Source organism: Macaca mulatta, chromosome X, assembly GCF_049350105.2.
Source record: "Macaca mulatta isolate MMU2019108-1 chromosome X, T2T-MMU8v2.0, whole genome shotgun sequence".
Taxonomy (NCBI): Eukaryota; Metazoa; Chordata; class Mammalia; order Primates; family Cercopithecidae; genus Macaca; species Macaca mulatta.
In genome coordinates, this window is record NC_133426.1 from 141539558 (window position 1) to 141683736 (window position 144179).

General features: G+C 40.8%; 3 protein-coding genes, 2 long non-coding RNA genes and 1 pseudogene across 6 annotated transcripts; 4 read left to right on the forward strand and 2 right to left on the reverse strand.

Annotated features, from left to right (window-relative positions):
• The first annotated feature begins 6343 nt into the window (after positions 1-6343).
• Positions 6344-7591, forward strand: FAM127A (family with sequence similarity 127, member A). The gene is given in 1 exon segment (NM_001194127.1): positions 6344-7591. A coding segment is annotated over 1 exon segment (342 nt). The 5' UTR covers positions 6344-6429; the 3' UTR covers positions 6772-7591.
• A 4503-nt stretch (positions 7592-12094) lies between these two features.
• On the forward strand, positions 12095-60401 carry LOC144338726 (uncharacterized). The gene is made up of 2 exons (XR_013413052.1): positions 12095-12233; positions 60299-60401. It is a non-coding gene; the product is annotated as an uncharacterized LOC144338726 (long non-coding RNA).
• LOC144338727 (uncharacterized) lies at positions 13070-21432 on the forward strand. Its single transcript, XR_013413053.1, has 2 exons — positions 13070-14883; positions 20293-21432. It is a non-coding gene; the product is annotated as an uncharacterized LOC144338727 (long non-coding RNA).
• On the reverse strand, positions 22118-23377 carry FAM127C (family with sequence similarity 127, member C). Of its 2 annotated transcripts, XM_077987872.1 has the most exons (2): positions 23117-23377; positions 22122-22581 (listed from the first exon to the last, which is right to left on the reverse strand). In XM_077987872.1, exons 1-2 carry the CDS (start codon positions 23306-23308, stop codon positions 22498-22500), a joined length of 276 nt encoding a protein of 91 aa, XP_077843998.1. In that variant the 5' UTR covers positions 23309-23377; the 3' UTR covers positions 22122-22497.
• LOC144338790 (uncharacterized) lies at positions 29060-37569 on the forward strand (annotated as a pseudogene).
• SMIM10L2B (small integral membrane protein 10 like 2B) lies at positions 60246-63926 on the reverse strand. The gene is made up of 2 exons (XM_015128267.3): positions 63252-63926; positions 60246-62386 (listed from the first exon to the last, which is right to left on the reverse strand). The coding sequence occupies exon 1, from the start codon at positions 63845-63847 to the stop codon at positions 63611-63613; it is 237 nt and encodes a 78-aa protein (XP_014983753.1). The 5' UTR covers positions 63848-63926; the 3' UTR covers positions 60246-62386; positions 63252-63610.
• Positions 63927-144179: the final 80253 nt, after the last annotated feature.

Consider the following 144179-nt stretch of genomic DNA (forward strand, 5'->3'; position numbering starts at 1 on the left):
GTGTTCTTGCTCTGTAATATGAGGGCCATTCCCAGCTTGTAGAGGATGCCATATTTACTGGCTCATTGCCACCTTCTTCCTCTTCAAAGTCAGCAATAGTGGGTGTCAAATTTTTCTCATGTGGCTTCTTTCTAATCCTCTTTGCCTTCATCTTACACTTTTAAGAGTTCATATGATTAGATAATCGATGATAATCTTCATATTTTCAGTGTAACTGATTAGCAACTTTTGTTCTGTCTGTAGCTTTAATTCCTTCTTGCTTTATATTTTCAGGTTCTGGAAATTAGGACACACACATCTTTGGGGGATTGCCATTTTGTCTGCTACAGTTCCTTTTAGTTAGTACGGTAGTTATAATTGATTTTTGATTCATAAAACAACATTGCATTGCTGGGATAATTTCATTTAATCATGGCATATTATTATTTTTATATTTTACTAGAGTAGGCAAATGGATAAATAAATTATGGCATAGTCATACAATGGAACTCTGTATTAGTACACACAGCAATATGGAGGAGTGCTACAGATGTTACACTGAATAGAAGTTGTGAGGCACAAAATTTGTATATACTTTAGGATTTCACTTTATATCAGTGTTAAAAATAGGCAAAGCTAAATGCTTATAGAATTCAGAATAGTGGTCATCTCAGTGGAGGAGGAATTATAGTGTGTAAAATTGGATGAAAGAAACTTGTTTCCCAAATATGTTTTCCCAAGTTGCTAACATTCTGTATTCCCACTGGCAATATATGAAAGATTAAGTTGCTGTGCAAACTCATTTACGCTCAGTATCGTCAGGTTTTGTTTTGTTCTGGGTTCTTCATTTGTTGATTTTCTTTTTTACTTCAGCCATTCTAATAGGTGTGATTGAGGTTTTAATTTGCAATTCCCTAACTGCATAAATTAGGGAACACAGAACACACATAGACACAGAAAATGCATTTGACTGATTTTACTTCCTACTATTAAGAAACATAAAATTCGTATGTCCCTGAACATCTTTTTTGTTGCTTATTTGTCATACATTTATCCTTTTTAGTGAAGTGTCTCTTCAGATATTTTTTCCATTTTAAATCAGGTTGTTGACATTTACATTGTTGTTTTGAGAGTTCTATATGTATCCTGTATTCAAATCTTCATTATATATGCCATTTACAAATATTTTCTTCCAGCCTGTGCCTTCTGTGTTCATTCTCTTAACATTGTCTTTTGAAGAGCACATGCTTTTTAATATGATGAAGTCCAATTTACCAAATTTTGCTTATGAGAATTGTGCTTTTGTTGTGATAGCTAAGAAATCTTTGTCTAATCCAAGGTTTCAAAAGGTTTTTTTTCCTGTTTTCTTCTAGGAGCTTTATAATTTTAGGTTTTACCATTAGGTCTATTAACCTTTTTGAGTTAATTTTTGCATGTGGTATGAGATATAGATCAAATTAATTTTTTTGTAAATGAATATTCAACTTTTCCTGCATCATTTTGAAAAGATTATCCCTTTTCCACTGAATTGCCTTTACAAAACTTTACAAAAATCAGCTATCCATATATGTGTGGGTCTATTTCTGAATTACATATCCAATTCTATTCATCTACAGTTGGCCCTCTATATCCATGGGTTCTGCATCTGCAGATTCAACCAACGGCTGATCAAAATATTCTGGAAAAAAATAATAAAAAATAATTTGTATACATTGATTTTGTATCCCGAGACTATATTGAATTCATTTATCAGATCTAGGAGCTTTTTGGATGAGTCTTTAGGATTTTCTAGGTATAGAATCATATCATTAGTGAACAACAATAGTTTGACTTCCAATAAATATAGTACATTTATTGATTTGCATATATTAAACCATCCCTGTATCCCTGGTATGAAACCCACTTGATCATAACATATTATCTTTTTGATATGCTGTTGTATTTAGTTAGCTAGTATTTTACTGAGGATTTTTGCTGGTATACATCAATAATGACCAAGCTGAGAATCAAATTAAGAACTCAATCCCTTTTATAACAACTTCAATAAAAATACTTAGGAATGTACTTAATGAAAAAGGTGGAATATATTTACAAGGAGAACTACAAAACACTGCTGAGAGAAATCATAGATGACACAAATGGAAACACACCCCATGCTCATGGATGGAAAGAATCAATATTGTGAAAATGACCATACTGCCCAAAGCAATCTACAAATTAAATGCATTTACCATCAAAATACCATCATCATTCTTCACAGAAGTACAAAAAACAATCTTAAATTTCATATGGAACCAATAAAAAGCACCCACATAGCAAAAGTCATACTAAGCAAAAAGAACAAATCTGGAGGCATCGCAGTTACTGACTTCAAGTTATGCTACAAGGCTATAGTTACCAAAACAGCATGGTACTGGTATAAAAATAGGCATGTAGACCAATGGAACAGAATGGAGAACCCAGAAATAAAGCCAAACACAACCAACATATCTTTAAAAAAGCATACAAAAACATAATTTGGGGAAAGGACATCCTATTCAATAAATGGTACTGGGAAAACTGTCAAGACACATGTAGAAGAATGAAACTGGATCCCCATCTTTCGCCCTATAAAAAAAATTCAACAAGGTGGAGCAAAGGCTTAAACCTTAGATCTGAAACGATAAAAATTCTAGAAGATAACATAAAAACTCTTCTGGATATTGGCTTAGGCAAATAATTCATGACCAAGACCCCAAAAGCAAATGCAACAAAAATAAAAATAAATAAATGGGACCTAATTAAACTAAAATCTGCTGTACAGCAAAAGAAATAATCAGCAGAGTAGACAGACAGTATTAACAAACTATGCATTCAACAAAGGACTAATATCCAGAATCTACAAGGAACTAAAAAAAAAATCAGCAAGAAAAAAAAATCCCATCAAAAAGTGGGCGAATGACATGAATAGACATTTCTCAAAAGAAGATACACAAACAGCCAGCAAACATGAAAATATGCTTAACATCACTAATTCTAGAAGATAACATAATTATCAGGGAACTGCAAATTAAAACCACAGTGAGATACCGCCTTACTCCTGCAAGAATGGCCATAATTTAAAAGTCTAAAAAAAATGGATGTTGGCATGGATGTGGGGAAAAGGGAGCATTTTTACACTGCTGGTGGGAATGTAAATTAGTACAACCAGTGTGGAAAACAGTACGGAGATTCCTTAAAGAACGAAAAGTAGAACTACCATTCAATCCAGCAATCCCACTACTGGGAAATAAGGAAAGAAAAATCAGTCACTCTGTGAAAAAGACACATGCACATGCATGTTTATAGCAGCACAATTCACAATTGCAAAGATATGGAACCAACCTAAGTGCCCATCAACCAACGAGTGGATAAAGACAATGTGGTATATATACAACATGTACTACTACTCAGCCATAAGAAGGAATTAAATAATGTCTTTTTCAGCGACTTGGATAGAGCTGGAGGCCATTATTCTAGGTGAAGTTAACTCAAGAATGGGAAAGCGAATATTGTATGTTGTCACTTAGAAGTCGAGTTAAACTATGAGGATGCAAAGGCATGAGATTGATACAATGGACTTTGGTGATCCAGGGGGGAAGGATGGGAGGGGAGTGAGGGATAAAAGACTACATATTGGGTACAGTGTACACTGTTTGGGTGACAGGTGCACTAAAATCTCAGAAATCACCACTAAAGAACTTATCCATGTAACAAAAAACCACCTGTACCTCAGAAACTATTGAAATAAAAGTAAAAATTAGAAAAAGAGTACAATTAAAAATATGAGGTAACAACTATTTACATAGAATTTGTATTGTATTAGGTATTATAAGTAATCTAGATATGATTTAAAGCATATGGGAGGATATACATAGGTTATACGCAAATATTATACCATTTTATATAAGGGAGTTGAGCGTCCTCAGATTTTGGTATTTGCAGGGATCCTGGAACCAGTCCCTTGTAAATACTAAGGGATGACTATATTTGTCTATTTTGATAACAATATCACATTGTCTTAATTGCAGTAGCTTTATTATAAATCTTGAAATCAAATATTATCAGTCCTCCAACTTATTTTTTCTATTTCAAAGTTGTTTTTGCTAATATATATATATATTTTTTGCATTTCCCTATGAATTTTAGAAGCAATTAGTTGTTTTTTATATGTTAAAACACTCACTGGGACTTTGAATCTATATATCAATTTTTGGGAGGATTGATATACTAACAACATTAAATCTTCCAGTCCATAAATATATCTCTGCATTACTCAGATATTTTGTAATGTATGTCAGGAATGTTCTGTAGTTTTCAGGGTACAAGTCTCATCTCTTTTGTCATATTTAACCCTAACATTTTTTACGTTTTTATGGTGTTTAAAATTCTAGCTCAAATTTCTCTTGTTCGTTACTAGGAATACAATTGATTTTTGTATATTCGCCTATGTCCTGCAACCTTGCTAAACTCGCTTCTTAGTTCTAGTACTTTTTGTTGATCTTAGAAAATATGTTTTCTATATGCACGATCCTAGTGTGTATGAATAACAAAAGTCTGCCTTTGCCCTGTCCAATCTAGATGCCTTTTATTACTTTTTCCTTTCCTTATTTTCTTTGCTCTCATTGCACTGTCTAGAATCTCCAGTACAATACTGCACTAAAGTGATGAGAGTGGGCATATGTACTTGTTTTGTTCGTCTTTTTTAACTTTCAAGTTCAGGGGTACAAGTGCAGGTTGTTAACATAGTTAAACTTGTGTCATAGGAGTTTGTTGTACAGATTATTTCATCACCCAGGTATTAAGCTTATTAGCCGTTAGTTATTTTTCCTGATCCTCTGCCTCCTCCCACCCTCAACCCTCTAATAGGCCTCAGTGTGTGTTGTTTCCCTCTATGTGTCTTGTTCTTGATCTAAGAGTGAAAAGCATTCAGGCTTTCACCTTCGAGTATGACAGCTGTAGGATTTTTGTAGATGCTCTTCATCAGATTTAGGAGTTCCCTTTTAAGTTTGATGAGAGTTTTTAATGGGAACCATATGACATAAATCTTTGCTCTAGGAATTTGCTCTAGAAAAATGAAAATCTGTGCTCACACAAAAATCTGTACGTAAATGCTTATAGCTGATTCATTTGTAATTTCCAAAACCTGTAAATGTGCCAAATACCTTCCAACAAATGAATGGATCACCAAATTTGTATATCCATGCTATGGCAGACAGATTCTAAGGTGGCCCCCAACATCCCAATATCCTGGTCATACCTTTCAGTGTAGGTGGGGACTATGGCTTGCTTCTAACCAAGAGAATGTGGCAAAGGTGATGAACTCCCATGATTATGTTAGTTTATACATGACTCCATCTTTCAAGGAGAAACATTCTCCCTTTGTTCCATGAAGAAACAAGCTGCAGTGTAGTGAACTGCCTAGAGACAGGGCAACGTGACAGAGAACTGAGGGCAGCTTTTATAACAAATTAAGAGATTTCTTAATATTTAACTCTCCTTACATTAACTGCTTGTGGTATATTATTCTTTTTAAAAATTTATTTTCTAATTTTTGTGGGTACATGATAGGTATATGTATTTATGGGGTACGTGAAATGCTTTAATATAGGTATACAATGCATAATAATCACATAATGGTAAATGGGGCATCCATCCCCTCAAGCACTTATCCTTTGTGCTACAAACAATCCAATTACACTCTTTCAGTTATTTTTAAATGTACAATTAAATTATTTTGACTGTAGTCATCCTGTTGTGCTATCAAATACTAGGTCCTAATAATCACATCATGGAGAATGGAGTATACATCCCTCAAGCGTGGTGCATTACTCTTTGAACATGCTGCTCTGGATTATATTTGCTAATATGTGGGGCTTCTCTATTAATGTTGCAAAGTAGGGAGCCAATAATCTGGTTGAGAGACGCAAGAAGGAGCAGGAAAATGTGTTCACAGAACCTCATACTAGTGGCGTCCAGGGCCAAGGCTCCCCGAATGCATACCCAAGGGCTGATGAGAGGTGGGGACCAGTGCAGCGGGAGGACTCCTCAACTACCAGAACTAGGTAGGGCCCCTAACATACCCTTGGAGCGAGCTCCTCGCGCCCCGTACACCACCAGGTCTCCCTGGTTCCTCCCCTGCTCCCCGTCCCGCCACCTTAGGAACCCTCAGCCCAGCCTCTCCGATAGGACCCTGCCTCCTTGAGGGCTTTAGGCCCTTCTTCGCAAGTGTGTGCCCCACGACGCGCCTGCGTACTAGGGAACACCCGGCCTTGTGGGCGGAGTCCATGAGAGGGCTGGAGCCCCGCTCGTGGCCCCGCCCACCCTAGCTTGGGCAGGCCTTCGTGGACACGCATTTCCGGCGACGCCTCGGTACTGACCTCTGCAGAGCCGGGTGGAGCCCATTGACGTCCAGCGAAGCGAAGAGCAGCGATGGACGGTCGGGTGCAGCTGATAAAGGCCCTCCTGGCCTTGCCGATCCGACCTGCGACGCGTCGCTGGAGGAACCCGATTCCCTTTCCCGAGACGTTTGATGGCGATACCGACCGGCTCCCGGAGTTCATCGTGCAGACGGGCTCCTACATGTTCGTGGACGAGAACACATTCTCCAGCGACGCCCTGAAGGTGACGTTCCTCATCACCCGCCTCACGGGGCCCGCCCTGCAGTGGGTGATCCCCTACATCAAGAAGGAGAGCCCCCTCCTCAATGATTACCGGGGCTTCCTGGCCGAGATGAAGCGGGTCTTTGGATGGGAGGAGGACGAGGACTTTTAGGCCGGGAGACCCTCGAGCCTGGGGGCGGGTGCTCTGGGGAGGGCCCGCTGTGTTACTGGCCGCCGCCAGGGTCGCCACAGGCGCCCTCCCTCCGCACCTCCCTCCCCCTCGAGCCGCCGCGATGTCCCCTGCGCTCCTGTCCCCTCCCGCGTAGTGCTTGCCTTTGTTCCAGGAATAGCGCTCCAGGCTCCTGCTGCCGCCCCTGGGCCTCACTCTGGAGCGAGCCGCCGCCCTCTCCTTCCAGCCAGCCAGCCCCTCCCATGCACATTTGGACGCTGTCCTGCGCTCCAGCTGCAAGCTGGGCTCCTGTTACACACTGGACAGACCACCCACTGCCGCCGCTGCCAAGCCCCCTCCTCCCCACCAGACTGCCAGACGACTACATCATTCTGCCCACAGACCTGCGCTGCCACTGCCATCGCCATCCATCGCATCCCACTGACAGACTGCTGCTCCTAGTGATCTGGACTCACCTCGGAGGTATCTGGGCTGGCCACAGTCCTTGGACAGTGATCCAGACAGCTGGCCCCCCAAGGGATCTGTCACCTTCAGCGAGACCTATTTCCTCCCCACCCCCAGAAACCTCTTGTGTTCCAGCCTAGACCCAGGTGTGCCTGGCAGCCAAATCGAGTCTCTCATTTTCTCTTGTGGACCAGTTAGTTTTGCCTATAACCCAGTTTTCTGAGTTTGCAACTGTCTCTCTGATGTGTGCCTTTTGTTCAACACAGTAACCCCTGCATTCTGCTCTGCTCTAATACACTACCTGGAGAAAGTCTTTTCCTTATTTTCAATAAATGTCAGACATTATTGAAAAGAAATGGTCTCAGTCAATATGGCACTTTTCCCTCCCTGGTTCTGTAAATGGGGTCCATATCTTGTTCAAAAACTATATGTCCTGCCACGCTATGGTTGATGTTGACACAGAGTCCTGTGGTGTCCTGCAAATGGAGATCCCACCGGTGACTAATCCCAGATGATTAATGTTGTAAACAAGTCAAGTTTTGTGCCCCTTAGGAAATGAACCTTAATCTGACTGTGGCCAAGATAAGATAAGGAATAGTCAGATAGGGTGCTTTTTCTTCCCTCTTTTCCAAAAAACTGTCTGAAAGCATATACCCCAGATGGTTACAAGCCATGCATCTCACACATTTGTTGGTGAACACTTCTTACAGTTTTATTTAATGCATTATCAGGGAACCAGCAAAATGGCTTAGATACTTCAGAAAAAGCATTTACATTTATATTGCTTTAATTGGGTAAGTGGTGGAGAAAGGAATGCAGAACTGTAGTTAATTTAGGTACAAACTTGTTTAATGAATGACCTGAAACACAATACAATTACCACCTTCCCTAATGGGCAGAAAAAAAAAAATTCTCTTCAACGTATCTCTGCATGCAAATCTTTGAAATCTACTGTGCTAACATGCCTCTGCCACCCCATCTATCTCTGGGAAAAGCTCAATATCCCAACAGAAGCAGATTATCCTAAGGTGGGCTTGTAGGGCAGCACTCAGTCAACAACGCTCTGCCTTTTTTGTTGTTGTGGTTGAGATGGAGTCTTGCTCTGTCGCCCAGGCTGGAGTGCCGTGGCATGATCTCAGCTCACTGCAACCTCTGCCTCCTGGGTTCAAGCAATTCTTCTGCCTCAGCCTCCTGAGTAGCTGGGACTACAGGCACGTGCCACCACACCTGGCTAATTTTTGTATTTTTAGTAGAGATAGGGTTTCACCATGTTGGCCAGGATGGTCTCAGTCTTCTGGCTTCATGATAACCCAGCCTTGGCCTCCCAAAGTGCCGAGATTACAGGCATGAGCCACTACGCCTGGCCTCTCTGCCCCATTTCTAATATGTGTTATTTTTCCAGAGCATACGAATGAGGAATAGATCACAAGGGTTTTTTATGTTTGTTTACTTTATTGCTTCTCTCTCTTCATTTAAATAGGTGAAATTTTGCCACTCAGCAGTGATTCATAGGGCTGTATGTGGAGGTGGAGGTACATTATTATCTGTATTATGTATGTGATAATATTTGTATTCCCAGAAGTAGTGGAAACATCATTAATTTGTAGTTTGGCATATAATAGGTCAAAATCTTTTTGAAATCAGAGATGCAATTCAAATTGCCTAATAAAATAAAGTTTTTATGATTTATAGGGCTCTTAAAACAACTGAAACTGGGCTAATCATGAAGGCCAGTTCAAGGTGCTGACAGTCACCTTCCTGGATGGGTATGAAGGAAGATTGTGTTAAGCATATTCACTGTTTGGTTTTAAACACAGATTCTGCTGAAGTGGTTGGAAAAGTGCTTGGAAGCAGTTTACATTACTGAGTAGGTCCAGCATATCCCCTGTGTTCTCTGTCCACTGGCTCTGGAGGTAGGTAGAATGGGCAGGGACCTTCTGGGTATCCTTTGAACAATGTCAGTAACTCCTCACCTCCCTCAACAACGATGCCCAGCAGTTTTCTTCCTCCTACAAGAATGAGAATTATTCCTTGATCTATGCTAGTTTTATCATCTCAAGGGTCCTCTTTTGTGCTGCAAATGTCTTGGGTAGGGTAATAATTCACAATCATGAACATCTTCACAGGATTTCATAAAGGGACAAAGGAATGGCATTTGTAAGAGTAGAAGGGGTTCTTTTGTATTACTTTGCAGTCTCACCTTTTCAGTTGTCACTGTTTGTTTGTTTCCTTCACTTCATTCTCTGCAATGTGATCAATACCCAAGCAAGAGGCCTTACCTCCAAAGGATGGAGAAACATAAAAAGTGACAATATGGAAGATGAATATAAGAAAGAGAACAGAAATACAGTTAACCTCTTTCTTTTGATGATCGGGACCAGTAATGACTTGAAACCTATAATTAAGATAACTTTACCCAAATTTTTGTGACGCTTAGATCTACAAAGATTTAATAGGGGAACAAAGTAGGCTTTGGATGGTTCAGTGCCCTGAGACCTTGGTTCTCAGGGGAATCCTGGTAGAATATACTAGTGAGAGGTCACTCCCCACTTACTCCCAGTGCCCTAAGTACAATCCTGTACACAGAGTCAACCTTAAGGCAGAGATGTAGTAAGGAAGGGGATTTCAAAGGGACCCTTTGTGAGTGTCCCTGATTTGCCTGTCACTAGGAGGCTGGAGGACCAAAGGAGTAGGCTGAGAGATTGAGTACCAGAAGTCCTAGACGTAGGGATGCTTCCTCCAGGTGCCACTGCGGAGGTCTGATGACCTGCCTGCTTCTATAGATATTGCAGCAGTGTTTTGTCTTCCATCATGAAGGTCACTCAGACTACACAGGTACAGCAATAAGCAGTTCTGAGCAGCAAAGAGCCTAAAATGAAAAGTATGAAATCTATTGGGACCAAGTATGGGACGGACAAAGGTCAGTCAGAATACATACCCGGTGAAATAAAGTAAAATGAAAGGCCATGATGATCTCAAACTATTTAATGACATGGGGAAATGATCACATCTGAACAGTAAAGAATAAAAGGAGGGTACAAAGCCTTCAAAACTTGGTGAGGGCAATCAAAGTCCCTCTGTCTTACCACCACTGAAGCTCATCACGGACCCAATACTGAAAGTACCTGGACTTTATGTGCATGAACGATCCCTGACTTTATGATGATGGAGAACGTGGTTCAGGGAAGGCTGCTTGGCTTGATTCTTAGCTGCCGGCCCAGAACTGAGCTCTTTCTCTTCCCTGTACACCGCTGCTTTTGGCCCTCTTGACGGTTGTACCACATTCTTTTACTCGTCCCCAATCCTCTTCATACCCACTTTCTTACTGCTCCTTAACAGACGGTCACCAAACTCATTCTACCCCCAACTCTCACTTTAGTGGGTCCTTCTTTTCCAACCCTGAGGCAGTACCCCAATTCTAATGCCTGTCCCCTTTAGCCCACTGCTTGCAGAGGCCCTGCCATAGTGCCTAGCTGATCCTAGAACCTATTTTTCTCTCCCTGCTGTGGCTATTGCTATGTCTTAGGCTGCTGAGAGCATATTATCACATGATCAAAAAGAGAACATTTAGGATTTCACAACCCTGAAATTATAGTAAGCCTGTTAATTTGGGCCTTGGGCTAAAGACTGCAATAGTACCCGTTCTGCAACCTGAGTGGAGGACTGCATATTTACTCACATTAGAAGCAAACACAGTTTTGGTAAGATCATTAGGATAGATTCCTAAAACTAATGTATATATCAAAGGCCATACGATTTTAACTGTTTGTTAAAAATCTCACTCCAGAACAATTGTTTACAAATTATATTCTCATGAGTAATGTGAGGGAATTTTTTTTGCCTCTATCATTACTAAAACTTTAATTTCAATAAAGATAATATTCCCAAAAATAAATACTTTTTCTCACAATAAAATTCCTTTTTTTGTAGCGTCCTGTTTCACCTCTATCACCAAAAAGGTAAGGCTTTTACAAAATGTTTATTTTCTCCCTCTCTTCTGCCCTACCATAATTGAGACAATCGGAATACTTTTAATTCTACTTTCACACCCTTCTCTCATCCCCCAAATCATGGGGCTGGTGGAGATAGTTGGTGTCTGAAGGTATAAAAGTAATACAGCTAGGGATTTTTAAAAAATCATTTTTAAGCCTCTATAGAGAGCAATATTTAACTTATAATACGAATGCCTATTAATCAACTTTCAGATATTGAGCATTAAATGACATTTTTAGGGATGAAGACAACAGCAAAGTTGAATTTAGACCTTGTCAAAATTTAAGGAGGTCTCCAACATTGAGATGTTCCCAACTTCCCAAAAGAATATAAGTATATTTAAATAATGAGTTAGCAAAGTTACCAGGTATAATGGTGAAAGAAAAAAGGAATACCTGCCCATAAGATGTTGTGAGAAAATACAAGGATCAAACATTAAAAAAAAAATTCAGATGTAACCACCCACAAATTTGGGGGCCACATTCACATTCAGCAAGAAACCTTAAGGAGGAGAATTTATTCTAAAGTGGTTCTGGGCTGCTTGTGTAGAGAATATAAGGTTAAAGGATATGTACATTCAAATTGACTTTCAACTTAAAAGATTGCCTATAATCCTTCCAAAGGCTCCACTACTCCCAGCTTGATCTACCTTCATGGAATCACACAGAGACAGCCTATGTTAGAAGCCAAAGCTGAGTAATACCCTGACTATAATCATCATTCTCAGTGCTTTCCTGTACTATTATTACTTCAGTGGGAATATTACCCTGGCTGATTTTGGAGTCCCTCTCTCACCAACTGTCCAGCCATTTCCAAAGTGAGTTTAATGAATATTCTTATATCTCTAGTGTTAGAAGAAGACTAGACAACAGAGTGCATTGAACAGGACTCTCCTGGGCAACGCTGGAACCTCAGACCAGCATGGGTCATTTGAACCCATTCGATGAATTGACATCTACACAATGTATGTAATCAAGGCCATCAAGATGAGAGTAAAGAACTTGCATGTAAGTAGCCATGACATCAGATCCAGCCTTGTCCCCTCTGCCAAAACAAAAACATATTAATTTGTAATACTTAAAAATGATGAAGAAATGTGTAGTGAGGTCCTAATATGTACAAAGAAATGTTAGATGTGCCTCGTGCACATGACCTTATTTCATCATCATTTTAAGATGGAGTCCATATTTCTACCTACTCTTTTACACCGGTACAGATAGAGAAACAGGCATTTGCAAACAAGAGAGTATACTCCAGGTATTTTTTAAATTGGAAATTTTAACAATGTTTTCTCAATATTTAATATAAGAACTAGACAAAATACCAGTACGGACATAGAAAATCTAAAGAATAATACACATGTCTAGAACACTGTATCAAACAACTAATACACAGTGTTTTCGAGTGCATATGGTGCATTCACCAAGATAAGCCATTTACTAAGGCATTAAACAAGTCTCAATACATTTTAAAAGCTTGATGTTCTTTGGTCATAGTAGCAGAAAAAGCATTTGACAACATTGAACTTCAGTTCATAAAAAACCCCAGCAAATTGGGATTGGAAGAGAATTCTTGTCTGATAAGGAGCATCTACAAAAACCTATAGCTAACGTCATACTTGATGGTAAAATGTTGAGTGTACTTTTAAGTGGGTATATTTAAGCCCTTAGTTCAGATAATTGCAAGGAAGGCTGAGGGAGAAGGATCTAGCTATCATTATTTTTCGTGGTGTTAAGACTAATACCCACTAAAACAGACACTATTAATATTCTATTCTTATCCCCTTGGTATTCTTGGCCATTTTAATCCACCTTTGCTCTGCTTTTGCTTTTTCTCCCAATAGCCAGAATCTGTGGCTCTTTGTCACAGGACTGCAGAACCAACCTCCTTTTGTCTCCAAGCATGAAGAGCCAGTATCTGAGAATTAAAGTCCGCCAGAGAGTAGACTTTAGCTAATAATTAGTAGATATATAGTTATAAATACTGCAGCTCTGTTGCTCCTGTTTGAGACAACTCTGATTTGTGACCTGTATTGTCTCCAGTGTCCCCCTATTGGATTGTGCCACAGTGATCCTTAATGGTACCTTGGTTGATATCAAAATATTGTTTGGCCTTCTTCCTCTCCCTGTTGCATGGTCCCACTCCCTAGTCACTATATTTTTACTTGGACCACTTCCTAATACATCACTTTCAGATGAATCCTCAGTCAGAGCCAGCTTATGGGGAACCCAATCTAAAGGCACAGCCAAGTCGTTTTCCAAAATATTTCTTTTACTTTACACTCTTGCCCTCAATGTATGTGGTCCCATTTCCTCACTAGTATTTGGTACCATCAGTCTAACATTTTGTCAAGTGTGTTGCTTTAATTACTTTGTATTGACTAAATTTATATGTTAACTATGCATATTAACTTTTTGGAGTGATCACTAAAATAATGTAAATAGAGTGTATAACTTCTTAACGAGTAGAAAAAAGCAATGAATTAATATAAGGAACTTAGAATGTTTTAATTACAAATAATTGCCTCCCAGGGTAAATGTCCTTCTTCTCATTATTTTAGCTGTTTTTTCATCTTCAAATTAGACATTTATACTGTTGTTTGTTTAGATTTAGCCATGTATTTGCCATTTTCTTTGCCAGCATTCCAGACATTTATAATACTACATTTTCCTTCTTCTAAAGTATATCCTATAGATACTCCTTTAATAATGGTCTATTAGGGAAAATGTGATGTCTTTCATTTGCTGAAAAGTTATTTTATCCTCATTCTTTTAAAATTATTCTTGTTGAGTCTCTTTGGTTTGTGGAACCATTGATATCTCTTTTTTTCTATATAATATTGTATTATGTGCCACCAAAACCTTAGTGATGCAATAGTTCTTAAATGACAATTTCACTCTTTTGTCCTAAATTTTTCCCCTTAATCCATCATCATCAGTTCGGCAAGTTTTGATACAGGTGCTTTTAATGTTTGCATATGAGCAGGCAGTAACTACTATGTCACAGCAGCCCCTTGGCCAACAACAATTCATAATTTTGATTGATTGTAAGAAACACCTTGATGTAAGAGATATTAAAACGTGGCAAATTTGAACAGAATTGATGGAAACAGCGTTATTCTCTAGTCTTCTAGCTTCCATTTTTGCTGTTGAAAAATTATTTGTCAGCCTAATTTTGTGTTTCCTCTTTGGTTGTTTGAAAAATCTCTTTGTATTGGTGTTCTGTAGCTTTTCTACTGCTTATCTAAATATACAGTCCTTTTTCCTTTTCTGATATTAAAAAAAACTGAGATATGAGTTACATCCAGCAAAGGATAAAAATCTTGAGTGTATAACTTGATGAACATTTACATATGTATACATCAATATAACACCACTCAGATCAATGTATAGAACATTTCCAACATTCAAAAAGACTCTCATGCCGCCTCTCAGGTAGGAGCCTCTTAATTATAAACATTCTTCTGACCTTTATCACCAAAGATAAACTTTACCTCTTTTTGAACTGCTTGTAAATGAAATTATACAGAATTTATGCTGTATGTCTGTGAGATTCATCTATGTTGTGTGTTTCAAGTGTTCACTCTTATTTATTGAGGTTTAAGTTGATAAGTCTGTGGCGATATCTCATTGTGCTAAATTTGCATTTCTAGGCTGAGTGAAGTGGCTGACACCTGTAATCTCAGCACTTTGGGAGGCTGAGGCCAGAGGATCACTTGAGCACAGGAGTTCCAGCCCAGCCTGGACAACATAGTGAGACCATATCTCTAAAAAAAAAAAAATTACAAAAAATTAGCAGGGCATGGTGGTATGCACTTGTAGTACCAGTTACTCAAGAGGCTGACGTGAGAGAATCACCTGAGCCTGGGAAGTCCAGGTTGCAGTGAGCCGTGATTGTGCCACTGCACTCCAGTTTCAGTCTTAACGCATATGCTAGCCGGTTATCCCTGCACCATTTATTGAATAGGGATTCCTTTCCTCATTGCTTGTTTTTGTCAACTTTGATGAAGATTAGATGGTTGTAGTTGTGTGGTTTTACATCTGGGCTCTGTATTCTGTTACATTGGTCCATGTGTCTGTTTTTGTACCAGTACCATGCTGTTTTGGTTACCGTAGCCTTGTAGAATAGTATGAAGTCAGGTAATGTGATGCCTCCAGCAGTTTTGTCATTTTTGCTTAGGATTGCTTTGGCTATTCTGGCTCTTTTGTGGTTCCGTATAAATTTTAAAATAGATTTTTCTAGTTCTGTGAAAAATGTCATTGATAGTTTGATAGGAATAGCACTGAATCTTTAAATTGCTTTGGGCAGTATGGCTATTTTAACAATGTTGATTTTTTTTTTCTGTACATGAGCATAGAATGTTTTTCCATTTGTGTCATCTCTGATTCCTTTCAGTGGCATTTTGTAATTCTTGTTGTAGAGATTTTTCACCTCCCTGGTTAGCTGTATTCCTAGGTATTTTATTTTTTTGTGGCTATTGTGAATAAGATTTCATTCTTTATTTGACTCTCAGCTTGGATGTTGTTTGTGTACAGAAATGCTACAGATTTCTGTATACTGGTTTTGTATCCTGAAACTTTGCTGAAGTTGTTCATCAGATCCAGGAGCTTTTGGACAGATACTTTGGGATTTTCTAGGTATAAAATCATAGTGTCTACAAACAAATAGTTTGACTTCCTCTCTTCCTTTTTGGATGCCTTTTATTTCTTTGTTTTGCCCGATTGCTCTTGCTAGGACTTCCTATATTCTTGATGTTCATATCTTCCAGGCAAAGGCCACTAGGAATATCTCGTCATTGAACAAATATTGAGTTTATTATTCATTGCAATGAAGGAGAACATACCGTGGAGAATTGTTGGGAATCTCAGCAAAAAGGTGTTAGAAAATGTTTGAAGTGTTTGGGCGTATGTTAGGTGATTTTCAAGAGAGTTTAAGGAAGTGAAGCTTTGCTCTGGATTGGATGCTGTCAGGAAGCAGGGTTAATTGTATGCTGAGTGTCTTAATAAACATTTTATCTGGGAGGGCAAACATTATTAGTGTTTTTTTGTGTCCTGTTTAATACATCTCTGCCAAACTTAATATGATAGTCTCCTATATGTTCCTCTAATATCATGTTTTAGCTTTCAAATTTAAGTCTATGATCCATACTGAATTAATTTTTATGTATGCTGAGAGGTAGGGACCAATGTTCATTTTTCAATATAGGTATCTAATTGATCCAATAGCACTTATTGCAAAGACTATTCTTTCCCCCCAGTGAATTGCAATTGTGCCTTTGTTATAAATTAGGTCACCATATATGTGTGAATTTCTTTCTGGACTGTTTATTGTGTTGCATTTTTCTGTCTATCCTTGCACCAATACTATACACCTTAATTTATGTTCCTTTATAGTAAGTCTTAATATCTGGCAATGTAAGTCATCTAACTTGTACTTCTTAAATATTACCTTGGCTATTCTAGATCCTTTGCCTTTCCATATAAATGTTAGAGTCATTTACCAATGTCTCTTGTGGAAGAAATCTTTGTCTAACACAATATCATGAAGATATACTCTACTTGTTTTCTTCTAAAATCTGCTTGATTTTTATTGGGGTTGCATTGAATCTAAAAATAAATTTAGGGAGAATATATACCATAACAATTTTGAATTTTCCAATTCATTAACATCTTATATCCTTCCATTTATTTAGTTGTTTAATTCATCTCAGTAATGTTTTGTAGTTACTAGTGTTGAGGTATTGCAGCTATTTTATAGATTTATTTCTAGATATTTGATACTTTATAACACTACCATAAATGGTATTATTTTGTTAAATTTTATTTCCCCTACTTTGTTGTTATTAAATAGAAATACAATTAATTTTTAATAACAGATTTATTGAGATACGATTCACTTACTCTAATATGTACCCTTTTAAAATATACAAGTCAGTGGTTTTTAGTATATTTGCAGAGTTGTCCAACCATTACCATTATCTAATTTCGCAACATTTCCATCACCCCAAGAAAATACCCCATGTCTCCCTGTTTTCTTCTTCCTCAAACCCCAGGCAACCTCTAAATGGTTTTCCACATCTATATATTCGTGTATTCTGGAAGTTTCATATAAATGGAGTCATACAATATGTGGTATTTTGTGACTGGTTTCTTTTATTTAGCATTATGTTTTCAAGGTACATCCATGTTGTAGCATGTATGTAGCATTCATTCCTTTTTAAGGTTGAATAATATTCCATTGTATGGATATACTATATTTTATCTATTCATCAGTTTCCGGAGTTTTTGGGTTGTTTCTCATTTTTGGTTATTATGAATAATGTACAAGCTTTTGTGAGGACATATATTTTCAGTTCTCTTGGATATATACCTAGGAGTAGAATTGCTGTATGGCAACTTTCTGCTTGACAATATTAATAATTTTATATTAACACCAACTCCTACTGGTGACACTTATGTTGCTTCAAATTTTGGCTCCTGCAAACAGGGCTGCTGCTTATGATCTGTAGGTTGCTCACTTCAGAAGTGCCTCTTACCAAATGAGTGACTGAGGCTACAATCTAGCCCCTACCTAGTCCGCCACGTCAACCAGTGGGGCTGCGTACACACTTAATACAGTTCGCTTTTTTTTTTGAAGCACAAAATTACTAACAGCTTAACAAACTCTGCATTCATGAGGCTGCTTTCCCCAAGAGGAGGTACCTTTTATTAATTTAGATAAAGGTACTATGCAGCTTAGCAGAGGTACTAATCATATATACATTTAAAAAAATGCTATAGTCAACATCCTTGTTGGAATTGCTTCGTTGTAGGGTATGTTTGTCTTAAACTTTACAAGGTGCTGCCACATTCATCTCTAATTTTGTTGTACTATTCTACACTGTTATAAGCAGTATATAAGAATTCTCATTTCTCCATATCCCCTCAACACTTAATATGGTCATTTTTACTCTCTTTTTTTTTTTTTTTTGAGATGGAGTCTCGCTCTGTCGCCCAGGCTGAAGTGCAGTGCCGTGATCTCGGCTCACTGCAACCTCCGCCTCCTGGGTTCAAGCGATTCTCCTGTCTCAGCCTCCTGAGTAGCTGGGATTACAGTCACACGCCAGCATGCCTGGCTAATTTTTGTATTTTTAGTAGAGGTGGGGTTTCACCATGTTGGCCAGGCTGGTCTTGAACTCCTGACCTTAGGTGATCCACCCGCCTTGGCCTCCGAAAGTGCTAGGATTACAGGCATAAGCTACCGCACCCGGTCTACTTTTGGCAATGTAATGCTTTTGAAATGATACCTGTTTTTGTTCTATCTAAAATCTCTCTGATTACTATTGCAATTATGCATCTTTTCAAATGTTTCTCACTCAGAATTGATTGTTCACATATCTCTTGGATACCTTCCATTTGCTCTTCCAGATTCACTTTCCACTCTCCTCTATCCTGGAACAGGGACAGCTCTGTTCTCAGAGGCTGACCTTTATGGACTGCATAAACCATTCCCTTGCTCTCTGGCTTCTGGTTGAGTTTGGTCAATGGGAGAGCTCCATCTCTAACAGATTAAGAGGTGGCTGTGGCTGAGTTCCTCTATCAAAGGCCACAGGTGCTTTCCAGGGATTATCTTCTATAGCTAGAGCTCTCTGTGTTCCAGTAACCCCTCCCAGCCCTTACTCTTTTATGCCTTGGTGGGAGGCAACAGCTCACTACTGTTTCTAGCCCCAGGATAATTCAAAATCCATTGTTGGTTTCAGTATTAGTCAGCTATTGCTACAATAATGCTGTAGAAGAAGTCTCCTCCAAATTAATTAACAATCATTTGTTCTCTTTGCTCATGTGCTATGGGCCATCTGGGGCTATTCTTCTCCAGGATACAGTTAGGGTGGGCTTGGCTCTGGGATTCAGATTGTGTTTAGATCTGTTCCATGTGAATCACTGTATGGCCCAAGCTGAGGGATCAGCAACAACCGGAGGCATGCTCTTCTCATGGCAATCATAGGAAGGCAAGAAAACAAGCAAAACCACTCAAGCATATTTAAATCCTCTATTTACGTCATGTCTGCTCATATTCCATTGACAATAACAAATGACGGCCAAGCTTAGAGCCAGTGGAGCAGGGAATTACATCCACCATAGGGGTGTGGGAAAGTGAGGAGTGAATATTTGTGGAACAGTTATCCAATCTATCATAATTTATCTGAAACCTACCCATACATCTGTATATAGTTTGTTCTTTTAATTCTCCTCAATCACCCCATTTGTATATACCTTCTGTTTCTTTTTGGGACCCTGACTGATACTATATACTCCTCACAAATTTTTATAGATTTTTTCAGTTTTCAATGCCATACATTTAATCTCCCTGCGTTTTAGAGCAGCCTTTTTTTCTTTCATTTTGTTGTGTGCATCCCCCTCTCTAAGGCCCTACTCCATCTCTGGCATCAACCTTTCCTCACGTCTTGTGGCCTGCGCTAACACGCTAGTGTATATATGTCTATATTTTTCTTCATACTTAGCTTATTGTATATGTGTGTGACTGTGTGTGTGTATTCATATGTAGGCCTTTGGGGTTAACATCTGTTTAACAAAAAAATGGGCCACATTATGCAATTTTCTGCATATTGTGTTTCTTACTGAACAAAACCTTGCAAAAATCTCTCCAAAGTAGCTAGCATAGGTCTATCTTATTCCTTTTAAATGGTGAATTAAAAAAAAAAAAAAGAGTACACCACCTCCTCCAGGTAACACCACATCGAAAAACTAGTCCATGTGGCCTCTCCTCAATTCAGACAATTTTTTCTTCTTTTTTTTCTTTTCTTTTCTTTTTTTTAGATAAGGTCTTCTCTGTCGCCTAGGATAGAGTGCAGTGACGTGATCATAGCTCACTGCAGTCTCCAATTCCCGGGCTCAAGCGATCCTCCCACCTCAGCCTCCTGAGTAGCTGGGACTACAGGTGTGCACTAACACACCTGGCTAATTTTTAAATTTTTTTGTAGAGACAGGGTCTCACTGTGTTGCCCAGGCTGGTCTCCAACTCCCAGCCTCAAGCAATCCTCCTGCCCCGGCCTCCCAAAGTGCTGAGATTACAGGTGTGAGCCACTGTGTCCAGCCTCCATTTAGAACATTTCTGAATGGCTGTGCCAACTTTAGATATCCCTGTGGGATCAGGTGAGGCATCTGTTGTAAAAGTATGTTTCTTCATAAATTCTCCCTCTGCTGGATCCTACTTCTATCACTCCATTACAAGTGTTGTTCATGAGAGTCTGTTTCTGAGGGAGCTTAAAGTTTAATATTTGGTGTTAGTGGTGGTCATGAGGCAGATTATAAAATTGGATTTTGCAGCTTGATTACCTGCCAGGTGGCTAGTAATGGGAACTACATCACTGTTGGTAAAGGAAGTACTGATAACCTGCTATGTGGTAGTGGTGCAACTGTCAAAACTTCCACCCGTGGTGAACTGAGATAGGATATCAATGGAAGGAAATTTACTGACAGGTGCAGTATCTCAAGAATTTGAAATGTTCAGAGGAAGTAGTAATTATAAAGATTATGCGATCATATATGGTTGTTACTGGAGGCTATTGAATTGCAGAGAGACAATGAAAGGCTAAGGGTGATTAATCACCAATTTAAGTTAAAGTTGAAAGACAAAGAGTCTCATCTCCCCAAGGCAGAGGACAGAAAAGTATAAGGACCAGTCCTTTTTGTGGTACAATCACAGTCTGTTTTCATTTTCCACCCACACATCAAGCAAATCTAGCTACACACTAAGCTCAGCCTATTCCCACCTCTTTACATGTTCTGGAAATTCACACAAATTGGAAATAAGGGACAGAGTTGGATGCGTGATCTTTTAATACCAGAGTGCTGTGCTATTGGATTCTACTGGAATAAATTTCACCAACAAATTTGAACATCAAATAGTTGATGGAACAGAGGCTGTTTGTAGCACTATAGATTTAAGAGATTAGCCTACAGAGAAACAGTAATGAATATTAACTTTTATTCTGCTCATTAGAGAAAGTTATAATTGTATCGTCTCGCAGGTCATCAACCAGGTATGTACCTAAATTAATAATCACAGCTCTGCATCCCTTTCCTCATTACCTCCATATTCAAGGTTTTATAAATATAAATGCTTTCATAGAACACCTCTGCAATTCTGATGTTTCATTAATGAATCTCTGGTTAAATAAAACTTTGACAGGTGTTCACAAACAAATGTATGGGATTTATGGTATGGAGCAATTTGAGATTTGTGTTTTGTAGCCATTTTTTGAAAATAAGGAAACCTTTTACAAAAGTTTTTCCACAGTTTTTCACATTGCCTTGGCCAAATCAGATCAATGTCTACCTCAAAAGTGGCATGAAACTGCCTGGTTTAGAAGGGTCATCATTTGGCATTAGATGGTTGCCTGTAAGATCTCCATCCCTAGGACACTCCACAGGACTCAATCTTTTGTTTTTTTTTTTTTTTTTTTTTTTTTTTTTTTTTTTGAGACGGAGTCTTGCTCTGTCGCCCAGGCTGGAGTGCAGTGGCTGGATCTTGGCTCACTGCGAGCTCCGCCTCCCGGGTTTACGCCATTCTCCTGCCTCAGCCTCCCGTGTAGCTGGGACTACAGGCGCCCGCTACCTCGCCCGGCTAGTTTTTTTTGTATTTTTTAGTAGAGACGGGGTTTCACTGTGTTAGCCAGGATGGTCTTGATCTGCTGACCTCGTGATCCACCCGTCTCGGCCTCCCAAAGTGCTGGGATTACAGGCTTGAGCCACCGCGCCCGGCCCAATCTTTTGTTTTTATAATGCAAGAGTCAACTTCAGTCATAGCATGGCAGGGCACATAGCGTTTGAACAAGATAGGGACCCTATTTACAGAACCAGGGAGGGAAAGGTGCCATATTCATTGAGACTCCATTTCTATTTAATAGTGTCTGACATTTATTAAAAATGAGGAAAAGACCTTGTACAGGTAGTGTATTAGAGCAGGGCAGGGAGCAGGACTTACTGTGTTGAACAAAAGGCACACATCAGAGAGACAGCTGCAAATTCAGAAGAAAACAGGATTCTAGGCAAAACTAACTGGTCCACAGGAGAAAATGAGAGATTCCATTTGGTTGCCAGGCACACCTAAGCCCTGGCAGCTATGTGGCAGGAACACAAGAGGTCTCTGGGGATGGGGAGGAAATGGGTCTTGCTGAAGGTGACAGGCTCCTTGGGGGGCGGCCAGCTGTCTGGATCACTGTCCAGGGGCTGTGTCCAGCTCAGATACCTCTGAGGTGAGTCCAGATCACTAGGAGCGGCAGTCTGTTGATGAGATGCGGTGGACGGCGACGGCAGTGGTAGCGTAGGTTTGTGGGCAGAATGATGTACTCGGCTGGCAGTCTGGAGGAGTGGAGGGGGGTTGACAGCCACGGCTGTGTGTGGGCTGTCCAGTGTGTAACAGGAGCCCAGCTTTGTGCAGCTGGAGCGCAGGACGGCGTCCAAATGTGCATGGGAGGGGCTGGGCTGGCACGAGAGGGTGGAGGCAGCCAGCTCCAGAGTGAGGCCCAGGGGCGGCAGCAGGAGCCTGGAACGCTATTCCTGGAACAAAGGCAAGCACTACGCGGGAGGGGACAGGAGCGGGAGGGGACAGGAGCGCAGGGGACACTCGAGAGGGAGAGAGGCGCGGAGGGAGGGCGCCTGTGGAGACCCTGGCGGTGGCCACTGGCACAGCGGACCCTCCCCAGAGCACCCGCCCCTAGGCCCAAGGGTCTCCCGGCCTAGAAGTCCTCGTCCTCCTCCCATCCAAAGACCCGCTTCATCTCGGCCAGGAAGCCCCGGTAATCACTGAGTAGGGGGCTCTCCTTCTTGATGTAGGGGATCACCCACTGCAGGGCGGGCCCCGTGAGGCGGGTGATGAGGAACGTCACCTTCAGGGCGTCGTTGGAGAACGTGTTCTCGTCCACGAACATGTAGGAGCCCGTCTGCACGATGAACTCCGGGAGCCGGTCGGTATCGCCATCAAACGTCTCGGGAAAGGGAATCGGATTCCTCCAGCGACGCGCCGCGGGCCGGAGGGGCCGGGCCAGGAGGGCCTTCATCAGTTGCACCCGACCGTCCATCGCGCTGCGCGCGCTCCGCTGAGTTTCGCTGGGCTGCTTGGGGGTCAGCTAGAAGGCGTCGCCGGAAGTGCATGTCGAGGGAGGGGGCCCCGGCCAGGGCGGGCCGTGGGCGGAGCCATGGGGAGGGCCCAGGCGCTTGCGCGAGCTCCGCCCACAAAGCCTTGTGGTCACTAGTGTGCCGGTGCGTCACGGGGCGCAGAAGGCCAATGCCGGAAGGTCGGGGTTGGGGATAATGCTGTCGAGGAGGCGGTGTAGCCTCAGAGGAGTGGGGCGGAGATTATGCGAGGCGCGCCAGTGGGGCTCTCAGGACAGCAGTCGGTGTGCGGGGAGGCTGAGCCTGTTGCTTCTGGAGAGCAGAAGATCCCTGTTGTGGATTTTGATGCGGCCTCCTGCCGCACCCCTCCTGACCCCTCACTCATTAGTCCTTGGACATTGCATTCAGAACCCTGGGCTCTGGACGCCACTTGAGTAGAGTTCTGTGAACACATTTTTTTTGCTTCTCCGTATATGTCTCAGCCAGATTATTTGCTCCCTGGCCGCAGATGTGGTTGCTTTGCAACATTAATGGGAAAATCCCAAATATTAGCAAATATAATCCAGAGTGGCATATTCAAAGTGTAATGTGCCATGAGCAGTTAATGAAAGGTGAGTTAAATATTAAGAAATCTCTTAATTTGCTATATTAAGACACCAAAAGAAGGACAATCAGTTGATTATCAAAAGAGAAGTTGAAAGAGGAAACTGAGAATGGTTGGATGCTTTCCAAACGACATTATACGTGTTAATACTTAAGAATAAAGGAAAGAAATAACAAAGTTTCACGAATTGGAAAGGGAGAGGGAAAATTAAGCATTACACTTTGTATCCTAATTTAGTTGTGTGGCTGAGTACAAAATTAATAGTAATTCATCACTAGATTTCACATATGCAGAAAATAACCTATTAAAACATATAATTTGGCTTTGGGAGGCCGAGTTGGCGGATCACGAGGTCAGGAGATCGAGACCATCCTGGCTAACACTGTGAAACCCCGTCTCTACTAAAAATACAAAAATTAGCCGGCGTGGTGGTGGGCGCCTGTCGTAGTCCCAGCTACTCACGAGGCTGAGGCGGGAGAATGGCGAGAACCCGGGAGGCGGAGCTTGCAGTGAGTGGAGATCGCACCACTGCAGTCCAGCCTGGGCAACAGAGTGAGACTCCGTCTCAAAAAAAAAAAAAAATTATATATATATATATATATATATATATACACACACACACACACACACACACACACACACACACATATATATGTGTAAAATTTGGTTAAAGACGAAAATTGAAAAGTAATTCAAAATAAGTAGGGATTTAGAAATAAACATTAAAAATTATAAATTGCCACATAAAACGTTTTTTTATTGCTGAGGAGGAAAACAAAAGAATACTCAAAAAATGAAAGGCTATCCCTAGATCTGGGATGGGATGACTCAACATCATAAAGATGTTAATTTTCTTTATGTGAGGAGATGAAGGAGTTGTAGATTTATACCAGGAACTTCACATAACTGCCCCAGGAGTTGAAGAAGCTGAAGGAGACCCAGCAGGGCTAAATGAACTACAGATCCAGCTATTGCCCCATACCAACAAGGTGACACAACAAATTTGCCTTCACCTGTGTGAATTGCAACAGTGCCTGGTGACACCATAACCTTTCACATGCAAAATATCTGGCAGGCCTGATTAAGGCAGTAGTATTCAGAGAAAGCTGTTCTGAAAAGTGTTGTTCCATTAATGCTTAGTTGATACAATATAAATACATTACAACTGTGGCGGTAAACCAGTATACCCCACTGTAATTCAGGCAACACTTATTTCTTCTGCTTGGCTGGTCCCATATCAGCACTGACTCCTTAAGGACACATTATATTTATTTATTTATTTTTAATTTTTAAAAATTATGCTTTAAGTTCTAGGGTACATGTGCACAACGTGCAGGTTTGTTACATATGTATACATGTGCCATGTTGGTGTGCTGCACCCATTAACTCCTCATTTACATTAGGTATATCTCCTAATGCTATCTCTCCCCCCTCCCCCCACCCCACGACAGGTCCCGGTGTGTGATGTTCCCCTTCCTGAAGGACACATTATATATAGCATTGCATATAAGAGTACATGCATCCAGCCAGATATGTAGTCAGGGGTATTCTGGGTGGATTCATGGCCTCACCACTGCAGTCGTGCCTCTGCTAAATTTAAATAGGCCATTTTGAACATTGTCTCTGATAATGTTACTCTTGTATAATATACTGAGATTAAAAAAAAAAACTGTGGTAGATTGTATTATTGTTTGCTAAATAGTCTGGTTGCTACCCTGCAGTGTTCCTTGCTAGGTAGCACTCCCTGTCCACATACTTGTCCTGTTGAATGCATGTTGAATGCATTGCATGGCCATGTGACTTGCTTTGACAATGATACATGGGCAGAAATGTTATGTGTCACTTCAGGGTAGAAGCTTTGAAATATATCAGATGGGTCACTGTGTCTTTTTTCCTTCATTCCTGGTGACTGCTAATATCTCAAACAGGCTTCTCTGTCAGCTTGGACCCTGGAGTGGAGATGATGTGGAGTAGAATCTTACATGACCCACAGTGGGCATGCTGTATGAGCAAAAACCAAAATTCTGTTGTTGGAATCTAGTGAGATTTTTGGTTGTTTTTTTTCCTCAGTTTACCCTGGCTGCACCAACAACAAAATTATTTTGCCTCTTCAAAATTTGTAATGACATACTGAAGGTAGAAAGGGGCTTTGGCCATCTCTTCTTGACAACAACTTAATCTGAAGAGATTTTAGAGTAATTACTATAGAGTTAGCTGCGGAAAGAGATTATGTTTTTTCCTTTGTACAGTAAAGTTGGTTGTTAAAATTCATTGCTTGGGAAGGCTAAAGTGAGGCTAGAATTTCCACACTCTGATGATGGTCTTGTGAATTGAAACACCATTTAAAAATCAGACTAGCAATATGTAAGAGTCACTTTGACTCACTGCTATGGACTAAATTGTGTCCCCCAAAATTAGTATGTTGAAGCCCTAACATCCAATGTGATGGCATTTGGTGATAGGCCCTTTAAGAAGTAATAAGGGTAAGATGATGGTGTGAGGTAGGCCCTCATGATGGGATTAATGTCCTTATAAGAATAAACACCAGAGAGCTTGCTCTATGTCTCCAGCATGTGAGGACACAATGAAAAGAGGGTCATATGCAAGCCAGAAGGAGAGCCTTCATAAGAACCTGACCATGCTAGCATCTCAGACTTCCAGCCTACAGAACTGTGAAAAAAATATATAGATTTATGTTGTTTAAGATAGTGGTCCCTAACCTTTTTGGCACCAGGGATTGATTTCATGGAAGACAATTTTTCCATGAATGGGGGTGGGGTGGGGGATTTCAGGAGGAAACTGTTCCACCTTAGATTATCAGGCATTAGATTCTCATAAAAAGCATGTAACATAGATCCTTCACATGTGCAGTTCACAATAGGGTTCCCGCTCCTATTGATACAGGAGTGCTGGGAAGGGAAGAGTGTGGTCCCTTTAAATGATACGGGAGTGGTGAAGGGAAGTGCTGGGTAGAGAAAGGTGGGTCCCTGGCCAGGGCTCCACCCCCATGGACCTAGGTAAGGACAGGCACTCCTGCTTTCACGCCCAAATGTTGCATTTTCTAAGACCACCCTGGCCCGCCACGCCCCCATCCTGGGCCTATAAAAACCCAAGACCTAGTGGGCAGACACAAGTGGCTGGACGTTGTGAAGAACACATTGGCAAAAGAAGACACATGCGGCTGGTTGTTGAGAGCACACTGGTGGAAGAGCACATCAACAGGCACTGGCAGGCTAGCAGGCCATGGACTGGTGGAATGACGTGGAATTTGACTGGAGTGGTTGGAGAAGAGTTGGGCCATGGAGTGGCCTGCCTCCAGGGGAAAACCATCTCCTATCGGGCTCCCCAATCTGCTGAGAGCTACTCAATAAAACCTTGCACTCATTCTCCAAGTCCATATGTGATCCAATTCTTCCAGTACACCAATACAAGAAACCCAGGGATACAAAAATCCTTCTGTCCTTGTGATAAGGAAGGGGGTCTAATTGAGCTAACAGAAGCCACCTATGGATGGCTAAATTAAAAGAGTACCCTGTAACACATGCCCACTGGGGCTTCAGGAGCTGTAAACATTCACCCCTAGATGCTGCCGTGGGGTTGGACCCCCACAGCCTGCCCGTCTGTATGCTCCCCTAGAGGTTTGAGCAGTGGGACACTGAAGAAGCGAGCCACACCCCCATTGCCTCCCCTGAGAGGGGGACAGGGGAACTTTCGCAGTTCACTGTGAGAATCTAATGCTTCCCACTGATCTGACAGGAGGCAGAGCTCAGGCATTAATGCTGGCTCTTTCTGTGCAGCCTGGTTCCCAACAGGCCACGGACTGGTACCAGTGTGCAGCCCGGGGATTGTGGGCCCCTGATTTAAGCCACCTAATCTGTTATGGCAGTCCGAGCTGACCAAGACATTCATTAATCCAACACTTGAGAATTGAAAAGAAAATAATTAACAGAAGAAAATATTATTGAGGCATAGAGATATCCATAGCAAGAAAATCTATAATCCTCAAAATAAAAAAAAAACAAAACCCTAAATATCCAATGAAGGAATCCCCTACACATTAGTATTTATTAATACAATATATATGCAGTCATTAAAATAATTATGAAAACTAAAGAAATTAGCAAAATAATTAACGTAAAAAGCAGAGTCCAAAATGGTATAAGATGATTACAACTATGCCAAAGTTAAAATTCGCTGTGTGTAGCAGCACCAAGCATCTGATGTTATGAAGTGGCTACCCAGTCAGGTAGCACATTTCTAGTCCTCTGTGAATCCTCCTGGGTCTATGTGCTTAAGTTTTGTTAAAAGGAATGTACGCAAAACTTCCATGCCTGTCCCAGAGAATAGAACCGAAGAGAACGCTATAGAACTGATTTCATAAGGCTGGCAAAACTTGGCATGAGAACCTGCCATGGACATTATGAGTCAGGAAAATCACAGGCTGATCTCACTTATAAACACAGATGTAACAATCTGAAACAACATATTGAATCTTGCAATATGTAAAAATCATAATATTTCATAAACAAGTTTGGTTTATTCCAGTACTATAGAATAAAAAAATCAATATAATCCACAATTTTAATTAGAAAATGGGGGAATCATTCATATAATGATTTCTTAAAATCTAGAAAAAAAAAGCATTTGATAAAACTCAGCTACCATTCATGATAACTATTAGCAAGTTTGGAAAAGAATGGAACTTTATTATTTTGATAAGCAGAATTAAATTCGTTAATTGGGTAGAAGTTTTCCGGCATTGTTTGTTCTTTAAACATATCAGGCCGGGCACCGTGGCTCATGCCTGTAATCCTAGCACTTCGGGAGGCCGAGACGGGTGAATCACCTGAGGTCAGGCATTCGAGACCAACCTGGCCAATATGGTGAAATCCCTTCTCTACTAAAAATACAAAAATAACTGGGTGTGGTGGCTCACGCCTGTAATCCGAGCCACTCAGGAGGCTGAGGCATGTAAGGAAAGGAGAGATCAGACTGTTACTGTGTCTATGTAGAAAGGGAAGACATAAGAAACTCCATTTTGACCTGTACCCTGAACAATTGCTTTGCCCTGAGATGCTGTTAATCTGTAACTTTGCCCTAACCACTTTGCCCCAACCACTTTGCCCTAACCTCTTTGCCACAACCTTGAGCTCACAAAAACATGTGTTGTATGAAATTAAGGTTTAAGGGATCTAGGGCTGTGCAGGATGTGCCTTGTTAACACAATGTTTACAGGCAGTATGCTTGGTAAAAGTCATCGCCATTGTCTAGTCTCGGTAAACCAGGGGCACAATGCACTGTGGAAAGCCGCAGGGACCTCTGCCCTGGAAAGCCGTGTATTGTCCAAGGTTTCTCCCCATGTGATAGTCTGAAATATGACCTCCTGGGATGAGAAAGTCCTGACCGTCCCCCAGCCCGACACCTGTGAAGGGTCTGTGCTGAGGAGGATTAGTAATAGAGGAAAGCCTCTTGCAGTTGAGATAGAGGAAGGCCACTGTCTCCTGCCTGCCCCTGGGAACTGAATGTCTCAGTATAAAACCCGATTGAACATTTGTTCAATTCTGAGATAGGAGAAAAACCGCCCTGTGGTGGGAGGCGAGACATGTTGGCAGCAATGCTGCTTTGTTATTCTTTACTCCACTGAGATGTTTGGGTGGAGAGAAACATAAATCTGGCCTACGTGCACATCCAGGCATAGTACCTCCCCTTGAACTTAATTGTGACACAGATTCCTTTGCTCGTATGTTTTCCTGCTGACGTTCTCCCTGTTATCACCCTGCTCTCCTACCGCATTCCTCTTGTTGAGACAGTGAAAATAATAATAAAAACTGAGGGAACTCAGAGACCAGTGCCGGTGCAGGTCCTTGGTATGCTGAGTGCCGGTCTCCTGGGCCCACTGTTGTTTCTCTATACTTTGTCTCTGTGTCTTATTTCTTTTCTCAGTCTCTCGTCCCACCTGACGAGATATACCCACAGGTGTGGAGGAGCAGGCCACCCCTTCAGATAAGCAGGATTGGATTCGTTAAATGGGTAGAAGTTTTTTGGCATTGTTTGTTCTTTAAACATATCAGACCGGGCACAGTGGCTCATGCCTGTAATCCTAGCACTTCGGGAGGCCGAGACGGGTGGATCACCTGAGGTCAGGAGTTCGAGACCAACCTGGCCAACATGGTGAAATCCCTTCTCTACTAAAAATACAAAAATAGCTGGGCGTGGTGGCTCACGCCTATAATCCCAGCTACTCCGGAGGCTGAGGCATGAGAATCGCTTGAACCTGGGAGGTGGAGGTTGCAGTGAACCGAGATTGCGCCACTGCACTCCAGCCTGGGCGACACCAGTGAGACTCCATATCAAAAAAAAAAAAAAAAAAGGTACATATACACAATGGAGTATTATTCAGCCATAAAAGAAAATGAGATTCAGTGATCTGCAACAACATGGGTGGAACTGGGAATCATTATGTTAAGTAAAATAAGCCAAGCACAGAAAGACAAACATCTTATGTTCTCACTTGTTTATGGGATCTAAAAATCAAAACAGTTGAACTCATGGACATAGAAAGTAGCAGGGTGGTTACCAGAGGTTGAGAATGGTAGTGGGAAGGTATGGAAGAGGTGAGGATTGTTAATGAGTTAAAAAAAAAAAAAAACACAAGAAACCCCAGAAATAATTAATAAGACCTAGTATTTGATAGCACAGCAGGGTGACTATAGTAAATAATAACTTCATGATATATTTTTAAATAACTTAAAGATTGTAATTGGATTGTTTTTAACTCAGAGTATCAGTACTTGAGGGGATGGATACAATAATAATAAATTAATAAGTTAAGAAAACATTTAGGGATGAAACAAGCATCACTCGAACACAAAGAGGATAAAAAGCAGAGAATACCTCCCAACTCATTGTTAGGGTCAGCAAGACTTTAAATGCAAAATGTGACAGGGAGAGTATGATAAATATAAATTATGAAACTATCTTACTTAGGAATATAAATGCAAACATCCTAAGCAAAATATTACCAAGCCAATTCCAGCTACATATAAGACAATCAAGTTGGGTTTATTCCATGAGAGCAAGTTTGGTTTAGCATTTAAAAAATCTATCAACATAATTCATGATACAATTGTGAGGTAGGAGGTTGGCAGGACTTATTTCCTAGACCGGGGTCCCCAAGCCCTGGGCCATGGACTGCTACCAATCTATTAGAAACCAAGCCGCACAGCAGGAGGTGAGTGGCAGGTGAGCAAGCGTTACCACCTGAGCTCTGCCTCCTGTCAGATCAGTGGTGACATTAGATTCTCATAAGAGTGTGAATCCTGTTGTGAATTGTGCATGTGAGGGATCTAGGTTGTGTGCTCCTTATGAGAATCTAACTAATGCCTGATGATCTGAGGTGGAACAGTTTCATCCTGAAACCATCCTCCCCCAACTCCCATCCTTGGAAAAATTGTCTTCCAGGAAACCAGTCCCTGGTGCCAAAAAGGTTGGGGACAACTGTCCCAGACCAGACAGGAAACTGGCCAGAGCCAGCAAGTGATGCTGTAAGCAATCTCTAGTTGCTCTCACTGCCCATCAGCATAAGACACTCCCACCAGTGCCATGACAGTTTAGAAATGCCATGGCAACACCTGGAAGTTACCATCAGTTTTTAGAGATTTCTGAATAACCTGCCCTAAATTTGCATGTAATTAAAAGTGAGTATAAAGCTAGACAACAGCCCATATACTGCCACTCTTGGTGCACAGCCTATGGGCTTGCCCTGCTTCACAAGGGGCAGCCTCTGGGCTGTAACACTGTCACTTCAATAAAGCTGCTTTCTTCCATTGCTGATTTGCTCTTGAAATCTTTCCTGAATGAAGCCAATAACCTGCCCTGCATCATCTGGTGCCTGATGTGGGGCTAGGGAAGATGGTGGCAATTGCAGAGGTAGCTAGACAGCAAGATGCAGAGAGGCAGCGACTGGAGAGAGATGGCAGCGAGGTGGCAAGCCAGTGAGAGGTGACGAGATGGCAAATGGCAAGAGACAGCGAGACAATCTGTGATTGAAGCTGCAAGAACTGTAACACAGAGGTGATAATGCTAAAGAGCTGCTAATGCTGAAGAGCTGTAACACTAGTCTAAGGCTCTTTTCAGAGCCATCATCTTTCCTGACAGGTGGAGGCAGCAGAGCTGTGTGGATGGGCCAGTGGCTGCGTAGTGCTGCCATCTTGTGTGGGACCAACTGTCTTGGCTGGCAGGTCATTGGTGTGTCAGCTGGACCTCCGTAACAGCCAAACCTGCCCAAGCTGGTGGAACCTGGGAAGAACTTCACCCAGGTCCCACATTGGAGACTGGTCAGCACCATTTAGGCACGTGAGGATGGGTGAGTGTCCTCGCTGCCCCTCCTTCAATATCAGATAAACCAAGAAATAAGGCCTCTGTTTAGGTGGTCAATTCAAAGTCCCCCATCATTTGGGTGCCCGGGAGAGAAGCATGCCTGACCACCTACATTCTTGTCACCCTTCTCTTGATCCTTTCTCCTCTAATGCTATTTTATTTGGGGCATTTGGTGAGGGGATCCTCAATGGCTATTACTTGGGTGCATTGGGTTTGTTTGCATTGGGTTGTTGTCTACCCCCGGATGCTCTGGGGTTTTTGACATTGGCATTCCCTCTAGGATTGTGGGTTATAGCCCCTTCCCCTTGGAGAACCTTGGTCTTTGATAAGGTTTTGGTCTGTGTCCCCATCCGAATCTTATGCTGAATTGTAATTTCTAATGTCGGGGGAGGGACGTTGGAGGAGGTGATTGGATCATGGAGGCAGATTTCCCCCCTTGCTGTTCTCATGATAGTGAGTGAGTTCTCATGAGATCTGGTTGTTTGAAAGTGTGTGGCACTTCCCCCTTTCTCTCTCTCTGTCTCATACTCTGCCATGTTAAGACATGCTTGCTTCCCTTTCACCTTGTGCCATGATTATAAGCTTCCTGAGGCCCCCCAGTCATCCTTCCTGTACAGCCTAAGGAACTGCGAGTCAATTAAACCACTTTTCTTTATAAATTACCCAGTCTCAGGTGGTTCTTTATAGCAGTGTGAGAATGGACTAATACAGTCTTGTTTTTTTCTGCACTGAAGTTGGAAATTATCATTTTCCATAACAGCCAGTTGTGGGCCTCTCCCTGTGTTCTGTCTTCCTTTCTGTCCAATAAATTACCTAGCTCAAGTGCATCTTGGACTCTTGGTTGAAGAGACCAGGTGTTCCCAGACCCCTGACCTAACAGATGAGTACCCACAGCAGTGGACAAGTGGCCGCCTTAACACTTTCTTTGGTGTCTCTACTGCTGGCTGGATTATCCAGTAGCTGAAGGTCTCTGAGGTCTCCCTTTGAGCCACACTGTTTGCCCGTACTCTTCCTCCCTTCCACAATCACTTTCTATCTTTTTTTAATCCATCTTTGCCCAAACTGAAACACTTTCTTCACTCTCTTTGGAATTCAGACCCATCATTCTACTGCTCACTCATATCTCATGATCCACTTTTGTAATGCTTTGCTACCTATACTAACACCTTCTCTGCAGGACGCGAGAATTTGAAAGGGAAAGTAAGGCTCTCACTAAACTTAGGCAAACTTGGAAACCTCCTGTACAGATTCTTACTGGACAATGGGAACAATGGTGAGCATCCTGGAAGACTCAACAGTAGGGTGTCTTGTAGGCAATTGGTGCACATTCAAATTAGAAATTTTAAAGAGAAAAGGAACTCATTTTTTATTGCAACACCATTTGGGTCCAATACAAATTGGGAGACCAGGAAATTTGGTCTAAAAATGGTTCTTTATGTTAAAATATAATACTATTTTACAATTAGACTTATTCTGTAAAAAAGAAGGAAAATGGGGAGACGTTCCTTATGTGCAGGCTTTTATATGCCCTCTACCAGAATCCTGACCTAAGGGATAGCTATAGAATGCATCGGACTCATGTTACTTCCAGGCACCGAGAAGCTGTGCCAGGTATCATGCGTGACCCCCTCCTAACTGCTCCCACTGGAAGGTCCATGCCCCCCTTGGAGCCTCCTCAGTCCTGCAGTTCTGAGGGGAATTCTGCCAGTTCTCCAGCACAGGAATCCACCCCAAAGTCGTCAGGCACCCCTCCCCCTTATCCAGCTAGCCCTGTCATATACCCCTGTTGCCTGAGAAAGTAAGCCCAACCAGTACCACCAGGAGTGGGGCCCCGTATCGGCCCCTAAAAATGAACCTGTGTCCATTGTGGGAGGTAGCTGATGGAGATGGGGGAACAATCAGAGTATATGTGCCATTTACTATATCGAATTTGGCTTTGTGCAAGGAGAAATTTGGCTGGTTTTTGGAGGATCCATGGAAGTTTATAAAAGAATTTGATACATTTACCATGTCCTCTGAAATAACTTGGCATAACTTGCGCATATTATTATCCACTTGCTGTACCATAGAGGAGAAACAAAGGATTCTAAGTATTACACATGAATTTTCAGATGGAGTGGCCAATAATATCCAAGGCCATGCCATTTATAATGTGGGGGGAGATGCAGCTCCTTATTTGCACCCTCAATGGGATTCCCAGAGGGGTTCCCAAGATCTCAAACACAGAAATCACATTCTAACTTGTTTAATAGAAGGTATGAAAAGTATGTGGTTAAACCAGTTAGTTATGACAAGGTTAGAGAAGTAACTCAAGGAAAATATGAAAATGCCACTCTATTTCAAGGCCACTTAGTGGAGGCCCTCAGGAAATATGCTAATGCAGACCCTGACTCTCCGGAAAGGTGAGCTCTCCTGGGCATGTATTTTATTGCTCAATCTGTCTCTGACATTAGGACGAATTTACATAAGGCAGCAATAAGACCTAAAATCCCCGCGAGCCAACTTTTAAATATGGCCTTTGAAATTTACAATAATAGGGACAAGGTGGAGAAAGAGGTGAAAACTAAAAATAATAGCCAAAAAGTGCTATTATTCATGGCTGCCTTAAGCCCCCTACTGCCTTAGGGTTACCAATGCCAAGAAAGTGTTGCAAGAGTCGTGGTTGGGATGTCCAGATGAAAGCCTCTGACTTCTTGGCCCCTGGGCCAAAATCAACGTGCCTGTAAGCAAGAGGAACACTGAAGGAAGGACTGCCCCAGTCTTGAAAGGGAGTCTGAGCCACCCAGACCTGTAATGGCTGAGAGAACAGAGGACTGACAGGGCCTGAGATCTCTTGTGGTTTCCACTGGACACCTTACTATCTCCACAGAGGAGCCTCAGGTAACTCTTGATGTGGCAGGTAAAAATAATGAGTTCTTGGTGGACATGGGAGCAGACTTCTCAGTTTTAACCTATTTCTCAGGGCCATTGTTTTCCCATTCTTGTACCATAATGTAGATTGATGGCCAACCAAAAGTTAGGTGATTCACCCATCCCCTCAGTTGCACTGTGGGGAACCATGTGTTTTCCCATAGCTTTTTGCTTATGCTTGAGTGCCCTATTCCTTTACTGGGAAGAGACTTACTTCCCCAGCTACAGGCCACAGCTCAATTTGGAGAGCCTTTTGAGAAGGCAACAGGCCAGGAAGAGACACTTCTCCTAGCTCCAAGTACATGCCTTAACACAGATAAATAAAAGACCTCTATTTCACTACATCTTACTTCTCAAGTAGACCCCTCTGTTTGGGACATGGAAGTTCTTGGTAGAGATGTTAATGTACTCCCAGTCCAGATTATTTTGAAACCCAATGTTAAGTATCCATACAAAAAACAACGTACCTTGAGATCTGAGGATCAGAGGGGCATTCAACCCCCTAATACGGAAGTTCCTAAAGTATGGATTACTACAGTCCTGTCAGTCCCTATGTAACACCTCCATTTTGGTTGTGAAGAAACTGAATGGGGAATACAGATTTGTTCAGAATCTGAGGGCAGTTAATGAGGCAATAGTCCCAGTCCACTGAATAGTTCCTAATTCATGCACAATATGGACCCAAGTCCCTGAAGATGCTAATAGATCATGGTATTAGACTTGAAGGATGCTTTCTTTTGTATACCTTTACACGTGGGCTCCCAGTATATCTTTGCTTTTGAATGGACTGATCCAGACATTCATGCTGCATCTCATCTTACAAGGACTGTTCTTCCTCAAGGTTTTAGGGACAGTCCCCATTTCTTTGTCAATACATGGCAAAAGAATTAAGGGAACTCTGGTTAAATAATGGGTCTCTTTTGCAATATATGGATGATCTATTAATTTCTAGGCCAACCAGGGAAGATTGTGACAGGAACACAATCCAGATTCTTAATTTTTAGGGAAGATGAGGTTATTGAGTATTCCTACAACAAAGCCCAAATTTCTGCACAAAAGATTAAATATTTGGGGTATGTGTTAACTCCTGGGGCAAACACCCCAGCCCAGGAGTAAAAAGAGACCATCTTGGCACTCCGGTCCCCTCAGACTAAGAAACAATTAAGAATCTTTCTGGGAATGGCCAGATTCTTCTGGATTTGGAGTCCCAGGTTTGGGCTCATAGCAAAACCACTCTATGAAGCTCTGAAAGGGAGTGATCATGAGCTTTTGAATTGGGATGGAACCTGCCAATAGGCATTCTTAACCCTAAAAGAAAAACTGGGAACAATCCCTGCTTTGTGACTCCCAAACTTAGAAAAACCTTTCACCCTATATGTGGCTGAAAAACAAGGGATAGCTTTGGGTGTTCTAACTCAGAGTCTCAGGAATAGCCCTAGACCAGTGGCTTACTTTTCTAAACAGTTAGACCAAGTGGTGGCTGGGTGGCCAGGATGCTTCTGAGCTGTGGCAGTCACCATTCTATTGGTAAAAGTCAGTAAGTTTACCTTGGGACAACAATTAGATGTAATGACCTGCCCCAATCAAATACAGGGGATCCTAGAGGCAAAAGGACACTAATGTCTAACAGTGGTTCAATTACTTAAATGTCAGGTTCTTCTATTTGACACCCCAGATGTTACCTTTAAAGTCTGTTGTTTTAAATCCTGCTACCCTGTTGCTGGACTTCACATCCCAATTCCCAACTCATTCACTCCTGTGTGGAAACCATGGAACAGAGCTCCTCTAGCAGGCCTGACCTTAAAGATGAACCCCTGCCTGACCCCAATGTTGAGTGGTTTAGAGATGGAAGTAGCTTTATTCATGAGGGATTAAAAAGGCAAGTTATGCTGTGGTTAGTCAGCAATAAGTCATTGAGGCCAAAGCTCTTCCTCCCCAGACTTCTGCTCAAAAAGGGGAATTAAATGCTCTAATTAGGGCCCTCCAACTGGGAAAAGACTTAAGAATCAGTATATTTACTGATGCAAATACAGGTTCCCGGTACTCCATACTCACAAGCCATATGGAAGAAAAGGGGACTGTTAACAGCCATGGGATTCCCCCATACAACATCACTCTGAGATCTTGGAACTTTTAGATGCTGTCCAACTCCCAAAGGCGATAGCAGTTATTCACTGCTGGGGACACCAAAAGGGAGACATCTCTATTATCAGAGGAAATGCCCTGGTGGATAGAGCAGTCATGGCTGCCGCTAAAGGAAGATCAGTACTGCTGGCTGCTGCACTAATACCTGATGCCCCGCCCATGTCAGCAGTGCCATATTATACAGCTTAGGAAATTAAATGGGGCAGAACAGAAAGACTTACAAAAGGATCCCTCAGAGTGATTGCTAGAAATCAATAAACTCTCCCTGAGGCCGAGCAATGGAAAATAATTAAGCATTTCCATGATTCCTCACATTTAGGATGGGATTCTGTATTCAAATTCGTTTCCCTAATATTCTTGGGAAAGGGACTATTCCAGACTATAAAAAGGGTCACCAAGGCCTGTGAACTGTGTGCTCATAATGACCCAGGAAACCACCCCATACCCCAGTCCCTACTCAAACCTGTACAACACCAAGGAACATACCCGAGGGACGACTACAAATAGATTTCACCCAGATACCACCTTACAGGGACTAAAATATCTTCTACTATTTATGGACACTTTCACTGGGTGGACAGAAGCTTTCCCTACAAAGACAGAAAAAGCATTGGAAGTGTCCAAATTCTTAAAGAAAGCATCCCCATGTTTGCATTACCAAAAAGTTTGCAAAGTGATAACTGACCTTCCTTTACAGCTAAGGTGACTGAGCATGTTTCCTCAGCCTTAGGCATTATCTATCATCTTCACTCCTCCTGGTGGCTTCAATCTTTAGGTAAGGTAGAAAAAAGTCAACCATGTTTTAAAAAGGATATTAGCAAAACTCTGTCGGCAGACCTCAGAGGCCTGGGCTTCTCTCCTACCATAGCCCCTTTGTACATAAGGATGGCTCCAAAGGGAACCTTAAAATTTAGTCCATTTGAAATGACCTATGGGAGGCTTTTTTGTTTTTTTCCTTCAGACCTCCTATTTGATGAAGAGACACATAGAATGCTCACCTGTATTATCAACTTAGGCCAGGTTCAAAAGGCCCTTCAAGAATATGGAAATGAAGTGTTGCCTCCTCCCACAAGGGAAATAATTAACTCCCTCATTCAATGAAGAGACTTAATCTGACTAAAATCTTGGAAAGAAGGATCCCCCGTGGATCAATGACAACCCAAATGGAAGGGTCCTTATCAGGTGTTAAGTACCCTTATTGATATAGTTTGGATATTTGTCCCCATAGCAATGCAAGAATGGCCTAATACACCCACTGTGGGTGGCAAGCCACCCAGGTGCCAAGGCAAGAGACTGAGGGCACAAGCTGTTCCAGTATAATAAAGAAAATATATAGAATAAGAATAGTTATACTGGAAATAGATTATAGATATGATTATATATGAATATTATTAATCATTAGTTTGTAGCATTACTCTTTATTCCAATATTGTAATAATCTTTCTTCTACAATTACAACCTAGGAAAAACCAGGCCATATAGAGATAGGAGTTGAAGGGATATGGTGAGAAGTGACCAGAAGACAAGAGTGTGAGCCCTCTGTCACACCTGGACAGGGCCACTAGAGGGCTCCTTTATCTAGTGGTAGCGCCAGTACCTGGGAAGGCACCCGTTAGTTACTTAGCAGACCAGGAAACGGAGTCTCCCTTCCCCCGGGGGTATTAGAAAAGACTCTGCTCCACCACCTCTTGTGGAAGGCCTGTTATCAGTCAAGCCATCCGGAGGCCTAACAGTCTCCCTGTGATGCTGTGCTTCAGTGGTCACGTTCCTGGTCCGCTTTCATGTTCCACCCCGTACACCTGGGTCCACCTTCTAGGTAGCAGTAGCAGAATTAGTGAAAGTACTAAAGTATTTGAAATGCATAGAAGAAATAATGATGTTAGCTGTCTCCATTCTCTCTCTCTCTGCCTCGGCTACCAAACAGGGAAGGGCACCCTGTCCAGTGGACAGGTGACTTGTGTGACCTTACCTATCATTGGAGATGGCTCACACTCCTTACCCTGCCCCCTTGCCTTGTATCCAATAAATAACAGCGCAGCCAGGCATTCGGGGCCACTACCGGTCTCTGCATCTTGGTGGTAGTGGTCCCCCGGGCCCAACTGTCTTTTCTTCTATCTCTTTGTCTTGTGTCTTTATTTCTATGATCCCTCGTCTCTGCACATGAGGAGAAAAACCCACAGGCCTTGTAGGGCTGGACCCGACAACACACTGCTGGTAAACTTCAGGACATCACTAGCTGAGTACACCTATCCAGGATAAAACCCGTTTCTTATGAGTCCCCACAAGTGGAAAAGAAGAACACCATGACCTATACCTATGAACCTTTGGAGTACCTCCACTACCTATTTAAAAGAATCAACACTCAGCCAGAAGTGGTAATGTGATGCTGTGGGTGGGAGTAGGAACATTAATTTTTCTGTTCTTCCTGATTGTGTATTTCTTTTCTATTGCTTTGGCCACTTGCCTCCTCCTGGGAAATACCTCTTTTGTCCTTGTTAGGTGTAGAGGCCACTCTAAGGTCCAACCAGACACCATCCCGCCTCTGTTAATCCTGTTTGCCCTCCTGATTAACCTAATCCAGTGTGGTGGGAATAAAACTCTATAGTAAATATTTCAAAAATCATAGCATCAAGGAATCATCTTCATGATTGCTGGATTTGTCATCAACATCCCCAGGATAAAGAGTTCCACCTTCTGACACATCTGGAAAACCTCATGGCCATCTCCCTGGACCTCCTGATTAACCATAGTGATCCGTTAGTACCCAGATCCCTACTTATTAGGTGGAACTTTTTCCCACTTAATGAATTCGACCTAACTGCTCCTGCCACTATTACCTGAACTTGGGAGATTGGGTACCTGTACTTCAGGTGTCCTAATGACACTGTGTTTTGCACTCATTGTGTTAACGACAAAAAAGTGGAAACTTCCCTGACTTGCTCTAATCCAATTCTAGTTGCCAAATTCCTGAGGCCACAGAGAGGTAAATGGGATCCCACTTGTAAGTGAGAAAACCACACATGGTGCTTCCTCCTCCATCAGAACAAGCAAGGGAAAAACAACTGCCTAATCTAGGAAGGTAGGAGTACTGGCTTCTTCTGGAAAACAAGGGATGTTTGACTACCCCCATTGGAGCAAGGGAAATATATCTATAGACATGACTGGGTAACAAAGGATAGACATCACATCTCATAGGCCTTCTATTTGTGCCCCAACTGGACTTATTTTTGTCTGTGGCCATGAGTAAGTAGAAGTCCCATCTCCTAACCACTCCTGACTCCCTGGGGAGCTACCTGTTCTTTTAGGAGTAGCTTTCCCTTGTATACTAAAAAACTAGAAATGGGGTGAATGTATACTGGCCACAATTACCCCTCTGGGAGTCACCATCTATAATCCCCATAAGGCCCAGGAATATCAGAAATAAATGAGCAATATGATTAATTCTGGCAGGAATTGAGACAGTAATAGGACTAGTGGCCCCCTGGGGTAGCTTTGTCTACCACAAGTCAATCCAAAAGAACTTGACTCAAACCCTAGAATCATTGGCCACCAATATAGGCCAGGCAATAAACAGAATTCAGTAGTTCCTAGACTCTTTGACAAATGTTGTCCTTGACAACAGACTAGCATTGGATTATTGGATTATTTACTAGCTGAACAAGGTGGAGTCTGTGCAGTTATTAATATGACCTGCTGCATGTACATTAATAACTCTGGAAAATCAAGGTTAACATTAAAAAATCTACGAACAAGCTACCTGGTTAGATAGATATAACCAGGGCACTGACCCCAGCTATAGCTGGTCACTTATCCAAAGTGCCCTCCCAAATCTTGCCTGGTTTTTACCTTTCCTAGGACCTTTGCTAGCTATCCTGTTACTACTAATTTTTGGCCCTTGCTTGTTTAACTGCTTAGTAAAATTTGTGTCTTCCAGATTATAGTAAATCCATGTAAAGAATGCTGGCACAAGGCTTCCAACCCATTCTGTATTCTGACCTGGAGAATGAAAACATCCTGCCTTTGGGCCCCTTAGATCAGGTATCCAGAAACTTTTACTCCTCCAATGCTCGGCAGGGCCTATGCCCATAAAAACAGCAGGAAGCAGTAACAGAAGATGGATCTCTGACCTTCTGCGGCTCCTTTAAGATTAAGGAGGCATATCTAATCTCCGACGGGAGAATGAGATAGGAGAAAAGTAGAATTTGTTTTCTGGACCAGATAGAAAACCAGCCAGAACCAGCAAGTGGCACCAAAAGCAACCTCTGGTTGCCCTTGCTGCCCATCAGCATAAGACACTCGCCTCACCAGTGCCATGACAGTTTGCAAACGCCATGGCAGCACCCAGAAGTTACTGCCCATTTTCTAGAGATTTCTGAGTAACCCACCCCTTAATTTGCATGTAACTAAAAGTGGATATAAATACAGTTAGTCAACAGCCCACACACTGCTACTCTTTTTAAAAAAATTTTATTTTTAATTTTTGTGGGTACATAGTATGTGTATATATTTATGTGATATTTTGATATAGGCATGCAATGCATAATACCCACATCAGGGTAAATGGGGTATCCATCACCTCAAGCATTTGTCCTTTGTGTTGCAAACAATCCAATAATCCTCTTAGTTATTTTTAAATGTACACTTAAATTATTTTTTACTATAGTCACCCTGTTGTGCTAGCAAATACTTTGTCTTATTCATTCTTTTAAACTATTTTTTGTACCAGTTAACCCTCTCCACGTCCCCCAACCCCCATGACCTTCCCAGCCTCTGGTAACCGTCCTTCTATACATGCTGCATTGCCTATGGGCTAGCCCTGCTCTGCAATGAGCAGTCACTGAGTTGTAACACTGCTACTTCAATAAAACTGCTTTCTTCCATCACTGGCTTGCTCTTGAATTTGTTCCTGGGCAAAACCAAGGACCTGCTCTGCATCAATCGGCTGTGTAGAATACTCAGAATTATCCACAGATGCATCATTAGAATATATCACTGTTGCTGGATACAAAATCATTGTGCAAAACTCAATTGGTGTTTCTGTATAACAACAACATTTAATAAATGAAATTTTTAAAAACTCTACCATTTAAAATTGTATCAAACTATCAAGTCTTTAAGATTAAGTTTAAAAAAATGTGTGCAAGGCCTCTAAAGAAAACACTCTAAATGTTTATTGATATATATTAAAGAAAATTAAATAAATTTAAAGTTACACTATGCTCATAGATTACAGGACTCAATATTGTAAATACTCTTAAAGAAACAGAAGGAAGGATTTGCTTTAGCAAATGTAAAGTTATTATAAAGCAATAGTAATTAGGACACTTTGGTACCAATATAGTGATGTACACATAGATGAATGGATATACTAGACAGCCCAGAAACTGACCCTGAGCCTGCTTTCGTGGCTACTTGATTTATGACAATAGTAGCACTGCAGAGCATTTGAGAAAAGAAAATGTTTCCAACAGTGTTGAGACAACAGGTTATACACTTGGAAAGAAATAAAAATAAAACCACTACTTCACACCAGATATGGGAAAACAATCTCAGGTGTATTTTAGACCAAAATGTCATAGGCAAAATAATAAAGCTTGTAGAAAAAAATGTAGAAGGATTTTTCACGCCCTCTGGGTATGGAAGGATTTCTCAAACAAGTCAAAAATTACTAATTATAGTGGGAAATGTTAAAAAATTATGAACCACATTAAGATTAAGACCTTTTGTTCATAAAAAGACAACATTACTAGCAGGAAAATGCAAGACACAGAATGTAAGAAGATATTTATCAGATATTTAAGTGACAATAGCTTATTTCCAGAGCACATAAAAGATTATTGGAAATCAAAGACGGGAAGACAAATAACACAATAGTAATGGCCAAGAGACTTAAACGGAACATTGTCCAAAGAGGAAATCCAAACAGCCAACATTATTAATCATTAGAGAAATGCACAGTGAAACCACAGTGCAGTACCATTATATACCCTGACTAAACTTAATGAGTCTAGTAACATCAAGAGTTGGTGAGGATGTGGATCAGTAGGCAATTTCTTTTTGTTTTTTCTTTTGGAAACTGATGAGTGCTAAAGTAGGCAATTTCATATGCTGCTGTTGAGAGCACAAATTAGTTGAATTGCTTTAGGGAAGAGTTTATTGTTTGTTATGTATTCAAGATGAAGATACACATTCCCTTATGACCCAACCATTTCCCTCTTAAATATTTATCCCAGAGGAATTATGCATATGTGCACCAGGACACAAGTAAAATAATGATCACGTCAACATTATTTACAATAACCCCAAATTGGAAACAACTTGAATTCCCATTGAGTGTAACCTGGATAAAATAATTGTGACAGATTTGTACAATGGAACACTATGCAGAAACAAATATAAAAACCTGAAATCACACATGGAAAATCCTGGATTAATTCTGAAAACATATTATTGAATAAAAGAAATCAGACTAAAAAAAGTACACACTAGCATGATTGTATTTCTTTAAATTTTAAAGCTGTGAAGAGACTATGTTGCTTAGAGATGCGTATTTAGAAGGTAAACCCTGTACAGAAAAGCAAGAAACTGATTACTGTAAAGGACATCATGATTACCTCTAGGAAGAATACTGGAGTTGTCAAAGGGAATGGATTCTGGCTGTTGCTGATGCATTTCTGTAAATATCTGGGTGGTATTTCTAGGAATATTTGCTTTATACTAGTTTAATAAACTGTACATTTAGTCTTTATGTACTTTTCTGTATGTTATCTTTAATAATTAAGACGATTAAATTATGTGTTGCCTAAGGGTTTTTTTTTTTTAATTTTTGAGATTTTGGCCAGTTGTGGTGTCTCATGCCGGTAATCCCAGCTCTTTGGGAGGCTGAGGCAGGAGGATCACTTGAGCCCAGGAGTTTGAGGTTACAGTGAGCTATGCTGATACTGCTGTACTCCAGCCTGGGTGACAAAATGAGACTCTCTTTCTTAAAATAAAAGAAGAGAGAGTGCATAATATAGGCAACATGGGTTATTAAAGATTGGATACATTAAAAGGGAACTGCATTTAAAGTCTAGAGGCCTAGGTTTGGCCTCCAGCCTTACTATTCAGTAGCTGTGAGCCTTTGGGAATATTTATAATCTTCTCTGACACTATTTGTTCAACTACAAAATAGGCACAGCACTTACTGCTTTACTCATGTATATCAATGAGGCCATGCTTTTGAAAGACATTTGTAAGCCATTAAACACCATATTTGTACAGTGTCTATAAAGGAAGAATAAAAGGCAAAATATTCAAAATAAATGCTTTAAAAATATTGATGTCTGTGAGAGAAAATAGTCACAGGAAGACATTCCTAGGTTGGTTTGCCGAATTATCAATCTTTGAAAGGTGGTTTATAACAGATGTAATAAGATTTTTTTTTTCTGGCATCAGAGGTTAGGACTTGTAATTTGTCCCTAAGTCTGCTTTCCTTTACCAGATACCCAGGCATAAAAACTTGTCTATAGGGAAAATGTTTTTGTACATGGGATGAAACAATATAAATTCAAAATTTACATACAAGGATTGTCTTGATCTCATTTCTTTAAAACGTTTATATGACTATCCAGTCAAAACCAATGAGAAATCTCCCTTGAAATTTTATATAAATGGAATTCCAAGTACGCTGCAAGACTGCATGCTGTCTTGAGACTTCATAGTCTTGAGAAGGAAGGACCTTCATTCAGAATCATTTCACTAATGATTAACAATGTTGGCTATTTGGATTTCCTCTTTGGACAATGTTCTGTTTAAGTCTCTTGGCCATTACTATTGTGTTATTTGTCTTCCTGTCTCAAGACTTCTTCTCAAGGACCTTCATTCAGAGTCCTCTGAAGACTCTGACATTGATCATGTAATAAAACTCAAGAGTTCTTACTTTCAAATGGAAGAAGAAAAGACTGAGGGATAGAAGAAACTATTTCAACTTGATCTTCTTTTGTTGTGGCTGTGAAGTCCTCCTTCTTTTCCTCCTCAGAAGTCTCACTGCCCGGCTGGGCATGGTGGCTCACCCCTGTAATCCCAGCACTTTGGGAGGCCGAGGTGGGTGGATCACCTGAGGTCAGGAGTTCGAGACCAGCCTGGCCAACATGGTGAAACCCCGCCTCTGCTAGTTTTGTTGGCACAAAACTATTCCCCTAGTCCAGCTTCTTTTCTGCCACACCAGAACAGACCAGAACAATATTCATAGGCCACTTAATGTCTTAAACTCCAAAACCATATTGAGTTAAAGTGTCAGAGGAGATACAACTCTAGTCAGGAAGCTGGGCAAGATGTATTAAATAAGGCTGTCTAAAAGGAGTGCCGAGAGGGAGTGAATGGAGTGTTCGGGGTAGTTGGCAGATGTGGTTCATCTAGTTGGGCCTTAGGTCCCAAAACAGCCATGCCAGTGAACACGCAGCATTAGGACAGGTGGAGATTTCTGTGCATCAAGGACCTCTACTCTCTGGCTCTTGAGGACTTTCCTCTTCCTGTTAACAGTTCTGAGAATTGCAAGAACAAATGTTAGAGCTTTAATACTGTTCGTGATACCTACCGCAATGAGATAGACAAGGACTGCAGAAATAACATTACTTCTATTTTTGAGTAAGAACTATTTCCATGAGGTAATTGTTCACATAAACATTTTGTCATTGGCAAGACCAAGGGACACCCCTTGTAATAACAAGGGATCATAAACTGGAACTAGCCCTATTATCTTACTCTTAACTCTTTGGTATACACCATTAGAAATCATCATTAGCAATACTCTAGTAAAGTATTGCTTATGATCAGTGAAGTTAGCAGTCATGTTTGTCATAGAATTTGATGCATTCTAGAATGGATTTACTTGTAAGAGAAGGGGAGGAAGAGGGGGGAGAGAGACAGACAGAGAGAGAAGAAAATAGATGTTGAGCATACAAATGAATTTCAACATTCATGTTCCAAAAACATCACATAGTCCGCGGAGATAAAAATACACAAAGAATTATAACGTAAGTTTGACACATACTAAATTCCTGAAATTCAACTGTGTGACATATAAAAAGGGCAGTTTCATGTGGTTCAACACAGTGCAATAGTGAAATAAGCAGATGTTCAATCTGAAGAAGCTGATTGCCTCCCACTCCCCCCAAAAATAAAAGAAACAAGCAGATGTTACACAAAGTGCATAAGTAGGTTGGGCGTGGCCCATGCCTGTAATCCCAGCACTTTGGGATCCCGAGGCGGGCGGATCACCTGAGGTCAGGAGTTCGAGACCAGCCTGACCAACATGGCGAAACCCCATCTCTACTAAAAATACAAAAATTAGTCAGCTGTGGTGGCAGGCACCTGTAATCCCAGCTACTCGTGAGGCTGAGGCAGGAGAATCACCTGAAGCCAGGAGATGAAGTTGCAGTGAGCCGAGATTGTGCCCCTGCACTCCAGCCTGAGGCAGAAAGACACTCTCTCTCAAAAATAAAATAAAATAAAATAAATAAATAAATAAATAATTTACAATTTTTTTAAAAAAGCGCATAAGTAAAGCAGGGTCTAGGTTTGGGTGGTGGAGAGTAGGGTGGGGGTAGGGGAGTGGGCATCAAAAGTCACAAGCTGTATAGACCTGGAAGAACAGTAGAAATTGGATCTTTAGTTATCATTGGCACTAATGTTTTAAATGTTTATGAAAGTAGTTAATAATTTGGAAATCACACTAGAGAAGACTCGATTCCTATGGCAAATCCTTTTGAAAAATTAAAGGATATTGTGCTATGCAAATATTTTCCTCCAGTTATTTCTGTTGTAAATTTATACCAGTTCTCTTAAAGGGTGGCACTAGGTTAACAATGCGTGTGCTCGGAACTTGTGTTGCCATCAGACTGAATAATTCTGAATATTAATAATTAGCATGTAGAGCTTCAGGTGTACTGTTTATTCTATTAACCCTCACTCCTCTTTTTGTATAGTGGAGTTCCCTGTGGAGCCTTCCACCCATGTACTCCTAACAGCATGATTGCTATCCAGACTTACTGCAAGCTGTCATTCTGATACTTCTCTACTTGCCTTCTACTCCCCACACTCTCAAGGTTCTTTTTTCTCCCCATTTGGGCAGTAATACAACTTTAAGTGGTTTCCCTGAATGAGTCTTGTTACGTGAACTTCCTAAGATTGTGCATTTCTGTTAAGGTCTTCAAACTGTCCTCAACTTTGATTAATACATTAAAATGACTGTGTTATATATAAGTGGGTAATGACCACTGTTGTGATGAACTCTATTCCAATCTTTGAACGGTTATTCATTTCTCTTTGAGCTGTTCAGATGTTTTGGTCTGCTTCCTGCATTATAGGGTTGCAGTCACTCTACCTAAGATAACTGTTTTCTGCTCTACAGGGGCATGTTCTCTCTGCTCATGAATACTTCCCGTGACAGGGCTCAGTTTCTAGAGCCTAAAGAGGAGATCAAAGTTCTCAAGGAAGTATGAAGGGCACAGTTGTTGGTTCCAGCTCATCTTTTGGTGCCAATCCCTGGGTGTGATGTAACAACCAGGCCAGCTCCAAAGTAAACTCTAATAAATAAAAGATACATTTGAGAAAGCCAACACTATTTAAACAATAAGGCAATAAGATTATTCCATAAATTTGACAGGGAAATAGACTATCTGGGAAAATGACATTTACATTGTTATACTACTATGGAATAGAACGTAGAGCATCCAGGAATAGACTCACATACATAGCATTACTTGACTTAAAGAGATAGAGTAGTATAGTTGGAAAATAAAACTGCTAGTTCAACAGGATATCCATTTTTTAAAAAATGAATTATTCACCCCCACCTTAGAAAATACTCCAGGGTAATGATTTGGCCTAAAACAAATACTCCAGGCAACTGATTGTCATCAAAGAACTAATGAGGTGAGATGCACCTACCCAGGGAACAAGAGTGGGAAAGAGAGATTCTGATGATGAGGTTCATCATTCATGCTAGTGTACTGGTTTAAGAAATGTTAACAGCAATGGAGCAGAATGTTAGACTGCAGACTACCAATTAATTTGAAAGGTTTTCCATATTTTTATAAAGATAAAAATAGGCCGGGCGCGGTGGCTCAAGCCTGTAATCCCAGCACTTTGGGAGGCCGAGACGGGCGGATCACGAGGTCAGGAGATGGAGACCATCCTGGCTAACACCGTGAAACCCCGTCTCTACTAAAAATACAAAAAACTAGCCGGGCGAGGTGGCGGGCGCCTGTAGTCCCAGCTACTCCGGAGGCTGAGGCAGGAGAATGGCCTAAACCCGGGAGGCGGAGCTTGCAGTGAGCTGAGATCCGGCCACTGCACTCCAGCCCGGGCTACAGAGCAAGACTCCGTCTCAAAAAAAAAAAAAAAAAAAAAAGATAAAAATAAGAGGTAATTTCTCTGTTGACTCAGTAAACTTTTAGAAGAATCTCTTGTTGTCAATGTTCTAATCCCTTGATTCTTTTTTGCCTTTTGCCATCTGTAATGGTTAATTTTATGTGTCATCTTGACTGGGTTAAGGGATATCCAGACAGCTAATAGAACATTATTTCTGCATATATCTGTGAGGGTGTTTCCAGAATAGATTAGCATTTGAATCAGTAGACTGAGTAAAGAAGATCATCCCTCACCAATGTAGGTGGGCATTATGCAATCCCTTGGGGGCCCGCATAGAATAAAAAGATGGGAAAAAGGCAAATCTGCTCTCTCTTCAGGAGCTGGTATAAGCCATCTTCTGCTGCCCTTGGACATGAGAGCTCCTGGTTTTTGGGCCTTCAGACTCCAGGATTTACTCTGGTTTTCAGGCCTTTAACCTTGGACTGAGTTACAACACCAGTTTTCTTGGTTCTCTGGCTTGCTGACTGCACATCATGGAACTTCTCAGCCTTCACAATTGCATGGGCCGATTCCCATAGTAGATTTCCTCTTATCTATTGGTTCCATTTATCTGGAGAACCCTATTACATCTTCCATACTTCACTAGACTGTTAACCTATAATTTCTAAGACTATAAAAAAGAGTTTTTGTAGTGGCCTAGAGTTTGTCTTTTAAATAGTTAGGAACTATCCAATATATTTGTTAAAGAACAGATACAGGCCGGGCGCGGTGGCTCAAGCCTGTAATCCCAGCACTTTGGGAGGCCGAGACGGGCGGATCACGAGGTCAGGAGATCGAGACCATCCTGGCTAACATGGTGAAACCCCGTCTCTACTAAAAAATACCAAAAAAAAAAAAAAAAAAAAAGAACAGATACAGAAATCAGAAGTGAGGGGTAGCTCTCTCACAGTAAAACATAATGTTTGTTCAAAATACCTCTACCTCATTTCATTTGAAAACATTTATAATATGCAAATTGTTATTCCTGTTGTATCTTCTTATCAGCCACAAGAATCTCAAGAATTTTATATGTGTGTGTGTGTGTATATATATATATATATTTAGTTTTGAGACGGAGTTTTGCTCTTGTCGCCCAGGCTGGAGTGCAGTGGTGCAATCTTGGCTCACTGCAACCTCCTCCTCCTGGGTTAAAGCGATTCTCGTGCCTCAGCTTCCCAAGTAGCTGTGATTACAGGCATGCACCACCACGCTTGGCAAATTTTTGTATTTTTAGTAGAGACGGGGTTTCACCACGTTGGTCAGGCAGGTCTCAAATTCCTGACCTCAGATGATCCACCTGCCTTGGCCTCCCAAAGTGCTGGGATTACAGGCATGAGCCACTGCGCCCAGCCAAGAATTTTATTTTTCATAATAAACCCCGACATGATGAATTGTAAAATTCACATTCATTTGAAATGAAAATCAAAATGAAAAGAAATTGAGACAATATATTCCAAATGATTACATTTATAATAATATTCTCAATGAATAAGGACTCATAAAATACATTAGAAAAAGTCTTTTGGGGGTTAAATCTGCTTGGTGTTCTATAACCTTCCTGTACTTGAATATTAATATATTTTTGTAGATTTAGGAAGTTCTCCATTATCCCTTTGAATAAACTATCTACCGCTACCTCTCTACTTCCTTTTTAAGGCCAATACCTCTTAGATTTGCCCTTTTGAGGCTACTTTGTAGACCTTGTAGGCATGCTTCATTCATTTTTATTCTTTTTCTTTTGTCTCCTCTAACTGTGTATTTTCAAATAGGCTGTCTTCAAGCTCAATAATTCTTTTTTTTGCTTTATCAATTTTGCTGGTAAGAGACTCTGATGCATTCTTTAGTATGTCAATTGATTTATTCATCTCCAGAATTTCTGCTTGATTCTTTTAAGTTATTTTAATCCTTTGTTAAATTTATCTGATAGGATTCTGAATTCCTTCTCTGTGTTGTCTTGGGTGTCATTGATCTTCCTTAAAATAGTTATTTTGAATTCTCTGTCTGAAAAGTCATATATCTCTGTCTCTCTGGGACTTGTACTGATGTCTTAGTTCATTTGGTGAGGTCATGTTTTCTTGTATTGTTTTGATGCTTGTGTATGTTTTTTCATGTCTGGGCATTGAAGAGTTAGGCACAGCACGAGGACTTGCCCAGGAATTGCAGTCTTTGTGGCCTAGACTGCATTTCAAGTTTATTAGGACCCCAGATAACTTTAGCCTGTGGTGGTGAAGCTTGCTGGAACTCAGGTTCCAGCCATTTGATGGGGAATTTTCCTCAGTTAGGGCTGGTCTAAATGCTCACTCTGTGGGTGCTGGCTGACTCCTGCCCCATGTTGCTTTCTGCTGTGACAGGGGAGCACTGAGTTTCAAGGCGAAGTCCCACTATAACTGCACTCTCCCTCCCCCAAGTGCCCAGATTCTCTCTCCACGCCACACGACCACCGCTGTGGAATGAAGGAGGGGTGGTGTAGGTGATTCAAGACCGTGTTTCCTACTCCCTTTATTGCTTTTTTTTTTTTTTTTTGAGATGGAGTCTTGCTCTGTTGCCCAGGCTGGAGTGCAATGGCATGATCTTGGCTCACTGCAACCTCTGCCTCCTGGGTCCTCCCCAGTAGCTGGCAATACAAGCATGCGCCACCACGCCTGGCTAATTTTTGTATTCTTAGTAGAGACGGGGTTTCACCATGTTGGCCAGGCTGCTCTCGAACTCTTGACCTTGTGATCTGTCCGCCTCCACCTTCCAACATTGCTTCTTTTTTAATAGGATGTTAAAACCAGGTACTGTGATTGTTCATCTGATTTTTGGTTCTTATGAAAGTACTTTTTTTGTGTGTGGATAGTTGTTCAGTTTGGTCTCCTGCATGGGGACTGATCACTGGAGGCTTCTATTCAGCCATCCTGCTCTGTCTCCTTTCATTTTTGTTGTTTTAAGTGACCCAGTTTGTAGTAATTTCTTGCCACATTTCTAGGAAACTAATACAGGCACCGTAATAAATATTTACTTGTGTACATTATTTCATTGTTTCCTCATAGAACCCTATGAATTACTCATTATTTTACAAATGAAGAAAGTGAAGCCAGGAGTATGAGGGACCTGCCAAAGTCACCCAGCTCATAACCTGTAAAGCCAGGATTTAAGCCCAACTGGTTTCTCCCTCCAAAACCTGCTTGAACCACATGGTGCCTAATGTAAAACAGGGGGCTGAACTGTCTCCCAGTGTTTATCAGTTCTGAGAAGGCCGTTGTGACTTATCTGGGTATCGGAGTCTCCAGTACCGTTTGCAAATCTCTGTTGTAGTGTGTTAGGAATTAAAAGAACATAACCACCTCAGAGGTTCTTATTTGCTTAAGATCGTACACCTCCTATAACTTTTGAAAACCTATTTATCTCATTCTTATGGGCTATTCAATTACAGAAAGCTAATTTTGTCAAAGCTGCTTGGTGAAATGCCTCTTTTCTCAGCTCCCCTGGCTTGCGCTAATGAGAATAGCGCCATCTGTTGGCCACTTCCTTGAACTATATCTGAAAGCCCTTGGGAGGGTGTTGCTAAGGCTTTCAGCAAGAGACACAGTCATCACTGCATCACAGGCTTTGATAAGGGGAAAAGAAAGGCTACAAGGTCGTGGGGCACAGGAAGGGAGTGAAGGAAGTAGGTGTCAGTGTGAAGCTGCAGAGCCTCAACTTTAACCATTTTGCTGTGATTCCCGGGGTAGTATGATCTGACATTTTATTAAATTTGACATTAAACCTACAGTCATTCCCAGGTGGCGTGTATGTGGAGAGTTGCTGTCACCAGGAAAAGTCATAGAAAGTGAGAAACTAGGCAATGGAAGAGAGATGAGTCTGTCAGTTTCAAATGTTGACAGACACTGTGAACGTTGCTTCCACTTCATGAACTGCTGTGCCCATGGGGCAGAGAGGGATGCAGGTGCAGAGGGGCACAGTGACATGCCCATGTTCCCAGGGCTGATGAGCCAGAAGCTGAACCCCCAAGCCAGCCTTTGAGCTCCCAGGCTGGCCTCTGCTCTCTGCATTTCCATGGGCAAAAGCCCGTAGAAAAGGGAAGTGGAAAGAGAAGTATGGGAAATACAACCGAGGGTCTGGGGTGAGGCTTTGCATCACATCTGAGCAAAAACTGCTGTAACCAGTGCTTAGGTTTGCCATGGTGTTCACTTGGAAAGGCCTTTAGAAAAGACATTCCAGGAAAACTTCTTTGAGAGCACTTTCGTAGTATTAATGAAATCACCTTCCAGCTGTGTCTGGTGTGTCCAGTGGGATTCATGCTGCATGTACCCTGATATTTCTTTTTAACATGCATGATTTGAAAAATGAAATCCTTTGGTGGCAGTCTCTGGGAACTGGGAAGGCCATCTTGCTGCTCTGCTGGTCTGGGTGGCCCAGTTTTTCTGATTTGACCTTTTCCCTAAAGGTAGTGACATCACCCATATCCTAGATTACTTCCTTGGTGGTGGTGAGGAGCATCACATTCCTGTTAGTTGAGCCCTCACTCACACCCTGGCTCCTACTCTGCACTTACATGTTCCTGTGAGCTCCTCCTCTAACTGCCCACAGGGAATCTGTGCCTGGTGCCCACCATAGTATCAGACATGGAGAGGGGCTAGAGAATGAGCCATGAGTCCATTTTCAAGGTGTCCTGAAGGCCTTTCCTGGAGCATGAAGGCCTTCTGATTTTTACAGGTGGTGGGGGATTGTGGCATGAATTAGTGTATGTGGGGGGAAAGAAGGAAGGTTTCATTAATGAGTGAACCCCTGATATCTGTGGGAAGGGGTGTCTTGAGTGGAAAAGCAGCCACAGTTTTTACAGATGGATTCTGGTGGCCAGGAAGAGGAAGTGCTGTCATGGCCGCCACAGAGGGAGCCTTCCAAGAAATGGCTAGTGGCAGGGCATGAGTCAGTCTAGACTCAGAAGGCCTTGGGGACTGCTCTGTCAAACTGGGAGAGGGCCCAAGGTTCAGCCTTGTTCCAGGTGGCCAAGTTGGAACAGATGGCAACAGCGACTGGTGTGTTTGCCACAGTCAGCATGGCAGCAGGAGGAGAGCCAATAGGGTACAGCCTGTAGCAAGACTGTCTCCCAGTTTCAGGGCCCAGAGAGCAAACCCTTGGAAGTTCCAGCCTGTTGGTCCTGCTGAAACTCTGAGGGTCTGGTCACCCCACTTGTGGGACTCTGATATGGTTTGGCTGTGTCCCCATCTAAATCTCATCTTGAATTATAGTTCCCATAATCCACACATGTTGTGGAAGGGACCCAGTGGGAGGTAATTGAATCATGGGGATGGTTATCTCCATGCTGTTCTCATGACAGTAAGTTCTCATGAGATCTGATGGTTTTATAGGGTGCTTTTCCCCCTTTGTACTGCACTTCTTTCTCCTGCCACCATGTGAAGAAGGATGTGTTTGCTTCCCCTTCTACCATGATTGTAAGTTTCCTGAGGCCTCCCCAGCCATGAGGAACTGTGAGTCAATTAAACCTCTTTTGTTTATAAATTACCCAGACTCAGGTATTTCTTCATAGCAGTGTGAGAATGGACTAACACAGTAAGTTTGTACCAGGAGTAGTGAGGTGCTGTTATAAAGATACCTGAAAATGTGGAAGTGAGTCTGGAACTGGGTAACAGGAAGAGGCTGGAACAGTTTCTAGGGCTCAGAAGAAGACAAGAGAATGTGGGAAAGTTTGGAACTTCCCAGAGGCTTGTTGAATTGCTTTGACCAAAATGCTGATAGTGATATGGACAATGAAATCCAGGCTGAGGTGGTCTCAGATGGAGATGAGGAGCTTGTTGGAAACTAGTAAAGGTCACTCTTGCTATTCCAAGAGATTGGCAGCATTGTGCCCCTGCCCTAGAGATCTGTGGAACTTTGAGCTTGAGAGAGATGATTTAGGGTATTTGGTGGAAGAAATTTCTAGACGGCAAAGTGTTCAAGAGCAAGCAGAGCATAAAAATTTAGAAAATTTACAGCCTGATGATGTGACAGAAAGGAAAAACCCATTTTCTGAGGAGAAATTCAAGCCTGTTGAAGAAATTTGCATAAGTAGTAAGGAGCTGAATGTTAATCACCAAGACAATGGGAAAAATGCCTCCAGGGCATGTGAGAGACCTTCATGGCAGCCCCTCCCATCATAGGCCTGGAGGCCTAGGAGGGATCAATGGTTTCCTGGGCCAGGAACAGGGTCCCCCTGCTCTGTGCAGCCTCAGGACATAGTGTCCTGTGTCCCAGGTGCTTCAGCTGCAGCTGTGGCTAAAAGAGGCCAAGGTGCAGCTCAGGCCATTGGTTCAGAGGGTGCAAGCTCCAAGCCTTGGTGACTTTCACGTGGTGTTGAGACTGTGGGTGCACAGAAGTGATTAATTGAGGTTTGGGAATCTCCATCTTGATTTCAGAGGATGTATGGAAATGCCTGGATGTCCAGTCAGAAGTTTGCTGCAGGGGCAGAGCCCTCATGGAGAACCTCTGCCAGGGCAGTGCAGAAGGGAAATGTGGAATTGGAGCTGCCACACAGAGTCACCACTGGGGCACTGCCTAGTGGACCTGTGAGAAGCAGGCCACCATCCTCCAGACTTCAGACCCCAGAATGGCAGATCCACCAACAGCTTGTACTGTGTGCCTGGAAAAGCCACAGATGCTCAATGCCAGCCTGTGAAAGCAGCTGGGAGGGGGGTTGTACCCTGCAAAGCCACAAGGGCAGAGCTGCCCAAGGCCGTGGATATCAGCATGACCTGGATATGAGACATGGAGTCAAAGGGGATAATTTTGGAAGTTTAAGGCTTAATGACTGGCCTATTGGATTTCGGACTTGCATGGGGCCTGTGGTCCCTTTGTTTTGGCTGATTTCTCCTATTTAGAATGGGTGTATTTACCCAATGCCTGTACCCACATCGAATCTAGGAAGCAACTAACTTGCTTTCAATTTTACAGGCCCTTATGTAGAAGGGAACTGCCTTGTCTCAGATGAGACTTTGGATTTGGACTTTTGGGTTAATGCTGGAATGAGCTAAGCCTTTGGGGGACTGTTGGAAAGGCATAATTGTGTTTTGAAATGTGAGGACATGAGATTTGGGAGGGGCCAGGGGTGAAATGATATGGTTTGGCTGTGTCCCCACCCAAATCTCATCTTGAATTATAGTTCCCACAATCCCCATATGTGGTGGAAAGGACCCAGTGGGAGGTAATTGAATCATGGGCTTGGTTACCCCATGCTGTTCTCATGGTAATGAGTCAGTTCTCATGAGATCTGATGGTTTTATAAAGGGTTTTTCCCCCTTTACTTGGCACTTCTCTTCCTGCCACCTTGTGAAGAAGGATGTGTTTGCTTCCCCTTCCATGATCATTGTAAATTTCTTGAGGCCTCCCCAGCCATGCAGAACTGTGAGTCAAGTAAACACTTTTTCTTTATAAATTACCCAGTCTTGGGTACTTCTTCGTATCAGTGTAGGAATAGACTAATACAGACTCAATGTCTGCTCTCCATCAATGTCATATTTAAACATTGTGCCAAGTGACTGAGCCGCCTCGGCTGGTCTCTGCTGCCTGGGGTCTGCTTGTCACTTGATCCTCTTCCTGGGAGGAACTGGGAATGTGAGATGATGTAGGGTTGTGTCCAGAGGGTCAGGCATTCATGTGTTTGTGGCATCCAATATAATTACAAGGCCAAGACATCCATGTCCAAGGAGAAGGCCCCAGGGTTACAGCCAGGAGCCCAGACTAAAGGCAGTATGGGCGAGTCAGCCAGGATGGGAGGGGAATGTTCTTTTTTTCAAAAACAGGAGGCCAGGAGGAAGAGTCAAGAAGTCTGTGCTGTTCTCCACTGGTCAGGCAGTTGAGGAATATGGCCAGATCAGTCCTCAATGATCCCATTGTTTGCTAGAGATTCCCACTCTCTGAGCCACCCTAATGGGGAAGGAGTTGAGGGCTAGGATTGCTTGGGAACTAATGGGATGGGGCTACTTTTCTAAGCTTTTTATACCACAGGGGCAGGACAAGGGCTGCAGGGGTTTGAATGAAAGGGCAGGAGAGAAGTTCATCTATGGAAGAGGCCCAGTGGTGAGATAATAAAATGTGTCAGCAAATTTTGTTTTCATTATTGAGTTGAAATCCACATAACATAAAATCAACCATTTTGAAATGTATAATTCAGTGGCATTTAGTACATTCACAATGTTGTGTAACCATCACCAGTTAGTCCCAAAACATTTTCACCTCCCTAAAAGGAGACCCTGTACTCATTAAGCAGTCACTCTCCATCCTTCCTTCCCCTAGACCATGGCAGCCACTAATCTGCTTTCTGTCTCTATGAATTTACATATTCTAGACATTTCATATAAATGGAATCATAAAATTTGTAATCTTTCGTGTCTGATTTCTTTCACTTAGCATAATATTTTCAAAGTTTATCCACCTTGTAATATGTGTCAAATACTTCATTGTGGGATTATTTTGGGGCTGAATAATATTCCAGTGTATAAATATACCAAGTTTTGTTTATTCATTTATCAGTTGACAGACTGATAGACATTTGGGTTGTTTCCACCTTCTAGCTATTGTAAACAGTGCTGCTATGAAAATTCGTGTTTCAGCACCAGCTTTCAGTCCTTTGAGTATGTACCTAGGAGTGGAAGTGCTGAGCTATAGAATAATTCTAGGTTTAACTATTTGAGGAACCACCAGTTTTCCACAGTGGCTGCTGTACCAGTTTACATGCCCATTAGTAATGAACAAGGGTTCCAATTTCTCCACATCCTCACCAACACTTGCTGTTTTAAATTTTTTTTTTTTAAAGTTGAGCTGTGCATGGTGACTCACACCTGTAATTCCAGCACTTTAGGAGGCTGAGGAGGGTTGATCACTTGAGGCCAGGAGTTCGAGACCAGCCTGACCAACATGACGAAACCCCGTCTCTACAAAAAATTCAAAAATTAGCCAGGTGTGGTGGCCACGTCTGTAATCCCAGCTACTTGGGAGGCTGAGGCATGAGAATCACTTGAACCTAGGAGGCAGAGGTTGCAGTGAGCTTAGATTGTGTCACTGCTCTCCAGCCTGGGCATTGCAAGATGCTGTCTCTAAATAAATAAATAAATAAATAAATAAGTATCCTAATGAGTGAAGTGGGTGAGGGTGAAGTGGTAGCTCATTGTGGTTTTGATTTGCATTTCCCTAATGACTAATGACGTTGAGCATCTTTATGTGCTTGGTGGCCATATGTATCCCTTCTTTGGAAAAATGTGTATTAAAACTCTTTGCCCATATTTTGATTGGGTTGTCTGTCTTTCTTTATTGAGTAGCTAGAGTTCTTTTTATATTTCTGGATACAAATCTCTTATCAGATATATGTTTTAAAATATTTGCTCCCACTCTGTAGGGTGTGTTTTCACTGTCCTGATAGTGACTTCTTATGCACCAAAGTTTTTAATTTTGATGAGGTCCAACTTATCTGTTACTGGAATGTTTATAACAACAAAACCACAGAAAAAAACCAAACAACCAAGAAACCAAACTCCCCAAATAAACAATAAAGGGAAATAACCAAGAGGCATTCAGAAATGCATGATACCTTCATACAAGAGACTACTAGGTGACTTTGGATATAGAAAAATACCTAATAACATGGAAAGATAAAGATGAAGTGGGAGGAGAAGTTTTCAAAGTAGTATGTTCTTTCTCCTTCCCTCCACCAACACGAAGTAGAAATTTGTCCAAATGCAGCAGTTTCCCTTGTGGGTGGAGTGAAAAGGAGTAGGATGAGGTTTTGCATGCTCTTTATATTTCCCATTTCTCATTGTATTTGCTCTGGCGCCCCCGGAACCGCCCACTTAGCTGCTCTCTTGCCCTCTCCTGACTCAGTCTCTTATGTTTCAATCAATCTCTGGAGGGAGGATAGAGAAAAGACAGGTGAACCCATCTTAGGGTGGCCCCAGCTGCTCCCATTGGGGAGCTCCATTTGGAGAAGGCTCCCAAGTCTGTCCCCCATCCAAGCCCTGGATTTCTTTTCTTTTCTTTCTTTCTTTCTTTTTTTTTCTTTTTTTTTTTTTTTTTGAGATGGAGTCTCACTCTGTTGTCCAGATCTTGGCTCACTGCAACCTCTGCCTCCCAGGTTCAAGCAATTCTCCTGCCTCAGCCACCCAAGTAGCTGGGACTACAGGCGTGCGCCACCATGCCAAGCTAATTTTTGCATTTTTAGTAGAGACGGGGTTTCACCATGTTGGTCAGGCTGGTCTTGACTCCTGACCTTGTGATCCGCCCACCTTGGCCTCCCAAAGTGCTGGCATTACAGGCATGAGCCACTGCACCCGGCCACACTTGGATTTCTTATCTGCCTCCTGGACCCCACCCAGAAAGAACAGGGTCATCTTCCACCTTTGCTATTCCATTCCACCACTACTCCAGCCCAATTCCCTGCCTCTCCAGTGGGCATTGGGAGCTCAGGAAAAGAGATTCTGCTTGGGGTTCTATTTCAGACTTGGTTCTTATCCTCAATTTCTCTGTAAAATGGAGATAACGGTTAGGTAGTTATGGGATTATGATGAGATTAGGAATGCAAAGCACCTAGAACGGTGCCTGGTACATGGCAGGCTCTCATCAGATGTCCGTTCCCTTCACTTGGTTCCCTTTCCCCACATTAAAAAGGCTGCTCCAGGTGAGACCTGATGACAAACATTGAACAGACATTGTATTCACTGCTGACAAGCACCCCAAAGGAACCTTACTAAAAACTCCAGGTTGTGCAGTTTGCCTGGCACCACACAGTAGGAAGTGGAAGACCTGGACTTACAGCTCAGGGCTTTGGTCTCCTGGGGTCCCATTTGAGCAGAACCGGCCTTCCTGCTTTCCCTTCCTCTGTAGCAGGGATGGGAGGGGTGGTCCTCCCTCTTCAGGAGGCCTTGGAGCCATGCTCCAACCCCATCTTGGTTTGCCAAGTCATGTGATCCCTGGAGTGGGGATGGGACCATCAGGGACTGAAGAGGACCATCTCGACAAAGGGGAGGGAAGTTCAGGGACTGGGGTCCATTTCTCCTGCGGCAGCAGATGCCATAAGGTGTTGGCACCAGTGCTTTTGGAGGGGTCCTCCTTGTCAGGGTGCTGTGGCCCCTGGGTAGCCCTTGGCAACAGGGGTGCCCCCAGGGCCCCTAAACCCAGACTGCACTCCTGAGTCTGAGCATAGCCCTGTGTCCTCAGGATGCCTCTCACCCGGGGCCCGGTGGGTGAACAGAGGCTGTCAACAGGATAAGCAGCCACCTCTTGGGGCCAGCTCAGGCTGCTGCCTTCTTCTCATGGGGCAGTGGTCTGGGTCAAGTCAGTCCTCAGCACAGCCTCTGAACAGGAAACACGGTCCCTGCTACAGCCTCCCCCACCCCTACCTTTCAGAGGCTTCTCCCTGGCCATGGGAGCCGGTGACCTCACCATGGGGCCTCTCTCCACCCGGGGCCACTGCATCACCCCCACCAGACACGGGAGGCCTCCAGTTGGGATTTTAGTGTATTAAACCAAGGACTTTTTTTTTTCTTTTTTAACTTAGAGAAAACAAGAAGACGTGACAACACCAGAAACAAGAACATGTCTCCGGCCAGCCTGTGCTGACCAGTACACAGTGAATCACGCACAGAAAAGTGTGTCATTCCGGTCGGTGTCTAGAAGCTCCACCGCCTGGCAAACAGACTGCAAATAAATAAAGTGCATGGAGACCCCATCACGCAGCAAGGGCCCCGTCGGGGAGAGAAGAGGTGGGGAGGGGAGGTGGAGCAGCAGCAGGTGGAGCTACCACTTCAAGCAGCAGGCGTGAAAAGGCAGGGACAGGAGCAGATGCTGAGGGGCTCAGCCCTGCTCCTCCCCAGCCAGCCCCTCTAGGCCAATACAGCCACGGCAGAAGCCACGGGGCGGCGAGGGGGGGGAGGACATGGATTTCCATGCCCCTCTTATGGGGTGGGGCTCCCTGCAGTCGGGGGTCTCTGAGGGTAGGGACCCCTGCAGCTCTGATGCACATTTCTCCCAGTAGGGAAGCAGGTTCCAGGGTCCCAGGCCGAGCCCCTTGCATGGGGAGGGCTCAGTCACCCCCCACACTCCCACACATGCAATCAGCAAAGAGCTTTCCTCCATCCTTCCTGGCTGGCCCAGGAAGAGGGTGGAGCTGGGGATCCAGTCACGCAGAGGGTGACACCAGGGCTTGAAAGGGCCACATCTGTGCATCAGACACAAGGAGACCCCTCACTCCTCTTCTCCTCCAGCCCCGTGTCACTCTTGACCCACAGAGGCTGCCCCCAGAGATCTGTTGGGAGGACCAGCAGGCTGACGGGTCCCCAGAGGTGGTCCAGGGTGGACAGGGTTGCGGGGGATGAAAGGCCAGCAGGGTCAGGGGTTCTCAGGAAACTTAGGACTAGGAGGCACGCCATCGGGCCCTGGCTGTGGGAGACTGCAGGGGGCACGAGGCAGCCACTGTCCAGCCTCTTCTGGGGTGAGGCAGGCAGCCGGCTTCATTCAGGACCTGGGTCCAGTGGGCAGCTGAGGAGGGTACATGGTAGGTGGCTGGGCCACTCTGTCCCTGGAGCTGGCCAGACTGCTGCAGTTTTCAGTCCCAGGAACTGAGAACGTGGCCCTCGGGGTACCAGTGCAAGAGATGGGGAAATGGGGAAAGAGGGTGAGGGCGAGGGTCTCTTCCTGGCTCCCCTCTGGGCTGCTCCTGACCATTGTACACCGGCTAGCAGCACACCCGGGGGCCCCCAGGACCAATCCAAGCCGTGAGATGAGATTCTCCTGTGTGGTCCTGGTCATGGGGGGTCGAACTTGAGGAGAGAGAATTGGGGTCATGCCATGGGTCTCAGCCCCAGCACACCCCAAGTTTATCCTTTCACCCTCCTGGTTATGTCGTGTCTCCAGGAGCCACAACACCAAGATCACCCCCACTTGCCCACCAAACTGGGAGGCTTGTGCCACTGCACTGCTGAGGAGCCCTTGGTGAAGCTCCAGGTGGGGTGGGGAGGTTAGGCTGTGGGGGAGAGCTTGGCTCCCCAAGGGTCCTGGGGCCCATCTCTTCTGTCTCCCATCTCAGCTGTCTGTCCTCCTGATCTTCCCTGTGACCTTCGGTACTGCTCCAAAGAAAGTGAGATCCCCAGATTCCATACCCCTAGGCCCCTTTCTCCCTTGGTGCCCCAGGAGCCCTATGCTTCCCTCTCCACTTCCCCTTCCCTCCTCCCACCATGCCAGGTCTTGGAGAAGACTGGGGAGGGGTGTGGGGGCCTGCAGGCCCAGGGGCACACGCAGTTCCTCCTCCTCCTATCTGCGTGTCAAGGGCAACCCCCCACCTCCCCGAAGCCTCAGTTTCCTCTGTCATTAGAAGGGGGAAATACACCTCTCACAGTGCTGCCAGCAGATCTCAGTTCCCAGGGAACTCAGACCTTCCTTCCCAAGCCAGGACTCGATCCCTGGGCACCCCCACCCCGTGAGCCTTTGTCCATGCTGTGCCTCTACTAGGAAGGCCCTTCTTCTGTTGTTCAGGTCCTTCACGCTGCCTCTGCCCAAGCAGGTCCAGGGCCAGAGGTGCCCCCAGGCAGGGATGAGACTCTTGGCAAGGCCAAAGAAGGGGCAGGTCACCGCCAACAAACGCCAATGCCTGAAAGAGAAAGAAAGAGATGGGGACCTCAGTTGCCTGGCCACCAGACACGTCCTTGCTTCCCCCAGGAATGGCCTCCTCTGCAAGCCCCTCCTCCATCTGCTCTGCTCACCCCAGGCTGAGAGCTGCTGTGTGCTCAGGGAGGTCTCCTTTGCCCAGATCACTTCAGTACACAGTAGGCTTCTAGAGGCCGTCTGGGGCTGGAGGATGCGACTCTGGCCCTGGGAGGGCCTTGCTAGCTAGGGGCCTTAGGGAGCATGGGCTGACATGGCGGAAGAGCAAGACTGTGGGGGAGGGGACGGTAGGAATGCGTCTCTCCCACTCTTCCCTGTCTCCAAATACAGGGCTTGCGGGGTGCCCTCAGGTAGGGGCAGGGGAACACGAGGGACAGCAGGAGCAGGCAGAGACCAGTCCTCTGGTCCCAAAGACAGGGCAGGAGGCAGTTTTGCCAAGGGCTGTGCAGGAGCTGCAGAGAGCCCCAGGGCTGAGGGCTGAGAAGAGAACAGACGTGGGGCTCGGCCTAGAAGAGAACCATCCGCCCTATGCCCACCGACTGGGGGGAAGGAGAGGGGTGGGGACATCGTTGCTCCTCTAGGGCCTTCCCGGGGCCACCTCCAGCCCATTACCCTCCATTCCCCAGACTGGGAAGTGGGCGGGAGGGGGCCGCCCCTCACCCTATCCTGGAATGATGACTGGAGAGGAGGGGAGAACCTGAGGCTGCCTTTCCTTTCCCCAGCTGGGCTCCACAGCTCTTTGGGCTGGTTTGCCCCGGTGCCTTCCATATTTCCCCCCGACCGCCAAGGCGCCCCGACCTCTGGAGGGCAGAGCCACCGCCCCTCCCCCATTCCAACCTGTCGCCTCCTACCTTTCTGCTCGGGGCCTGGAAAGTCAAGTCGCCGCAGCAATTCCCTCCTTCTGGTTTCCCCCTCTTTGGCCAATGTGAGGCAACAGGTAGGCCGAGCCCAGGTAGTTTCTGGAGCCCGATGGTAGGGGCCTGTTCAGTGCGTTTCTGCGCGATCCGGGGTCTCCGGACTGAGACCGCGGCCGGGCCAGGGCTGGGCCTTCGTGCTTGGGCGGCGGAGGTCTAGAGTCCAGGGGCCCGGGCCGCCCCGCCTCCGCCCCCCGCCGCGATCCAGCTGTCCTTCATGCCGGCGACCCGGCGGCCGGGGGCGGGCGGGGACACGGGCGCCCCTCCAGCCGGCCCTCCGCCACCGCCGCCGGTGCTCACTCGATACGCACTTGCAGGCGGACGTTGAGCATCACTGAGGCCACGATGTAGAAGTAGGGGAAGTTCATGCGCAGCCGCCAGGCCAGGTCGAAGAAGGTGAGCAGCGTGCGCGTAAGCCCCTTGCAGAAGGCGCTGTACGAGCCTCGGGCGGCCGCTGAGCGTGACAGACGCACCGCCAGGCCAGACAGGGCCGCCGCCGCCGCTGCCGCAGACAGAGCCGCCGACGCCGCCATGGGCCCGGGCCCAGCGCAGGCCCCGACGACTGACCGACCCGCACGAGCTCGATCCTCACGGCGGCGGGACCCCAACACTAGCGTGCCCCGTCGGCCGCCGGGAGAGCCCCGTCCGCCCCGCCCCCGCTCTCGCCCCGCCCTCGCCCCGCCCTCGGGTTCCCCAGACCAAGCCTGGCTCCGCCTCGGCCCCTCCTCCACGAGCCCGCACAGCTCCGCCCCCTCCACACCTCCTCACTGCAGGCCCCGCCCACTAGCCTAGCTCCGCTCCTAGCTTAGCCCCGCCCCCGGCAGAGAGGCCGTCCGCGCAGTGGCCCCGCCCACCAGACAAGCCCTGCAGTCTCTGCTCCGCCCACCGTCCGGTCCCGCCCACAAAGCCCTGCCTCTTTCCGGGCGCCTCCCAAGGCAGGAGCTGCCAGGGATCCCTGGGACACTGTCTCCTAGGGTGGAGCAGAAGTGGAAGAGGACAGTCTCGACCGCTAAGCTGATTCTGTACAGAAAGCACATGCAGAAACCTGTGCCTGTTCATATCACCCCCCTTCTCCCACGGTCTCTCCCGAAAACCTGCCAGCCAAGACCTTCCTTTAATTCGCATTCCTCTTTAATGCGCATAGTGCAGTAATTCTGCGCTACAGAGTGCCACCAAACCCATACGCGTGCATTTTTCCCTTTCTGCTATATTTGCTGGTCACGTATATCTCTTTCTTGGCGAATTTCCCCGTTGTCCTTCCCTTTTTCAGCAGTTTTCTTGATCCATACAACGTTGTCGCGGGTTTTCATTTGCTCTTGTTTATGGCTTTTTTTTTTTTCTTTTTTTGCCAGTGTGCTTAAAAGCCCTTTCGTGGTTTCATTCAATCTTTATTAAACGTAAACCAATCAAAACCCAGTAGCGCTTTTTCAGACTGTTTAATAAAGCGGGGAATTGCTCACACTTCGTTATGGTCATGACTTTTGAAAAACTATCCGCAAGAAGTAGGTTCAACCGACCCCATCCCAATTTTCACAACAAAGATTGACGTGGGTATTTAAGAACTCTCAAAATACCTGTTCACCGTCACACTTGATCATCTCTATGGTATCCTACGTTAACTGTTTAAGGAACGCAGTAGATTCATATACACTGATTGGGCAATTGTCCTACATGATCATGTAAAAAAAGACAAAACTGAGCATCGAGGAAACTGAAGGAGATGGTGTGGAGCATGGCTGATCGGTAGTCCACTTTTCCACCTGCTGCCAAACACAATTAAATAATTTTTTAGAGAAAGGGACTCACTCTGTTGCCCAGACTGCAGTGCAGTGGTGTGGTCATAGCTCATGGCAGCCTTGAACTCCTGGGCTCAAGCGATCCTCCTGCCTCAAGCTCTGGAGTAGCTAGGACAACAGATGGGGCTACAAATTCTATATCCATGAATACATCTTTTAAGGATGAAATGGAAATAAAGATATTTTCAGATGAAAGAAGATTAAGAGAATTTGCGAATAACAGATCTACGCTTAAAGAATGGCAGAAGGAAGTTTCCTAAACAGAAATAACAGAAAGATGATGGCACTTCAGGAAGGAAAAAGTACAATTGGAAAGAGTAAATATAGGGGTAAATATAATAGATCATCCTCCTTATGAGTTTTTAAAATGATGTTTGATGGCTGAAGCAGAAACTATTATGTCATCTGATGTGATGCTTAGTATATATAGAGGAAATACTTAAAACATTTGTATTAAAAGTGAGGCAGGTAAATAAACCTAAATGGAAGTAAGATTTCTACAACTTACTGGAAATGGTTGAAAATATCCATGGTAGTAGAATGTGATGTTAATATGTATATTGTAATTCCTATTGATATGGTTTGGCTCTGTGTCCCCACCCAAATCTCACCTTGAATTGTAATCCCCATAATCCTCACATGTCAAGGGCCAGACCAGGTGGAGGTGATTCAATTATGGAGACAGTTTCCCCCATGCTGTTCTTGTGTTTATGAGTGAGTCTCAGAAGAGCTGATGGTTTTATAAGTGTTGGTATCTGGCATTTCCCCTACTTGCACTCACTCCGTCCTGCCACCCTGTTAAGAAGGTGCCTGCTTCTCTTTTGCCTTCTGCCATGATTGAAAGTTTCCTGAGTCCTCCCCAGCCATGTGGAACTGTGAGTCAATTAAACCTCTTTCCTTTATAAATTACCCAGTCTCTGGTATTTCTTCATAGCAGCATGAGAACGAACTAATACACCTACAGTAACCACTGAAGTAACTATACAAAGACATATATTTTTAAAAAACACTATAGATAAATCAAAATGAAGTTCTAAAGAATGTTCAAGTAACCCAAAGGAAGGTAATATATGGAAACAGAAGAACAAGAAGCAAAATTAACAAAGAAAAAACATATAATAATATGTCACACTGAAGTCCTAATATATCAATAATTAATGTACATGTAAGTGGTCTAAGCATACCAATTAAAAGACAGAGATAGGTAGAATGGATATAAAACAAAAACCATGACTCAAGTATATCCTATTTATAAGAAACTCACTTCAAATGTTCTTAATTTTAAAGATTTACTCATTCTTAAGCATAATTTAATGTTCCCCATAAACAAACCATTTCCCCCAAAAACTATACATGATTTTATAATGGAAATAAATTTTAGAAATTGAACTTGGAAGCTCAAAATCTTACAACTGGAGAGGATCTTTAAGACCATCTATTTTAATATCCCCCCTCACAGAGGACTTATTTTAACAATATCCCTGACCAATGATCAATTTCCAGCTGGTGCTAGAATGATTAAGTGACAGGAACTTCATTGCTTCTTAAGATGGTCCATTCATTACGTCGAACAAAGACAGTTTCAATCCATTGGTATAAATTCTAAATTTTACACAATAGTAGGTTAACCCTTTAGCATGGTAGACTTTCAGACAGTTGAAGTAACACTCATGTTTCCTTACTAAGTATTTGTTCTCCAAACAGCAAACTTTTCTTTCAAGTGTTCTTCATAAGGTCAATTCCTTTATCATCTGCATTGCAGTCCTCTGGAAATATGCCATTTTATCAATGTTTCTCTTAAAATGAGGCACCTGCAATGGGACTCTATACTACATATGTGGGGTACCAGTTTTGTTTTATTTTTCTATATAGATGTTTGGCTTCAGAAAGAATGAGATTAGAATATGCTTATTTATTTACTAGTATTTATTTTTAACAGCTTTTTTTGAGATATAATTTATATATCATAAAATTCATCCTTTAAAAATGTGCAACTCAACAGTTTTTAGGATATTTGCAAAGTTGTACAACCATCACCACGATCTCATTTTAGAACACTTTTCTTTTTTTTTTTTTTTTTTTTTTTTTTTTTTTTTTTGAGACGGAGTCTCGCTCTGTCACCCAGGCTGGAGTGCTGTGGCCAGATCTCAGCTCACTGCAAGCTCCGCCTCCCGGGTTCACGCCATTCTCCTGCCTCAGCCTCCTGAGTAGCTGGGACTACAGGCGCCCGCCACCTCACCCGGCTAGTTTTTTGTATTTTTTAGTAGAGACAGGGTTTCACCGTGTTAGCCAGGATGGTCTCGATCTCCTGACCTCGTGATCTGCCCGTCTCGGCCTCCCAAAGTGCTGGGATTACAGGCTTGAGCCACCGCGCCCGGCCTAGAACATTTTTCTTCCACAAAAAGAAACTCTGTATCCCTTAGCAATGAATCCCCGTTCTCCCCTCCCCTCATCCCCTTGTAAGGGGCTATTTTGATTTATCTATAGTGTTTTTTGTTTTTTTTTAAAATATGTCTTTTTATGGTTACTTTAGTGGTTACTCTGGGTATTATAATATACATATTAACTTATCACAATCTACTGGCATGGACATTTTAAACCATTTCCAGTAAGGTGTAGAAATCTTCCATTTAGGGCTGTTTACCCTTCTCACTTTTAATACAAATGTTTTAGGTATGTCCTCTACATATATTGAGCATCACATCAGATGATGTAATAGTTTCTGCTTCAACCATCAAACACCATTTTAAAAACTAATGAGGAGGATGGTCTATATTGGCAAAAGTTAATATACATTCTATCTCATGGATTTGCCTATGTTGGACGTTTCATATAAATGGAGCATACAATATATGGTATATTGTGAACTGGTTCTTTTACTTAGCAGAAAGTTTTCAAAGTTCATCATGTGGTAAATATCAGTATTTCATTTTTTTATGGCTGAATAACATTCAATTGCATAGATAGAGCAAATTTGGTGTAAATCAAAAGTATCTGTGAGAGGTCCCAATCAACTTAGAACATTTATTTTGCCAAGGTTAAGGATGCATCTGTGACACAGCCTCAGGAGTTCCTGATGACATGTGTCAGAGGTGTTTGGGGTACAGCTTGGTTTTATACATTTTAGGGAGACATGAGGCATCAATCAATACATGTTAAGATGGACATTGTTTTGGGCTGGAAAGGCAGGACAACCAGCAGCAGGGGAGTGGGAGACTTCCAGGTTACATGTAGATTTAAAGATTTTTCTGATTGGCAATTTGTTGAATGAGTTATTTTCAATAGAAAGGAATGTCTTGGTTATGAGAAAGGGTTGTGGAGACCAAGGTTTTATCATGTAGATGAAGTCTTCAGGTAGCAGACTTCAGAGAGAATAGATTGTGAATGTTTCTTATCAGAGTTAGAGTCTGTTCTATCAGTAATTCCAAAAGGGAGGAGGGTATAATGAGGTATTTCTGGGTCCCCCTTGCAATCATGGTCTGAATTAGTTTTTCAGGTTAACTTTGGAATGCATTTGGATGAAAGGAGGAATCCATTCAGATGGTTGTGTGGCCTAAGAATTTTATTTTTGGTTTATGATGGACGTTTGGGTTGTTTCCATTTTTTTACTATTGTGACTAATACTGCTGTGAATGCTTATGTACAAATTTTTGTGTGGGTATATATTTTCATTTCTCTTGGGTATATAACTAGTGGTGAAATTGCTGGACTATGTGGTAACTCAATGTTTAACTTTCTGAGGAACAGCCAGAGGGTTTGCCAAAGTGGCTGTACCATTTAACAATCCCACTAGCAATGTGTGAAAGCTATAATTTCTCCACACCCTTGCCAACATTTTTTATTGCCTGTCTTTTGTATTGTAACATCCTAGTGGATGTGCATCTCATTGTGATTTTGATTTTTATGTACCCAGTGACTAATTATGTTGAGTATGTTGTTGTGTGCTTGTTGGCCATCTTTGGCACAATGATGTGCAACCATTACCACTATCTAGTTCCACATCTTTTTTTATCACCCCAAATGATACTCATTAAGCAGTTACAACCCATCCTCTTTCTGGTCCTAGCTCATGGCAACCACGAACCTGCTTTCTGTCTCTTTAAATTTGCCTATTCTGGATATTTCATACAAATGAAATCATACAGTATGTGTTCTTTGTCATTAGCTTATTTCACTTACCATAATGTTTTTGAAGTTCATCCATGTGGTAGCATGTCTCAGTGCTTCATTTTTTATGGCTGAATAATATTCCATTGTATGGATGTGCCAATTTTTGTTTATTCATCCATTTAAGGGCATTTGCATTGTTTCTACTTTTTAACTATTGTAAATACTGCAACTATGAACATTGTGTACAAGTATGTGTTTGAATGTTTGTTTTCAATTCATTTGGGTGTACAAGTGTGTGAATGTTTGTTTTCAAGTCTGTTGGGTATACTACCTCAAGGAAAAATTGCTGGGTCATATGGTATGATACGGTTGGGATATTGGTCCCCTCCAAATCTCATGTTGAAATGTGATCCCCAGTTTTGGAGGTGGGGCCTGATGAAAGGTGCTTAGATCATGGGGACGCATCCTTCATGAATAGCTTAGTGCCATCCTCTTGGTGATGAGTGAGTTCTCTCTAAGTTCAAGCAAGATCTGATTGTTTAAATGAGTCTGGGATCTCCTCCTTCGCTCTCTCTTGCTTCTGCTTTTGCCATGTGATGTGCCTGCTTCTGCTTCACCTTCCACCATGATTGTAAGCTTCCTAAGGCATCACCAGAAGCTGAACAGATGCAGGTGTCATGCTTGTACAAGCTGCAGAACCGTGAGCCAATTACACCTCTTTTCTTTACAAATGACTCAGCTTCAAGTATTTCTTGATAGCAACACAGAAATGTATAAATGCATGGTAATTCTGTATTGAACATTCTGAGGAAATGCCAAACCGTTTTTCACATTGGGTGCACATTGCCTCTCTCCCTTCACCTTAACCTCTGGAAGATCTCATCCAGTGAGAGACTTCCCCTTACATGCAATGTGGGGAAAAGAAAGAGAGATGAGACTGTTACTGTGTCTGTATAGAAAGAAGTAGACATAAGAGACTCCATTTTGTTCTGTATTTGAGATGCTGTTAATCTATGACCCTACCCCCAACCTTGTCCTTGCAAGAGACATGTGCTGTGGTGACTCAAGGTTTAACGGATTTTGGGCTGTGCAGGGTGTGCTTTGTTAAACTAGTGCCTGAAGTCCGTATGCTTGTGAAAAGTCATCATCATTCTCTTAATCTCAAGTACCCAGGGACATGTACACCGCCAAAGGTCGCAGGGACCTCTGCCTAGGAAAGCTAGGTATTATCCAAGGTTTCTCCCCATGTGATAGTCTGAAATATGGCCTCATGGGAAGGGAAAGACCTGATCGTCCCCCAGCCTGACACCCGTGAAGGGTCTGTGCTGAGGAGGACTAGTATAAAAGGAAAGAAGGCCTCTTGGCAGTTGAGATAGAGAAAAGCATTTGTCTCCTGCCTGTCCCTGGGCAATGGAACATCTCGGTGTAAAACCTGATTGTATGCTCTGTTTACTGAGAAAGGAGAAAACCGCCTTAGGGTTGAAGGTGGGATGTGCTAGCAGCACGCTGCTCTTTACACTCTTTATGCACTAAATGCTGCTCTTTATGCACTAAAAAGGTTTATGGAGATGTTGCATATACATATCAAGGCACAGCATTTTTCCTTAAACTTATTCATGTCACAGAGATCTTTATTCATATATCTTACTGCTGACCTTCTTCCTAAGATGATCCTATTATCCTGCCACTTCCCTTTTTCTAAGATGGTAAAGATAATGATCAATAAATACTGAGGGAACTCAGAGACTAGTGTCAGCGTGGATCCTCTGTATGCTGAGCGCCGGTCCCCTGGGCCCACTTTTTCTTCCTCTATACTTTGTCTCTGTGTCACATTTCTTTTCTCAAGTCTCTCTTTCCATCTAACGAGAAACAAGAAACGCCCACAGGTGTGGACGGGCAGGCCACCCCTTCAATGCAAGTCATGTAAATGAAGGTTATTGTGTGCTATGTCCTCCTCATGGTCATATCTTTTTCTTTGATCAGCTCTGAAATCCCTCAAGCTCACTACACTGTTCTAGAACAGATTTGTTTTAGTGAGATATTAGTGAAATAGCCCTGGCTGGAGCATCTTTACCTCAACATGGCCCTGCACTCCAAAAAGTAACCCAAGCCTTCCTCTGACCCTGCCACTTTCATAGCATGCCATGTGCTCCAGCAAAGGGGCATGGCAGCTGGAGAGAGGAAAATGCCCCTGCTTCATAAGCAACTGGATATTGTTTCTTAATGAATTAGCATTCTGCATATCAGCCTGAGCTTCCAGCAGCTGTGCTGGGGCCACCGAGGCTCTGCCTGCCTACATCTGCCTCCTGCTCCCTGTATGGGGGAGTAGTCTGTGTTCTGGACAAAGGGATACTTTGCAGGTAGCTTTTAGAACACAACAGCCAGTGAAGTTTCTTCTGTCCAGCCACAGCAAATGGAGCCCTAGAGCCCTCCAACTTTCCAGTCAACATTGAGATTTAGAGGAAATATCACCCCGTGCCTCTCTTCCTTACTTTTCATTTCTTCAGTTTATAGTGTTCTTTCTGAAATCCTGGAATTCTGGCAGAGCTGTGGAACTTCCATTTCCTTTCCAGCACTAATGGTTCCCAACCCAAGGATTCTTTGGAACCCAGAAGGTGGCCATTGCCACCCATCGAGAGAATAGTTTGTCATTTTATGTGTCTGTTTCTAATATTTTATTGAGAGTGAGAGAACAGTTCTCCCCTTTTTAGAATTTTAAAAAACATTTTTGTAAATCTATCAAAAATTGTTGCTCACTGGCTGTTAAAGCTCCAAATTCTTCAGTTTTTGCACACTGAATTCTCTGTTTGTAGGCAGCTCTAGTTGTCACCTTGTCTGTGGGAGGATTCAGAATTGGGACCAAAAATTGTTATAGCCTCATTTATCTTCCCCAGGTACCATGTCAGCTGGCACACTCAGAAGCGTGGTGATGATGTCAGGTTTCTATCAAGTCATAAAATATTTCCATTGAAAGAATCTGATTGTTGTATTCACGTTGCACCTTAGCTTTTTTAGCATCTTTAAATTTCAGCAACCATCCTGAAGAGTAATTATCGTCTAAAATCCAGTAATTTGAAAGGGTTGTGACTAAAAGGTTGTGACAAGTCTCTATTGCCTGTACTTGCAGTGAAGGGGGCTTGTAAGGAGGTGGAAACTGAGGCTCTGAGATAGGTTAGGTGGGAGTCTGTGAACTCAGTTTATTTGTATTCACAATCAGCATTATTATTTATTTATTTATTTATTTTTAAATTTCAACTTTTATTTTATTTTATTTTCTGAAACAGGTTCTTGTGCTGTCACCCAGGCTGGAGTTCAGTGATGCAATCTTGGCTCACTGCAACCTCCGCCTCCCAGGCTTAAGCAATCCTCCTGCCTCAGCCTCTTGAGTAGCTGGGACTACAGGCCATGCCACCATGCCCTGCTAATTAAAATTTTTTTTTTGTTTTGCAGAGATAGGGATCTCACTATGTTGCCCAGGCTAGTCTTAAACTCCTAGGCTCAAGCAATCTTTCCACCTCAGCCTCCCAAAGTGCTGGAATTACAGGCACGAGTCACTGTGCCCAGTCTTGACTTTTATTTTAGATACACAGGGGTACATTTGCAGGTTTGTTACATGGGAATATTACATGATGCTGAGGTTTTGGATATGCATCCTGTCACCCAGCTAGTGAGCATTGTATCCAACAGATTGGTTTTCAACTCACCCTTCTCCCTTCCTCCTCCCTCCCCCTTCTAGTAGTCCACAGTATCTATTTTTTCCATATTTATACCCATGTGTGCTTTATGTTTAGCTCCCATTTTTAAGCTGGAACATGTGGTATTTGGTTTACTGTTCCTGTGTTCATTCGCTTAGGTTTATGACCTCCAGCACCATCCATGTTTCTGCAAAGTAGCAAGATTTCATTCTTTTTCATGGCTGCATAGTATTCTATGGTGTATATGTGCCACATTTGTTTTATCCAATCTACCACTGACGGGCACCTGGGTTGATTCAGTATATTTGCTATTGTGAATAGTGCAACCATGAGCACATGAGTGCATGTGTTTTTTTGGTATAATGATTTATTTTCATTTGAGTATATACACAGTAATGGGATTGCTGGGTTGAATGGTAGCTGTTTTAAGTTTTTTGAGAAATCTCCAGACTACTTTCCACAGTGACTGAATTTATTTACATTCCCATCAACAGGGATAAGCATTCCCTTTGCAGCCTCGCCAGCATCTGTCATTTTTTGACTTTTTAATGATAGCCATTGTGACTGGTGTGAGATGGTATATCATTGTGGTTTTGATTTCCATTTCTCTGACGATTAGTGATGTTGAGCATTTTATATTTGTTGGCCACCTGTATGTCTTCTTTTGAGAAATGTCTGTGCATGTCCTTTGCCCATTTTTAATGGAGTTATTTGTTTTTTATTGTCAATTTAAGTTCACTATAGAGTCTAGATATTAGACCTTTCTCGGATGCACAGTTTGTGAATATGTTATCCCATTATGCATGTTATCTGGGTTTTTTTCTCTGTTGACAGTTTCTTTTGCTGTGTAGAAGCTCTTTAGTTTAATTAGGTCTCATTTGTCCATTTTTGTTTTTGTTGCAATTGCTTTTGGGGACTTAGTCAAAAATTCTTTGCCAAGGCTGATGTTGAGAAGAGTATTTCTTAGGTTGTCTTCCAGGATTTTTACAGTTTGAGGTCTTACATTTAACTCTTTAATTGATTTTGAGTAAAATTTTATATATAGTGAAAGGTAGGGGTCCAGCTTTAATCTTCTGCATATGGCTAGCCAGCTATCCCAGTATCATTTATTGAATAGGGAGCCCTTTCCCGATTGCTTGTTTTTCTCAGCCTTGTTGAAGATCAGATGGTTGTAGATGTGTGGCCTTGTTTCTGAATTTTCTATTCTGTTCCATTGGTATCTGTGTCTGTTTTTGTACCAGTGCAAAAAGCCGTTTTGATTTCTGTGGCTATATAATATAGTTTGAAGTTGGGTAGTATGATGCCTCCAGCTTTGTACTTTTTTCCTAGGATTGCATTGGTATTCAGGCTTCTTTTTGGTTCCATGTGAATTTTAGAATTTTTTTTTTTTCTAATTCTGTGAAGAATGACATTGGCAGTTTGATATGAATAATGTTGAACCTGTAAATTGCTTTGGGCAGTATGGTCATTTCTATGACATTAGTTCTTCTTACCCATTAGCACGGAATTTTAAAAAATTTATTTATGTTGTCTCTGATTTCTTTCATCATTGTTTTGTAGTTGTCCTTGTAGACATCTTTCACCTCCTTGGTTAGCTGTATTCTTAGGGATTTCATTTTCTTTGGAGCTATTGTAAGTGGGGTTATGTTCTTGATTTCACTCTCAGCCTGGACATTGCAGGTGTGTAGAAATGCTCCTGAGTTTTGTACAATGATTTTGTGTCCTGAAACTTTATTAAAGTGATTTATCAGTTCTAGGATCCTTTTGGCACAGTCTTTAGGGGTTTCTAGGTATAGAATCATATAGTCAGTGAAGAGAGATAGTTTGACTTCTTCTTTTGCTATTTGGATGCCTTTTATTTCTTTTCCTTGCCTGATTGCTCTAGCTAAGACTTCCATATACTATGTTGAAAAGTGGTGGTGGGAGTGGGCATCCTCATCTTGTTCCAGTTCTCAAGGAGAATGGTTTGAGCTTTTACCCATTCAGTATGAACCTGGGTGTGGGTTTGTCATAGAACCTTATTATTCTGAGGTTTGTTCCTTCAGTGCTTAGTATGTTGAAGGTTTTCATCATGAAGGGAAGTTGGATTTTATTGAAAGCTTTTTGTACATCTATTGAGACGTTCATATGGTTTTTCCTTTTAATTCTGTTTATGTGGTGAACCTTGTTGATTGATTTGCATATGTTGAACCAGTTATGCATCTCAGAAATGAAGCCTACCTGATCATGGTGTATTAACTTTTTGATACGCTGCTAGATTTGGTTTGCTAATATTTTGTTGAGGATTATTGCATCTATGCTCATGAGGGATATTGGTCTGAAGTTTTCTTTTTTCATTGTGTCTCTGCCAGATTTTGGTATTAGGCTGATGTTGGCTTAATGGAATGAGTTAGAGAGGAGCCCCTCCTCCTTGATTTTGTTTTTTTTTGGAACGGTTTCACTAGGATTGATATTAGTTCTTCTTTGCACATCTCATAGAATTTGGTTATGAATCCATCTGGTCCAGGGCTTCTTTTGGTTGGTAGATTCTTTATTACTGATTCAATTTCAGAAATTGATATTGGTCTATTCAGGGTTTCAATCTCTTCCTGATTCATTCTTGGGAGATTGTGCGCTTCTAGGAATTTATCCATTTCCTGCAAATGTTTAATATGTATCCATAGAGTTGTTCATAATCGTCTCTCAGGATCTATTGTGTTTCGGTGAGATCAGTTATAATATTGCCTTTGTCATTTCTGATTGTACTTATTTGGATCTTCTCTTTCTTTGTCTTTGTTAATATAGCTGGTGATCTATCAATCTTATTTTGTTTTTCAAATAACCAACTCTTGGTTTCATTGATCTTTTGTATGTATTTTTGCATCTCAATTTCATTAAGTGCTTCCCTAACTTTAGTTATTTCTTTTCTTCTGCTAGCTTTGGGGTTTTTTTTTTCCAAGTTCCTTTAGGTGCAAAGTCCGATTATTAATTTGAGATCCTTCTAACTTATAGCACTTAGGGCTATAAACTTTCCTCTTATTAACATTGCTTTGGTTGCATACCAGAGATTTTTGATAAGATGTGTCCCAATTTTCATAAATTTCAAATAATTTTTAAATTTCTTCATTAATTTTGATGTTCACCAGGGATTTATTCAGGAGTAAGTTGTTTAATTTACATGTATTTGTGTAGTTTTTAGAGATATTCTTGATATAAATTTGCATTTTTATTGCACTGTGGTTCAAGAGTTTGGTTTGTATGGTTTTGATTTTTTGAATTTATTGAGACTTAGTTTTATGACCAAGCACATGGTCGATCTTAGAATATGTTCCACGTGCAAATGAGAAGAACGTACATTCTGTGGTTGTTGGGTGGAGTGTTCTGTAGATGTTTATTAGGTCCAATTGATCAAGTGTCAAGTTTATGTCCAGAGTTGTTGTTGTTGTTGCTGTTGTTTCTGCCTTGATGATGTGTCTAATGCTATCAATGAGGTGTTGAGGTTTCCCACTATTGTTGCATGGTTGTCTACATCTTTTCAGAGGCCGAGAAGAACTTGTTTCATGAATCTGGGTGCAGGTATATTTAGGAAATATATATACCTAATATATATATAATATATATATCCAACATATATATATCCAACATATATATCCAATGTTGGTGCATGTATATTTAGGATAGTTAAAGCTTCTGTTTTGATTGTACTCTTTATCATTATGTGATGACCTTCACTCTCCTTAATCTTTAATGGTTTAAACTCTGTTTATCTGATATAAGAATAGCAACTCTTACCCTTTTTTATTTTCCATTTGCATGGTGGATCTTACTCCACCTTTTTACTTTGAGCCTGTGGGTGTCATTACATGTGAGATGTGTCTCTTGAAGACAACAGGGCCTTGTTTTTTTATCCAGTCTGCCATTCTGTATCTTTTAAGCCATTTACATACAAGTTTCAAACTGATATGTTGGATTTTGATCCTGTCATTGTGATGTTAGCTGGTTGTTTTGCAGACTTGATTGCATAATTGCTTTACAGTGCCTTTTTAAGCTACATGCTTAAGTGTGCTTTTGTGGTAGCAGGTATTGTTCTTTTGAATCCATATTTAGCACTTTATTAAGGATCTCTCCTAAGATGGATCTAGTTGTACACTATTCCTTCAGTATTTGCTTGTCTGAGAAGGATTTTATTTCTCCTTCATTTATGAAACTTAGTTTGGTGGGATATGAAATTCTTGGCTGGAATTTCTTTTCTTTAAGGATGTTGAAAATAGGACCACAATTTCTTCTATTGTAAGGTTTCTGCTGAGAGGTATGTTGCTAGCCTGATGGGATTCCCTATGTAAGTGACCTGCCCCTTCTTTCTTTTTTTCCTCTTTCTCTTTTTTTTTCTTTCTTTCTTTTTCTTTTTTTTTTTTTTTTTAGATGGAGTCTCGCTCTGTTGCCCAGGCTGGAGTGCAATGGCACGATCTTGGCTCACTGCAACCTCCACCTCCCGGGTTCAAGTGATTCTCCTGCCTTAGCCTCCTGAGTAGCTGGGATTATAGGTACCCACCACCACACCTGGTTAATTTTTGTATTTTTAGTAGAGATGGGGTTTCACCATGTTGGCCAGGCTGGTCTGTAACTCCTGACCTCAAGTGATCCACCCACTTTGGCTTTCCAAAGTGCTGGGATTACAGGCGTGAGCCACTGCACCCAGCCCTGCCCCTTCTTTCTAGCTGCCTTTAAGATGTTTTATCTGGCTGAGCACAGTGGCTTAAACTTGTAATCCTAGCACTTTGGGAGGCTGAGATAGGTGGATCACTTGAGCCCAGGGGTTAAAGACCACCAGCCTGGGCAACATGGTTAAATCTTGCCTCTACAAAAAAATGTACAAACTAGCTGGGCATGTTGGGATATGCCTGTCATTCCAGCTACTCTGAAGGCTGAAATCGGAGAATCGAATGAGCCTGTTTGACTGAGGCTGCAATGAGCCATGATTGTGCCACTGCACCTCCAGCTTGGGCAGCAGAGCAAGACCCTGTCTCAAAAAAAAAATTTTTTTTTAAATTTGCATTGACCTTGGTGAATCCAGTGACTATGTGCCTTGAGGATGGTTTTTTTGTATAGTATCTGACTGGGGTTCTCTGCATTTCTTGTATTTGTATATCAACCTCTCTAGCAAGATTAGGGAAATTTTTGTGGACTATATCCTCAAATATATTTTCCAAGTTGCTTATTCTCTCTCCTTCTCTTTCAGAAATGCCAATGAGTCATAGACTGGATCTCTTTACAAAATTCTATATTTCCCAGAGGTTTTGTTCTTTTTTTCTAATTAATTTTCTTTATTTTTGTCTGACTGAGCTGATTTGATGAACCAGCTTTCAAGCTCTGAGAATCTTTCCTCAGCTTGGTCTATTCTGCTGTTAATACTTTTGATTATATTATGAACTTCTTGTCATGAATTTTTCAGCTCAAGAAGTTCAGTTTAGGTCTTTCTTAGAATGGCTATTTCATCATTCAGCTCTTGGATCATTTTACCAGATTGTTTGGCTTCCTTGGATTGAGTTTCAATTTTCTCCTGGATCTCAGTGAGTTTCCCTGCCATCCAGATACTGAAGTCCATGTATGTTACTTCAGACATTTCAGAACGGTTAAGAACCATTGCTGTTGAGCTAGTAAGTTCCTTTAGAGGTAAGGGGACACTGTGCCTTTTTGAATTGCCAGTGTTCTTGTGCTGATTATTTCTCATCTGGGAAAGCTGGTGTTCCTTCAACTGTGGTGTAAGTTGAATGTAGTCATCTGGTTTTATTTCTCGAGGTTTCCAGAGGTCTAAGGCTCTGTACAGATTATTTGTTTTTTGTTGAATTCTTGCCCTTGATTTCTCAGGAGCGGGAGAATCAGTTTTTTGTTGTAGTTTGGGCTGCGATCTAGTAGATGGCACTTGAGAGCAATGGGCAGTAGACAGGCTCTTAGCCACATGACTCTTGTGTATCCTTGCATTTGCAGCTTTGTACTGTGGTGCGGGGGGAGAGAGGTGGGTGACCTCCTCACCAAGTCCACGCCTGGGCCTTGGGGGAGCCACCTGTGATCACTAGCACTATGCTTGTGATTTTGTTGTTGTCGTTGTTAGGTCTTTTGGGTTGCAGGGCTCCCCTGGGGAAAGGCCTGGAAGGGAGACAGGCCACATCCTTACCAGACAAGCCCTATGGAGGGAGGCATCCCTTGGCCCCACACCAGCCGGCAAACCCGTACAACTCACCTCTTTCAGTTTTCTGAGAGTGTGGGCTCCTCCTCTACTCAAGTACCAAGCACAGACCCCAGCTCAGCACTCCCGAGCTGTGGGCTGCAGCCCTGGGGCACCCAGACCTGCTCATAGCTCCCTCCTCCAGATCCCTGGGGTTGGGTTCCAGGTGCACTGGCAGATCCAAAGTACTTCCAGCCTGCCAGAACTCAGGTGGAGCAAAGCACCCAGGCCAGGCAGTTGAGGCTGCACTGTGTACACATTCCTGCGGGGTGGCCAATCAGGGGCCCTGTGAGGGGCTGGTGGGCAGATAAGTCTGCAAGACAGACATGCCCCAGTCCCATGGGGTAACAGGCCCTGCATTCTTCCTAGTAGTTAGCTGAGACTAGAGCCTCTCAGAAAGAAGTGAGCAGCCCTCATGGGTGGATGCTTATGGCCAGGCTCCACTGGAGCTGTCCCATGCTCATAGTTTCCCAGCTTTGCACCTGCTATAGCTCCCTCTCTGTCTAATCTCCAGAGAGATTCCCCTGCCAGGCCAAACATCCATAGAGGGTGGGGTCCCCTGCAGCTAGGATCCCAGAGTTCCGTGGCAAGAGTGGGCAGTCCCAAAGTCCCTTCACTCACCTTCCCCAGGCACCGTCTGGGGCCGAGAACCAGCTATAGTGTTTGGCATCTGTATTAGTCCATTCTTGCACTACTATAAAGAACTATATGAAACTGAGTAATTTATAAAGAAAAGAGGTTTAATTGGCTCATGGTTCTGTGGGCTATACAGGCATCTGTTTCTGGGGAGCCCTCAGGAAACTTACAATCGTGGCAAAAGATGAAGGGGAAGCAGGCACATTTTCACATGCCTGGCAGGAGAGAGACAGCATGAGCGGGGAAGCCACACACTTTCAGACAACCAGATCTCTTAAACCAACCATGCTGGCACCTTGATCTTGAACTTCCAGCCTCCAAAATGGTGTGAAAATAAATTTCTGTTGTTTAAGACACCCATTCTATGGCATATTGTTATGACAGATGGAGTTGACTAAGACAACATGCCTTTCGTTCATTCACTTACTCGTTTATTTATTCATTCATTTATTCAACAAATATTTCTTGAGTATCTGCCACGCACTAGGCACTGTGCTATGTGTTTTGCTGAAGACACTATAAGGAACCAGACAAGTGTGGTCCCTGTCCTCATGGAGCTGATTATTTAAAAGACACACATGAAAAAGATGATTATTTCAAGTTGTGAAAAGTGCCATGGAGGAAAAGTACAGAGCACTATAGGAACACATACTAGGAGATTAATTGGAGTCATTTATAAGAGCAATGAGTTGAAAATAACCTGCACAACCATGTAGTGGAGAATGGTTCAAGAAATATCAATTCGGCCGGGCGCGGTGGCTCAAGCCTGTAATCCCAGCACTTTGGGAGGCCGAGTCGGGCGGATCACGAGGTCAGGAGATCGAGAACATCCTGGCTAACACGGTGAAACCCCGTCTCTACTAAAAATACAAAAAACTAGCCGGGCGAGGTGGCGGGCGCCTGTAGTCCCAGCTACTCGGGAGGCTGAGGCAGGAGAATGGCGTAAACCCGGGGGGCGGAGCTTGCAGTGAGCTGAGATCCAGCCACTGCACTCCAGCCTGGGCGACAGAGCAAGACTCCGTCTCAAAAAAAAAAAAAAAAAAAAAAGAAATATCAATTCATCCACCTGAAGGTTAATTACAAAGCCATTTAAATGTCCTTTTGTAAAGTATGAGAAATTGCTGGTGATTTCATGGTAAGGGAAAAAATGGATAAAAATTTGTGGGCCCAATATGACTAAAACTATGGGAAGATAGAGGGAGAAACGAGAGAGAGAGAGGTTAACTCCCCCCTTCTCCAAAATTTAGGCATAAAAGACAAAGAATGGAGGAAGAAATAGTAAGATGTAACTACATTTATTAATTCATTAATGATTTATTTTCTTTTTCTTCTGGTTGGGAACTTCTCTCATCCAATAAATCATAATGAATTATATACTTAATAATATATGTCATCTAAAGCAACAAATGCTATTATGTTTGGAGAAATGTTTGTCTAAACATTAGTAAAATATTTATTGGCAGAAGAGATTTTGTAGCTTTAGGAACACCATTTTACTACACAAACCCTAAATTATCAAGTTATTCACCTACAAGTTGTTGCTACAGCCTGAGCCCTGTCAACAGGTCACAAAAACAGGAAGAGGCAGAATTGAAATGAGATCTCCTGTCTTCTGAGAAATACCCCTTCTGTTAAAGAGCCATTTGTAACATTATCATAAGTAAGAACAAATAGTGTTTAGAAAGAAGGAAGTGAAATATTCTGATTTGGTCTGACTCACCTTGAAACCAGACTCTTTCCCTAGGTCTCCTGGAATTGCCGCCTACCTTACCTTTCTCTCATTCAATTATTCTTCAAATATTAATTGAGTACTCACTATCAGACAGGAGTTTTTCTAGGGCTTGAAGGCATGGCAGAGAACAACAACAACAAGAATAAAACCCTTGCCCTCAAGTTGCTGATGTGAAGGAAACAACCATAGGGAAAAAAGTCAGAGGAAATCCGTGTGGAGTGAACAGTTATTGCAAAGGCACTGAGATAGATTCTCCCTAGTGATTGTTGATGAGGCCTTTGCTTAAGCCCTTCTTGGAGACAATATATGTGTGTGTGTGTGTGTGTGTGTGTGTGTGTGTGTGTGTGTGTATATGTATGAAAATGATATAGATATACACATATATATACATATATACATACATATATACATATATACACATATATATGTGTGTATATATATCACTTTCTGCAAAGAAAGATGCACATTAGTAAGATAGGTGGATGCATAGGATGAGATAATACTCTGCAGTAGTTGGAAGCAAGAGACTAGATACACACATAGCAACATGGATAGATCTTTAAAAACATACAGAGGGAACAAAGTAAGAAATAGGATGAGATCTATGGCAAATCACCATTTTGGTAAAATGATAGTACATACATGAGATGTGGGAAGCCAGATTTTTCACTGCTGGAAAAAGAAATTATGGATAAGCAGGAAAGGAATTCAAGAATAAACCTCATGATGCTGGACCACTTTGAGTAGAAGGCTGAATAGAATGCATGCCATTTTATGAATACTTTTCCTATGGTTAATAAGTGCCTACTGTATGCCAGGCACTGTTCTAGGAGCAGGGCTGTTGGTGAACATTTAAGTTATTTCCAGTGCTTTGCTAGCACATGTAGTGCTGATGAGAACATGCTTGTACATGTCTGCTGATGCACATGTGCAAGAGTTTCTTTACGATATAGACCCATGAGTGGAATACTTAGTCAAAATGTGTATCTTCAACATGCCCTAGCTAATTTCAACCTGATTTCCAAAGGGTCTGCAGCAATTATATACCTTCAATCAGTGGGTCAGAGTTTCATCACTACATCCTCCTTTATTATTGATATAATCAGATTTAAATTTTTGCCATGCTGATAGATTTGAATTAGTATGTCATTGTGATTTTAATTTACCTTGTTTTAATTACCAATGAAGTTAAATACCTTTTCAATATATTTTAGCAATTTGGTTATTTCCTCTAAGAACTGCTTCTTTCAAATCTTCTGCCCATTTATCTATTGAATTGTGTGTCCTTTTAATGTCATTTTAAACCCTACATTTTAAAAATGACATTTCTAACTGATGGTAGAAGTAAAATTGGCTTTTACATTGATTTTTATATCTAGGATTCTTGCTAAATTCTCTCATTAATTACATTAGTTAATATCTGGTTCTTCTCTGCTGAGTAGAAAATCTTATCATCTGTAAAGAATGACAGTTTTGTATCTTTCTGACCATATCGATTTTTGTTGTATTATAAGCCTAGCTAAAACCTTCAGTCTTGGGGGCTTCTTTTGTCTTTTACAGATTCCTAAATGGCATGCTTTGAATGTTTCATGCTGATAGCTCTTACTGTAATTATCTGATGAACTGTTCTTTTCTGCTGCACAGATAAAACCAATATACTGGGACCGTGGTATTGCACTAAAGAAAGGGTTTAATAATTACAGAGCTAGTCAAGTGGATGGAAGGGAGTAATTACTCAAATCAACCTCCCTGAGAACTCAGAGGCTAAGACTTTTATGGATCATTGGCAGGAAGTGGGCGAGGGAAGGGGTGCTGCTGATTTCTTGGAGATAAAATCATAGAAGTGTGGAAAACGGTCCTTGTGCACTGAGTCAGCCTCTGCGTGGGGGCCACAGGACTGACTGAGTCATGAGTCACAGGTCTAGGTGGAGCTGGTTGTTCGCCGGAATGAAAAAGTCTGAAAAACATCTCAAAAGGCCAATTTTAGGTTCTACAACAGTGATGTTATCTATAGGAGCAACTGGGGAAGTCACAAATTTTGTGACCCCTGGTGACATGACTCCTGAGTAGTAAGGAATTATAGAAAAGCAAGCTAGGGAACAATGGCTGGTTATCATTTAATTATGCCTGCATCTTAGCAGAATTCAGGCACCTCCCATAATCCTAATCTTGTGGCCTTTCATTAGTCTTGCAAAGGTAGTTTCAGTCCTCAAACAAGTAGGGGGTCAGTTGTAGGGAGGGACTATTTTCATCCTTGCTTCAGAGTTAAACTATAAATTAAGTTTGTTCCATGGTTAGCTTGGCCTATACCCAAGAATGAATGAGGACAGCCAGCTTGTGACACTAGAAGCAAGATGGACTCAGGCATGCTTCTCTCACCGCCATGATCCTTGCAGAGACTATTTCATTACCCCAAAGATCTACCTTGCTAGCTCTCCAACCTCGTTCAAGTCATTGCCCAACTATTGCTTTCCTGATAAAGCCTCCCCTGATTACTCTATTCTAAAATATAACTTTTCACCTCTCCCCAGCACTCTTAAGTGTGTGCCCTGTCATATGTTCCCCATAATATTTATTACCTTCTAATATACATTATGTTTTACTTATTTATTGTTTCTATCATCTACCTTTCCCTCAGTCATTTTTAACCTGTTGCTCTGGTTAAAAAAGAAAATAATTGGGTAAAGTATGTTTTTGTAAGCAAAATTTATCTTTCTCTCCATCTCAGTTATCAAATCTGGAAATTATTCATGCACATTCTGATTTTATGGCAGTATAGTTATTTGTATAAATTTAGTAAGAGTCTTTTCTATAGAAACAAGACACAGTTGGAGACACTGGTTATTTTACCAAGGCTTTGACTAGAATAGCATATTTTTAGGTAAAGTTCCAGCCAAGCCAATCTGAAAAGGGCCTCTTTGGCCAACCCATTATTGCTGCACTTTATGCAAATAATCAGGCCAACTATAGTAAGCCTAAAACTTATTTTGCACAAATTGGTCTTAGTATAATTTCTCTTTAGAAAAGGAGGGCTAGAAAGAGAGAAATGATATTTTAATGGAAAACTGTAACATATCTGTGACTAGATTCCAGCCCTAACTTTTGTTTTTGGGTGCAGATTGAATCAGGAATTATTTCTGGACTACAATAATCCTCCAAAGATGAATCAGGTTATGATTTTCTTCATAGTGTTTTTAGTTGGTGCCCTAATGGAATAGGTTTTTCTTTGTGTTCTGACACAAAAATTCTCTTTTGATTGTTGAATTATTAATGGTATTTATCTCTCCTTGTTTTACCTCTAAGAAAACCAGAATCATGGTCTTCCAAAGACTAGAGATGTGAATCTCCCTCATTTGGAATCCCATGGGCCTGATCTGTTTTGCACTGCAAATGCTCTGCTGCTAAAACCTTACAAGCACTCTCCCTCTAGGCTCAGGGACTATTTTAGAAGAGGTGGGTGCTTGAGAATGTAAGGGCCAATTTTGAGGGACAAAATTAGTTCAGACCCTTCAAATCAAGGATAAGCACACAAATGCCCAAACAGCTAGTAAAAATAAGGGACTTTGTCTCTTGGGTTATTACATGGCATGTTTTCATTCATCCCATCAATAAATAATTTCCTGCTTCCTATAGAATTAAAAGAAAATTACTAAGATGCTATAAACATATCTAGTGACAAAACCTCCTAGATATAATACTCTCAGGTATGAGATTTATGCATATATATACACACATATACATATACATATACATACATATATACACACATATACATCTATATATATGAAAAATTTTAAATCAGACACTTTAGGACAAATTATTCAAAAGACTACAAAGAGCATTGAAGCATAACAAAAGTCTAAATTCTTTAGCTTAAAAGGTTTTAACAATGCCTATGTTTTATACAGCTAATTGCTACAAGTCTGTAATTAAAACCAAGATTACAGTAGCTGACATAGAAGTTATAGATAAGTCTACTTTGTAACCTCACTTTTGGCTTTTTGTTTGTTGGATTTTGTATTGCTTGATGAATTTTAAGGGTTGATAAATGCCTGTCCATCTCCATTTCCATCTGGCCTAGAACATTAAATGGGCTCTAAGTCCCTTGGCCATAGGGGACCTATTGAGGGAGAGGATAGACCCGGGGCAGGCAGCCATACCTCCCTGGCAACGCTATGGGACAAAATAAAAGTTTGGCAGCCATCGATGTTGCCTCTGGTAAATCTTGGCCAGAGGGAGAGAATATAAATCAAAAATAAAATTCTAAGTCCCCCCAAATAACTAAATGAACCCCTCCTGTTGACCAAGGGCATTCTAAAGTAAACCTGAAATACTAGTTCAGGCCATGATAGGAATGGGTGGTTGGATATGCCTCATTAAACCTTCCTCCCTTTGGAATTCAGGCATAGGTGACCAGCATTAACATTAAAATAGAGACATTAAGGCTGACAAACAGACTCTTTGTAGTAATAAAATACCAACATGACAGATAGCAGGCCCTGAAAGAAATAAAAGTATTTTACCCCAAAATAGGTTTCTTTGACATATTTTGAAATGGCCCTGCAAAGGTGTCTCTTGTGGGGAAAATCTACATTCTGTAGAGAATCATTTTCTCTTTCCAGGTCTTTTTCCTAATCCAGGAGAGAATTAGCTAAGTGTCTGACACCTTTTATAAATATTAAAAAATATATATTTATAATCTGTTCTCTCTGAAGCCTGCTACCTGGAGAGGCTTCATCTGCATAATAAGAACCTTGGTCTCCACAAGCCTTATCTTAATCCCCTTATCTTAATCCAGACACTCTCTTTTACTGATTCCAGGTCTTTAGATAAGTCCTTTCAACTAATTGATAATCATAAAATCTTTGAATTCATCTATGACCTGGAAGCCCTCACTTCCAGTTGTCCTGCCTTTCTAAACCGAATCAATGTACATCTTACATGTATTGATTGATGTCTTATGTCTCCCCACAATGTGTAAAACCAAGCTGTACCCTGGTCACCTTGGGCACATGTTCTTAGGATCTCCTAGGGCTATGTTTCAGGCCATGGTCACTCATATTTAGCTCAGAATAAATCTCTTCAAATATTTTACAGAGTTTGATTCTTTTCATCAACACAATTATTTCCCAAATTGATCTATAGATTGAACACAATCTCCATCAAAATTCCAAATTTCTTTTTGCAGAAATTGAGCTAATTCTCAAATTCATACAGAAATATGAGGGACCCAAAATAGCTAAAACAATATTGAAAAAGCAGAACAAAGTTTGAGTACTCAGAAGACAAAATCAACTGGGCCACTGTTCTTAAGAAGTTCACACTGTAGTGTAGGAGGCTAAGACAGTAACTCATCCATTTAACAAATTTTTTTTTGGCTTAAGTTTTCAAGACGACTGACTAGAAGCATTTCAAGCATACCTCATCCACTTAGAAGAACCAGAGTAGTGTGTAGAAAACCAAATTTTGAATACATTATCTAAGAGCAACCATAGGAGTTCAACAGAAAAGTGAAAGGAAACACCAAAATCTAGGAAGGAGAAGAAAAACAGGCAGCCTGTGTGGCTGGTACCATCCAGGAACTGGGAGTGACTCCACCTAGGCTAATTATATGCTAATCATTATATGCTAATTATAATACATTAGCATGCTAAAATAAACTCAATTTCTGCAAAATAATTGAAATTTTGATGGAGATTGTGTTCAGTCTATAGATCAATTTGGGAAAAATTGTGTTGATGAAAACTGGGAGTGATTTCACTGCAGTCCGCTGTAAATAGACACTCACCCCCTCCCATACTGGGGAATGGATTCCCCATTGCATTCCTACTGAGGAATCATACAGTCCAGGTCACTGGAGAGCCTTGATCCTTCCAAGCACTTAATCTAAATCAAGGAGTGGCTGGGAGACTCTAAGAAGGAACTACTCCAGATGATACAGATAAACCCCAAAGTTGAGGCTCTGTCTGGGAGTGTTCTTGGCTTCATGCAGGAAAGGACTCAAGAGTGAGCCAACAGAGCAAAGTGAAAGAAAGTAAGTTTATTCAAGAAATAGAGTACAGAGAAATGGCTGCTCCAGATACAGAGCAGGACTACCCCGCAGGCAGAGTAGCACTCATGGATTACTGGCTAGCTGTATTTATAGCTACTCCTTAATTATATGCTGAATCAGGGGCAGGTTATTCATGAATTTTCTGGAAAAGGGGCAGGGAGTTCCAGTAGCCAAGGGTTCCTTCCCTTTTATGCCACATAAGGTACCTTCTGGAGGTTACCACAGCATTTGTAAACTGTGACGGTGTCGGTAGGAGTTTCTTTTTTTTTTTTTTTTTTTTTGAGACGGAGTCTCGCTGTCACCCAGGCTGGAGTGCAGTGGCCGGATCTCAGCTCACTGCAAGCTCCGCCTCCCGGGTTCACGCCATTCTCCGGCCTCAGCCTCCCGAGTAGCTGGGACTACAGGCGCCCGCCACCTCGCCCGGCTAGTTTTTTGTATTTCTTAATAGAGACGGGGTTTCACCGTGTTAGCCAGGATGGTCTCGATCTCCTGACCTCGTGATCTGCCCGTCTCGGCCTCCCAAAGTGCTGGGATTACAGGCTTGAGCCACCGCGCCCGGCATGCTAATACATTATAATTAGCAGTGAGGGCAACCAGAGGTTGCTTTCATCACCATCTTGGTTTTATCTGGTTTGGGAGAGTTTCTTTGCTTCATTCTGTTTTGGTCAGTTCTTGTTTTGTGTGTGACTGGTGCTCAGAAAACAAGTCCTGCTGATCTCCTACCTCACAGGGGAAGAATGCGTCCTGGATCCCATGGCCTTCCTGAGGCCTAAGCAGCGACAGCAAGATACTGTTCTTGATCCTAGCTCTTAACAGATTATGAATGATCCTAGGGACCAGTGGTGCCAGTCCGAGGCATTAGGTAAACTTGGGCTACTGCTTGCAGAACTGAGGCGTGAGTGGGGGTTGGGCCCCTGAAACTAGGACTAAGAAGTGAGCACTGCATGGGCTACAGCCACTGATGCTGGAATCAGGCACCTCCCCTGGGGCCTAGGCAGGATAAGAATTGCCTGTAAGGCTTGGTCTTGAGATGGGCAGTGACTTCTACAGCCTGAGGCTGAGTTGTTGGCTAGGTAGTTCTGACTGAGCAACTGGGATAGTTGTGACAGCTGGGATGGTGGAAGGAGTCCCCTAGGACTGGAGCATGAGAGTGACACAAGTCTTCCACCCACCATCCAAGGCTATGTCCACTGAGACCAGCCCCATCCTTTCTGTGGCAGGACCTCAGCACTGCAGTGGTTATCCCTCGCCCAAGCATTTCATCAGGGGCCTGAAGGTTGTCCCACTCCCTGTCATGGCTGGTGTATGCACTCACCACTGGGGGGCCTGAGCACAAGCTTGCCCAGCGTCTCTCTCTGTCAGGCTTTGCCTCCTACTTCTGAGACAGAGTGCAGGATCCAGGGGCCTGGGGGTTCCACAATCCGATCCATTATCTGGGACACCCAGGCACTTCTTGTGGGGGAAGGAGGTCAGGCATAAACACCCTACCACTACCACTTCAGCTGGCTCCAACCCGCAAGCACCACCTGTTGGCCTGCAGACCACACATGCAGCCCATTGCAACCACTGCCAACACAGAGTCACAGTGCTTGGGACTCAGAAGAGAATCTCACCACCAGTGCTATCACCGTCACCTGACTTAGTATTTAATACAAACTATTGTAATGAAGATCATGTGGTACTGGGAAAAGAATAGACGTATAGATTAATGGAATAGAATTGATATTCCAGAAATAAAACCACATATCTATGGTCAACTAATTTTCTACAAGAATATCTGGACCATTCAATGGGGATAGAACAGTCTTTTCAACAAATCATCCGGGAACAAGTGTATACCCACATGCATAAGAATAAAGTTGACCTCTATCTCATGCCATATGTAACATTAAGTCAAAATTGATGAACGAGCTAAAATTACAAAACTCTTAGAAGAAAACATAGTAGTAACTCTTTGTGACCCTGGATTAGGCAATAGTTTCTTAGATATGACACTAAAATACATGCAGCAAAATAAACAGGCAAAAATAGCTTGTGTGATTGTACCTGACCAGGAGTGTGAGGGTTTTTAAGGGATTTGATGACTGATGAGCCATAGAGGGTCCTCAGAGAGCAGGCTGATAAGTGATATATCTGAGAGGGTCAAGGGGTGGTAAGGGTGGTCCAGAAGAGTGGTACTGGAGATGAGACTCTGGTAGCCAACAGCGTAGAAGAACTAAGAAGCAGGAATCTCCTGAAGTTGGGAAGACATCCATGACAAGGGAGTGTTGGCTGCATGGGAGAGTGAGGCTGTAGGGCCTGTTCTTTGAAAAGGAGGGTCACAGATGGGTAAATGCTTCCACTCTCCTTTACCACAGGACATCTCCCAGGGGCTTGACTGGCCAGGGGTTTCTAGAGGGAGAGCCTAGGCTGTGCCAGAGGGTGGGTATATGGGAGCAAGATAGGGCATTTGGGGTGGGAGCTCCAGGTGTGGAAGGAGAACCCAGGAAATAAGCAGCTGCCTGAAATGCAGGATGGATGATGGTGAGAAAAAGGGGCAGGCAGGCTGATTTAGGGCTCTGTCTTAGATCCCAAGACCATGAAGAGCCCCTGAATAGCCAAGATTGCATTGGAAGAATAATACCCACTACATTATCTATTAGTGGGCTTTGGGAAGTGGTTGACCTACCTCTAAAAGTGTTCCACAGCCTTGGGGGCACATTGGAGTCACTTGAGTCTGCACAAGGAAGGTTAAAGCCCCCAAAAGAAAGCAGTACTGACGCAATCCAAATGCCCTGCATGGCACTCCACCACCTGACCCTGTTCACTTAGCCATCCTCATCTCCAGATCAATTCAGTGACTCAGACTTTTTGGTGTAATCATAGTTTACTGCAACCTTGAACTCCTGGGCTCAGGCAATCCTCTTGCCTCAACCTCCAGAGTAGATGGAATCACAAGAATTCACCACCATGTCCCAGATGCCTTTGGAATTTCTCTTGTATGGATGCCATGTGAATGTGCAACAGATTCCCTTTTTGTATTTCCAGTAGCAGTGGATCTCGCTGATTTGAGGGTAAATTTGATGTTTCCCAAACGAGCATGTGTTTGAAGCCAAGTGGAAGAGTCACATATGTGTTGCCTGTGGGAGGGCAGGAGCCACGTTTAACGCGTTCACTTTTGTATCCTAAAAGCCTGCTCCAGAGTCTGACACTGAGTGGACACTCAGGCATGTGAAGGCATTTGCCTTTGGTCGGTGTGAGTCCATAACACGTGAGAAGGTTTGCTGGGGAGGAACACATCCCTGCTCTGAATTATGTTTATTCTAATTTATGTTGAGTGCTTGTATGTGCCAAGCACTGGGCTAAGAAAGGGCGTGCATATCATTGATACAAAAAAATTCAACGAGAGAGGTCCTAGTATTGTGGTGTCCATTCTGCAGCTGAGTCAGGAACACAAACAGGAAAGATAAAGTACACAGCTGGTCTGTAGTCCAGCAGAAATTACACCTCTGCACTCAGGTCCAGCAGCCATTTTTTTTTTTTGAGACGGAGTCTCGCTCTGTCGCCTAGGTTGGAGTGCAGTGGCGCGATTTTGTCTCACTGCAAGCTCCGCCTCCCGGGTTGACGCCATTCTCCTGCCTCAGCCTCCCGAGTAGCTGGGACTACGGGCCCCCACCACTACGCCTGGCTAATTTTTTTCTATTTTGAGTAGAGACGGGGTTTCACCGTGTCAGCCAGGATGATCTCGATCTCTTGACCTCGTAATCCACCCGCCTCGGCCTCCCAAAGTGCTGGGATTACAGGGGTGAGCCACCGCGCCTGGCCCAGCAGCCATTTCTTACTGGGTATGTTCCCTGCCTCTGAAGGCGCCTCCTGCCACAAGAGTAAATTCACACTGTCTTCAGGAGGGTGTCATCTTTGGTCAGCAGTATTCTCTCAGCAGGAACCCTGCTCCCTGCCTTCCTGGTGCTGGAATCTCCCTGTAGCTTCTCTGTCGGCACAGTATGAACCTCTGCAGAGGTGGTCGGCTGAGTCTTAGCAAAGTTTGCCAGAGAAGGCTGGTTTTTTTTAGCTGAAATCTCTCACTGCAGCGTCCACTAATTAGCCTTATTTTTACCAATGGGGCCACATAGAGGAGTCTTTGACATATTTTTCACGTGCCTGAGTGGTAGTTGTCACCCTTGTCCCTTCTACTTTCTTGTTATGATTTCAGCTAATAAATTTGATTCTTTTTTCCCCAATTTTTCAAGATTGTCTTCGCTTCTGATTCCATAATCATAAATGATAATCAAGATCTCTCTCAGTCGTCCTGCCAATTTACCCAAGTCTTTGGGGAGGCACCTGAGGTGCTGTAGTTCGTAGTGCGAGATCCACAGGCTGACTGTCTGCATTCAAATCCTGAACTATGGCTTACTAGCTGTGTTTGTTCAGAAAAAAAAAATCTGAGTGATTTGGATGCACATTTGTGCTAGACTTAAATCCCCAGATCTCTTTATGTGCTTTGCCTGATGAGAATCTCCAGATGCTCCTCCTCCTGCTGTTGCTGTTGTTGATAATGATGAAATTGTATAACCATAATGGATGCTTAAAGACTCTCTAGATATAGATGTAAAAACAACATTTACACTCTAACCTGTGGAGGCATTCACAGTTCTAAGCAGTTTACATGTATGTTTCAGTTAATATTTCTAACACCTTTATTAGACAGACATTATTAATGTCTTGGTTTTTCAGATGAAAACATTTCAGAGAGGTTAACAAATGTGCTCACAGTTATGCAGATGATAAGGAGAGAGGAGCTGTGATTCAAAGTCAAGCATTCTGGCTCCAGACTCATTGCTCGTCACTTCAGCATTCAGCTGCCTTGGGCCTGGAGCCACTGTGCTATACAGAGAAATGGTGGAACCAGCATTTCTACCTTGGCATTCTGCCTCCAGAATCCTATACATGACACCACTACATTCTACTGTTATTGTCATCTGTATCTTCAGTCTAGCCTATTTTATTTCTAGATTTAGTTAATTGTCTATCATAGTTTCCTCTGGCAGGGCTTATTTGTAGTGTGTGTTTGCTTTTAAGATTAATTAATGAAACTTCTTGTTTACCCATCTCTTAGGTGGCACCAGGTTAAAAACTGCAGGGAGTTGTGACAAGGTTCTGCAGTGATTATGACTTAACTGATGATTTGATCTACTTCAGTAGTGATGCTGTGACTGGAAATGTACTTCTGAAAGTTGGTCAAAAAGTTACTGCAGTTGTGGAAGAAGATAAAACATCTCATGGATTGAACGCAAAGTAAGAGTTGTATGAGTTTGGGGATGCCTTTGTTCCTCGGGTGTGGGTGCTATTCAGCCTCTCTGAGATGACATGGTATAGTGGTTGTAGAGTGGAATTTGAAGTCTAACTTACTGGATTGTATGGGACATTTGTTCTTATCTTTGTAGTGGCTTCTGTTGATGAAAGTATAAATTCCATATCTATGTTTTCAGCATGTAAAAATGTTATTAACAATGGTAACTATTAGAGTCTATGCTATCCTACAACTTCCTTTTTTTACCCAAGTAACTGCTTTCCGCATTTGCTGAAGTGCAACTGCTGGGTGGACAGACATATATTCTAGTCACTTTGTAGAAACAGCTTTATTGAAGTATAATTTACTTACCATAAGATTCTCAAGTTTTAATAATACAGCTCAGTGACATTTTTAATAAACTGACAGAGTTGGACAACCTTCATCTCAGTCCAGATATTAACCATTTTAATGAATATAATAAAATTATGCTTCAGCTTTATTGTACTAATTGACACTGTCAGGAGTAGGCTGCGAGACTGCTTGTTTGGCAACATTGGCAAGGACGAGAATATTACTAATCTTTGAAATCTTTGGCAATATGAGAAGTAAAAAGCAATCTCATAACTTTATTTGTATTGCTTTGAGTGTTGATGAGAGTAGAACAACTTTTCTTTTTTATTAGAGATATTTATTTATCAGGGACATTAAAGATATTTGCATGTTAGGGAAATTAGAGCTTTGTTAGGATATTTACGGTATGAATGTTTTGCAGATATTTCTTCCAAGACTGTTTCTCAACTTTGCTTTATGGAGTTTAATTTTTATGTACTATAAATGAAGTCGTCTTATTCATATGGATTTGGGGTTCAATAAAAATACTTGCAAAGTCCTATTACACTTCATAATTCAAACAAATTTCACTTGGGTTTTCCTTTGAACATTATTTGTTTATTTACATAAAAATATTCAATCTGACTGGAATTGATTTGAGTGTAGCAATTGCGAGAAGGATACAGATCTTGTTTTGCTAATGGCTACCTTGTTGTCCCCATACATTTAATGCAATAATCCCCTTTTCCCTTATTGAGTTGGAATGCCACTTGTATCATACACTACATTCCAATGGATATTTGAAACTGTGGCAATACCCTATTATGTTCATGTGATGGTGTTAACTTGTCCTGAAGGTAAGATCAAATGGTTTGAATTACGGAAGGATTGTTTGAATTACGGAAGGATTGTAAATTGTAATATTTCAATGTTTTGTAGTCTGATTTCAGATTACAAAACTTTTGTGTATGTTGTTGGAATTTTCCCAGCCATTCTTGCTTGTTGGTTTTTCAGTATCAATTTAAAAGATTATTGTGTTTAGTTTTTCCATTGCCAACAAAAACAACAACTGCAACAATCAAATCCACTGATTTTTTTAATTAGGATGACTTTGAGTTTATAGATTTAATTTAGAGAGAACTGACATAATGATAATTGTCTTTTGCCTCAAAAAGCATGTTTCTCCTCTTACATACTTATGAATTGTTCTACACTTTATTCAGTAGGTTCTGTATATTTCTTGCTAAGTTTATTTCCCAGATTTTCAATATTTTTGTTCTATCATTAATATAAATTTTTACTTAAATTATTTAAGATAAACTTTTTAATTTTAGTATAACTTTAAATCATTATCAATATATTTATAAATGTATTTTCAAACTAATTTTATCTGCCTGTATAGTATTGATTTTTGTTATGTAATTTGGTAGATGACAAGCTTACTGGACTCTTCTTTTTTTTTTTTTGAGACGGAGTCTCGCTCTGTCGCCCAGGCTGGAGTGCAGTGGCCGGATCTCAGCTCACTGCAAGCTCCGCCTCCCGGGTTCACGCCATTCTCCAGCCTCAGCCTCCCAAGTAGCTGGGACTACAGGCGCCTGCCACCTCGCCCGGCTAGTTTTTTGTATTTCTTAGTAGAGACGGGGTTTCACCGTGTTAGCCAGGATGGTCTCGATCTCCTGACCTCGTGATCCACCCGTCTCGGCCTCCCAAAGTGCTGGGATTACAGGCTTGAGCCACCGTGCCCGGCTGGACTCTTCTTTGTGCCTTTCTTACATGGTTTAGATATACTTTATTGTCAATGTTATTTAGGTAGCAAGTGTCAACCGAATGCTTAATATAAACTTTCTGTAAATTTGCATACTTTTATATACACATAAAACTATGCTTAAATAATTCAAACTCTAGAAGGATGTAAAATGAAAAGTAACAATTCTTCTTCATGCCTTCCTGGACAACTTATATTCTTCAGACATGGTGCTTTTTGTGGTTTTTACTTTTAGAAATAGAAGCTGTCTTCTCATGGGCACCTGGATAATGTACATAATATTCTTACACCTTTTCTTTGACTTAGCAATGTTAGCCAGTATTTATTGACCTTGGATCATGAAAGATGTGGAATTTGGCTAAGCTGCATTATGTACTGCTCTGTTCCCTTTCATTAGTATTGTATTAATTTATACAAACATCCATGTACACATTCATTCTTCTATAGGTTACCATTGTAACTTCAAAATCAACAAACATAGTTACATTTTTGACATGTGTAATAATATAGCATGATCACATGATTTTTTTTTTTTTTTCAGATGGAGTTTTGTTCTTGTTGCCTAGGCTGGAGTGCAATGGCACGATGTCGGCTTGCTGCAACCTCCACCTCCTGGGTTCAAGTGATTCTCCTGCCTCAGCCTCCCAAGTAGCTGGGATTACAGGCATGCACCACCACATCTGGCTAATTTTTGTATTTTTAATAGAGACAAGGTTTCACCATGTTGGCCAGGCTGGTCTCGAACTCCTGACCTCAGGTGATCCACCCACCTCGGCCTCCCAAAGTGCTGGGATTACAGGCGTGAGCCACCGCACCTGGCCTGGTTGGTCCTTTTAAACAGAATCTCATCAATTTTTGATTTTCATCAATTTTAAGGCACAACAATAATTTAATAATGGATATTTAAAGTATGCATAGATTATGGCCATCCTCTTGATTTCAGAAATGTTAAAATGTGAAACAAATGGGTATCTTGAAATAGAAGAAAGACTCATTATAGGCCTTACCTAGTTTCCGTTTTATTGGAATGTATGATACTGACAGGTGTTTTGAAATATCTTAGTTTTGGTAAAGAAGTATCCTCTATATTTCATTTCTAGAGTTTTTGAAAATTAGGGATGTACTCCAGTTTTGGGGTACTGAAAATATTTGTAAAAGGAAAAAGTAAAATTAGGGATGATACAGTTTTCAAATGTTCTTTAGCACACTCAAGATCTTCATCTAGTTTTTTTTCTTTTGAGCTATCGATATGGAGAAAAATATGAATAATTTTCCTAATCTTAAGCCAATCTTACTTTATGGGAACAATCCCCACAAAGTTATGATTATGATGTATAATTCTTGTAATGTCCTCCTAGATTTGCTTACTTCATTTTTATTTAGGTTTTTACATTTCCATAAATGGAATTGATGTATAGTTGCCTCTCTTTATGTGATTTTTATCAGTTTTCAGAATCACCATTATGCTGGATTTATGCAAAGAATCAGGAGCTTTCCTTAATTCTTTATATTTCTGCACAAATAAACATCCGATTGATATATTCCATGAAGATTATAAAGGAGTCATTTATCAAGCCACTTTAGGACCAGCACTCCTTGAGGGATGGAGTTGGGTGGGTGGGGTAGTTCTTTATTTCTTCCAAATGTTTTAGTTTATTAGGTCTTTTTTGGTGTTTGTTTTAACAACAAAACCTGTAAATCCACCTATATCTTCACCAGTCCCCTCCTCCTCCCATCCTATTAGAATGGAAAAGGTGTCCCTTCTCCTAAGGCCAACACTCTGTACCTGTATTTTGGATCTCATTTCTTTTCCTTTATCCAAATCTTTTCTTAGACTACTGAGTATGTCTTGTTTTCCTGTCTTTTTAGGCTTTCCCTCTTTTAAGGGCCAATATCCATCAGCATTTAAACATGTTCAAACCTTAGCTTACAAAATACAAGTCCCAGCCTTCACGATTGCTTTTTCTTTAAGCTTCCTCTTTCCCTTTGCAGTAAGACAACTTGACAGAATTTCCTGTCTCCATTACCTTCTCTTCTTGTTATGTGTAATTCCATTTAAGTCTCTCTTCCTCATCCACCTACCCACCATGAACCCAAAACTACCTTTGCTCAGGTATGCAGGAAGCACTTATCAGGGAATGTGAAAGTTGAATTTCAGGCTTTGCCTGTTTGTTAGACAATTCTTTTCAATATCTTTTGCTGGGAGAGGGAGCAAAGAAATGAGGCGGAAGGGGAGATCAGATCAATGAGGTTTGTTTATCTTTTTTTTTTTTTTTTTTGAGACAGGATCTCATTCTGTTTCCCAGGCTGGAGTGCAGTGGCAATGGTCATGGCTTGGCTCGCTGCAGCCTCGACCTCCCAGGTTTGGGTGATCCTCCCACCTCAGCCTCCTGCGTAGCTGGGACTACAGGCGCATAGCACCTCACCCAGCTGAGTTTTTGAGTAGAGATGAGGGCTTGCTATGTTGCACAGGTTGATGTCAAACTCCTGGAATCAAGTCATCCACCTGCCTTGGCTTCCCAAAGTACTAGGACTACAGGCATGAGCCACCACACCAGGTGTATTTTTTTTTTTTTTTTAGGATAGGAGAGTCTAGAGTATGTTTGTATGTTGATTCATTAGAAAGAGAAAAATCTTGATACAGGAGGAAGAGAAGCAGTAACTGTAGGATCAATGTTCTCATGGATATAAGAGGGAATGGTAACATGTGTTCAGTGAAGGGTCAGCCCTGTGAAGGGCTTGGATGTTCTCCCATTGTTACAGGAAGGAAGGCAGAGAAAGCGAGGATAGGTGCCAGCAAGTTCCTAGATGAGCGCCTGTCCCATGGCCTTTATATTCTCAGAGAAGTAAGAAGCAAGGCTTGCCTATCTGTGTTTTCTAAATTTTCACTAATGGAAAGAAAATATTTGTGTCATTAAAGAAATAAAATTTGGCTTGGCATGGTGGCTTACACCTGTAATCCCAGTACTTCGGGAGGCGGAGGTAGGAGGATTGCTTGGGCCCAGGAGTTAGAGACCAGCCTGGGAAAAATAGTGAGACCCAGTCTCTACAAAAAATAAATTAACTGGGCTGGTGGCACATGCCTGTAGTCCCAGCTACTTGGGAGGCTGAGGTAGGAAGGTTGCTTGAACCCATGAGGTGGAGGCTGTAGTGAGCCAAGAATATGCCACTGCACTCCAGCCTGGGCAACAGAGCAAGACTCTGTCTCAGAAAAAAAAAGAAATAAAATTTTAGTGCTACAGTTTTGAGTATAGATAGTTTTAGATTGTGGGAAGGCATGTTTACTAGGGAACTGGAGTAAGATTACCACCGTGCCAAGTCCAATTTTTTTTTTTTTTTTTTTTTTTTTTTTTTTGAGACGGAGTCTCGCTCTGTCACCCAGGCTGGAGTGCAGTGGCCGGATCTCAGCTCACTGCAAGCTCCGCCTCCCGGGTTTACGCCATTCTCCGGCCTCAGCCTCCTGAGTAGCTGGGACTACAGGCGCCCGCCACCTCGCCCGGCTAGTTTTTTTTTTTTTGTACTTCTTAATAGAGACGGGGTTTCACCGTGTTAGCCAGGATGGTCTCGATCTCCTGACCTCGTGATCCGCCCGTCTCGGCCTCCCAAAGTGCTGGGATTACAGGCTTGAGCCACTGCGCCCGGCCCAATTTTATTTCTTTAATGACACAAATATTTTCTTTCCATTAGTGAAAATTTAGAAAACACAGATAGGCAAGCCTTGCCTCTTACTTCTCTGAGAAAATAAAGGCCATGGGGTAGTATTGAGTGTCCATGTGATACGTATGCCCCTCATTGTAAGTGGATCTAGACAGCTGAATTTGGTTTTATTTTTACAGCAGTCCATTTGGTATGGTAAAGGAGAAGAATGGCTGGACTGTTGGCCTTTGGGGTTTTGCCAACTGAAATGATGAAGTGAGTGAAGTTCAATAATTGATGGTGTTTGAAAGGGAAAAGAACCCGAGGAGGGAGAGTGAGGAGTTTGACATGAAACTTGGGGAAGGTTAAGTCTGCCATATGATTGAGCTAGTATGGAGTCAGGGAACAAAGAGGTCAGAGGGGCTAAGGAATACCCACTTGCACATTGACAGAAGTGGTGGTGGATACATAGATGGGAGCTTGGTGCTTCATTCCAAGCTCCTGAATATTCACTGAGGGAATAACCCTCAGTGAAATTAGTATTTACAGTTCCAAAGATAACAATTGAGAAATGGGACTAGGTCATAAACTAGGCTATTCAAAAAAGAAATATGAAAGCAGATTTACATCTCCATGGATGAAGTTTCCATTAGAAATCTTTGAACAAGAAATTCCACTCCTAGTAGTTTATCCGACAGAAATAAATCAGGCATGTAGGCAATGTGTTAGGATGCAGGCCAAATGTCCAACCATGTGGAATTGAGTAAATAATTATGTCACTTCCATTCTGTGGGATGACATATTATCCTTTAAAATAACATTTCAACAATCTGTTGAAATATATGATTGATTGATGTTATGTTAATAATGTATAAAATATTAAAAATTTCCTCCAAAGTGGTACATATATATTTATGCATAGTAAAACCATCTGGACCAGGGTAAGTACCAGAATGTTGATAGTGGATTTATAAATTATGTGTTATTACTTTTTGCTATTCTGTGTCTTTTTTTATGTTTTATATGATGAACATGTATTATTTGCTTAATTAAAGAACAAAACATAAAATAAGAACCATTACACCTATAATCAATATAAATTTTGTATACATGTTCATTGTAGATAAATTAAAGCCTGCATTTGACTTGTCTTTTTTAGAGCCTTCCACCACCCAGTTGTTTTCTCAACTTTATCTCATGCTTCTGTCTTCCAGGTGCCCTAATTTGGAGTCTTATGGCTTTTCTCCCTGTTCCCCTAACTTGACTTGCGTTTTCTCTCCTCGCTTGCCGTCTCCCTGCCAGTCCCCAATTACCAACCCCAACTCCAACCTGTTTATCAGGTAAAATCTTTGTCTTCTTTCAGAGCCCAGGTCAAAATAACTTCCTCCAAGAAATTGTCTTTTGTCTTCTCAGTCTGAAATTCTCTTCCTCCTGAGAATTCTCAGAAACCAATTTTTGAACCTTTTAAAATTGTTTATTACAGTTTGCCTTGAATTAGTTTTTAAAAATCTTTTATTCCTCTTTGATCTTTTATTCTTGGAAGGCAGAAACAGTGCATTAAATCTTGTGGGTGAGCAAATAACATTTTAAGACACATTTAGAAAATATATGACTGACTGGCATGGAGCTTGGGGAAGCTCCCTAATGCAGGGAAAGGGTGAGTGAATGAGAGTCCCTGGGGCATCCAAACTTCTGCCATGGACTTTTGCAATCCTGGGCATGGGAGAACCCTCTTGATGCCCCTGGGCCTTCAGACTGACACAGAGAGACATCTAGAGTCTTTGCAGAGGCACTGCTCAAGCCCACGTGGAGCCCCACAGACTTGGATCTCTGAGAAGCCTGGCACTGTAGCCCTGATAGAGGCTGCGGCCACAGTGCCGCAGAGGCCAGACTGCCCTGTTGCTTCTTGCTAGGCAAGGCTTGCTGACTTGAGCTCCCAGCACAGCAACCCCACCCCTTCCCGAATACTGTGGGCAGTTGTGGTTCTGGATTCCTTTAAGTGTCCAGACTGCAGACCTTGACCCCATTGCACCTCACCAGGCAGGGATTGCCACCTTGAGCTTCCAGCACAGTGGCCCCACCACCACCTGAACACTGTGAGCAGCCTTAGACCTGTGCTCCTCTGGGAAGTGACCATGCTGCAGATCATGTGATTCTCTGCCCCTGCTACTCCTTTCCAGGCAGGGCTTGCCAGCTTGGGCTCCCAGTGCAGTGGTCCTGCCCCCAGCCTGAACATGGCTCTGCATGCCTCTGGGGCAGAACTTCCGGAGGTAACAGACATGGTTTGACACCTTTGCATGCCACCAACAGCAAAGTCCAGTATCACTTGGGTGGGAGGGAAGTGCAAGTGGGGCACATGCCCCACAGCCACCAGTCTCCATTGACACCACGGAGAGATCCTACCCTCCCCAATGAAAGGCCCACAGCACAGTCAGCTTGCCCCTGCCCAAACATTTCACCTGAGGCTAAGAGCCCTTCTGAAAACCCACCCCCCACAGGCCTGTGATATTCCCTTGGACTCCTACCACCTAAGCGTCCCACCTGCCCCCACCTGGGTTTGTCCAGTGATCCAGGGACCAGCCCACCCCTCCGCATCACAGCCAGCGCTTGAACTCTGAGCTCATCCTACCCAGGTCCAGCCCCTTCAGGACTCATAGAGGCTGTCCCGTGGGCCATCTAGGGGCCTGGGAACTGAGGAACTACACACCCCATTCCAACTCTGCTGGCATCTGACCATTCCCCTAGGGCACAAGGTTGTACCGACCTAGCCAACCGACACCACCATAACCAACATCCATTCACATAGGCCCAAAGATGAAGTCCTCTCTTTAAAATAAGCAGCAGTACTGCCACATCAGATGGCAGGAGTGCCATAAAGCTATCTGTATCAGGTTGACTGATGAGGTTATGCCCTGAAACCACACCCACAGAGAGTTGCAAAACAAGCATTTCCTGTGACATTCAACCACATTGTGGTCCAGAGATAGGCTACACTGTGCATCTGAATTGGGATACACAAGCCCCGGAACAGGGGTGTGGTAGAGAAACAGATCAAGTTCCTACCTATTTAGGACAGGGAGCTGGTACAACCCCCTCATTCCCCTGCAGAGACCTCAGTGCACTTCACCAGGAACTCCTCCCAGCCACCCTTATTAGTGCACCATCAAGGTATTCATGGGTGAGCCAGGGGCTCCAGCTCTTCCCAGCTGAGGTCCCCCACCCCCGTGTAACAGGAACCTCAGGACCCTGGGCACTCCACTGTCTAGGCCTTCACTTGAAACAACAGGATGCACCTCACAGTAAGCAAAGGTCAGCTACATACTCGCTTGTGCCACAGCTGGTTCTTAGCTGCAGCCGCCATCTACTGGTTTGTAGGTTGAACTGCATAGCTCCATATGAAACCTGCTGACAGAAGTGCACAAGGCTATAGAAGCAAAGCCAAAAGATCCTACCCAACACGTTCCTCTCCAGATGGGAAGAAACCAGCATAAGAATTCCAGCCATCATGAAAAATTTGAATTCTGAGACACCATCAAAGTATTACTCTAGCTCTCCAGCAATGGCCTCTAATGAAAATGGAAACTTGGAGATGACAGATAAAGAATTGAAAGCATGAGCTGCAAGGAAGTTCAACAAGATCCAAGACAAGGATCTGCCATGGACCTTTGCAATCCTGGGCTTGGGAGAACCCTCTTGACACCCCTGGGCCTTCAGACTGACACAGAGAGGCACCTGGAGTCTTTGCAGAAGCACTGCTCAAGCCTTCATTTCCTGGATTGCTTTAGAAGTTTATTTGTGTCAAAATCAACCCCCGCTTAAAAGTCACAGAATGGCAAGTTGGATAAAAGTATAAGACTCTACCATCTGTTGCCTTCAAGAGACCCATCTCATATATAATGACACCCATAGGCTTAAAGTAAAGGGTTGGAAAAAGATTTATCATGCAAACAAAAAACCAAAAAAGAGAAGGGGTCACTATTCTTATATCAGATTAGACTTTAGACCAACAACAGGATAAAAAGACAAAGAAGGGCACTAGATAATGATAAAGGGTTCAATTCAACAAGAAGATTTAACTATCCTCAATATATACACACCCAACATTGGAGCACCCAGATTCATAAAACAAGTACTTCTAGACCTATGAAAAGCTTGACAGCTACACAATAATAGTGGGGGACTTCAACACCCCACTGACAGCATTAGACAGATCATTGAGGTAGAAAAGTAACAAAGAAATTCTGGATTTAAATTCAATGCTTCTCCAGTTGGACCTAATAGAACATCTACAGCACACTCCATCCATCAACCACAGAATATATATATATATATAGAGAGAGAGAGAGAGAGAGCACTCTTCTCATCTACACACAGATGAGAAAACTAAGCACATGGTCAACCATAAAGCAAGTCTCAATAAAGTATGCTAATCATACTTTCATATCACAGTGGAATAAAAATAGAAATAAATACCAAGAGGATCTCTCAGAACCACACAATTACATGGAAATTAAACAACTTGCTCCAGAATGACTTTTGGCTAAACAACAAAATTAAAGGACAAATAAAGAATTTCTTTGAAGTAAATGAAAATGGAGATACAACATACAAAATATCTTGGTTTTAGCAAAAGCAGTGTCAGCAGGAAAATTTATAGTGCTAAATACCTACATCAACAAGTTAGAAAAATCTCAAATTAACAGCCTAACATCACACCTAAAGGGACTAGAAAAACAAGAACAAACTAACCCCAAAACTAGTAGAAGAAAATGAATAACTGAAATCAGAGCAGAACTGAACAAAATTGAGACTCAAAACTTCATACAAAGGGCCAATGAAACAAAAAGTTCATTCTTTGAAATAATAAGATCAATAGACCACTAGCTAGATTAACAAATAATAAAAGAGAAGACCCAAGTAAGTGCAATCAGAAATGACAAAGGTGACATCACCACTGTTCCCTCAGAAATACAAAAGTTCCTCCGAGACTATTACGAACATCTGTGCACACGAACTAAAAAATCTAGAGGAAATGGGTAAATTTCTGGAAATGCACAACCTTCCAAGACAGAATCAGAAGAAATTGAAATCCTGAACAGTGGAATATCAAGTTCCACAACTGAATCAGTAATAAAAAACCTATCAACCAAAGGAGCCCCAGATCAGATGGATTTGCAAACAAATTCTACCAGACATACAAAGAAGAGATGGTACCAATTCTGCTGAAACTATTCCAAAACATTGAGAAGGGGGGACTCCTCCCCAATCCATTCTATGAAGTTATTATCACTCTGATACCAAAGCCTAGCAAAGACACAACAGAAAAAGAAAATTACAGGCCAGTATTCAGGCCAGCATTCCTCACGAACTTAGATGCAAAAATCCTCTACAAAATACTAACAAACTGAATCCACAGCACATCAAAGTTAATTCGCTACAATCATGTATGCTTCATTCCTGAGATGCAAGGTTGATTCAACATATGCAACTCAATAAATGTGATTCACCACATAAACGGAATCAAAAACAAAAACCATATGATCATCTCAACAGACAGAAAAAGTTTTTGATTCAATCCAACACTCCTTCATGATAAAAACCCTTCACAAACTAGGCATTGAAGGAAAATGCTTCAAAATAATAAGAGTCATCTATGACAAAACCACAGCCAGCATCATACTAAATGGACAAAAACGGGAAGCATTTCTCTTCAGAACTGGAACAAGACAAGGATGCCTACTCTCACCACTCCTCTTCAACATAGTACTGGAAGTCCTTGCCAGAGCTATCAGGCAAGAGAAATAATTAAAGGCATCCGAGTGGGAAAAGAAGAAGTCAAATATCTCTCTTCACTGATGATATGATTATATAGCTAGAAAACCTCAAGTACTCTGTGGAAAGGCTCCTAGAGCTGATAAATGACTTCAATACAGTTTCAGGATACAAAAATAATGTACAAAAATCCATAGCATTTTTATACACCAATAACATTCAAGCTGAGAGCCAAATCAAGAATTCATTTCCATTTACAATAGTCACAAAATAATAAAATACCTAGGAATACATCTAACAAAGAAGTTGAAAAATCTCTATAAGGAGGAACCATAGAACACTGCTGAAAGAAATCATAGGCTGGGTGCAGTGTCTCATGCCTGTAATCCCAGCACTTTGGGAGGCTGAGGTGGGCGGATCACCCGAGGCCAGGAGTTCGATACCAGCCTAGCCAACATGGTGAAACCCTGTCTGTACTAAAAATACAAAAATTAACCGGACGTGGTGGTGTGTGGCTATAATCCCAGCTACTTGGGAGATTGAGGCAGGAGAATCACTTGAACCCAGGAGGTGGAGGTTGCATTGAGCTAAGACCATGCCACTGCACTCCAGCCTGGGTGACAGGGCAAGACTCCATCTCAAAAAAAGGAAAAGAAAAATCATAGACATATTAGGCAGTTTTGTGTTGCTATAAAAAATACCTGAGACCGGGTAATTTGTAAAGAAAAGAGGTTTTATTTTGGCTCATGGTTCTGCAGGCTGTACAGGAAGCATGGTGCTAGCATCTGCTTCTGGTGAGGGCCTCAGAAAGCTTACATTAATGGCTGAAGGCAAAAGGAAGTCAGCATCTCATATGATAAGAGAGGGAGCAAGATGGTGCGGGGTGTGTGGGGGGGTGTTCCACACACTTTTAAACAATCAGATCCTCCATGAACTCAGAGTGAGAAGTCACTCATCAATAGGGGAATGGTGCTAAGCCATTGATGAGGGACCTGCCGCCATGATCCAATCACCTCACACCAGACCCTACCTCCAACATTGGGAATCACATTTTGACATGAGATTTGGAGGGGGCAAACATGCAAACCATATCAACAGATGACATAAACAAATGGAAAAACATTCCGTGCTCATGGATTGGAAGAACCAATATTATTAAAATGGCCATACTGCCCATAGCAGTATTCAGATTCAATGCTATTCCTATAAAATTACCAATGTCATTCTTCATAGAAACAGAAAGAAACCTCAAAAATTCATATGGAACCAAAAATGATCCGAAATAGGCAAAGCCATCCTAAGCCAAAAGAACAAAGCTGGAGGTATCGCACTGCCTGACTTCAAGCTATGCTACAAGGCTACAGTAACCAAAATAGCAAGGTACTGGTACAAAAACAGACACATAGACCAATGGAATGGAGTAGAATACACAGAAATAAAGCCACACTTCTACAACCATCTGATCTTCAACATAGTGGACAAAAACACACAGTGGAGAAAGGACTCCCTGTTCAGTAAATGGTGCTGGGATAGCTAGCTGGCTAGCCATATGAGTAAGAGTGAAACTGGACCCCTACATTTTACCGTATACAAAAATTAAATCGAGGTGGATTAAAGACTTAAATGTGAGACCACAAACTATAAAAATCCTAGAAGAAAACCTAGGAATTATTATTCTGGACACCAACCTTGCAAGGAATGTATAACTAAGTCCTTAAAAGCAATTGCAGCAAAACAAAAATAGACAAGTGGGACCTAATTAAACTAAAGAGCTTCTGCACAACAAAAGAAATGATGAATAGAGTAAACAGACAACTTACAAAATGGGAGAAAATATTTGCAAACTAGCCATCTGACAAAGATCTAATATCCAGAATCCACAAGACACTTAATTCAACAAGCAAAAATCAGATAATCTCATTAACAAGTGTGCAAAGGACCAGAACAGACACTTCTCAAAAGAATACATACAAGTGGCCAACAAAATATGAAAAAATGCTTAACATCGCTAATCACAGAGAAATGAAAATCAAAACCACAATGAAATATCATTCCACACCAGTCAGATGGCTATTACTAAAAAGTCAAAAAATAACAGATGCTGGTGAGGTTGTGGAGAAAAGTGAATGCTTATACCCTGCTGGTGGGAGTGTAAATTAATTCAGCCACTGTGGAAAGCAGTCTGGAGATATCTCACAAAAACTTAAAATAGAACTACAATTTGACCCAGCAATCCCATTACTAGGTACATACCCAAAGGAAAAATTATTCTACCAAAAATACATATGCACTCGTATGTTTGTTGCAGCACTTTTCACAAGGGCAAAGACATGGAATCAACCCAGGTGCCCATCAGTGGTGGATAGGATAAAGAAAATGTGGTACATATACACCATGGAATACTATGCAGACATCAAAAAGAATGAAAATCATGTTCTTTATAGCAACATAGATGCAGCTGGAGGCCATTCACCTAAGTGATTTAGTATAAAAACAGAAAACCAAATACCACATGTTCTCACTCTACAAGTGAGAGCTGAAAAGTGAATACACATGGACATAAAGATAGGAACAATAGGCACTGTGGACTATCAGAAAGGGGAAAGAGGGAGGAGGCCGAAGGTTGAAAAACTACCTGTTAGGTTCTGTGCACACTAGCTGGGTGATGGGATCATTTGCATCCCAAACCTCAGCACCATGCAATATGCCCATCTAACAAACCTGCACATGTATCCCCTGAACCTAAAATAAAAATTGAAATAAAAACCCAAAAATCACCAGTTGAATAACTAATTAATTTAAAGATTCATGCATGGACCACTGATGTTCGTGTCATAGCACAAGAATTATGATTCATCCAACACTGCATCTGAGGTCAAAATGGGAAAAATTATTTAAATGCATAGTTTACTATTGAAGCATATGTGGAAAAGTTGCTAAAAATGTATATGACTATACAACACATAGTGAACCCTAACGTAAGCTACAGACTATAATGTATCGATATTAGTTTATCAATTGTAATCGATGTACCATACCAATGCAAGATGCTAATAATAGGGAAAACTGAAGGTAGAGGACAGGGAGTGTGTGGGAACTCTGTACTTCCTGCTCAATTTTCCTAAGCTGCTCTTAAAGTATGAAAGATGATGCTCAGGCATTATGATATCATCAGCCCATGTCTATGATGTGTTTGTCAACTGAAATATATTCACTAATGCTTATTATAGTTGTTTAAACCATTTTTTGAACAACAATGATTTAAGCATATGTTTCTGATTTTTAAACTTTTGTTATGTTTGAAGTAATTGTTTCTTTACCTTACAGGTGGATGCTCTCTGTGATGATTGCCAACGTGATGAGCCATCAGACTCCTACACAAGAGTTTCATTAGGTGGTATTACCTCTGTAATGGATGGGGCTGACTGCGTTAATCACAAAACTTAACTTCTGTCTAGATGTTGTCTGTAAAGGTACAATTTACATTTTAAAAAATTTAAAATGGATTTTTACCTATTTTATTAATTTTTATTGATTAAATTTGGAGATGGTTAAAGGCATAATTTTCAGGGTCAAATTTGGAACATGCTTATTTGATAAGAGGATTTTCATACTAGAACTACTTTTCCAGTATACTTGGCTCCAATCAGCAGCTCTTTAATGTTTGAGGTCAACCTTTGCAGTTGAAAATAATGTGAAGCAAAAGACAGATGTATTCATACACTGTTTTTTTTCTAATTTGTGCTATTATTTGTTGTATTTTCATTTATTGAATGCAGTTACTAACATTTGTGTAATTTCATGTTCATATAGGTACTGAATTTCTAATCCAACTAAAAAATAGTACCAGTATACAGGGATACTATTTTTTAAAAATTATTCAAATGCTTTAAAATAAGGTTTGGAGATAGCTTTGTACCTTTCCGTGTACGTGTGTGTGTGTGTGTGTGTGTGTGTGTGTGTGTGTGTGTGTGTATTCATTGTTGAATGTTATTTGTAATTAGCAGATATTACATTGTGCTGTTTTATGTCTAAAACAATGTCAATTTGTCTATGCTATTTCACTTTAATTCAGCTCAAGGTAGAGTGCTAGATGCTGGGAAGACTAAGATAATTAAGACTTACTGAATGTTGCCTGTAGGGAACTCAGAGTCTAATTGGGAGAGGCAGAGGTGTAATGAATACATTATAATGATGTGATGAGAACAACATTACTGAGCAGAGGAGAGGGCGTGACTGAATGCAACGGGGAGTACTGGGGAAGACTACCTGGGGAGGTGCTTCTTGAGCTAGACTCCATGCCCTTGCAAATCCCCCACTAGGCTGGATTTCGAAAAGTGAATAGAAGTAAGAATTGTATACCTGTTTAAGCCAAATCAGCTGCCATTTAGCTTGGGTACAAAAAGGGAAGTTAGCTCAGCCACACCAGGCAACTTTCTATTTTACTTTTCTTGGGTATGAAAGCCAAAATTTGAACTTAGCTGTTAACCCTGGAAGTGCCCCAAAATGATTGTTGAGTGGCAGTTAGGAATTTATGACCTGTTTAGTTAGAAATTCCCAATTCTGGAAGAAAAGGCTTTTGTGACTGCTAAGCTCCAAAGGCAATTTTTTGGTCCCTATTACCATGCCAACAGGAAAACTCCACTGATGGTAGCCTCGCTGGGAGAATTCTTCTCAAAGTGGGAAAGACTTGAACATGTTTGTAATGCCAAAGGGATTGACTGAAGCTGTCGAAGACAGTTAGGAATTATGTTTGTACCACAGTATATTCCAGGTACATATTTTTGCTCTGTGAATTTTTTAATTTCTAAGAACCTTATATTTACTATGGTGCTTTGTTCCAAATTTATATTTGTATTAGCACTGCAAAAACAAATAATTTTATCTCCAGTGTAGAACTTTTTAACTGATTTTATAATAGCATTCATGCTAATGTCAGATATTTCACCTCTGCCAGAAAGAATTTTCACAACTTTTGTGAATGCTCTTTAGCTAAAGATCAAGTTAGGCTTATTACTAGTTTCAGTGAGGGCGAACACACACGATGTTGGAACCATGGCATGTCTCCGTAAGAGGATACTAGAAAAAAATCTATTTGAGATGTAGGATTTGAGGTAGGATTTGAGATGTAGGATTTGAGATGTAGTTGGGTGATTTGAGGAAGGTCTACAGAAGCAGGGTATAGCTCTAGACTGGATGCTGTCACAAAGTGGAGGCAATTCTGTGGTTGAATATTTTGTGGGTGGCACAGTAGCCTTGTTTTGTCTGCACTTAGACAAAATTCTGAAGTGATTTTATTTTGTTCTTTTTTTTGTCATGGTCTCAGAATAATTTTCCCTGAGGTTATATCCTATGAGATTGTTTATGTCCAACAGAAAAACATGATGGCTTGGCTGTGGGTGTCAGTCCAGCTAGTTATAACATTGAGGTCTAGCTGTGAACATCAGATGAATTTTGGACTTGAGAGGCTGTTTTTTTTTTTTCTTTTTTCACTTTGATTCCATGATTTGGATGGAAAGAATCAAACTATTATTGGCATTCACTTAACTCTTTTTTCCTTTTTTTTTTTGAGACGGAGTCTCGCTCTGTCACCCAGGCTGGAGTGCAGTGGCCGGATCTCAGCTCACTGCAAGCTCCGCCTCCCGGGTTCACGCCATTCTCCTGCCTCAGCCTCCCGAGTAGCTGGGACTACAGGCGCCCGCCACCTCGCCCGGCTAGTTTTTTGTATTTCTTTAGTAGAGATGGAGTTTCACCGTGTTAGCCAGGATGGTCTCGATCTCCTGACGTCGTGATCCGCCGTCTCGGTTTCCCAAAGTGCTGGGATTACAGGCTTGAGCCACCGCGCCCGGCCCTCTTTTTTCCTTGTTAATGCATCTTACATCATTTAACTGCTGGCAAAAGTCTTATCCTAATACAGCTAACATATTAACAGCTGTTTCACTTTTCTCACATACCTAATAAAAATTGGAATAACAGATTTTTGAAATTATGTTGGAGCAGATTTTTAAAACTCATACATTAGAGAATTACTTGCAAATGTACTTTTTGTAGCTTCCCATGTTAACTTGTGATCTTCGGGCACTTTGTTCTTAAAATATCTAAGTTATAAAGTAAATGCTTCAGCAAATTTGGGTCCTCTGGTTTTCCTGTGGTTCAGTGATATCACTATGGCCCCCATAGTGGAGAGTAAATGTTGAAAGATTGTCTTGGGCTGCCATACAAATTATCACAGACTGGACTTAAGCAACAGAACTTTATTTTCTCACAGTTCTGGAGGCTAGAATTCCAAGATCAAGGTTTTGGTGACTTGGTTTCTGATGAAGGCTCTCTTCCTGGCTTGCAGGCAGCTGCCTTCTTTCTGCATCCTCACATGGCTTTACTCAGTGCATGTGCAAAAAGAGAACAAGAATTATTTTTTAAGATGGTTGTAATGTTGAGAATAGGCTGAATGGGCAAGGGTGGATTTGCAAGACAAGTTAGGAGTCTGTCGCAATAGTCCTGGTGAGTGATGATGGAGACTTGGACAAGGTTAGCAGAAGTGGAAACTGTAAGGATTGATTTGATTCTGGATATATTTTGGAGGTAGAGGTGAAAGTATTGACTGATTAATTGGACATTTGATATTAAGGAAGGAGGAGTCAAGGGTTACCCCAAAGTTTTTTATATGAGCAATGGTAAGGGAAGGGCTTCCATTTTTGAGATGTGGAAAGACTGAGGAGCAAAATTAGGTGCATGTGAAGAACAGCAAGAACTCAGCTTTAGACCTAATTTGAATAAACATTTGGATATATGAATCTGAGGTTTAGTAGAGCAGCACATATATACATTTTGGAGTTATCATCTTATGGATACTATATAAAGCCACACAAAAGGAATAGGTATAGAAAAAAGTAAAGAGTGAGAGAGAAGAGGTTTATTACATGTCTTGGGTTAATCTAAAATTTAGTTGTAATTGAATTGAGGAGTAATAAATAAAGGACTATGAAGGAACTAGAAAATGCTGGATCATAGGGTGTAGAAATATTTAATTTTAGTAGATATTGCCAGCTTTCTGAAGTGGTTGTAGCAATTTACACTTCCAGTAGCAATGTTTGAAAATTATATTTGCTCCAAATCTTCTCTGGTACTTTTGTATCTTGTGACTCACTTTTAACTTGTTGTTAACATCTGTAAATATTTGTTTATAACTGTAAAATGTAAGATATAAGTGTATGTATCACCTGTCAAAAACAACTGAGAAAACTGCTTCTTTCTTTCTGTAGCAATGTGTCCTACTGCTAATGCTACCACTAATAGCAATCAACGTTTATTTGATGCTTGTATTAGTCAGGGTTCTCTAAAGGGCAGAACTAATAGGGTGTGTGTGTGTGTGTGTGTGTGTGTGTGTGTAAACGGGAGTTTATTAAGTATTAACTTACATGATCACAAGGTCCCACAATAGGCTATCTGCAAGCTGAGGAGCAAGGAGAACCAGTCCGAGTGATATGTCAACTCTGAGGCATATTAGCATACTTTCAATGCAGGGTTCTTGATAGCTCACCTTCACTGGGGTGTCACACTGGTCTCCCTAGATTGTGCTAGGGCCTGGGGATCAGGGAGTAGTTGGCTGGCTTAAACCATGTTTTCTGCAGGTGGGACAGAAATGGCTGAGAATACAGGGACCTGCCACCATGAATTTCTGGGGCTCCAGTGTTTTATGGTAGAGCTTCCAAATGGCATGCTGTGAATGAGTTGCAGATGTGCTAATGTTAAATGCCCCTCAGCTCATTTAGGGATACAGGCAATGAAGAAAAGGAAATAAGACAGTGATCTTGGGCAGGGGTTGGCAAACTATGGCCCTTGGACCAAATCTGGCCTGCTACCTCCTTTTGTTAAAAACAGATTTATTTAGATATATCTCACATGACTTATAATTCACCCATCCGAAGTGAACCATTCAATGATTTTTTTAGTGTATTTGCAGTGATGTGCAACCATCACTACAACCTTAATTTTAGAACATTTTCACTCCTGCTTAAAAACACTTCATAACAGGAATATAAACCATCACTACAACCTTAATTTTAGAACATTTTCACTCCTGCTTAAAAACACTTCGTAACAGGAATATAAATAAGATTCTACATTTCATATTTTTGATAGAGTCACAAACATATTCAGTCTTTTGCTTGCATTTAAAAATTCAGCTCTTCAGGTGGTTCTGGAGCCCTGTAAACACTGAGATACTTTGCAATCAATTGGTCACAGACATGGCATCAGATGTCACTTGCCATCTGAATGTCAAATCTTCTTTCCTACCCAGGTGTGTCCCCAAAGTTCCTTAAGTGCATAAACAGTTACATACTGCAGCCTATCCTGGCTCAAGTTCAATTGCCTTCAAACAAATTTTCACTTTCTATCTATGACACTACACCTCGAACTCACTATAGTCCATGTTCTAGTGACTAGGATCACCAAACTCTTTATCCAAAGGGGACATTAACTGGTCTTGCAACATGCTTCATGCTTTTCTATTGCTTTGTTCTTGTTGATGGCATTCATTCTTTTCTAGAGTTTCAAATCCGTCAATGTAAACATTCCATCTATTTTAGGCTAAAGGCAAACATAAATGTAAAATGGAGACTTAAACTACTAACAGAAAATGTCACTCTAGTGGCTTAAAGAAGTAGAAGTTTTCTTAATGAGTTATGTGAAAAAGAGTTACACTGGACTTTTCTAGTGGAACTATTCCTGTTCTCCTATAGAGGCTGGAACTTTATGTATATCACTTTGATTACCTTCTCTTTTGTTACATAATGAGTCTTCTATTCATCTCTAAGTCATTCTCACCGAGCTACATTCATCCATATCGCAAACCAGCATATTGTCCTCAACAGTATGTGCCCCTCTGTTTAGGAATTATTTGAAATGCTGTTTTGGGTGTTGGGAATTTTGTAAGGGACTGAGGAGTTAGGTGAGCAGATGACAGCAATAGCCATTGACAGCTGGGATATTACCATTAACGTGATTCCATTCTAGCACTAGTTCAACCATTGGTGGCCACCAGTGGCTCTTCTCAAGCTTGTGATGAATGTCCAGTAATAAATTTTCAAGTGAAGATGAGGCTTGCAATTCTGGACTCTACTGTCCCCCCGCCCCGACCTATGTATGGTGTCTTTCCTCAGCTCAGCTCTATATAAGAATGTTTGTGAAGTGGCCATGGTCTCAGAAAACTGGAGATTCTGTGACCTTCCACAGATCAGAGAATACTTAGGACCAGTTCACCCTGGCAACTTAACTCTCCCAGAATGATTTTAAGTGGTAGTGAGAGATGCTTAGCCTGGATGGAGAGGGATAGGGCCTAGGGAAAGTGACATTGCACAGGAGCAAGACGAAATAAGCACCCTCAAGAATTAGGTAGGACCTGTAGGTCAAGAACAGAAAGAACTTTTTGAGATTGGGGGTGAGGAGCAGTACATCTCATATATATTCTCAACTCAGGATTAACAAGTATAATTAAGTAAATAAATAAATGTGCAGGTTATATGTTTGCTATTCATTAAAATAAATACATAAAATAATAAAGCTTTTTCTTGTTTTCTATGACAGCAGAGCCTTTTGGAACTGGAGACAATCTTGAAGACTGTGAGTAAACACAGAGCATGGAGATAATCATTCCATTTGTTGAAGCTTTTTTTTTTTTAATGTGCTAGGCCCCATGCGATACACTATTTGCAGCAGCTTGCTTAATAACCAAAACCTGTGTTGGTAGATATTTCAAGTAATTTGTTTTAAGTCCTATAGCTAATATGCTCAGTCTGGCATGATACCCATGTCTGGCTTATGCCAGACCACGTGCCCTGAATCAGTATATTGTGCTTCTTATAACAGTAAGATAGTTGTGCCAGCATGAAAAAAAATATTCTGAGCGTCTGAGATACTTTGGGGCTTAAGGTAGTGAGGCCCAAGGGAACTGTGCTTCATCAGCTGCTGAGGCTGTCTTCTTGAATCCCTCACTCTCTTAATTTTGCCTGTACACTCAGACCATACCTCCTCAGCCAGTGACCCTAGATTTGTCCTCATCTTTTAGTCTTTAAAATTCACTCTCCCTCAGATTTTCTTCCTAGGCACCTTATAAGAGTAAGTCTCAGTCTTTAATAAACCATTGCCTTCAGAGTGTGATTGATTATAAGGTAGCACTAAGACTCCATTTTAGTAGAGTATGGCTTTGATCAAAGGACTGAATTTAGTGGGAGAATGTCAGTCAGTGTGTAGGCTAGCAAGATATTTTAGAGATTCTTCTTTGTTTCTGCTTTGCCCATGCTCTGTTTGGGCATTCACCATGATTCTGTAATGCATATTTCATATGCAACAGAGAGATAGGTATTGGTTCAATTCATACCTTTGAGGTGAAGCATTTTCATATATCCAAGCACGAGCACACTGACTAGTGGGAATTAGCTGGCAGGCGAGCTACAAAGGATAGAGATATCCAGGATGGGTTGTAGGGATTGGGGAGAGCACTTTACTCTGATCTCTACTGCCCCACATACTTCTTTACTCATGTTACACACTGAGTCCAGAAGACCCACTAACTTTACCTTAAGAGGCCAAGGGGAAGTGAACTAATGGTAAAGCTGAACAAAAGCCAGTTAAAATCCAAAACGCATAAAACTTTCCATTACGATGGCCACAAAGCCTATTTACCCTCTCCAATGGACCCTGTACTGAACAATTAGCCCTATTTTTCTCTTTTCATGCTTATGGGGAGCCAGGTACTATTATTATGTCTCAAAAAGTTTAGTAACTTCCCCAAGGATATGCAGCTAGTAAACTACAGAGAAACTGTCCAGCATTGGACCAACCAAGGATGACCACAGAACACCTTCTCAAGCAGGTGATAAGGGTCAAGTACTGAATTTTTATGAAAATTCAAATGAGCCATGTTCCATTTCTTGTGTGACAATGTTCAGAGCTGTGTGGATATGCTCTCCAGTGAAATAGTGAAAATTATTTTAAGAAACAAACATTTCATTTCTGGAAATTTTCTTAAGGGCATACAACAAATGAATACACATTTAGCCAAGAAAAACTAACACTCAATAAAAACAGCAAGAGTCTGTAGCATTTGAAACATAATCCTTTCCCTTCTTCCTTCCAGCCTGTGTGATGTAAACTCCACTGCGTGTAGGTACAGCCAAAAACACAGGAATCATTCTGCCCCAGCTCCCATTCAGAGGGATATGGCATCTTCCCACTATAGGCAGGACATTAGCATTCCTCATCCTGGGGGCTTCCTTCTGCCCATCCTCTAGTCATGGAACAGAGGCTCTAGCTGAGGTGCAGCATGTTGACAATATTAGAGCCCCAATCACCTTTCCCCTGGCTTGTAAGGTAGAGATTCCATACCAGGAGAGGCAAGACCAGAAGATCCAAGGCTCCTGCCCTCTCCCACCCTCAGTAGGCACCCAGCATCTGAAGTAGGGATGTCACTCAGAGGTATACCACAGTTTCTGTCCACAGTTCCAAAGCTTTGATTCAGAGACTAGAGAAGAAAGAATAAAAAAATGAACAAAGCTTCAGAAAAACGTGGAACAATATTAAACACACCAGTGTACTCCAACAGGAATGCTAGAAAAAGAGTAGACAGAGGGGCAGAACATTTTTTTAAATGGCTGACAACTTCTCAACTATAACAAGCATTAAACTATATATCCAAGAATCTCAGTAAACTGTGAGTAGGATAAACACAAAGAGATCCATAAAGAGACACATTATAGTAGCAATGCTGAAAGCCAAAGGCAAGGAGAACATCTATAAAGCAGCAAGAGGAAAACAATTTGTGTACTTACAGAGGAACCCCAATAAGAATAACAGCTAACTTCTCATCAGAAAAAATGGAGGCCAGAATGCAGTGAATAACTTATTCAAAGTGTTGAAAGAAAAAAAAAAAATCTGTCATCCAAGAATCTTATATCCAGCAAAGCTATCTTTCAAGAATGAAGGTAAAATAAAGGCATCCCCACATTAAAAAAAGAAAAAAAAAACTATGAAAATTTGATGCTACCAGACATGCTTTACTGAAATACCAAAGGGAGTTCTTCAAGCTGAAAGCAATTGACTTTAGATGGTAATTCAAATCCACAGGAGAAACAAAGAGCACAGTTAAACATAATTATATAATTATAAAATATAGTATAAATGCATATTCTCCTCTTAACTGACTTAAAAAGAAATTATAGAAAAAATATGGATATAATTGTATGGTTGGACCTATAACATATAGAAATGTGGTATATTTGCCAAATAACAAAACAAGGAGGTAGATGGGACAAAGTTCAATTTGGCTAAGATGATGACGCCAGAAGGTAAATAGAATCCCTTGGAAACAATGAAGCAAACCAAAAATGGTAAATCCGGTTAATATAACAAAGGCTAAAAATATATACTTACTCTCATTTTCTTCTCAGCTTTAAAAAAATACATAAAATTACATGAAGTAATAATTATAGCAATGTAATTTTGGGTTTCTAACATACCTAGATATAATATGTATAACATTAGTACCACCAACAAGAGGGAAATTGTACAGTGCTATATAGAAGTAACATTACTGTATTTCACTGAAATTAATATAGTATAAATATCAAGCATATTTTTGTTTATTTGTTTTGTTTTTGAGTTGGAGGCTTGCACTGTTGCCCAGGCTGGACTGCAGTGGTGCAATCTTGGCTCATTGCAACCTCTGCCTCCCCTCCCAGGCTCAGACGATGCTCCTGCATCAGCCTCCTGAGCAATTGGGATTACAGGCACATGCCACCATGTTCAGTTAATTTTTTGTGTTTTTAGTAGAGACAGGGTTTCACCATGTTGGCCAGGCTGGTCTAGAATTCCTGACCTCAAGTGATCCACCCGCCTTGGCCTCCCAGAGTATTGGGATTACAGGCATAAACCACCATGCCTGGCCTGAGGCAGATTTTGATAAGTTAAAATGTATATAATAAACCCTAGAACAAAAACAAAGGAAATGCCTGAAAAATATAGAGAAAAAATAATTAATTAAGTTAAAACATTAATTAGACAATATTCACTTAATGCAAAAGAAAATGGTCAGGAAGGAATGGAAGAACAAATGACGTGAAACATACAGAAAACAGAATGTAAAATGGCAGGTACAAACCTAAGTATATCAATAATAACATTAAATGTTAATGGATTAAACAATGTAATAAAAAGTACAGATTGTCAGACTTCATTTTAAAAAAACCCAACCATATCCTGTCTATAAGAGACATACTTCAAAGATACAAATAGGTTTAAAGTTAAAGCATGGAAACATATATTATGCAAATAACCATAAGAAAGCTTTACTGGCTATTACTAACATCAGATAAAATAGAGTTTAAAACATTAAAATGTTAGTAGAGATAAAGCTGGGCATTTTATAATCATAAAAAGTTCAGTACATCAGGAAAATATAGCAATTATATACATTGACACATCCAACAAGACAGCCCCAAAATACATGAAGTGAATGCTGACAAAAATAAAGGGAGAAATAGACAATTAGACAAAGATTCATGTCAGTGCTTAATGCAAAATACATTCACCTCATCCCGATTTCCCAAATGGTCTCCTCCAATTACAGTATCAATTCAAATGTTAAAAACTCATCTAAATTTCATCAACTAAAAATCCCAAATCTCATCATCTAAACCAGATATGGGTGAGACTCTGGGGATGATCCATTTTGGGGCAAAATTTCTTTCCACGTGTGACCCTGTGAAACTTCCCAATGGCTTCCAAAATACAATGGTGGGACAAACCTAAGAAAGCATTTAAAGACATTCCCACTTAAAAAGGGAGAGAATGAAAGGAAAAAAGAAGTACCATTTCCAAGCAATTTCAAAATCCAACCAAACTCCATTTGATGTCCATCAGTGACAGACTGGATTAAGAAAATGTGGCACATATACACCATGGAATACTATGCAGCCATAAAAAAGGATGAGTTCGTGTCCTTTGTAGGGACATGGATGCAGCTGGAAACCATCATTCTAAGCAAACTATCGCAAGAACAGAAAACCAAATACCGCATGTTCTCACTCATAGGTGGGAATTGAACAATGAGATCACTTGGACACAGGAAGGGGAACATCACACACTGGGTCCTATTGTGGGGAGGGGAGGGGAGGGATATCATTAGGAGATATACCTAATGTAAATGACGAGTTAATGGGTGCAGCGCACCAACATGGCACATGTATACATATGTAACAAACCTGCACGTTGTGCATATGTACCCTAGAACTTAAAGTATAATTTATAAAAAAAACCTCCATTTGATCTGAAAGCTTGAGAATAATCCTTCATGACTGATGTTCCACAACCTGGGCTCTTGGTTCTGCATTCTGAGCTTGTGGCTCTGCCCTCAGGATCATCCTCCATTTGTCATAGAAAATATGTATATATGTGTTTGCAGGTTAGTAGTAGTTTTTTCAGTCTGTTTTCTACCTGTAGAATTTTGAAAGTACAATAGCCTTTTTTCATTTCCTCTCTTTTCTGTCATTTTCTGTATAAGCTGACAGTGTTCCTGTCAGCATAAAATTCTCAAAAATCTTGTAGGTCTTCCATGTATGTCATGGAGATTCACTTCATTAGACAAGAGGCTCTTCCACAGGTCTTTCCTGGATAATGCCATATCTATTCCTGGCTTCTGCTCAGATGGCTGAGAGGATTCATGAGGCAAACACGTAATCTCTTCTAAGAGCCCACTATGTGACAGAATAACTTGATCCTTCTGATATACTAGTAAGAGGTTGCTCAGTCACACGCTTGACTTTCTTTCCAGAGCATGATTTTCTGACAGTGAATCTTCTAATTTTTGCATCTTTGAAATTTGGATAGGCTGAGAAATTCTCAAATCGTCATGTCCTTGTTCCCATTTGCTCAATAGTTTTTGCATCAATCTTTCTAATTCCTCTCACATTTGACTATAATCAGCTAGGAGAAACACGTCTGCACCTTCAACGCTTTGCTTGGAAATTTCCTCAGCTAAATATCCAAGCTTACTGTTTACAAGTTCTGCTTCTCACATGACTGCAGGACCACAAATCAGCTAAACTTTTTGCCACTATATAACAAGGATCCCCCTTCCTCCAGTTTCCAGTAACAAGGTGTTTATTTCAGAGAGAGAGAGAGAGAGAAATTGATTGATTTTAAAGAATTGGCTCAAGGAGTTGTGGGTACTAGCAAGTCTGAAATCTATAGGGTAGGTTGGCAAGCTAGAAACGTAAGCAGGAGTTGATACTGCAGCCTTGAAGTAGTATATCTTCTTTTTCAAGAAACCTGTTTTTGATCTTAAGACCTTTTAACTAATTGGATAAAACCCACACATATGATGGAAGGTAATCTGTTTTATTTAAAGTCAACTGATTGAAGATATTAACCACATCTACAAAACACCTTCATAAGAACCCCTAGATTAGTGTTTTATCATAACTGAGTACAATAGCCTAGCCAAGTTGACACATAAAACTAGCCATCACCAGCATCTTCTTCCATTCTATTTTGAAGTACTCAAAAATTATGCTTAAAAAATGACAATTGAAAAATTAATTCGTGAAGAACATAACTATCCTCAGACTCCTTATATACTGGAGAAAGGACAACTATTTTCAAGGCCAATGTTCATGTTCTGTAAGACTGTCAGTACAAAAGTTACTGATTCTTTCCATGTGACAAAGTCATTATACATGATGATCAGGCTTACAGACATGTATGCACTGCAACATAAATGTTATACATGTGCAATTAACATTAAAAGAAAATTGCACCATGACGGCACTTGCAAAGTTCCAGGTATGCTGAGTGTGGTCTAGAAGTGGGGACTGGGTACAGCTGAAGCACAGAGCCCAGGCCAGGGACTCCTCTTGTCCAGACCCATGTGAAATTGCTCACAAAGTTTAAGTATAGTACTCATTAAAGTCATCATACAGACTTTCTGCAATACCTGCAGAAACATCCATGAGGCTGGTGCCCATGTCATTGTCTGTAGGATCCTATAATATGGCCTTGGATGTGCAAAAGTATTTTAAAATATGGTAGCCTAGCCCAGGTGCATGTAGGAAGGAAGTCTGTAGACTTGATCAAGTGGTTGATGATCAAGATCCTTGTGGAAAGAGAATCTCCCCAGACTTGGTTGTGCTAGCCTTGGGCATGATAGGCCAGCTCTACTATATTGCTTCTTTCCTCACACTCCATTTTCCTCTCCCTTGGTAGTTTCTGTTTGGTCTGGCTTTATATTGGAATGGGCTCGCCCTGAGATATTCCTCTCTCCTTTTCCCATGTCTGGATAAGACTTAGTAAAAGTCCAAGCCAGAGGAGGACTCTGCTGTTTGTGAGAGTGTCTAAACTGCAGTGGCTTTTGTATAAGTCATTCTTTCATCTATGCTGGTGGCCCTGCCAAGGGTATTTGGGAAGTGTCAGTAATTTATAACATGTTCTGACCTTTGGAATAATACACTTCTGTTTGTTTTCTCTGTGTGTTAAAAAATAAATAAGCAGACTAAAATAAATGCATTTTTACCAGATTTTAAAATGGTGACTTTGGCTCTTGGGAGTATCTTCTTATTTTTTTTAGAAATTTTAATGTAATTTAAATAGCAATTATTGGGGATTTAGTCATAATGAATAAGAGAAGAAGCCCTAAAATAAATTCTGACTAGTTAGCTCTATTGGTTAGAAAGGTCTGATGTTCCTTTTCTTATTAGACATATAGAAATATTTTAAAATTTTAAAAACTGTCTTTGAGCATCTAACATGTATACACAGTACTTTTAGGAGACATAAAGATGAATAAGAGAAACTTCCTTTTAAATTTAGTTCAAGGCCAGGTGTGGTGGCTCATGCCTGTAATCCTAGCACGTTGGGAAACTGATGGATTGCCTGAGTCCAGGAGTTCAAGACCAGTCTGAATAATATAGTGAGACCCTGTCTCTAAGAAACATAAAAAAACTTAGCCAGGCATTGTGGCATGTGCCTGTAGTTCCAGCTACTTGGGAGGCTGAGTTGGGAGGATGGCTTGAGCCTGGGAGGCAGAGGTTGCAGTGAGCCAAGATCATGCCTCTGCACTGCAGCCTGGGCGACAAAGTGAGACCCTGTCTCTAAAATAGTAATAATAATAATTAATAATAAAAAATAAAATAAAAATAAATTTAACTCGAAAAAGAATAGGATAAAAGATCAGTAATAATGTCTAATGATGTTATACTCTTCTTCTATTTTAACTAAAGTTTTTATAATTTTTCTTCTTTCTTTAAAAAAATTCAAGTTAGATAGTTAAAATAGTGCTAATTGAAAAATGCTAAGTTGGAGCCATTGCTCTCTCATCTACACCACCAAATGGTAAATGTAGCAGGGAAAATGAGACTCAAATGCAGAGATCTGGGTGGTTCCAGATCACAGAATAGGGAATCATAATAACTTAAAAACTAATATTACCCTTTGAAATTAGAATCCCTAAGTGTTGGTCAATTATTCTGGCCAATGGAGATGAAGGTAAGAGAAGAAACATGGTTTTCAAGAATTTTATAATTATAAAATAGAAAAGTATTAAGATGAATAATAAATCCATTTATAATATTTCTGTTTTATTTTTTTAAAGAAAATTTTAGTGTGGCCAGGAGCAGTGGCTCACACATGTAATCCCAGAACTTTGGGAGTCCAAAGTGGGCGGATTGCTTAAGTTCAGGAGTTCAGATCAGCCTGGCCAACGTGGTGAAATCCCGTCTCTAACAAAAATACAACAAATTAGCCGGGCATGGTAGCCCATGCTTGGTGTCCCAGCTACTCAGGAGGATGAGGTGGGAGGATCACCTGAGCCCAGGAGGCGGAGGTTGCAGTGAGCTGAGATCACGCCACTGCACTCCAGCCTGGGGAACAAAATGAGACCCTGTCTCAAAAAAAAAAAAAAGAGAGAGAGAGAAAAGAAAAAAGAAAAAAAGTTACTGAGATATCATTCAATCGAAAGAGTCAAGATAAAAATTTGGTGACAGAGTGAGTCCATCTCAGAGAGTACCATGTTGTAAGCTTATAATAAGCACTGACCTGTCAATGGCAGCATTTTTTAGATTATTTGGTAAACACTGTATCCAAGATGCTTGTTGGGCTCTTGAATGCTATCTTGAGATTTCCAAGGAGTATTTGGACAATCCTGGGGTTGCTTAAACATTTACACGAGGATTTAATTTTAGTGACTATACTTGTTCATTTCTAGAAATTCTATTTGGTTCCTCATCAAATTTTATGGTCTATTATTTTATAGTTTCCTTCAGGTTGTTCTAATATCCCAGATTCTTGGGTTGCCAATCACTGTTGAAATTTCTGATTTCTGCCGGGCGCGGTGGCTCAAGCCTGTAATCCCAGCACTTTGGGAGGCCGAGACGGGCGGATCACGAGGTCAGGAGATCGAGACTATCCTGGCTAACACGGTGAAACCCCGTCTCTACCAAAAAATACAAAAAAAAATTAGCCGGGTGAGGTGGCGGGCGCCTGTAGTCCCAGCTACTCGGGAGGCTGAGGCAGGAGAATGGCGTAAACCCGGGAGGCGGAGCTTGCAGTGAGCTGAGATCCGACCACTGCACTCCAGCCTGGGCGAGAGTGAGACTCCGTCTCAAAAAAAAAAAAAAAGAAATTTCTGATTTCTTTATGGTGATTTATAGAGGATATCACTTGAAATTTTTAAACTCTGAACTCATTTTTAGTGTTTTTGTGCTTCTTTCCTCTGGGATTTTTGCATGATCTACATTTTGGTAGTGTACTCCAGAGAAGTTTCACACTTGCCTACACTGAGGCCCTAAGGGTTTTTAGACAAGTTTTCACTTTAACTTTGAAATCTTGTGTCTCGACAAATGTAGTGTACATTCAGACCCTACTCTCAAGCAGGTCTGGAGTTTTCCCATCCAAGGCAGCTCCTCTGCTGCTTCCCAAGCCAGTGGTCAGAGGGTTTTTTCTGCAATTTGGATTGCACTTTCAGTCTCCAGGCATTGTGCAGACACTCAATTCTAACTCCATGCCTCCCTCATCCAATCTAAAATCTTGTTCTTTTCCCTGGGCGAGACTTTAGCATCTGACCCTCTTTCTCCTTGGATTATACCTGGATCTAATGTCTTGAGTTTACTTGCATTGGCTCTGATTTCTCTATTTCAGATTTCCCTTTCTTTTGAGATTAGCTATGCCTTAACTTAAAAAATATTTTATTGGCCATTTTAGGAGTTTCTAGAATGCAAGAAGTAGGCCAGTCAGCATCAGCTGAGTCATCCATGTCACTAGAAGTCAAATAAATCAATATTGAAGTAAGCACACAAAACCTAGTATTCTCTTAATTCACTTTCAGCACAGAAAGGTGTAAAGTTGCTGCATTTGTTTGAGCAACAGGGCACTGAAATCAGGATTCATTTTTAGAGATGTTAGTCAACCAACTGATATTGTTCATTACAAACTAAACAGGTTGTTCCAGTATCCTAGATTCTTGGGTTGCTAATCATCATTTGTTGAAGTTTCTGACTTCTTATGGTGATTTATTTAGTTTTCTGTGCTTTTGATGATTTGTTCCTCTTATCACTTGAAATTTTAAAATCTGAGCTCATTTTTAGTGCTTTTATTCCTTCCTCTGGGATTCTTGCATGATCTACATTTTGGGAGAGTCCTTCAGAGGTTTCACGTTTGTGATAGGAATAGAAATTAGGTTTCATTTCAACACCATGTTAGTCAGGGTTCTCCAGAGAAACAGAGCTAATAGTATAGAGAGATATAAAAATATAAAGATAGATAGATAGATAGACAGATAAGAAAGAAAGGATTTGTTAGGGGAATTAGTTCACATGATTATGGAAGCTAAAAGGCCATCTGTGAGCTGGAGAACCAGGAAAGCTGGTAGCATAGCTTAGTTCAAGTCTGAATGCCTGAGAATCTGAGGGACTGCTCATGCAAGTCTAGGAGTCTCAAAGCCAGAGAACCCAGAGTTCTGATGTCCAGGGGCAGGGGAAGACGGGGGTCCTAGCTCTAGAAGAGAAAGAGTGAATTTGTCTTTCCTCTGCTTTTTTGTTCTATTTGGGCCCTCAACTGAACAGATGGTGCCTGCCCACAGCACTAGAAGAGAAAGAGTGAATTTGTCTTTCCTCTGCCTTTTTGTTCCACCTGGACCCTCAACTGAACAGATGGTGCCTGCCCACATTGGGTGAGAGTGGATCTTCATTTCTCAGTCTACTGATGCAAATGCCAATCTCTTTTGGAAACACCTTCACAGACATATTCAGAATAATGTTTTATTAGCTATATGGGTATTCCTTAATCCAGTCAAATTGACACCTAAAATTAACCATCACAAACACCAACTGATATATGGGAGGACAATTCAATTGTGATGCTAACCACTCAGAGTTAGTGTTAGACTTCACAAGTAAAAGACATGGTCCCCAACAATACTGCCTCCACTTTAGACACGTGCCACATGTTGAGTGCCCAAGACACTCACACTTTTGACCAATTGACTATAATTCTGGGCATTTCCCTTAACCCTCCTCATGTTTGATAAATTGCAATAATGACACATGGAACTCAAGGGAGTGCTACACTTAGTTATGATTAGTTTTATTATGAAGATGCAAATCTGGAACAGCCAAATGAAGAGATACAGAGGGTGAGGTCTAGGAGGAGCCCAAATGCAGAGCTATCAAATCTTTTTCCTGTGGAATCAGGGTACATTGCCCTCCTGACACACTGATGTGTTTATTAACCAGAAAGCTCCACTGAACTTCAGTGTCCAGAGTTTTTGTTGTGGTTTTATTATTTATGAATAATTGATTTAATCATTGACCCCATGATTGAACACAATCTTCAGCCTTCCTTCTTTCCCTGGAAGTCAGAAGATTGGACTTATATCACATGGCTCAAAGCCCAAATCCCCTAATCATTTGGTTAGTCTTCCTGAAATGATCAGTTCTCATCCTGAAGTTATTTAAGTGTTTAACATGAGTCACCTCATTAGCATGAACTGTCAGATGTGATAGCTTATGGGGCTCATGAATAACAAAAGTACTCCTATTATTTGGGAAATTCCAAGGATTTTTTTTTTTTTTTCTTGAGACGGAGTCTTGCTCTTGCTGCCCAGGCTGGAGTGCAATGATGCGATCTTGGCTCACTGCAACCTCTGCCTCCCGGGTTCAAGAGATTCTCCTTCCTCAGCCTCCCAAGTAGTTGGGATTACAGGTGCCTGTCACCACACCTGGTTAATTTTTTGTATTTTTTCTTTTTTTAGTAGAGACAGGGTTTCACCATGATGGCCAGTCTCCAGGCTGGTCTCAAACTCCTGACTTCAGGTGACCCACTCACCCCAGCCTCCCAAAGTGCTGGGATTACAGGCGTGAGCCACTGCACCTGGCCATTCCAAAGATTTAGACTCTAGCAGAAACCAGTGACAAAAAAGAGTCAAATTCTATTACACAACAGGTTTAATATAGTATTCCCAAATTAAAGTAAGATGGTATTAGAATTTAGTATTATTTACATATTGAATTTTTTAAAGGAGATAAACTTATGTCTAAATTCATTTTTTTTTCATGATACAGGCTGGTGAAGCCACTTGCTCTTCCTCTCACATATATCAGAACAATTCATCCTTTAATTTATTTTCAGAGAAAAATATAATACCCAAAGTTATTACAAAAATAACTTTCATTTCTTGAATTAAACATTCAGTGCTGAAGAAGGGAAAGGTGTCACATAGTGAACTTCTCCTTTTATAAGAGTACTTATTCTTCCTCTTCATGTAAGGAAGTTTATTATTTAAGCCCTATTATTTGTTAGAAAATATTTGAACTTCATGGACCCCTTCTTACCATGTTAATTCTTACTTTACAGTTGATGGGATAACTACCCATATCTTTAAAAATAATTATTTAATACTTTGCCATAACTTTTTATAATATACTTGGCAACAGTATATCACAGTTTAAATTATTTTAGCTCTGTGTTTTACAATTTAAGGGAATTTTTTGCTGATATTACCGGTCTAAAGTTTTTAGTTTCACCCATTGATTTTTCTAGATAAACTTTATGTTTTTCCCTAGATTATTGTCTTGTCCCCTTGATTTGTTTTTAAACCAGAATTATATTCAGCTGACAAATGTATTTGGAAAGAACTGGCACCTTTTCATGTTCAATACTGTAGTTATATAAAGCCTCTCAATTGATTACATTTTCATGTTTTAATCACTTTTGTAAGTTTCTGTATTTTAGATCTCAAGCATTTTCAGTTGAGATAACTTTAGATAATGTTATAGCTTTGCGGCTACAAAAATGGAGATCTTGTACTGTTACATTTTCTAATTCATTCTTATGGGTAGTTAGGACTGCTAGTGGTGTATAGATAGGCATACCTCAGGGATCACCACAGTGAAGCTAATATTGCAATAAAGTGAGTCATATGAATTTTTCGGTTTTCCAGTGAATACAAAAATCATGTTTGATAGCAACATGGAATCAACCTAAATACACATCAGTGGTTGACTGGATAAAGAAAACATGGTACATATACAAGACAGAGTACTATGCACCCGTAAAAGAGGAATGAGATCGTGTCTTTTGCAGGAACATGGATGGAGCTGGGGGCCATTATCCTTAGCAAACTAATGCAGTAACAGAAAACCAAACAGCACATGTTCTCACTTACAAGTGAAAGCTAAATGATGAGAACATATGGGCACAAAGAGTGGAACAACACACACTGGGGCCTACTTGAGGATGGAGGGTGGGAGGAGGGAGAGGATCAGAAAAAAATAACTATTTGGTACTAGGCTTAGTACCTAGGTGATGAAATAATCTGTACTACAATCTCCCATGACATGAGTTTACCTATATAACAAACCTGCACGTGTAACCCTGAACCTAAAGTGAAAGTTTTAAAAAATGTTGGAAATCCTAACCAGAGCAATCAGGCAAGAGAAAGAAATAAAAGGCATCGAAATAGGAAAAGAAGTAAAACTATCTGTCTTCACTGACAATATGATTCTATACCTGGAAAACCCTAAAGACTTCACCAAAAGGCTTCTGGAACTGATAGATGACTTAAGTAAAGTTTCTGGATACAAAATCAATGTACAAAAATCAGTAACATTTTTATTCACCAATAACATTCCAGCTGAGAGCCAAATCAAGAACAATCGCATTTACAATAGCCACACACACAAAAATAAAATACCTAGGAATACATTTAACCAATGAGGGGAAAGATCTCTGCAAGGTGAACTACAGAACACTGCTAAAAGAAATTACAGATGACACAAACAAATGGAAAAACATTACATGTTCATGGATTGGAAGAATCAGTATTGTTTTAATGGTCATATTGCCCAAAGTAATCTACAGATTCAATGCTATTCCTATCAAACTACCAACATCATTTTCACAGAAGTAGAAAATGCTATTCTAAAAGTCATATATAACCGAAAATGAGCCTGAATAGCCAAAGCAATCCTAAGCAAAAAGAATAAAGCTGGAAGCATCACATTACCCAACTTCAATCTATGCCACAAGGCTACGGTAACCAAAACAGTGTGGTAGTGGTACAAAACAGATGTATGAACCAATGTAACAGAACAGAGAGCCCAGGCCAGGCATGGTGGCTCATGCCTGTAATCCTAGCACTTTGGGAGGCCAAGGTGGGTGGATTACTTGAGGTCAGCAGAGCAGCCTGGGCAACATGGTGAAACCCTGTCTCTACTAAAAATAAAAAATGCCCAGTCCATTATGCCCAAATCCCACTTGGCCATAATGAATGATCTTTTTATGCGTTCTTGAATTTGATTTGCTAGTATTTTGTTGAGGATTTTTACATCAATGTTCATCAGGGATATTGGCCTGTAGTTTTCTTTTTCTGATGTGTCTTTGGTTTTGGTATCAGGGTAATACCAGCTTTGTAGAATTAGTTTGGAAGTATTCGCTCCTCCACCACTATTTTTTGAAATAGTTTGAGTGGGATTAGTATGAGTTCTTCTTTAAATATTTGGTAAAATTCAGCAGTAAAGTCATCAGGTCCCAGGCTTTTTGTTGCTAGGAAACCTTTTATTATGGCTTTGATCTCATTGTTGTTATTGGTCTGTTTATATTTTGAAGTTCTTCGTGGTCAGTATTGGTAAGTTGCACATATCTAGAACTTTATCTATTGCTTCTAGGTTTTCCAATTTATTGGCATGTAATTGCTCATAGTAGTCACTAATGAATTTCTGTGGCATCAGTTGTAATGTCTCCTTTTTCACATCTGATTTTATTTATTTATTTGGGCCATTTCTTTTTTTTTTTTTTTTTTTCCAGTCTGGCTAAAGGTTTGTCAATTATGTTTATCTTTTTAAGAAACCCAAGTTTTCATTTCATTGATCGTTTGTATTTTTTGGTCTCAATTTCATTTATTTCAGCTCTGATCTGTATTGTATTTCTTCTAATAATTTTGGGTTTGATTTGTTCTTGTTTTTCTAGTTCTTTAAGATGCATCAGTAGGTTGTTTATTTGAAGTGTTTTTACTTTTTTGATATAGGTGCTTATTGCTATAAACTCTCCTCCTAGTACTGCTTTTGCTGTATCCCATAGGTTTCAGTATGTTGTATTTCCATTTTCATTTGTTTTAAGAAATTTTTAAATTTCCATGTTAATTTCTCCATGGACCCACTGGTCACTTAAGAGAATATTATTTAATTTCCATGTGTTTGTATAATTCCCAAAGTCCCTCTTGTTACTGATTTCTAGTTTTATTCCATTGTCGTCAGAGAAGATACTTGATATAATTTCAATATTTTATTTTATTTTATTTTATTTATTGAGACAGAGTCTAGCTCTGTCACAAGGCTGGAGTTCAGTGGCGCGATCTCAACTCACTGCAACCTCTGCCTCCCGGGTTCAAGCAATTCTCCTGCCTCAGCCTCCCAAGTAGCTGAGATTACAGGCACGCGCCGCCATGCCCAGCTCATTTTTTTGTATTTTTAGTAGAGACAGAGTTTCATCATGTTGGCCAGGATGGTCTCGATCTCCTGACCTCATGATTAGTCCACCTTGACCTTCCAAAGTGCTGGGATTACAGGCGTGAGCCACCGTGCCTGGCCCAATTTTGGATTTTTTAACGATTTGTTTTGTAGATAAAAATTTCTAAATAATTATATTTTATTTTAAATATATTATTCAGTATCAGCAAAATATTATATCTGTGTATTAAATTCTAAATTTGCACAGCAAATAAACACTATATCTTCCAGTTTACACCCTACTTCACTTTTTAAAATTTGAAACACAAAAATTCCAAGTGTTCACATGAAATTAGCTCAAGGTCAGTTTCTTTACCGTTTTAATCACTGTGCTATCATTGTATATTTTGAATCTAAAATTAAGACTCTATTACCACAGGAGTTGGGGACACAGACTATACCTGAAACAAGTTCAAACAACTTTGAACCAATATTAACTCTCTCTCAAAACCAATGAATGAAACTGAGATCACATCTTTCAGGAATTGAATGTATAACAGGAAATTATATTATCTATGTCATGTATAATTAAAATAGCAATTATTTAGAAATTAGACCAACAGAAATTCAGGAGTCAAGGAATATTCTATTCCTGACATTGCTTATAATTGCTAATACATGGTGCTAATAAAAAGCAGACTTTCTATTGCTTTATTATTACCATTAAATTCTGCACAAAGCAAGATCTTATTGCCTGCACCCAGATGTTGTGCTCTTATTCCCTCACCCTGTCCAACCTGCTTACCTTTTTCCCTAGAGTAAAGCAGCAACCCGTATCATAACCTTCAAGATCAGGTAACACTGGCCTCCTGTCACTGCTCTGCCTTCATGTCTCACCATCCTCCTCCTTTCTCACTTTGCCACAGCTTTGCTGCCTGTCTTGCTGTTCAAATGTATCTGTCATGCTTCACCTCTGCGCTTTTGTATTGCTACTCCTTCTGCTTGGAATGTTCATTCCCGGAAGTCCATGTGGTTGTTTCCCTCACCTCCTCCAACTCTTTGCTCAGTGTTATCTTCTTAATGATGCCTAATCTGACCATCCTATTTCAAATTGCGACCTCCCGATCTTTCATACTTTACTCAAATTTTATTTTTAAAATACACTGTTATCATCTTCTGACATAGTATATCATTTGGTGATTTTTTATATGTAAGTATTGATTATTAATTTTCTGCCTCTTGTGCTGTTAGAATTTAAGATCCATGAGGACAGGAATTTTTGTGTGTTTTCATCACTGATATATTCCAAACACCTAAACAGTTGCTCAGTAAATATGCATTGAATGCATATATATAATTTTTTGTAGGTACAATTGATGTACAAAGTCATTTTCAATTTTTTTTCCTTTTTTTCCTCTTTTAAGTGTATTTCTCTAATTTTACTTTTTGAACTCATACAGTTTTTTGAAAAAAGTGCAGAAGTTTGATATAATCACACAGAAAGAAAAATTACTGTCAAAATTAGCATGTACATTGTCATAATGTACAGAGGAAGATTTTCTCTTTTGAAAATAATTTTTAAATTTTTTTTGAAATTGACAAATAACATTGTATGTATTTATCATGTACAACATGATGCTTTGAAGTATATAGACATTGTAGAATGGTTAAATCTAGTTAATGAATGGATGTATTACATCACATACTTATCATTTTTGTGATGAGAGCACTAAACATACATTCTATTTGCAATTTTCCAGAATACTACATATTGTCATTAACTATAACCACTTTGTTGTACAATAGAGCTCTTGAATTTATTCCTCCTATCTAACTGTAATTGTGTATTTTTTGATCAACATCTCCCAATCCTTCCCTCCCTGCTAACCACGCCAGCCTTTAGTAACCATCATTTTACTCTCTACTTCTATGAGATCACCTTGTTTAGATTTTATACATGAGTGAGAACATGTGGTTTTTGTCTTCCTGTGCTGGGCTTACTTCACTTAGCATAATGTTCTCCAGGTTCATTCATGTTGCATTGACAGGATTTCCTTCTTTTATGGCTGAATAATATTCCATTGTGTATATATACCATGTTTTCTTTATCTATTCATCTGTTGATGGACACTTAAGTTTCCATATCTTGGCTATTGCAAATAGTGCTGCAATAAACGTGAGAGTACAAATATCTTTTCGACATACTGCTTTCATTTATTTTGGATATATATTCAGTAGTGACATTGCTGGATCATATGATAGTTCTATTTTCAATTGAGAAACCTCCATGCTGTTTTCCATAATGGCTGTACTAATTTACATTCCACCAACAGTGTAGAAGAGTTCCTTTTTCTCTGCATTCTCACCAGCATCTGTTATTTTGTCTTTTTAATAATAACCGTTCTAACTGGGGTGGGGTGATATCTCATTGTGGTTTTGGTTTGCATTTTTCTAATGATTAGTGATGTTAAACATCATTTTTTATTAATTGTGTATATAAAATTTATGAGTATAATGCCCCAGAAAGGATATTTTTCAAATTTTTTTTTTTTTGGAATTTCTGCTTGCCTTTTAGAATGCCATCTGAATGACTCACTTAATATGATATAAATACTTGTATAGGCCAGGTGGGAGGTTGGCTCAGGCCTGTAACCCCAGCATTTTGGGAGGTCAAGGCAGTTGGATCGCTTGAACTTAGGTCTTGGAGGCCAGCCTGGGGCAACATGGTGAAATCCCGTCTCTACAAAAAATATAAAAATTAGCCAGGCATGGTGGTGCATGTCTGTAGTCCCAGCTACTCAGGTGGCTGAGGCGGGAGGATCGCTGGAGCCCAGGAGGTGGAGGTTGCAGTGAGCCGAGATCGCGCCATTGCATTCCAGCCTGGGCGACAGAGTGAGATCTTGTCCCAAATAAAATAGAATAAAATAAAAATAAATACTTGTATAAAAAAATGCAACTTAGAAATACAGTTGTCACTCAGTATCCACAGGGGATTGATTGATTCCAGGATGTCCCTCTCTCCCGTGGATACCAAAGTCTTCAGATGCTGAAGTCCCTCATATAATATGACATAATATTTGTGAGCAAACTCACATTCTCCTGTATACTTTAAATAATCTCTAGACCATTGTAATACCTAAAACCATATAAGTGCAATGTAAATAATTGTTATACTGTATTGTTTAGTGAATAATGACAAGAAACAAGTATGTACATGTTCAATACAGACACAACCATCTATTTTTTCCTGAATATTTTCAATCTCTAGCGGGTTGAATCCACAGATGCGGAACCCATGGATAGAGAGGGATGACTGTAATTAACATTTACCCTTCATTGGATCACATACATATATCATATAGTTTGAATATTTAATATTTCATCCATTACTTGATGTTTCAGAAAATGTGAGTTCCTAGACACCATTTCCCTGAAATGAAGCTTCACAGTCTTACTCTTACATTTAGGCAATATAATTAAATAATGTTCAGTATAGAAGAGCACTTCCAAGTGTTAAAGTTTTCTTTAATAATTATTCTCAATCTATATTATTGAGGCTTACTTTAAAAATAAAATCTATGATTAATGTAAAACTTTATGTCTTAATGAATTGAAATGAAATATTTAGTAAGATGTGCCCCATGGTATATTTAAGCCTTCCTTTGTTAGCTTTTTAAAAATAAAACATATCCATGGCTAGGCAACTAAAATATTAATTTATGTGCAACAACATTTTTGATAAATAAATAATTTCTGTAGCTCTCTATGGTCATTATTTGTAGTTAGTATCGGAGTTACAAAATCATTCAAATTTCAAATAATAATCATTGTGGAGAAATGTTATCTTTTGATTGTCATAATTAAGTTGAAAATCATTCTGTGTCATTATTATTATCCATTTGAGAACACTCTAAGTTTAAAAATTGAAACCTAAAGACCTTCAGAGGCACTTCATCTTACTTCATTCCCAATTCTATAATATACACCTACCTTACAAATATCTAACAATCTAGTATATAATTCACATAGATACAGAGTTATCTTATTAAATAGCTTTCTGAAATCAATTTGTTTCTTCAATCTGCTGAACATCACAAATAACTTCTTAACTACAGTGGTGACACTATTGAAATCCATGAAGTAACCATACATTTTGTTCAATTCTTCTCTCAATAAATTATCTGAATAAAAGTAATCTGGAAACATTTGGGTGATAAAAGTTTTGTATAATTATTGGATTTATACCTATACAATTTAGAATGATCAAAACGTATAATTATTGAATTCTAGTTCTAGTTATGGTATAAAGCTGATCACTGAGAACTAAATTTCTATAAGAAAGAAATGCAATGCAGCAAGTTAGCTGTCCAAAATATTAAACTTTTATGTTTACTTTACATAGTGACAGTAGTTAGGATAACTTTTATGTCTTTACTTTCCATGAACCGCTTTTTTCTGGGTGGGGTTAATTGTGCACTGAATGATAGAAAGTCTCACAATCGACTCTTCTTACTAAATTATAAATTGCTGTTTATAAATTGTTTACTAATTATAAATTGCATGAGTAATCTTTTTTTTTTTTTTTTTTTTTTTTTTTTTTTTTTTTTGAGACTGAGTCTGGCTCTGTCACCCAGGCTGGAGTGCAGTGGCCGGATCTCAGCTCACTGCAAGCTCCGCCTCCCGGGTTTACGCCATTCTCCTGCCTCAGCCTCCGGAGTAGCTGGGACCACAGGCGCCCGCCACCTCGCCCGGCTAGTTTTTTGTATTTTTTAGTAGAGACGGGGTTTCACCGTGTTAGCCAGGATGGTCTCGATCTCCTGACCTTGTGATCCGCCCGTCTCAGCCTCCCAAAGTGCTGGGATTACAGGCTTGAGCCACCGCGCCCGGCTTACCATGAGTAATCTTACGCTTTCATGCATAATGATCACATTCAATGATTGTAACACACTGAGTTTTATTAAAAATAGTTATTAAATAATTATAAGCCTTTGGCCAGGCACAGTGGCTCATGTCTGTAATTCCAACACTTTGGGAGACTGAGGCAGGCAGATTGCTTGAGTTCAGAAGTTTGAGACCAGCCTGGGTAACATGACAAAACCCTATCTGTACTGAAAATATGAAAAAACTAGCCTATTTGGGAGGTTGAGGTGGGAGAATCACCTGAGCCCGGAAGGTAGAGGCTGCAGTGAGCCAAGGTCGTGCCATTGCACTCCAGCCTGGGTGACAGAGTGAGACCCTGTCTAAAAACAAACACAAAAACAAACAAACAAACAAAAGACTACAAATGTTTGTTGATAAAACTGGCACATGGGAAATGGGGAAATGGTGCATAGCTTATCAACACTTTTTTTTTTCGTTTGTGTAATTTGGTTATTTGGCTTTTGCTCTATCAATACTTGAGTCACTGAATAAAGTGAACTAACAACTGTGAGGCCAGAAATAAACCATTATGTGTTTTCTACATGTAACTCTCAACTCAAAGTTTTAAAATTAGCTAAAATCATCATATAAACAACATTAGTAATAAAAGCATTGAAAAAATAAATACGTTTAGTTTTCACTTATTTTCTCTTTGCTATCTCCAAATAAATAGTTCTTTAATACTTCAAAACTATATTCTAAGCAAACAAATTGACTGGTCATATAGAGGAAAGGTCACTTTTCCCTCCTTCCCCAGGTTATTGTGGATTCAGTTCCAGGCATTGTACCCGTCTGCTCCTCCCTCTCAGCACTATGGCTGAAACAAACTATAGATGAGCTTAAAAAAAAAAAAATCACAAAGGTAGTGGAGGAATAGCTGCAAAAAGGACACTGAATTAACATAGATTTATTTCTGTTTGCATTGGCAGACAGTTTAAGAGAAAGCAAAAAAAGATGCAAGCTAAGTGGTCGCTATTTTAAAAAAGAAAAGATTTTCGACACGCACAAAGGTCTCCATGGCAACAGTGAATTTAGACCTTTATCAACATTGTATCTGCAGCATAATATCACAAAAGGTCTATTCCACTATTCTGCCTTGCAAACCCTACTTTTCTAATCTTCCATTCCGTTGTTTTGAATTTGTATCTGCACTTTCAGCTGTCCATATCTCAACATTTAAAAAATCCCAGATAATTGTAAAATAATTCTCAAACTAAATCTAGGTTTTGTTTTCTTGTTATTCAAAGGCAAGATATAAATTGAAGATTTTTTATTTGCATCAATTTATGGAGTACAAGTGCAATTTTGTTACATGCATAGGTTGTATAGTGCTAATGTCCAGGCTTTAGACTTAATATTTAAAGTCAGTTCAGTTTTTATTTATTTCAAAGCTGAAAAATTGTTTAAAAGCATGAATTTATTCAAATTATTTCATTTTTTGAAATGTGATTGCAATTCAAAAGAAATTTAAAATGTGGCAAAATCTAACCAAGCAAGTTTCATAGAAAAGGGAATTTGTTTGGCTGCTGATTTAAAGCTAAATTTTATATACTGATGTCCACCCACACCCACATATAGCATTATTATAATACCTCAAATAAGTCCTTTGAGTGATCTTTTTAGCCAAGACTTTATGTCTATTTTAGCCGAGATTTGCAAAACCGTACATTCAACAAATTGTTTTAATCACTTTTTAATGATCTGTGTGCCAAAATGGATTCCAGGTCCACATGTCATAGCTGGATGACCTGAGGCAAGATATTTAAAACAGAAATAACACACATTCACCTGGGTCATTAGGCTACTGTGGGTTTTATTAAGATGATAGTGTATAATTACTTTTTCAACTCTACAGCAATATAAAAATTTAAATTGTTATGCTGGTGTTTGATGATATTGAAAGGAAACACTGATAGTGCTCATTTGAAATGATTAGTATATTAGTAATATTAGCTGAAGTAAAATGAAATGAAGTGAGATTATAAAATAGTAAAACAGTATAAATATTCAAATAGTGTATACTTTTATGAGGTAAATGGCAATTCTTATTCCACACACTTCTAACCCCAATTCTACTGTCCTTTTAATATAATTATTCATCTAGTTCTAAATCATTTCTTTTATTTTGATTTTGATTGACTTCATTTTGCCTTAAAGACAATTTTGCCAGGTAAGTAAGTGAGCCTCTGTATTTCCTGTGTGGGTGCATATTTGAGATGTCCAGTTTCCTGCAAGGTAGGCAGATGCCCCTGTTATTTAACCCTAGGGAGCATTATTCACCTAGAATGAAACATGCATGGTGCCTCCAGAAACCCAACTCACCCTGTATTCCCCTAAAATGGAGTTATTTTAAATGACTTTAACTGGCACACTGATCAAGTATTTTATCAAAATCATTTGATGCACTTATTGCACATTAAATTCAGATATTCATAAATTTAAGGTTTTATATTTTTACATAAAAACCAGGTTGTTTCTTATTGACTCTGGCTTTTGTCATACAGAAATGTCCGTTTTATAACTATCTTTAAAGTGACTGGAAACTATCTTCTCAATATTCCAGTAGAATATTATTTATTTTTATTAATAAAACATTTTTATTTTTCAAAAATTAATGGCTACATTTATCATTTTAAAAATTAGTTCCCCCAACAAATATTCCTTGAATATCTATAACTATGAATTTCATTAAACTTACTCTTCAGGTGTTATAAAGATTTTGAAACTTGAGTTATATCTTTTTCACCAAATGAGAACATTTGCTGAATGTAACTTACGTGTGTGTGTCTGTGTGCTTACATTAAAAAATGTCCTCACTACATGAACAACTAACCTTCCATGGATTATGAAAAACATAATCATTAAGAGGAGAGGTGAGGAGCAAGAACGAGGGGAAGAAAGAAATATGCATTAAGGGAAGAAAGAAATATGCATCAAGGAAAGTCTGAACATCAGGGATATTACAGTAGCTTGGTGGTAGTGGTGCATTCTGAATCTATCTACTATTCTAAAGTGGATTAGAAGCAGTTAAGTCAAATAGCTGACAATCAACTGTAGGAAGGAAAATAGTTATTCTCTACCCTCTCAGATTCAGTCACCAGGGTCCCATGAATTAAACGGACAAAAATCAGATTAGCAAGAAAAAAGACAGAGATAATATATACATGTGCAACATGCATACACATGGGAGTGCTCAGTGATGAGTAACTCAAAGGGGCTGTAGAAATTTTGAACTTATATATCATCTTAGTAGGTGAAGATTGCAGGAAGATTGCAGGCATTTACAAGAAAACAAATGACTTCTTAAAAGGGGGAAGAAAGGACACTTACTGGAAAAAAAAAGTCCCTTTTTGGAAAGATAAATGGGCCATTAGGAAAATAGATGAGAGATATGACAGTCTTGTGACAATGTCGGTGTAGATGTGCTGCTGACTTATCTCCAAGACCAGTTGTTCCAGGAGAGGGGATTAGAGTTGCTCCCAGGGAGGGAATTCATAATAATTGAGTTCTTTGGGTTCTTTTGGGAGGTTTTGCTTTTAGGCAGATACAAGATTTCCGGAACCTAAGTGTCTTCAGCTCAAAATAATTTTTATGATACAGTGGCCAATTCTGGACCACATGACAACAAATAAACAGAAGCCATTATTGAGAAGCTCATATTTCCTGTCTTCCTGTGTTATTCTGTATTGATGTATTCAGTGGGAAATTTACTAATCTGAAGAAACCTGACACCCCTCATCTTTGTCAAGGCTCTAAAAACGTTAAAGCTAATATCTTGAAGTCACCTAGGCCTTCTGGCTTTATGCACTCAGCTTGTAAGCTTTTAATAAATGACAGCTGAATGCTGATGGGAGGAAATGACAACTTAGTGAACTAAAAATGTACACTGGACTATATGAGTATATTTTATGACGGTATTATTGGCTGTTAGGATGGGTTTCATAAAGAGGAACAGACCTTGAAATTTATAAATTGAAGTGCTTTGTGTAATAAATACAAATCAAATATTTATTAAGTTTACAAAAGATCAGTGAAAAAATCTAGAGATATATTGTAAATTAAATATTATTGTAAAACGGCAACTATATTTCTGAATTTCATAGCATTCAGAAAACATTTAACACTAACAAAATGTTTTAAAAATTATTTCTGTAGATTTGTGCAAATATCAGGTTATTTTCTTGGAAATATTTTAATATAGCACATATTATATTATATACAGTACTGTTAATACTAGCATACTAATCAGAACAAATTCTTTTTTTTTTTTTTTTTTTTTTTTTTTTTTGAGACGGAGTCTTGCTCTGTCACCCAGGCTGGAGTGGAGTGCAGTGGCCGGATCTCAGCTCACTGCAAGCTCCTCCTCTCGGGTTCACGCCATTCTCCTGCCTCAGCCTCCCGAGTAGCTGGGACTACAGGCACCCGCCACTTCGCCCGGCTAGTTTTTTGTATTTTTTAGTAGAGACGGGGTTTCACCGTATTAGCCAGGATGGTCTCGATCTCCTGACCTCATGATCCGCCCGTCTCGGCCTCCCAAAGTGCTGGGATTACAGGCTTGAGCCACCGCGCCCGGCCCAGAACAAATTCTTAATTCTTGTGAATGAATTAGCTTGGGTGTGAACCCTACATTTTCAGGCATAACTTTAATATTTTTCTGGTGAAGTATACGGTGCTTCCCATTGCCACCATGTACATTAACACAAGGGCATCCAGCTGACAAACAGCTATACAGCTAGAACTGGTAATAGGATTCCTGATACTCTGTTCAGTAACCTCTCTCCTACACAGTTGCAGTGGCCCCCGCCTAATATCAAGCATAATATATTTTAGGGCCAAAATGCAGTGGAGATTATAGTCATCATTTCCTACATTAGGTATAGATGTTTTAGTGTTTTTCTTTCTTTTATTCTTAATGTTTGCTTCTTGTCATTGTCATCCTAAAATGGTGGCTGACATATCCATAATTTTACCCTGAACTTTGCTCCAATTTCTTTCTCTCTCTCTTTTTTAGACAAAGTCTCACTTTGTCACTCAGGCTGGAGTGCAGTGGCACGAACACAACTCACTGCTGTCTTGATCCCCAGGCTGATATGGTTTAGATCTGTGTCCCCACAAAATCTCATACTGAATTGTAATCCTTAGTGTTGGAGGTGGGAACTGGTGGGACGTGCTTAGATCATTGAGGTGTTTCTCATGCATGGTTTAACACTATCCCCTTTGTGCTGTTCTCATGATAGTGAGTGAGTTGTCATGAGATCTGGTTGTTTACAAGTGTGTAGCACCTCTTTCCACCAGCTCTCTCTTGAGCCGGTTCCCCTCTTTGCCTTCCACCATGATTTTCTGCTTCCTGGGACCTTCCCAGAAATAGAAGCCACTATGCTTCCTGTACAGCCTGCTGAGCTGTGATCCAATTAAACCTCTTTTCTTTATATATTACCTGGTCTCAGGTATTTCTTCACAGCAATGCAAGAACAGACTAATATACGGGCTTAAACAATCCTCCCTCCTGCCTCAGCCTCCTGAGGAGCTGGGACTACAGTGTGTGCCACCATGCCTGGCTAATTTTTGTACCTTTTGTGGAGATGGGGTTTCGCCATATTGCCCAGGCTGGTGTTGAACTCCTGGGCTCAACTGATCCACCCGCCTTGGCTTCCCAAACTGCTGGGATTACAGATGTGAGCCAGCATGCCTGGCCCATTGCTCCAGTTTCAACTCTCAATCCAGTTTCAACTCTCAATCTCCAGTAAAGTTCAGCTTTACTGGAACTGAACTAACACTCTTCTCACGGGTGTTAGATTGAGCCACATGTCATCACTAATTTTGCAAAAATGGTGGCATCTCAGCAATTTTATATGGTTCAACCTAACATCTGCCCCCTGTTCTTTCTTTGAGTCTCAATTTAAAAGTCTCTCTCACTAGGAGCCTTTTTCTAGTTTGATTCCTTTAAACTCGTTTGGCTTTTTGTAACTATCTGACTGTATTTTGAAAACTTACTTATTTAGTTGTTTGGCTTTCATGTTAAGCTCTTTCAAGTTATGAGCCATGTTTTATTTATCATCATTGTAATCCGTACTGCCTGAGAATATTTCATTGAATGTGGTAGATATTACTACCATATTTGTTGAATGGGTGTTGTAGATTAAGTTAAAAAATTTTTTTGAGATAGGGTCTTAGTCTGTTGCCTAGGCTGGAGTGCAGTGGGGCCATCATGACCCACTGTAGCTTGGGCTCAGGTGATTCCCCCCACCTCAGCCTCCTGTGTAGTTGAGACTAGAGGCATGCATCACCATGTGCAGCTAATTTTTGTATTTTTAGTAGAGACGAGGTTTTGCCCTGTGCCCAGGCTGGTCTTGAACTCCCAGACACAAGCGATTCTCCCACCTTGGCCTTCCAAAGTGCTAAGATTACAGGCATGAGCCACTGTGCCCGGCCATGAATATAAATAAACTCTAATAATGGATTCATTCAGTAAACAAATTCATTCAAAACAAAAATAGCCTTGAAGACCAACTTTTTTTTTCTTAGGTTTCCCAAAACCCATCCCAAAGCCTGATTCCTTGAATATTTCTTGAATGAACAGGTGTATTATTTGCATTAAACAATGTAGACTTAGGTTTACAGATATATCATATACGCAAATTATTATAAGATATAATCATTTCTGATTGTTGCTATAAGAACGCACACATCTGTATCTAGGGTAATTCCTGGAGATGCTAACTGAAATGGGCGTTAAAGACTGATTAGATTTAGATAGGAGAAAATAAATTACAAGTTTAAAGAAAACAAATAAAAAATCAGAAGAAGGGAAGTTCAAAGTTAACATTTTTCTGTTTTATTTTTTCCAGGCCAAACTGAATTTTTTAGTTATTAATCTTTAAAAAAATTTGAGATAAAATTTACCTAAAGTGAAATACACAGATCTTCAGTATATAATTTAAGTTGCTAAATGTATACAGCCAGACAAACCAGATCCAAGTCAAAATACAGAATATTTCCATTACCTCCAAAAGTATCTTCATGCACTCAATCATCAACAACTTTTCGATTTTTATCACCATAGACTAATTTTGCCTGTTCTTGAAATTCATATACATAGAATAATAAATAAATTGTGTCCTGTTTCTTTTCAGCAAAATGTTTATTCGAGACTCACCCATGTTGTTGAGTCTATCAGAAAGTTTATTTTTTATTAATGAGAGCTATTCCACTGTAAGGCTATATCAAAACTTGTTTAACCTTTACAGGCAATTGGGTTGTTTTCAATTTGAACCTATTATTAATGAAGCTACTTATTATGGACATTCTGGTACAAATATATTTTGGAACGTATGTTTTCATTTCTCTTGGATAAATACCAAAGAGAGGAATTTCTGGGTCATATGGCAGATGAACAGTTAAATTTGTAAATATCTGTAATAAAGTTTTTCCAAAATGGTTGTGCCATTTTACAGTCCCACTAACATGTGAGCTTCAGTTACTATATTATCCTCACCATAAAAGAATATCTTTGCCATTTTGGCATAGGAAATACTTTCTTAGAGAGGATACAAAAGCGCTATATAAAAGTAAAAATAGCTAAATTAAACCTCATTGATTTATTTTAAAAATTCATACTAAAAGACATCATTAAGAAAGTCAGTAGATAAGCTACAGAAACCTGGATAGTCTGTCAGTGTGTGCAGGGGAAAACGGGGCTAATAAACTTTAAGGTGCTTACTGAGTAGGAAGGATATATTCCTGGAAAGAAAATTCCTGAAAGAAAAGGTATCTATTCCTGGAAAATCAAATCGTTCTTTTCATTACAATGACAACCATAAAAACTGTTGAAGTATGATATAGAAGCAAAGAGTAGAATGGTGGTTGCCAGGGCCTGGGGAGACAGGGAAAAGGGGAAGTTACTATGCAATGGGTATAAAATAAATAATAAGTATATAAAATAATAAATTAAATAAATAATAAAGAATAAATACATGTTGAAAGAACAAGTAAAAAGTGTTGATGCCATAGTGAGTTGAGTAGATTACATAAGGTTTTCAAAATAGTGATGGGAAATAAATATGTTCTCCACTGATACCATATTTGAATCTTCAGCAATTTCAGCTACAAGGTTCAGAGATGCAAGACTACTTTTTAAAAATTCCAACTGTAATAATATTTTTATATAAATTACCTATATAGAAGATTTTAATAAAAATATGTGTGTTTTTTGCAACCCTTTCTTATTGCACATTTGATCTGAGTATTGAAATAATATTCGTCTGTTAAATCTAATAAAATTATTGTTATTTCAAAAAAATTGAAACATTCCTTCAGTTTATCACTTTCAATATTTTGTACGTGTTATTTTAATCTGTCTCAACAATACTTTGATTTTTTCTGATTTATGTGTCTCCATTTTTAAAATAAAGAAATTGAGATAAAGAAAATGGAGATATTTGTGGAAGCTCACAAATTCCTCTTCCTCCTGTGAGAAGCACTTTGTTCGTTGTGTGGAATAGCACTGCTTCTTAAGGCACAGCGGGCATGAAGCAACATCATATTGGAATGACTTCTGCTCAGTGAGCTGGTGAAACAAACAAGAGACTGGGATGATGAAACAATACTTGGGGATGATGGAGAAGAGCATAAGCAGAAAATAATTCTGTTCTGTATCCACCAATCCCAGTTGGAGTTACTCATTTAATGGAGGCAGTGGGAGACAACAAAATAAAAGTTGCTATTAACCTCTGTCAGGGTGACAATGGAGTGGATAGTATTTACAACCAAGTTCCCACTGATGGTGTCTAGTCTCCACATGGATATTTTACTTTTGTCAAATTTTAATTCTCGAGTAGCAGCACTGTCTGTAACATATAATGTATAGCAGCTGTCACATCAATCAAAAAGCACAATCAAAAACTACTCGGATCTAGGAATTACTTTTTCTTTGTTACATATGAGACCTTGAGCATTCTTTTTTGAAAAATGTGGGCCGGGCGCGGTGGCTCAAGCCTGTAATCCCAGCACTTTGGGAGGCCGAGACGGGCGGATCACGAGGTCAGGAGATCGAGACCATCCTGGCTGACACGGTGAAACCCCGTCTCTACTAAAAATACAAAAACTTAGCCGGGCGAGGTGGCAGGCGCCTGTAGTCCCAGCTACTCGGGAGGCTGAGGCAGGAGAATGGCGTGAACCCGGGAGGCGGAGCTTGCAGTGAGCTGAGATCCGGCCACTGCACTCCAGCCTGGGTGACAGAGCGAGACTCCGTCTCAAAAAAAAAAAAAAAAAAAAAAAAAAAGAAAAATGTAATCCTGGGTTTTATAATCTGTAAGGTGATGATAACAACATCTAAAATTACAGATTTGTTATAAGATGAATAATATGGCAGAATGCTAAAACAGTAATTCTACAAAGGTAAGAGATTACTAAAATCTCTCTTACTCTTTTTGCATATATTTATGATTTAAATGTGTTGTCTTAAAATTTTAAGGAATATTTTATGAAGATTTTATTTTAGTTATATCTTAAATGATTTTCTTACATCTAAATAACCACTAGTACCTAAAAGCAGAATCACATTCTACACTCTTTCATATTTAACATAACTTTTAAATAAACACATTTTTGAATGCTATAATAGAGAATATTGAGATTTGCGTATTTTTAACATATACTGTGGATAATTCATTCATGTGCCACAGTTCCATGCAACTAATACTCTGTTTTACAGAAACAATTGTATAGTTGTACAACAATATGTACATATTTTAAGGTGATAATAAATGGGAATCATTTTGCCACAGCAGTGTTAAAACCTGTGGCCTTCAGTAATGACAGTAAATGAACATGTGATTGAATAACCATTCTTGTTTCTATACAACATGGTGTATAGAAGAATATTTAGCATCAGTCAAATGTCAAGGGAAATCTGTCTTGTCCTCTTAAAAATAATAACCTGGATATAAGTTGT

What these genes read in the sequence shown, in the direction of transcription:
- SMIM10L2B (XM_015128267.3), bottom strand. Translation starts at nt 63,847, where the DNA reads ATGGCGGCGTCGGCGGCTCTGTCTGCGGCAGCGGCGGCGGCGGCCCTG.
- FAM127C (XM_077987872.1), bottom strand. Translation starts at nt 23,308, where the DNA reads ATGGACGGTCGGGTGCAACTGATGAAGGCCCTCCTGGCCCGGCCCCTC. An exon ending in TCTCCAACGACGCCCTGAAG is followed by an intron (nt 22,582 to 23,116) that starts GTGACGTTCCTC and finishes CCAGACTGCCAG; the next exon opens with CCGAGTACATCATTCTGCCC.